The 110,631-nt window shown below is 40.2% G+C and overlaps 1 protein-coding gene across 4 annotated transcripts; it reads right to left on the reverse strand.

The window, feature by feature from the left end:
• Positions 1-520: 520 nt before the first annotated feature.
• EFHC1 (EF-hand domain containing 1) lies at positions 521-91,014 on the reverse strand. 4 transcript variants are annotated; one of them, XM_051855624.3, is made up of 11 exons: positions 90,779-91,014; positions 85,447-85,668; positions 71,307-71,594; positions 65,482-65,631; positions 62,378-62,570; positions 44,547-44,767; positions 25,490-25,630; positions 15,590-15,803; positions 15,038-15,185; positions 1,729-1,939; positions 521-763 (listed from the first exon to the last, which is right to left on the reverse strand). In XM_051855624.3, the coding sequence occupies exons 1-11, from the start codon at positions 90,839-90,841 to the stop codon at positions 692-694; spliced, it is 1,923 nt and encodes a 640-aa protein (XP_051711584.2). In that variant the 5' UTR covers positions 90,842-91,014; the 3' UTR covers positions 521-691. The 4 variants fall into 4 exon arrangements, with proteins under 4 accessions (XP_051711584.2, XP_089189294.1, XP_089189296.1 ...); XM_089333168.1 differs by lacking the exon at positions 90,779-91,014 and having other exon boundaries at positions 71,307-71,602; positions 85,447-85,570; XM_089333170.1 differs by lacking the exons at positions 71,307-71,594; positions 85,447-85,668; positions 90,779-91,014 and adding an exon at positions 68,769-68,789.
• Positions 91,015-110,631: the final 19,617 nt, after the last annotated feature.

Genomic DNA, 110,631 nt, shown 5'->3' on the forward strand with positions numbered 1-110,631 from the left:
TATACAAGTCTTTAAAATATTCATGGAAAATATGCCATTACTTGTAAATTTCATTTTCTATTAACTTTCTGAAATACCCTCATGTGTATTTGAGGAGGACAGACATTGATTGACTATAAGGAACTGCTTCACACAGTAATGGTGGCTGATAAGTCCCAAGATCTGCAGGCTAAGCTGGCAAACCTCAGGAGAACTGAGGGTGTGGTTCAAGTCCAAATGCCAGCAGGCTCTGGATCCAGGAAAATTCAATGCTTTACTTTAGTGTAAAGGCAGGAAAAGGCCATGGCACAGCTTGAGGGCAGTCTGATGGGAGGAATTCTCTCTTGCTTAAGGGAGGGTCAGTAGGTCTTCAAGTGACTGGATGAGGTCTACCCACACTAGGGAGAGCAGGCTGCTCACTTCAGCTTGACCCAATGTTCATCTCATCTGGAACACCTTCACAGAAACCCATGGCCCAGTCAAGTTGACATATAAAATTAACCATCACAATACCTCTACCACTCCAAGTAAGGGACAAGTCTTAGATCATAAAAGGTCTAATTTAATTTAGACTTCAGTAGTAGTAGTGAAATATAAGAACCAAAACAGAAATATAACTTCAGGGGCTCTGTACATGCCTCTGTGGAGAGTACAAGATCTATTTCAAAGTGTTAGTCCAACATCAAAAAGTTGTATTCTCTCATTGGCCAGATCAGTTTGAGAAAGCACGCACAAAATTATAGTAGTTAATCTTGCCTTCTTCATGAGAGCAAATCTGGATTAACTGCAAAAGAGAGCAGAAAAAACAGGTAAAAACCAATATGAGGGCTTCCTTCAGCTTACCTGCAGTGTACTTAGGCATGACAAACCCTACCTTGGTAAACCAGTTCCAAGTTTTCATATCCTCAGTTGATGCTAAAATGATCCTATGAACCTGGGAGGTAGGTTCAGGCATTACCCCAATTTTACACTAAATAAAAACAAAGCTTCAGAGAATACGCCTATCCAAGATTTTGGGACCAACATCCAGTATTTATGAGGGCAATGTCATTTTTAAAATCTTTTTTGTTTTTATATTCAAATTCAAGTCTTTGTCCACCCAGCCTATGAGGAGTAAGATTACTGAAATGCCAGGCTTCTTTAATCACAGGCAAATAAAAGAGTCTAGTAATGTCACTGCTAAAACCATGTCCCCTAAAGCCTAACTGGGCCTGGTAACTGACCTGTTGCGGTTATCTTTATATGACATATGAGGATCCACCCCACCCACCCCTTCCCGGTATCACTTCCCAGTGACTGCCATTCATCCCTTGCCTCTCGCTTCCCGTGTCAGAAAGTATGAATGACTTGAAAATCAAAAGCTTACCATGCTGTCAATCTAAGATCTGGGCAGCTAAATGGGTACTTGGCCCACATGAACAAATACCTGTCTCAACTTGACTGTGAGTCCCCTTGGCATCTGCCCCTCCAAGATCACCTCTGATGCTCTCCTTTTAGCCCTGACACGTTGATCTACCAATAACTCTCTGCTGTCTAGTTCCCGGCCCTGCCACAGCCACAGCAATTACAAAAGAATGCACCTACTAGAACCGGGGGCAGTTATCATAATCAGGATAAAACAGGAGATCTGGTCTGAGTGTCCTAAATCTTTCTGGGCTACAAAGCAATACAGATGTAACTGCCTTTAGGAAAGAATGATCAGTGCGCAGCCTCTGCCACCCACCCAGAGCAGTAGTAATTCATACTGACCTCCTTAACCAGGGAGTCATCAATCGGAACATTAAAAGATTCACAGATTTTAAAGAACGTCTCTCTGTCCACATAACCTGAAGCTTCCTTGTCACAAGTCTGAAACGCCTCACGAATGTTGTCTTTGCATGAATAATCTTTCAGCTGCTTCTGGATTGCGTCTATTAATGCTTCTAGTTCCTGCACGCCTGGATCTTCTTCAGTTTGCTTGCTGTAGAGAAAGGAAGGAAATGACTCGACATGGTATTTATTCTTGACCTATCTTATCTCAGCGACTGAAGTTCTCACTTGATGAAGTCAGGGAAGCTTCTAATGACAAACAGCTTTGACGCTGAGCTGACCAATAACCAAACACTTGACGGCAGAGGCTGGCTGTTGGCTGACGTCCACGTCAGGAAAGCCTCACTGGGGGGAGTTTTGTAACGGCCTCTCTTCCTGCCATCTGTGGAATCACTGCACCACAGGAGCCAGATTTGGTATTTGCAGGAATCACATGACTGTCTCTACTGCTGTTACGGATGAAGGTTCCCTCATCTAAAACTAAATGCCCATGAAAGAAAATATGTACATAATGATGCAGCCAGGAATCTTTCAGTTCTAACAGTCCCTCTTTAGTCCACGCTGAATTCTGTGAAAAGCTATCTATGGCAGTTAAGCGACTGCTCCGTGTGATGGCTTCTCAGCATTTACTGCAAAGATTAGTAACAGAGCTTTAGTCAGGGGGAGCTCCACCAGTCCCTTCCAAACACAACCACAGGAAGTAGAAGTTCAACTTTTATTTTCTCTGAAAGTGAAGGTACAGTTACAAAATGAAAGAATTTTAGAGCTGGAGAAGACTCACTCATATTTCATCTTCATAAATCCTTTAAGAGCAAAATGGAGCCTCATGGGCTCAGCCAGCACTTGTCCCCTTCCCAATCACGAAAAAACAGACTCTAAGACTTGGTGACTCTCCCTAGATCATGAGTCAAAGCCAAGACCAGAGCTCAGATCTCACTCTACTTCCAACACACTCTTTCAAGTATGCCCAAGTATACCTCACACAGAATTTGCCTCCTTCCATCATTTCAAAACTATCAATCCACCATTGCTTTTCTGTCCTTTATTTTCTTGCATGTGCTATTTAAAATGTTGACTGTTACCAACAGCCTCTTTCATCTTATTTTTCCTTTTTTTGTTTTTAGATTTTTTTATTTATTTGAAAGGCAGAGAGAGAGAGAGAGAGAGAGAGAATCTTCCACCCGCTGCAAATGGCCCCAATGGCAGCAACGGCTGATGCTGAGCCAATCCAAAGCCAGGAGCCAGGAGCTTCTTCCTGGTCTCCCACGTGGGTGCAGGGGCCCAAGCACTTGGGTCATCTTCTGCTGCTTTCTCAAGCACATTGGCAGGGAGCTGGATTGGAAGCGGAGCAGCTGGGACTCAAACTGTTACTCATGTGGGATGCCAGCACCAAAGAGGCTATGCCACAGCCTCAGCCCCCTTATTTTTCCTTTTTACGTGCAGGCAGATACTGATGGGAGAGCATATCATTCCTTTTTATATTTATAACAACACCTGAGGCTAGGTGCTTTACAAAGAAAAGAGGTTTGTGAGGTTCAAACCTCACAGTTTGTGAGGTTCAATGGCATGTTGCTGGCATTGGCTGAGCTCTGGTGAGGACCTCATAGTGGAGGGTATCACAATGGCAGAGCCAGAGAACAATTTGCTGGTCAGGCTCACTCTACAAACTTTTTATGAGAATGAACCAGGTTCCCACAAGAACTGCATCAGTTTCTTCAGAGGACAGCACTTGCAATGACCTAATCACTTCTACTAGGCTCCGCCTCTTAAAGGTTCTATTCCTCCCTTAAAGGGTCCAAGCTCCCAATACATAAACCCTTGGGGGCCATACTCAATCTTATCCAAACCACAACAGAGAGGTATAAAGTGGTATATAATCTTTCTGGAAGTAAGGAGGAAAAGCTCAGAAAACAATTTCAAATAACTTGACCTAAGGAAACAATCCTGGATTATGTGCAAGGAGACATCTATAAGAGAATTTTGAGATAGCCTGAATATCCCAAAATAGGGAATTAGTTAAATAATTGACACTACAATCAAGCAATGGGATAATAATATAGTCATCGACAGTGCTGGAGTAGACAGCTACTTTGTCAGTGAGGAAATCAAGAGGCAAAAGTATGTGGAGTGCTACTTTTTTGTGCAAGTTAAAGTAGACTAAGATATCTATAAATAAATCTAAGTAAATATATAAATAAATTTGCCTGTATTATGTAAAGAAACCTTGCTAAAATATTTAAAAAGCTATTGAGAGAGACCGTTACGGGACAGAGAGGAGGAAGTGGGGGGGGGCAGATACAGTGGGAAGAATTACTATGTTCCTCATGTTGTATTTATGATATATGTAAAAATAAAAAAAATGGGCAAGCGGGCCAGCATTGTGGCACAGTGGGTTAAACCAGTGCGTGCTGCACTGGCATCCCATAGGGGCACCATGTCCTGGTTGCTGCACTTATGATCCAGCTCCCTGCTAATGGCCTGGGAAAGCAGTGGAAGACGGCCCAACTCCTTGGGCCCCTGCACCTACATGGCAGACCTGGATGAAGTTCCTGGTTTCTGGCTTCAGACTGCTTCAGCCCTGCCTGATGTGGCCATCTGAAGAGTGAACCAGCACATGGAAGATCTCTCCTTGTGTGTCTCTCCCTCTCTCTCTTTAACCGTGCCTTCCAAATAATTTTTTTTAAATGGGCAAAAGACTTGAACAGATATTTCTTCAAAGATAGATATAAAATGGTAAACAAATAAAAAAATATGAAATAAAAATGTGAAAATATGTTCAAGATGATTAATTATAAGAGAATGCAAATCAATTCACAGTAGGATATCATCTTGTACCCACTATTTAAATCCACTATTTAAAAAATGGGGTGGGGGATTGTTGGGCTCACTAATTAAGCTGCTCATTGGGATACCACATCCCATATCAGAATGCCTGGGTCTGAGTCCCAGCTACTCTGCTTCTGTTCCAGCTTCCTGCTAATGTGCATCCTGGGAGGCAGCAGGTGATAGCTCAAATAGTTGGGTTCCTGCCACCCACATGGGAACCTAGATTGAGTTCCACGTTTCCAGTTTCAGTCTCACTCACCTTGAGTGAACCAGTGGTGGAGAGCTCTCTCTGTCTCTGTCTCTGTTCCTCCTTACCTCCATCCCTCCCTCTAAAAAAGCTAACTAACTAAATAGTAAAGAGAGAGAGAGACTGAGACTGTTACCTATGGGGAATAAGGAGTAAGAAGTAGGTAGATGGAAGATGTGAGGGAACAAATCTTTTCACTGGTCCCTTCATATATATATGACCCAGGTGAGTGTTATATCTACTTATAAGATGAAATTGTCAATGCTCTATAAACTATTTTATGATATCAGAAATGTTCACAACAGACTATGAAGTGAAAAAAGCCAGTCAAATAGTATTATGGAATTATTGCATAATTATGGAAATATTCCAATATGCATATTAAAAAATAAAATGTGAAGTAGTCATTTCTGGGTCATAAAATTTTAAAAATATTTTTGCATATTTTCATTTCTATTACCTACATTTTTACTCCCTAAATGTTTTTGTTCTGGACAATGTGTTACTTTTGTAGTAAGACAAAAATAATAGAATTTGTTATAAAAATTTCCAGTGTCTAAGGACTTCTTTGGCATTATTTATACAGAAATAGTATATGTTTACCAAGCAGGGGCAACTCAAATCATATAAACTAAATTATAAATAAATAACAGTCAAGGAGCTACTTCAGTGGCAGAATAGTCAAACTCAATCTTTTACATGTTCCCAGGAGCTACAGACACAGTGCACAGGGATTTAAAATGTGATCATTCATTCATTTTGGGAAGGAGACAATACTCCCTTCCCTGAATAGCCAGATGCCCAGATGCCTTCATCTAGCAGGGAAAATATCCCTGGCACCTGCTGCCTTTGAGCAGGATAGAGTAAATGCAGAGAGATGGCAAATGGTGGTACTATTTAAGGCAAAGCTAAAGTCACAGCCCCTACTTTACTGCTGTGGCTCAAGTCAGGGACTCTCCTATAAGAGATGCAAGTCCTAGGGCAAGATTTTGTTCCTGTGGGCTAACAAGGGAACACACAGGGGCCAGCTGGTTATGATAAACAGGGACCAGCCAACTAAAAGGTAGCTGGAGGTCTGCACAAGCCAGGTAAAGACTCTGTGCCAAGCACACCAAAGCCCTACTTACTTTCCATGAAAGTGACTGAGTTTTAAGGAATGACTAATTCTTTCCCTTAGGTAAGAGGGATGTCACAGTTCAATCTGCCCTTAAATCTATTTTGCTATGAGCACCCTGGCAAAATCCTCTACTTCATAAGAACTGAGTGGAATTCACATATTTCCTTAAAAAGCAAACAAACTGCAATCTTGTTCTTCCTTTCCTACAATATTTGGTTTCAGTGGTGGGCAACTCTGATACCAACACTATGTTAGAGCTTTAAACTGGCCATTTCAGGGTATGTGTTCGGTGCAGCAGTGAGGATGCCACTTGAGATGCCTACATTCCACATCAGAGTCCCTAGGTTGAAGTTCTGGCTCTGCTTCCAGTTCCAGCTTCCTGCTAATATAGACCCTGGGAGTAAACAGAGATGGCTCAAGTAGTTGGGTCCCTGCCACCCCCGTGAGAGACCCAGATTGAGTTCTAGGCTCCTGCCTTTGGCCTTGCCCAGCCCTAATTGTGGCAGGCACTTACAGAGTAAAGTAGCAGATGAAAGATCTCTTTCTCCATGCCTTTAAATAATAAATAAGCAGATGGATAGATAGATATATAGATACATAATTTATAAAAAGAAAGCAACCGTTTAAATTATAGAGATTCAGTGTGGACCCCCTGGTCTGACCTTGGCTCTTGATTTGATCCGTCTGTGACTTGGGGCCTGCCTCCCCTTTGCCCTGATAAAGGCAAACTCATTCTGAGGCAGTTACTTGCCCAGAGACTCTGGGCACCTAGGGGTCTGCTGGATCCCTGATTTCTTCGTGCTTGTCTCAGGTGGAACAGAAAAGATTGTAATAAAGAGTGTGGGCTCTGAATCTGACTACCTGATTAAAATCTCAGCTTTGATGAAACAACTGCTCTGTGGCTCAGTTTCCACATCTATAACACAGGAATGTTTGAGGGAAGCTACCTCATAAAGGCTGTTATGAGAATCAAATGGGTTAATTTTTAACAAAGTTCCTTTGACTGTCTTGTTAGAACTACTCATCCATTCAGTTAGTAACTGCTTATTGGACATGTTAAGCTCAAGGCTAGCTCCAGTAGAGGAGAGGAAAAAACTGCTGGGTGTGATGGGATCCTGACTCTAGTAAAGGGATTTTTGCTCTCTAGGTGGGGAGTTCCCATACAAATTTTAAAATCACTAACAGAAGGGAGGAATTTACCATCAATCACCATGTAAGGGGGCCAGTGCTGTGGCACAGTGGGTTAACACCCTGGCCTGAAGCACCGGCATCCTATATGGGTGCCGGTTTGAGACCCACTGCTCCACTTCCTATCCAGCTCTCTGTTATGGCCTGGGAAAGCAATGGAAGATGGCCCAAGTCCTTGGGCCCCTGCACCTGCATGGGAGACCTAGAAGAAGCTCTTGGATCCTGGCTTCGGATCAGTGCAGCTCTGGCCGTTGTGGCCAATTGGATGGCCAATTCCATTGGATGGAAGACCTCTCTCTGCCTTTCCTCTCTCTGTGTAACTCTTATTTCCAAATAAATAAATAAATAAATAAAATCACCATGTAAGGGGCGTTCAGAGGATGGGAGAACCAGGAAGGGCTGAACTGAAGGGTAGCATTTGACCTAGTCTTTGAAGGATGTGAGGCTTAGACAAGCAGGATGAAAATGAAGGGACTGTAGACAATGAGGAAGGCCTGAGAAAAAGCAGGAAGAGAATGCTAAACAAAACAAAACAAAACAGAATGCGTAAGGGGCTGGTGTTGTGGCACAGCAGGTTAAGCCAGTGCTTGCAATGTCGGTATCCCATATGGTGTCCGTCCATGTCCTAGCTGCTCCACTTCTAATCCAGTTCCCTGCAAATGCATCTGGGAAAGCAGCAGATGACAGTAGCAGTGCTTGGGCTCCTGCCACCCGTGTGAGAAACCTGGATGGAGTTCCAGGCTCCTGGCTTTAGCCTGGGCCATTTGGGGGCTGAACCATCCGATGGAAGATTCTCTCTCTGTCTCTTTCTCTCTCTCTGTGTGTGTGCATGTGTGTGTGTGTGAGAGAGAGAGAGAGAGAGACTCTGCCTTTCAAATAAATAATCAAATCTTTAAAAAATAAATAAACCTGAGTGCAGTATAGTGTATAGGAAAAGGGGGACTAGAATTCTAATTTAAATGGTCATTTGGAGCCATACTATGGTGGTTTTTATATACCAGACTAAAAACTTTAGAATTTTTTTTAAAGTGATAGCTTCAAAGTAGTATGGTGAGTTTGGAGCCAGGTTCTAGGAGGCTTTACCTACGTTATTGCAACTTTATGAGATGGATAAGCACACAGAGAATAAGGAACATCAGGTGTACTGGAAACATGAAAGTCGCAATAGATTTATTTTTAGATACACATGGCACAAGGTGCTGGGGTTCAGATGGATGAAGACATGTTGAACAGGCAGACAGGAAGGTAGGAGTAGGTTCAGGATGGACAGCAAAAGATACTCTTCCGTGTCAACAGAGTCTAGAGAAGGCAAATGAGGACCAAAACTAGGACTATGCGAAACACTAAAGTAGTAGGCAGAAGTAGGAAAAAACATGCTGAATAGGCTTTCAGAGAGGTAGGAGAAATAGAGGCTGACTTTTGCAGAATTCAAGAGAAGAATTCAAAAAGGAGTAGTAGAGTGCTCAATGATAATACTTATCATTCTGACTGTTTCTGTACCAAAAGCTTTATTGGAATGCAGCCACTCTCTTCATTTACATACTATCTATGGCTGCTTTCATATGACCTGGACACAGTGGAGCGGTTACAGGGCAGATGGTGTGGCCCACAGAGCTCAAACTATTTACTCCCTGTCCCTGTACAAAGTTTGCCAACCGCTGTTCTAGATTATGAGTTCCTGATTCTCACATATTTGCTGAAGCATTTAAGAGAAGCTCTGGCATATATGTAAGCTCAAATATCTGTTGAATTAATGAACACATGAAAAAAGGCTATAATATTTGGAAACAATAACTTTTAAAAAAGCGATTTGTGAAGAATGTCTGGATTCTGGAGCAATAAGGAGGGAAGTGGTTACAGACACAACATAGAAGAATTAAGTTTGGAGAAATGGGAGGAGCTACTTATATCTGATAAAAGAGGACAAAGAGAAGATGAGTGATGGTATAGAAATATTCTAAGATAAAAGAGTGGGGAAATTGAAGATGAGCACAGTGGATAATTTGATTTCTTCTTTGAAACCAACTGCAAATTGAATATGGAAGAGGTTGGGGCTTAAAGCAAATGGAAAAGGAAATGAGAATATTTGGAAACTTTTTCAGGAGTAGTGGCTCGAAATGAAAAAGAAAGGATCAAAAGGATCACTGGGCCAGAGAGGAGGGTCCTCTTGAAGCTGAAGAGCACAAATGGGCATGCTAATGGAACAAGAGTAATACGCACGAATGTGCATGTGTTTACCTATGCAAGTCACACAGGTTGGTTTTCTGTAGAGGGTGGGTTTGTGAGCCATCTGCATTTGTTATCCTTCAGTCTGGGTTCCAAATATTAACAAGAGGATTACAAACACCAAAAGAACATAAGAACTTCAAGATATAAAGTCAATACTCAGTTACCTGAATGCGATTCTAATTTTCTGAATCAAAGAAAACAAATGCTAACTCCAATTCCTTCATCTTGTAGTTGACACGTGACATAAAAGGTACTCAGGATCCTCTTTCTTTAATATTAGCATAACTAATCAAATAAAGGATTGGCATTTCCTTAGAGCAGGATTCATTATCAGACAGGACAATTAGAAGCCAAAGATAAAAAGGTTAGAAGACTCAGAAGGTGCAAGACTTGGATTCATATTATCTTCATGTGTTTTTCTCTCATTCATCTCTCTGATCCATTGGAAGAGAAGAGAGGAAAGATAAGGATCAAAAAAAGGATAGCAGTGGATCCCTTATCCTAGAACTTGGATTTCTCTTTATTTTTATTGGTGTCTTATTTTAAATGCTCCAGTGGCATTTTTTCTCATCATTTAAAAAAAAAGATATTTTGCTTGTAGTATACTGAAGGAAGATGTCCAGTGTCTGCTGGTATTTACCTAGACATTGGAGAATTATAGAAGAAAAAGTTTGTGAAATACTTAAATTAAATCTTTGATCATGAATATCAAATAGGCCTTTAATGCAGTCCTGCAACCAAAGTGCTGCCCTAGTCCATTCAGCCTCCACTTTCCTTTGTGCCTACCCTATTTCTTTTAGTCCTGATACAATGTTTTTTTCATAATTTTTTAAAAAAAGATTTATTTATTTATTGAAAGAGTTACAGACTTACAGAGAGGGAGATAAACGGAGAGAGATCTTCCATTCACTGGTTCACTCCCCAGATGGCTGCAACTGCCAGGGCTGGGCCAAGCTGAAGCCAGGAGCCAGGCGCTTCCTCCAGGTCTCCCACATGAACGGCAGGGGCTCAAACACCCGGGCTAACAAATGCTAACTCCAATTCCTTCATCTTGTAATTGACACTCTGCTGCTTTTTCCCAGGCCATTAGCAGGGAGTTGGATCAGAAGTGGAGCAGTCAGGACATAAACCAGCACCCATAAGGGATGCTGGCATTGCAGGCAGAGGCAATACCACAACTTTAGCCTCTTTTTGTACATTTTAACATCTCTGAATTAAGACACATTTTTCAATTGGTGGAGAGTATGGTTATAGCTGACAATTTTTTCTTTGTTAGTAGTAGATAAAATAATGCTATGTATTTATTTTCATGTTATTTTATATACATTTATCCTATTTAAATATCCAACAAAATAAAGCATATTACAACTTTTCATCACTCCTACAGCATGCTACATTGAATGCAATGAAACAATCAGAAGGGCCTCCCCAACCATATCTACTACCTACCTACAAGCATCTGTTGAAATCTTTCCTTAGTATAGAGTTGGTCTTCTGTATATAAAGGTAATTAAAAATTAATCTAAATGAAGAATGGGATGGGACAGGAGTAGGGGTAGGAGGGTGAGTATGGGGGAAAGAACCGCTATATTCCTAAAGTTGTACCTATGAAATTTATATTTATTAAAAAACTTTCTAAAAAATAGTATATACGTGTCCTGAGGCCAAAAGATCTGAGACTTGCTGCCCTAGATGAAGTTAGTGCTTTCATTTAAAGCCAGTTCCTCCACTTGTTCAGTAAACTTCATCCTCTCTCACATACTCCAGCAATTCTTCTCTCCACCCCTCACACACATCCACCCATGTTTTCCTCTCTACAGAATTATTCCCATTTACACACAAACATGCTGTAACTTTTTCTATTTTAAAACAGAAAGAAAATCAAAACAAAACCTTCTTCCAACTTTGCTTCCTCTGCCAGCTAGCTACTGCTATTTCCCTGTTCCCCTCTGCACCAAACCTCAAAAAAGTTGACTGCACTTTCAGTCTAAAGTTTCTCTCTCTTCCTATTCTCTCTTAAATTTACTCACATCAAGTTTTCTTATATCTTCCATTCCACTAAAACTCCACATTAAGGTCCTCAATTTCCTGCTAGATCCCCATTTGACACCATGAATCACTTTGTCTTCCTTGATATACAGGCAGTTCTGGATTTGCACAGTTCTGTCATGCATGAATTCCAATTATAACCAGTTAGTAAAGTAACCTAGTCATCCCCCAATATGGCTCAAATTCCAGTTACCCACAGTTTATTAACAGTTTTTTAACTGTGGGTAGTGGAAGAAAGGACAACCTTCTTTGTCAGGTATCTAGTCCACTAATCATGATGTAAATAGCAGATGTGCATCATGATCAGTGACAATCATGTCACTTCTTTCAAAGTCTGTTGGTGATAAGTCACTGTGCATCAAGTTTTCAGTTCACAAACAGTAAAGTGTATAGCTGCATTGTCTCTGTTTCTCAGTGATACATTCCTGTGGTATTTTATAAAAATGGATTGCCAAAAGAGGAAAATACAACAAAGAAACAAAACATGATGGTGGCACAGTGAGTTAAGCCACTGCTTGGAATGCCTGCATTCCAGATCAGAGTGCCTGGGATTGAATCCCACCACCACTTCCTAACCAATTTTCTGCTAACATGCGCACTAGGAAGCAGTATATGATGTCTCAAATACTTGAATCCCTACCTCCCACATGAGAGATCCAGATGGAGTTCCTGACTCCTGCCTTGGCCAGCTCAGCTCTATTTCAGGCATTTGGTGAATGAACCAGTGGATGGAAGAGCTCTCTGTCTCTGTCTCTCTCTCTTGCTCTGCCTTTCCAATAAGTAAAAATAAATAAACTTAAAGAAAAATGTCAATGATTAAATATTCTTTAAAATGAAACAAAAAGTGGTAACACTAGAAATGAAATTAGAGTAAATGGAATTTAAATGGAATTTACTCCATAAAGGGAGTTACAGGGAGCAGGCATTTAACCTACTCATTAAAACACCTGTGTACCATATTGGAGTACTTGCATTCAATTCCCAGCTTTGGCTCCTGACTCCAACTTCCTTCTAATGTAGACCCTGGGAAGCAGCTGTGATGGCTCAAGTAATTATGTTCCTGCCACCCACGAGGGAGACTTGGACTGAGTTCCTGGCTCTTGGCTTCAGCCTGGCGCAGTACTGGCTGTTAGAAGCATTTGAGGAGTGAACCAGCGACAGGAGTCCTCTGTCTCTGTCTCTGTCTCTCTTACTGCCTTTAAACAAGCAAACAAACAAACTACAAAACCAAAAAAGTTATAGAAGAAACAGCTGCCTGTGGCAATGCTGACACTGTTACCTTTCAAGACTCTAGATACATATCTGCTAATTCACTGCCCAAATGCCCTCAACAGCTAGAGCTGGGTCAGGTTGAAGCCAGGAGCCAAAAATTCCCCTGAGTCTTCCACAGAGGTGGCAGAAATCCAAACACTTGGGCCATCACTTGCTACCCCCCCCCCCCAGGCACTTAGCAAGAAGTTGGACTGGAAACAGAGACAGGACTCAATCTCAGGCACTCTGATATGGGGATGCAGGCATACCAAGTGATGGCTTATCCACTGTTCACAATGCCCACTCCTGCTCAAACTACTCTTAAGAGTTCTTTACAAAGAAGAAAACATTTTAATTCTCAACATTCCCAACGTTTTATATTATAGTGTGTTGAATAAAAATTAGCTTATTATTCTCTATTGTATTAACAACTAAAAACTCGTTTAAAAATTTTCCCTATACATTTAAAAAAGAGATTCATTTTATTTATTTGAAAGGCAGAGTTACAGCTAGAGAGAGGGAGATGTCTTCTATCATCTGGTTCACTTTCCAAATGGCCACAATGGCCAGGGCTGGGCCAGACTGAAGCCAGGAACCAGGAGCTTCATCCGGGTCTCTCACAAGGGTGCAGGGGCCCAAGTGCTTGGACCATCCTCTGCTGCTTTCCCAGGTGCATTAGCAGGGAGCTGGATCAGAAGCGGAGCAGCTGGACATGAACTGGTGCCCATATGGGATGCCAGTGTCACAGGTGGTGGCCTTACACATTATGCCACAATGCCAGTCTCTCCCTATACATTTATGACAACATCAGTTTGTGATGTTGTGAGAAAAATTTTTAAAGGTCGCAGAACAATAGCAAATTTTTGATTCATTATTAAAATTTATTTTTAATCATCATTGTTACAGTCTTGCACTACAGTATAAAGGGAGAACTGCCTGAACTTTATTTGGCTTTGAGAATATCACATTCATTTGGTCTTCTTCCTCTTTCTTTGGTCATCCTTTGAGTCTCTTTAACTTTTAGTGTTGACAGCTCCACAGCTTAGTCCTTGGAGTTATTTTCTCTTTATCTACAATAACTTCCTTAGATATTTTATCCAATGTCGTATCATCTCCATGCCAACACTGCCACAGCAACAGCTCCAGCCCAGATCAATTGAACTCCACTTTTACATATCCAACAGCCTGTGCCACTCTCAGATATTTAAAGCCAAAATCCTTACTCCACCTAAAAAAATCTTCTCTACCCAGAGTCTACATCTTTCCGACCTTAGCTGATGACAGTTCCTTCCTTCCAATTGCTCAGGCCCAAAATTTTGGGATCATTCTTTACTGTTCTCTTTAACATGCACTATATAATCCATCTAAAGTCCTACTTACTCTACCTTCAAAATATATCCAAAGCAAACCACCACCCCCTCAGCTAATGCTGCTGTGGTCCATGTATCACCATATCTTGCCTGGATTACTGCAATATTCTTCTAACTAATCTTCATCTTATTTTATTTTCAATACAGCAGAGTAGTTTGTTTATAACAAATGTCAAATTTTGTCATTCCTCTACTCAGAACCTCCCAGTGACTCTCCATTTTACTCATAGAAAAGCCAACATCTTTCTAAAGACCTAGTAGGTTCTACATAATCTGGTCCCTTGTTAATTTTCTAATTCTATTTGTTACTCTTTTTTCTGTCATTGAATCCATTTTAGCCACTGTCACTGGCTTACTTCTGGCCAGTGTTACTTGAGTACTCTAGGCTGGACATGCTACCATTAATTAAGAAAATTAATTCACCATTCCTTTTTCCTGAAAAGCTCTTCCTCCAGCATCCACCTGGCTAATTTCCTGACTTTCAAGTACTTGCTCAATGTCACTATCTCAGGGTGGAACCACTTATCTTGTTCAATTCTAACACATTGCCACCCTTCAGAAATCCCTATCAGTCATATGTTGCTCCTTTTCCCCATAGCACTTACCATCCAATATAATATATAATTTACTTATTTGTGTGATTGTCTCTCTCCTTATGCTTAGAAGGTCAACAACTCCATCAGGGCAGCAATTTCTAATCTCTTCTGCTTACTGAATAAAGCCCAAGGATCTAGTGATAGTATCTGAAACCTAGTAGGCATCCAGTAATTGTTAAATAAATGGAGTTGAGAAAGTTCTAAGCTTCTTATTATAGTGAACTCAGGGAGTGTTCTGTGTATATTGAGTAACTCTTAACCTGGTAGAGGAAATCCAAAAAATGTATAATGCGATTACCCATTCACTTTGTCAAAAATCTACTGAATATCTCCTATGTGCCAAAGCTAAAGTGAAACCTAGGCAGTCAAGACATACTTTTCCAATTTTGATGCTGGAGCTTCTCGCTTTTGGATAAGACTTTGAACTGATGAGAGCGCTTCTGGTGAGTACTGGGCAGGATTGCTTTCCATGTATTTCAGAACATACTCGTCTGTATCAAGGATAACAAACCGATGGCCAAACACTGTGGAGAGGGTAGTAATAAACTTAGGTTGGCTATGTTTCCCTCATGCATTCACAAAGAAAAATAATATTAACCCTTAAATGAGAAATGACAAATTGAGAGCCATGCATTTGTGACCCGGACTAAAGAACTTTCAATAATAGCTCTAAAAACTAATATGCAGAAGTTCACTAGTCAGTCTTTAAAAAGTTCAGTGGCAACATCTACAAACATTACCAATTTAGAGTTTAATTGATAAGAAAGAAGAGTAAGACATTCTAATATATATGTATATTATTTTAGAACATTAGCTCTCCCATAGCTGGAATAAACGTAATTGCCTTTTACCAGGGTTAAATGAATGAAATTCTAACTAAGCCCATTCACCCAATCAGCAGAAAATTCTGAGTTGTGTTTAGACCTACCCTCAATCACAGCACCAATGAAGAAGTCACCAGGGCTATAGTAGATGGGGTTGTCCACTGAAGAATGTGGCTTAACAACTCTAGTTCTGCCAAGGTACTTGCCCCCAATGATACCAGAATTGCGAACTGGGGGCTCAAAGATACTGATCATGTCAGTGGCTAGAAAGTAAGAGAAGATAAAGCGGCGATTTTTGTCTTCTGGGATAGGAGATTCCTAGAAAAGTGATGAAAAGAGGATATTATGAAGGTGTATGTACCCAGGTACCCTAAAAATGTCTATAGGGGCCAGGTATTTAATATAAATGAAGCAAGTTAGGTTTATATTAATATAAACAAACTGCATAGGGGTACTTCAGTGGCCCAGGAGTACATGCCTCATCTAAGGGAGGCCTCAACTCAACTAATGTTGACTACTGCCCTGTGGGTATATGAAGTCCAATGTATCTTCCAGTTTTTCCAAAGGTAGAAGTCTGGAATACACCATAAATCCTCTGATTTTTAAATGTTCATTCCGACTCTTTTAAAGCATCATGTGTCCCAAACAAAAAAGATACAGGCCATGTTGTTTTTGAAATATTTATTTATTTAATTGAAAGGTTGAAAGCCAGAGTTACAGAGAGAGAATCTTTCATCTGCTGGTTCACTCCCCAAATGGCCACAATGGCCAGGGCTGGGCCAGGCCTAAGCCAGGCACCTGGAGCTTCTTCTGGGCCTCCCACTGGGTACAGGAGCTCAAGCACTTGTTCCATCTTCTGACGCTTTCCCAGGAACATTAACAGGGAGCTGGACTGGAAGTGGAACAGCCAGGACTCGATTCGGTTCCCATATGGGATGCTGGCACTGTAGGCGTAGGCTTTACCCGCTACGCCACTGTGCTGACCCCACAGGCTATACTCTGTCTGACACTCTGCCAATTTTAGACTGCTTAGCTGACATAATGTTCAACTTGAGACAATTATGCGAGGTTTAGTTTTTAAAACAAATCCATTTATACTTATAATTTTTAAAATAACATTTAATAGAAGAATAAGAGTAGTAAAAAAAATCATAGAATGGAACATGATTCAGAGAAACTACCTTATAGACAAAACGTTTTCCAAAATCAAATCACCAAGAATTATCAGGATAGAAGTAGTCTCCATGATTGGTTTACAAGTTCAAGTAAATAATAATACTTAAGGTATAAACTCTGTCTTGACTAAGCTTTAATACAAACATGCTTATTCCTGATCATCCTCTCACACTCCAACTTCAGCACACCCCTTCTCAGACTATGAAATAAGTTACATAATAATTTCTAATCTATTCAGGATAGCCAATAAGTTTATTCTTTGCAGAATAATTTTCTCATAGCATTACCTGACCTTTTTGGTTGGACATCTGTATAATAAAAACATTTTTAAACAAATATCTACAGGATAGTTAATAAAAATAAAATCACATCTCTCCTCTGTTCACAACCCTCCAAAGCTTTTTTTCAGACTTAGAATAAAGTACAAATTTTAAGCAGGGGTATACTAAGAGAGTTGAGGGGACAGTAGCAATGCTTCATTGTGATAGAAATATTTTAAAACTAGAATTTTTTAAAAAATTTTATTTGAACTATTATTTTTGTTTGATTTTTTCTTAATTTTTAAAAAAATTTTAGGGGCTGGCACTGTGGAGTGCAGGTAAAGTTGCTGCCTGCGACACCAGCATCCCATAAGGCACTGAATCAAGTCCTGGCTGCTCCACTTCCAGTCCAGTTCCCTGCTGATATGCCTGGGATAGCAGTGGAGGATGGCCCAAGGGGTTGGGCCCCTGTACCCAGTGGGAGACCTAGAAGAAGCTCCTGGATCCTGGCTTCAGATAGGCCCAGTTCTGGCCACTGGGGCCATTTGGGGAGTGAACCAGTGGATGGAAGCTATTTATCTCTGTGTTTCTCCCATCTTTCAAATAAAACAATTTTTAAAATTTTAATCAGTTTTTAACAGAGTCAATATAGTTTGTAGACACTGAACTTATTTTTAAGATTTATTTTTTTGAAAGACAGAATTACAGAGGAGAGACAGAGAGATAGAGATAGAGATAGAGATAGAGATAGAGATAGAGATAGAGATACAAAAATAGACAGATTATCCATCTGCTGGTTCGCTCTGCAAATTGCCACAAAGGCTGGGACTGGCTGGACTAGGTTGAAGCCAAGAGACAAACTCCATCTGGGTCTCCCACATGGGTGTCAGGGGCCCAAATACTTGGGCCATTTTCCACTGCTTTTTCAGGCATATTAGCAGGGAGCTGGAGCAGAAGAGCGGCCGGGACTCCAATCTGCTCATATTGATGCCTGCATTGCAAACAGCAGCTTAACCTGATATGTAACAATGTTGGATCATTTGAACTAAGTTTACACTTACAAAAGAACTGCAAAACTAGTACAGAGAATTCTCATGTACCCCTACCCAAATGTCCCAGCATGATAATATCTTACATAACTATAGTGGAGTTATCAAAAGCAGGAAACTAAGAATAGTTTAATACTATAAATAAATTACTGATCTGGTTCAAATTTCACTGGTTTTCCACAAATGTTCTTGTTCTGTTTTAGGATCTATCTAAGATCTCACATAAAATTTAGTTATTTCTCCAATATGTGATAGATCTTCACTATGCCCTTGTCTTTCATGATCTTGCCACTTTTCTCTTTTTTTCTTTTATTTTTTTTATTTGAAATATAGAGTTACAGAGAGAGGTAGAGACACAGAGAGAGAGGTCCTCCATCCGCTGGTTCACTCCCCAGATGGCCACAATGGTTGGAGCTGCACTGATCCAAAGCCAGGAGCCTCCTCCGGGTCTCCCACGTGGGTGCAGGGGCCCAAGGACTTGGGCCACTCTCCACTGCTTTCCCAGGCCACAGCAGAAAGCGGATTGGAAGAGGAGCAGCCGGGACTAGAACCGGTGCCCATATGGGATGCTAGCGCTTCAAGCTAGGGCTTTAACCCGCTGCGCCACAGCACCAGCCCTGATCTTGCCATTTTTGAAGACTATTGAGCAATTATTTTGTTGAATGTTCTTCGTGCATTTCATTTTGCATTTTTGGTAAAAATATCCCAGAAAAGATACCATGTACTTAGTGCATATCAAAGAGTTAACAATATCTCCGTCTCTTGCTTTAACAGTATGTGTTACCACTCATCATTTATGATGTATTCATTTATTAACTAGAATGTCAACTAGAATCTACGTTCTATGAGGGCAGCAATTTGTCATTTTCATTCTCCACTGTACCCTCACTACCTGGAACTATGTCTAGCCCACAGTAGTCCATAATATTTGTTAGGTGAATTAATAATGAAAGATATGTTCTTCTATATAAATATGCACATTTTGTGCACAGCAAATCACATATAAAAATATGAGAGGTAGGGCCAGAGTTGTGGCACAGCAGGTTAAGACACCATTTGTGACGTGGGAATCCTACATCGGAGTGCTGGTTTGAGTTCTGGCTTCTTGGCCTGGGAAGACAGCAGATAATGGCCCAAGTGCTTGGACCCCTGCCATCCACATGGGAGATCAGGAATTAGATTCTGGCTCCTGACTTCAGCCTAGCCTATACCTGACTATTGCACAGCCATTTTAGGAGTTAACCAGCAGATGGAAGATTGATCTCTCTCTCCCTCTCCCTCTCCTTCTCCCTCTCTGTTTCTCCCTCTTTCTCTGATGTTCTGCCTTTCAAATAAATAAACCTTTAAAAATATATGATGGGTTATATAATAAATGCACTCATAATAAATATAAAATATGTAATTTTTACACTGTAGATTGTGCCATTCTACATACCTCTTGGAGGGCATGCAAACTACTTTGAAAATCCCAGCTCAAATAATACTTCTTTTGCTCTTCTTAAGCCTGCCTAAGGTACTCAACCAGTCCTCCACTCTAAGCCCCACATGGTTTATCAGCATATTTTTACCTAGACCCCACTCATTTGCTTGGGTTTAGTACATTCCATTTTCTCAGAATACATCAGTGTCTTTGTCTGAATCTATGGGGCTGAACTATACTTGTCTCTGATAAGTTCTCCAATACACTCCCCTGTTTTTGAATTTTCATTGTTTCTTCTGAAGTCTACACCTCACTCCTAAACCTTTCCTCCTTATTGTCAGGCACCCTTTCTTCACCAGGAATTTTGTCTTGAGCCTGACGATGACATTATTCATTTCACCAAACAGGTCAGGAGAAAACATTTGAGTATTAGCACAATCAGAATACCACTTCTTTTTTCTTGTCCATACGAAGTTATGCATAATTTCTTTACTATTAGTTTTACTAGCTTTCTTTTAAACATTTCTATAGTCAATTATAAAACTTAGAGAAAACCACACCAAAAAAAAATTCCAAATTTACAGAACAAAGAATTTTCATAAAGTTAAAACCCTTTGAACCACCTCCCAGATTGAGAAACCAACCACTGACAGAATCTAGAAAGTTCCCTCCCATCCACGGTTTATCCTCTCCTCATTAAAGGAGCTGTTATCTTGAGTTTTATGATTTCTGTAGTTTTACTTCAAGGTAGCCACCCCTAAACAGCTTTGTTTCACTTGTTTTTTAATCTTATATAAATGGAATTATATAATGTGTACTTATCCTGCTGTGACTACATTCTTAATCTGAAGTTGTGTGATTTATCTATGTTGTTATATGTAATCTATTAATTTTCATCAAATAGAATTCAAGTCATTGTATACACATACGGTAGTTTATCTAGTATCCTGTATATGGGCATTTAGGTCTGTTTTTCAGCTATGTTGAATTATGGGGCCGGCATTGTGGTTCAGTGAGTTAAGCCACCGCCTGTGATGCAGCATCCTATCTGAGCACTGGTTGGAGGCCCGGCTTCTCTGCTGCCCATCCCGCTCCCTGCTAATGTGCCTGGGAAAGCAGCAGAAGACGGTCCAAGTGCTTGGGCCCTGCACCCGCATGGGAGACCAGGAAAAGCACCTGGCTCCTGGCTTCAGATCAGCGCGGCGCGCCGGCCGCAGTGGCCGTTGGAGGGTGAACCAACGGCAAAAGGAAGACCTTTCTCTCTGTCTCTCTCTCTCACTGTCCATTCTGCCTGTAAAAAAATTAAATTAAAAAAAAAAAAAAAAAAAAGAAGACGACGGTCCAGGTTTCTGCTACTTACACAGGAAGTTGGGATGGAGCTCCTGGCTCCTGGCTTTGCCTGGCTCAGCTCTGTCCATTATGGCCATTTGGGGTGTGAAACCATGAATAGAAAGCCTCTCTCTTGCTCTCACTCTTGCTTTCTCTTCCCTCTCCCTCTCTAGAGATTTAATATTTTTGATGCCATGGTACGTAGCATTTTTTAACTTTAATTCCTATTGGTTGCCTTAGTATACTGATTCTACTAACATAGAATGTAGATTCATTTTTTTTTTTATTTGACAGATAGAGTTAGACAGTGAGAGAGAGAGAGAGAAAGGTCTTCCTTCTTTGGTTCACTCCTCAAATGGCCGCTGCGGCTGGAGCTATGCCGATCTGAAGCCAGGAGCCAGGTGCTTCCTCCTGGTCTCCCATGCGGGTGCAGGGGCCCAAGCACTTAGCCCATCCTCTACTGCCTTCCCAGGCCACAGCAGAGAGCTGGACTGAAAGAGGAGCAACCCAGACTAGAACCCGGCGCCCATATGGGATGCTGGCACCGCAGGCGGAGGATTAACCAAGTGAGCCACGGCACCGGCCCTCATTTTTGTTTTCTACATATACAGTAATTCATTTGTATAATGAAATTTTCATTTCTTCCCCTTAAATCTCTATTTTTTTATCTCCCTTCTGTCTTACTGCTTTAGCTGGATCCTTCAGAAAAATATAGAACAGAAGTAGGAAGAGCAGTTTTGCTCTGTTTCTAGTCTCAGAAAGTATACTTTCAATATTTTATCTTCAAGGATGCTATTTACAGTGTATATCTGGTAATACTCCTTATTAGCTTAAATACATTCCCTTTATTTTCTACTTTATTGAATTCTGTTTTTAAATCAATATGTTAATTTTGTTAAATGCTTTTCAGAACCTTATTTTTCTCATTTATTCTGCTAATGTAATGGTTTTTCAGAACTGAAATAGACTTTTCAGTTTGTTTCTCATTCTCTGTTGATATTCTCAATATTATTGTTTATTACCTTAGATGTAGTAAATATAGCTTTTCTTTTTTTAAGTTTGATAACAGCAGTATTTGAAGCCTCTATGGACTTATTTCTATTTTCCATTGGATTTGGCCATTTTCCCCATGTTATTTTGCCTTGTTTCTGAACACTGTATTATTAATATTATTTTGTGGTGAGTAACATAAAATGTATATATTAAATTGCTTGTAGAAATAATTTGAAACCTAGAATGATTCTCTGTCTTCTGAGAATTTATATAGCCACTTAGGGGTGTTAGAATCTGAATCACCTTACTTTGATTGGTGAAACAGGTCTCAGGGACTGGGATCATTCAAAGCCAGACAATTGTCTCTTCAAGGATTAGCCACTCACAGACTAAAGCAGAGTGTTTACCATGTGCTTCTCCTCTGTTGGGCTCTAGATTCTAATGTTTGCCCTCTGAGGTGCTGCTTCTCCAATTAGTAAATATGCACAGAGGAAAAATGTCCCAGTAAAGCAGGCTTACCTCTTTGGTTTTAATTTTTCTCTTGGTTCTTACTCAGCAATTTTTCATGTCTTTTTTCTTATTATTGTTATTTGAAAGGCAGTGAGACAGAGAGACCTCCCATCTGCTGGTTCACCCCTCAAATGCCTGCAACAGCCAGAGCAAGCCCAAAGCCAAAAGCCAGGAATTCAATCCTGGTCTCCCATGTGGATAGCAGGGACCTAAGTTCTTGAGCCACCACCTGCTTCCTCCAAGGATGTGCATTAACAGGAAGCTGGAACTGGGAGAACAGGGACTTGATATAGATCTAAAATAGATCTTACCCACTGTACCAAATGTGTGTCCTGATTTTTTTCATATCTTGCTAGTTGCGTAGCATTGGCAAGCATTTACACACACACACACACATACACATCACACACACCCTCAGTGATAGAAGGCTGATCCAAATTATCTAGCCTATCATTGCTAGAAATAGAAGACTACTGTTGACTTTTGAACCGTTTGAACCTTTTGTGATATAGCATGTTTGTCTAGGTTATTTGTGAGAATAAATGATTCCAATCAATATAAATTTATCCTTTCTTCTCATTTATCAATACAACATTTTTAATTTATAAGGCTCTATGCAATAATTTTTAAGAATTTTCAAGTATAGAATAAAAGCTTAAGATTATGAAATTTACAAATTCATGAGTCCTTTCCTTCTTCTTACTTTAGGCATTACACAGGTCTTTCATCAAAGGTGTACTAGGCTGAAAATCAAGCTTGAACTTTAGTCCCACTTCTGCCTAAATAGCATTGGAAACTGGAACAAGCCAATCAACCACTCTGATTCTTATGATTTGAAATATAAAATGGGAAAATATTATATTGCTTAACTCATGGGTAGTATGTATATAGACAAATTCATTTACCCATTCACCAAACAGCTATTGAGAACCTACAAATTATATGAAGATGCGATTTCTTCTCTAAAAGACTTCACAGTTATCAGACCATAATTCAACAGGCCTCTTGAATTTCAACAGAAACTGAAAGAACTTAGTACTGTGACATCTTCATTGATCAGAATTCTTATGGAACAGAGCATTTTAATTGGCCTAGAGTTTCTGAGAACTTACTTTTTATTTAAAGTTTTGTTTAACATCTTTCTAAAATGTTATTAGTTCATTACGTTTTCAGTTAACTTTTATCTTTTCAAGTACGTGTATATAGTTTTAAAAGTTACCTCACCTACCATCCCCACTCTCATTTCCTATTCCCAGAAGTAACTTACTTCATCAAGGTGGCATGTACCAATGCCATCTCACTAATCCCAGTGATCAATTTCTGTTCACAATTGATCATAATGATAGGACTAAGAACCAAAGGGATCACATAAACAAGAATAGTGTCTGCAAATACTAGCTGATAGAAAAAAAAAAGGGAGAGAACGATCCAACATGGGAAGTGAGATACACAGCAGACCCATAGAATGGCAGATGTCCTAAACAGCACTCTGGCCTCAGAATCAGCCCTTAAGGCATGCGGATCCAGCTGAAAAGCCCATGAGAGTATTTCAGGCATGGAAAGCCAAGACACTCTGGGGGGAAAAAAAAAAAAAAACTAAATGAAAGATCTCCGCGAGCGAGATCCCAGTGGAAAGAATGGGTCATCAAAGAAGGAGGTACCTTTCTCTGAAGGGAGGAGAGAACTTCCACTTTGACCATGGCCTTGTCTAAATATGATCAGAGTCGGTGAACTCAGGGGGCTTCCCTAGCCTTGGCAGCTCATGACAAGAGCCTAGGGTGATTACTGAGGCCATAAACAAGAGTGTCAATTTGTTAAGTCAACAACAGGAGTCACTGTGCACTTACTCCTCATGTAGGATCTTTGTCCTTAGTGTGCTGTACATTGAGATTTAATGCTATAACTAGTACTCAAACAGTATTTTTCACTTTATGTTTCTGTGTGGGAGCAAACTGTTGAAATCTTTACTTAATGTATGCTAAACTGATCTTCTGTATATAAAGAGAAACGAAAATGAATCTTGATGTGAATGGAAGGGGAGAGGGAGTGGGAAAGGGGAGGGTTGCGGGTGGGAGGGACGTTATGGGGGGGAAGCCATTGTAATCCATAAGCTGTACTTTGGAAATTTATATTCATTAAATAAAAGTGAAAAAAAAAGTGAAACACACACACACACACACAAAAAGAAGTAACTTACTTCAACTTTTGCTATTTAGGTCCATATTTCTATGTTAAATTTTTACATTTCTATCTCCCTGTTTTCCCCATTTTCAAGAAATTATCTTGCACATTCTTACCAGTAATTCACATTGGGTAATTTAGCTAATAATGGGAGTAGGAGATTTAAATTTATGTGTGTTTCCAAATTCCATACTCTTAACCACTTAGTCATATAATCTCTCAAATACAGTACCTATTAAATTGGTATGATTCAATTTATTATACTTAGTGAATATAAAATGTATGAAGCTATGTATCATAGCTATGTATCATAGGTTACATTAAAGTCAGTAATTCAGTGAGTGCCAGCCCTGTGCTGCAGCATGTTAAAGTCCTGGTCTGGGGGCTAATGCTGTGGCAAAGTGAGTAAAGCTGCTGCCTGCACTGCCAGCATCTCATATGGGCACAGTTTTGAGTCCCAGCTGCTCCACTTCGGATTCAGCTCTCTCTCTATAGCCTGGAAAGCAGTAGAAGATGGCCCAAGTGCTTTGACCCCTGCACCCATGTGGGAGACCCAGAAGAAGCTTCTGGCTCTCTTGGCTTCAGATTGGCACAGCTCTGGCCATTGCAGCCATTTGGGGAGTGAATCAGTGGATAGAAGACCTCTTTCGGTCTCTCTCTGCCTCTGCCTCTCTGTAACTCTGCCTTTCCAATAAAGAAATAAATCTTAAAAAAAGAAGACATGGTCTCTACCCTTGAGATCACAGCATACTGGAAAGGCACATAGACACACAAAGGAATCAAATATAATTCAGAGTTTCACCATCACTTAATAAAAGAAGCAAAAATGTCTGTCAAAATTTGAGTAGAACAGAGAGATTGGAGACCTAGGAAATATTGTTGGGTAAGCTAGAATTCAACTAGGTTTTGGTTCAGAGACATCATATTTAATACTAGTCAACTGCCTAAAAGTTGGGTACTAGATCCAATGGCTGTTTGACAAAACACACAACCTAATGACTGCTTTTCCACAGCTGGCAGACACATAGACAATTATATATAGTATGAAGACAGAACAGAATCTTGAATATAAAACGTTAGTCTCACCAGCGCAGCCAAATAACGAAGCACCTTGTTATCGTTCACCAGCATTTTAATAACGTCTTTTTTTGGAGCTTTTGGAATGAGAGCAAAGCAATTCTGAGCAGAATCTTCAACTAATCCATAGCCATTATAAGGAGGTAATTCCTGGAGACATACAGGAAGCAAGGAGCAAAGGAAATGATGTTTTTGTTAAAAATCACATTAATGATAACTATACATTTCTTTAAAAAACTTTGGAAAATATTTAAATACTTTCCACATATACAAGTATAGTCAGAAAAATAACGTGTTTCTTATTCATAACCTTTTTATTTGTGGATTTTACATCATGTTCACTGGTCATACAAGCCACTGATGATGCTCCAAAATAACTCCAAGTGCTAAATAGAAACTACTGCCAATGTCTTCTGATCCCTGACTACCAAAACAGAGTCTAATCTCACCCTCAGTCTCAACACAGATGACTTCATGTTCATGAGGGTAAGGCCCAGGGTCTGTCTGTGACTTCTTTGTTCTAGGGTATGGCCCTCCACCAGGGAGTTGTAGAAACTGTTTCCTCAGTTCCAATAAAGTAAGTGTGTGTGTGTGTGCATGCGCGCGCGTATGTGTGTGTTACAGTTGGACGAAGAGTATTCAGAATTTAATTCATCCTACTTTTTCTATTTACCTCCATATTTTTAATATTTATTTCTTGAGTTTTACTCTTCAGAAGAGGATGATGGCTATACTTTTTTGAGAACCCACATCCCAAATCTACCCAGGACTCTCCTTTCCTAATGAAGAGGCTCACTTAGAGAACCAAAGTTCAAATAAAAAGAGTTGATGAGCTAGCATGAAACCATAGGTTGAACTTACATTTTCATTCAGACTCTATGATGAGCTCAAAGCATCACTATAGGATGCTAGGATTTGTTCACCTAAAAACTGAAGTTCAGAGATGACACTTTCCTATTCCTTAACAATGCTAGGCAAATATCAGCAGGGTCTTTTTCCTTGACTCTTTCTGCTTTGCATTCTCAGGAAACTTAGCTTGCACCATACTTTTCCACATGTAGATAGCCTCCCAAAATCTCTTTATATATTATATTCAATCACTTTACAACATATTAGTCCACATGGTACCTAACACCATCCATACCAGGGTATTACCTCAACAATGACTGACTCCACTACATTAACCCAAGGTGTACTATTCAAAATACTGACCTCTGATCCATGTATTTGAACTGTGATCATCATGATCAGAATATGACTAATGCATACAGCCAACGGACAATGACCTAATTTGCTTCAAATGCAAAACTGCTGCTCATTGAATGCATAAGCTACCATTGGACAGAAGGACCTTGGGCTGAGAAACTATGTGCTAAGCATTTTGGTTTCTCTGAAGGACAGGAAAAAAAAAAAAACAGCAAAATGGTAGAACTGGAACTTGCTTTGGGTCTGCACCAAATGTACAAGAGCATTCTGGGTGGTTAGTGGGGTTGGAGATTGAGGAATTTTGAAATAAGGAGGTAGCTATAAGCCTCTGAGCCTTGAATTCCTGTTATTGTGTTTAAAAAGACTTATAGCTATTTTACATGAATCACATCTCATTTTCCCTGTGTGGAATAAAGACGTCTCTCAATATCAGACCATATACCTGAGGTCCTTGTACCTTGCTTCTCATATTCCAAGTTACTGCCAGAGTCCTATTCTAGACTAGAAAAGGCACTCATCTGACTACAAACATCATCACTCCCAGATATTCATGCTTCTGCCTGGGCTTTCATAATCAAGATAGTATACATGGCACTGAGGGTTACATAATTTTTCAGACACTGCTTTTAGGAGCCATCTCCATAAGATTAGCCATCCTAGTCCTGGCTTTTTCTTCTTCTCTACCAGCATGCCTCCAGATGGAGTCAGCCTGAGGTAAAATATATCTCACCAATGGATCCGTGTTATTCCTGAACTAGCAGTTCAGCTTGAACTATGAGTGCCATGATTGTCAAACTGAACACACCCATTTCATATCTATTTACATCTCTGACCCCTGGCTGGGTTCTAGCTTTATCCTTCTAGATTGTGCTACACCTTCTTTTCCCTATTTTCTACTTACGGTGTTTAGAATTAAAATGGCTGAGGGGTAATGACTAAGGATAACTCATGTAGTGACTGAAAAGTACATGCTGCTTGGTAAGTGGGGTTCTTTCATTCACAACCAACATATAATTCTATGAGCTGGCAGAGAGAATTTATTTATACAGTTGAGCATTCGTTAATATGAACATTTGAATTTGATTTGGAGCATTTTGGACTTTGAATTATGGATGCTCAACTAATAAAGTGTATTCAAATATTCCCAAATCCCCCAAATTCCAAAATGTGAAATATTGAGGGTCCATAGTATTCCAGATAAATGATATTTAATTTGTTTTATAGTTATTTACTATGTACAATTTACTGAAAATAAACTGACAAAACACTGATTAATGTGCCAAATGTAAAGTTTACCATATACAACTAGCTTTATTATACAGATGGGCTGGAATATAGCAAAACAAACAAACCGAAACCTACAATTTTTTTTTTAGTTATCTTTACTCTTTATCCAAACCTTTACTCCCCTTTCTTTCCTTAGAAGGCAGGTTGGGAGGAAAAAAAAGATGTTAGCAATGAGAAAAAAAGTACCCTAAGATTCAAAAGGTATCATTAGCTGAAAAGATATAACAACACTTCCACTAAGAAAAGGGCATCACTGTGCTGCAATAACTCTCCCCCTACCTCTTGGTTAATATGACTTCTTTTAATAAGAATGCCTGAAGTATAATAGAAATGTCCTTGTGCCTTACAATATGACCTTGGGCAAATCCCTCAGACTGCTGTCCCACACTATCCTTATATATGAATGAAATCAGTGAAATAGCTTGCTTGATCAAATTATATATCTTTCCTGTGGTGTTTTCCCTTTATATTGCATCAAATGCTGCTCATTATATTTTTATATCAATAACACATTCATTAATAAAGAGTTACATAAGAGAAAAAAACTGACAGAAAGTGGTACTATTATTACCCAAACTTCCTTCCAAAAATTTTACTGTCCCTATGAACTCATGCACACTAAATCCAAATCCTCCTTCTAATTATTTTTATGAAAGATTGCCTCTAAAAGGCTTCCTAAGACATCTGCCATTTGGGAAAACATACACAGGCTGCATAGGCAAACTCCTTCAGTACAGTTCAAGAAATATATTACATACAACTTCTTTGTTAGGCACTGTCTGACTTGGCTAGAATTCTAAGGTTCGAGTTTATAAGATTGCTTCTTTGCCATGAACTTACTCTCAGATCAGAGTGGATTTCTGTGGTGCAAAGAATTGAATTGTGCATTTCCATGTGGTTCTAAGGAAAGCTATGCTGCAATCAAAGAAAGCCATCTTCTGTATCTTCAATGAATCAGTCTTTGTTTTACTTCCAACCACTTTTTAAGTGAAAGTATTTAATAAATAAAAATGAAATCCCCTAGGGATCTGGAATTTTAAAAGACATCTCTTTTCTTAAATTAAAACGAACAGGTATCAGTATTGTGGTACAGCGGGTTAAGCTCCTACTTCAGATCCCACATCCCATATTGAAGTACCAGCTTGAATCCTGGCTACTTCAACTCCAATCTAGCTTCCTGCTAATGAATCCTTGGAGACAGTGGATGGACAAGTGCTTGGGATCCTGAGAACCAGATGGAGTTCCTGGCTCCTAGCTTCAGCTTGGCCCACCCCTGGATGCTGTGGATTTTTGGAGAGTGAATCAGCAGATGGAAGATCATCTCTTTCTATATCTCTCTGCCTTTTAAGTAGATGAAAATAAACATCCTTTAAAAATAAACAAATTTTTTTAGACTTTTATTTATTTGAAAGGCAGAGTTAGAGAGAGAAAGAGAGAGAGAGAGAAGTCTCTCATCTGCGGGTCTACTCCCTAAATGGCTGCCATGCCTGGGTCTGGGCCAGGCCAAAGCCAGAAGCCAGGAATTTCTTTCAGGTCTCCCACATGGATAGCAGGGGCCAAAGGACCTCGGCCTTCTTCCTCTGCTTTTCCCAGGCCAGTAGCAGAGAGCTGGATCGAAATTGGAGCAGCTGGGACTCAAACCAGCACCCAATGGGATGCCAGTGTCACAGGCAGTGGCTTTACCTACAATGCTGGCCCCAATAAACAAATTTTTAAAAATATCATTTAAAATTATTATAAAAAAGTAATACAAGGAAGATTTTGGGGATATGACAGAGCAGGCAACAACAGGAGTCTGCCTCCCACCTAGACAATAATTACACTGGCAGAACCTATCTGAAGTAATCATTTTGGAACTCTAGAGACTAATGAAGATTTGTAACTTCTAGAGGAAGGTTAGGACATTAAATTGTAGTTAACTTCCATAATTTTCAGCTCTTAACACAGTAGTAGCTAACTATCCTACACCCTAACCCTATGATCAGCAGTGTAAGCAACCTGCATATAGCTTGTGGGAACCAGACTGAGCAAAAGAGTATCCTGACCTCCAAATATGGAAGATCTGTCCTCTGATCACTTCCTGCTGCTTCAGATCAGACAGGTACAAACAGACAGCAGGCCATTGCAGGTGTAGCTCTCTTCATTTCTGTGATCCCCTCCCCTTAAAGCTGAAGGGTTTGGGGGGAATCTAAAGAACTGCTAACATTTCCCCATTTCATTTTTCCATCTTTTCCTCTTTTGGGAGCTAATATAGAAGAGTGGGACATTAAAAAACAACTGCAAATATGAGGAAAATTTGAAAGTGACTGTGAGGGAGATCCATGATGGCTGAATAGGGTATAGCCATGCTAACTTCAGCTGCCCTGGGTAGAAAAAGAACAAAAGAAAGACCATGTTTCTGGGTGTCTGATTGATGTAAATTTTTGGTGGAGAAGTGAAAAAATGATGAAGACTCCATGGGAAAAGAGGAGAAAAGATAAAGACACCACTGCAGCCAGCCATGCAACACAGCAAGCTGCCAACTGTGAGCCACCATCCTACCAAGTCAAGGTAGGAAGAAATTGCTGTTGCTCCATGATTCACAGTTTTAGCTGACAGAAAATTCCACAGTCACCCACCAATTTTGCTTCAACATGGGGAGCTTAACTGAGGTCTGAGCAACTGCTAGTCTTGGAGAAGGGAAGCCATGCTGCTTCCATCTCCTCCTCCACCCCTGCAGAGTGCCAGACTCTAGTGAAAAAGTCACGCAGTGGGCCTCTGTTCCACTCCTACCAGAATCAATCAGAGCATAAGTCAGGGCAACTTGTGGGGCAAAGCACAGAGTCCCTGCATGCTGTAATTGTGGGAGTTTTGGGGCATTAGCCCCAGAGCCACAGAGATTCCTCTTAGCTTCTGGAGGCTAACACGAGCAGCAGCCCATAAAAAATCCACTCCCAATCTGGGTAATAACCCCACTGAACCCTGCAGCACCAGGACTATAACAATTAGCTTTACATTTCTCAATCCACTGGAATCTACTCTGTGGAATGATGGAAGAATCTACCTGAATTCCACAAGTCTGGGCTCATAACCTCCAGAATGAAATCCCTTGTATACTTTCTGGTCACCCTCCAGGACTGGAGCAGGCTCAGTCCCAGGACCAGGACTATTTGTGTTATAAGCCATAGTACCAGTTGGACTCTCCTTAGCAGGACCTGAGGAAGGGCCCACCCTCATCACACAGTCCTAGAGCCACAGCAATTTGTGTCACAAGCCCTGTTATCACTCAGGCTTGTCAGTGAGACAAGGGGACATACACTTTCTTTCTTTCTTTCTTTCTTTCTTTTTTTTTTTTTTTGACAGGCAGAGTGGACAGTGAGAGAGAGAGACAGAGAGAAGGGTCTTCCTTTTGCCGTTGGTTCACCCTCCAGTGGCCGCCAAGGCCGGCGCACTGCGGCTGGCGCACTGCGCTGATCCAAAGCCGGGAGCCAGGTGCTTCTCCTGGTCTCCCATGGGGTGCAGGGCCCAAGCACCTGGGCCATCCTCCACTACACTCCCTGGCCACAGCAGAGAGCTGGCCTGGAAGAGGGGCAACCGGGACAGAATCCGGAGCCCCGACCGGGACTAGAACCCGGTGTGCCAGTGCAGCAAGGCGGAGAATTAGCCTAGTGAGCCGCGGCACCGGCAGGGGACATACACTTTCATCTCCTACAGTGCCAGGAACAAGGCCCTAGCTATTATAATTTCCAGGGAGACTGATACCAAACTCTCTGTGGCCCAAAGACACTCATCCTAGGAAACTCTTATTTGTCTCAAGACCACTCTTGTATCCCTAGAACTGCTGCAGGCTAGACTATGTCACTGATAGACACAACTGACACTGACTACGACAAAAGAAATCACTCAGAGACTACACTCCTACACTCACTTAGTACCAAACCCAAAACAACAAGCCAAGTGATACCCTGCATTCCAGCTAAACCATAAATTCTATTCCAATAAAACCTATTCCATAAAGAAGAAGGGATGATCATACCAGATACATAGAAATCAATGTAAAGACACAGGAGAAACAAACAAGCAAAGTAGCATGATGCTTTCAAAAGAACAAAATAATACTCCAGATTTAGATCCTGAACTGAAGGAAATCTATGAAATGACAGTTACAGAATTCAAAATAATGACTGTTAAGGGAATCCAATGAGATAAGGGGAATATAGATAAACAGACTAAAGAAATGAGGAAATCAATAGTGCCATGAATGAAAATATTACTAAAGAAACAGAAATCATTAAGAAGAACCAAATAGAAATTTTAAAGATGAAATCCTCAATGAGTGAAATAAAAAAATACAATTGAGAGCTTTAACAGCAGAATAGTGGAGGGATTTCTGACCTTGAGGACAAAACTTTCGACAAAAATAAAGAGAAAAGAATTAAAAAGAATAAAGTCTACAAGAGATATGCATTATCATTAAATGACCAAATATTCATATAATAAGTATTACTGAAGGAGAAGAAAAGGAAAAAGGCATTGAGAACCTGCTAAATGAAAAAATAGTTGAAAATTTCCCAGATCTTGAAAGAGACATGGATATCCAGATACAGGAAACTCAAAGAACCCCAAGCAGAGTCAATCAAAAATCTTCTCCAAGGCATACTATGGTCAAAATGTCAAAGGTTAAGGACAGGGAGAGAATTATAATGACAGTAAGAGAAAAGTGTCATTACATATAAAGGAAAACCACATTAGATAACATCAGATTTCTCAGCAGAAACCCTATAGGCCAGAAAAGAGTGGGATGATATATTTAAGGTCTTAAAAGGAAAACATTTCCAATCAATAATGTTATATCCAACAAAGCTTTCTTTAAAAACTGAAAAAATAAGGTATTTTCCAGATAAGCAAAAACAGAGAGAACTCACCATCACCAGATCAACATTGCAAGAAAACCTTAAGGGGTCCTGCATTAGAAATAAACATCATAAAAATACATGACACCACAAAAATCACTAACAAAGCAGGTATAATCAGTATCCAATCAACAAAATGACAGGCGTTAATTCTTATCGCTCTACACTAACCTTGAATACAAATGGAATAAATCCTCCAGCCAAATGACTTATGTTGACTGAATGAATAAAAAACCAAGACCTTACTATATTCTGCATACAAGAAACTCACTTCAAAAAGGTATATACACACAGACTAAAATGGAAGGGCTGGAAAAAGATAGACCAGACAAGCAGAAATCAAAAAAATGAGCAGGAATAGCTATCCTGGTATCAGATAAAGCAGACTTTAAATAAAATCTCTAAAAAGAGATAAAGAAGGACACTGTATTTTGTTTCAATTCGGCAAGAAGCCAAAACAATTGTAAACATATGTGCACCAAACACAAGACCATCCAGATATATACAGCAAATATTAGTAGATCTAAAGGGAGAGATATACAATACAATAATAGTGGGTGACTTAAACACCCAGCTCTCCTCAATGGACAAATTATCCAGACAGAAAGTCAATAAAGATTCATAGAAGTTGAAACATACTATCAAGCAAATGGACCTAACAGACATTTACAGGACATTTCACCCAACAGCTTCAGAATATACATTCTTCTCATCAGCACATGGAATATTTTCTGGGATAAACCGTATATCAGGCCATAAATCAAGTCTCTGTAAATTAAAAAGACTGAAATCATATCATGTATCTTCTCAGATCATAAAGGAATAAAACTATAAATCTACAACAGAAAGAAAAACAGCACACTCATAAATATTTGGAAATTAAACAACATGCTACTGTATTACCAATGGGTCATTGGAGAAATTAAAAAGGAAACTGAAACTTTCTTAAAATAAATGAAAATGAAAACACGACATATCAAAAGCTGTGGGATACAGCAAAAGCAGTATTAAGATGGACATTTATAGCATTAAGTGCTTACATTCAAAAAAAGGAAAAAGTCTCAAATTAAAGATTTAATTATATATCTCAAAGACTTAGAAAAACAAGAACAAACCAAACCCCAAATTAGTGGGAGGTAAGAAATAGTAAGGATCAGAACAGAAATAAATGAAATTGAACCTAAAAAAAAGTTAGTTTTTGGAGAAGATAAACAAAATAGGTAAACTTTTACCCAGTCTAACAATGACAAAAAGAGGAAAGACTAAAATAAATATATTAGAGATGAAAACAACTGAGTCCTCTGAAATTCGAAGGATTATAAGAAACTAATATGGGGGCTGGTACTATTGCAGAATGGGTAAAGTCACTGCCTGTGGTGCTGGCATCCCATATGGGCACCAGTTCAAATCCTAGCTGTTCTACTTACAATCCAACTTCCTGCCAATGTGCCTGGGAAAGTAGCAGAAAATGGCCCAAGTCCTTGGGCCAATGCCACCTACATGGGAGACCCAGAGGAAGCTGGGCTTTGGAACAGCCCAGCTCTGGCTGTTGGGGCTATTTGGGGGAGTGAACCAGCTGTTGGAAGATCTCTTTCTCTGTCTCTCCCTCCCTCTCTCTCTATGACTTTCAAATAAATAAATAAATCTTTTAAAAATGTTTTAAAAAGAAACTACAATGAAGAGCTATAATCTAATAAACTGGGAAAACCTTGAAGGAATTTATAAATTCCTGGATACATATAGCCGACCAAGATTAAATCAAGATATGCACGATCTAAATTGATGTGTAACAAGCAATGAGATTGAAGCAGTAATTGAAAGTTTTCCATGAAGGAAAAGTCTAGAACTGAATGGCTTTATTACTGAATTTTAGAAAATATTCAAACAGAAAGTACCTCCAATATTTTTGAAACTTTTCCAAAATATTGAATGGGATGGAACTCTGCCAAACTATTTTTATGAGGCCAGTATCACTTTGATACCAAAATTGAACAAAGACATGAGACAAAAACAACAGACCTATATGCCTAATGAACATATATACAAATATTCTCAACAAAATACTAGCAAATCAAATTAAAAAACCACATAAAAAAGATCACACATCTCAATCAAGTGGGATTTATCCCAGGAATGCAAGTGTAGTTCAACATTCTCAAATCAATAAATGCCATAAATTACATCAACAGAATGAAGAACAAAAAACATATGGCTATCTCAACATATACAGAGAAAGCATTTGATAAGATTCAATACTCCTTAATGATAAAAAAAAAAAACTCCCCACAAATTTGGTATAGAAGCAACATACCTCAAAATTACAAAGTCTATATATGACAAACAGCCAGTATCATACTGAATGGGGAAAAGCTGAAAGCATTTTCCCTCAGATCTGGAACAAGACTAGGATGCCCACTTTTACCATTCTGATTGAATAAAGTACTGGTCATTTTTGGCAACAGCAATTAAGGGGTAGAAAGAAATAAAGGGCATAAAAATTGAAAAACAGGAAGTCAAATTATCCATGCTTGGATACAACATGATGTTGTGCATGGAAAAACCTAAACTTTCCACCAAAAGCTGTTATAATTGATAAACCAATTCAGTAAAGTTGCAGGTTATAAAATAAACACACATTGGGGCCAATGCTGTGGTGCAGCTGGTTAACGCCCTGGCCTGAAGCGCCATTATCCCATATGGGCGCTGGTTCGAGACCCAGCTGCTCCACTTCCCATCTAGCTCTCTGCTATGGCCTGGGAAAGTAGTAGAAGATGACCCAAGTTCTTGGGTCCCTGCACCCACGTGGGAGACTTGAAAGAAACTCCTGGCTCCTGGCTTCTGATCGGCACAGCTCTAGCCATTGTGGCCAACTGGAGAGTGAACCATCAGATGGAAGACACCCCCCCCCCCCCGCCGCCTCTCCTCTCTCTGTGTAACAGACTTTCAAATAAATAAGTAAATCTTTAAAAAATAAATAAAATAAAATAAGCACACAAAAACTACCTTTTTATATGCTAATAATGAACTCACTGAAAGAGAAATTAAGAAAGAAATCACATTCACAATAGCCACACACACACACACACACATAAATCAAACATTCAGGAATATATTTAATCAAAGAAGTGAAAGATTTCTACAATGAAAATTATCAAACACTGATGAAAGAAATCATCAAGGACACAAAATATGGAAATATATTCCTTGCTCATGAATTGGAAGAATCAATATCATCAAAATGTCTACACTATTGGGGCTGGTGCTCTGGCACAGCGGGTTAAAGCCCATGCCTGCAGCTCCACCATCCCATATGGGCGCTTTTGAATCCCAGCTGCTCCACTTCCAATCCAGTTCTCTGCTATAGCCTGGGAAAGCAGTAGAAGATGGCCCAAGTCCTAGGGACCCTGCACCCATGTGGGAGACCCAGAAGAATCTCCTGGCTCCTGGCTTTGGATTGGCTTAGCTCTAGCTGTTGTGGCCACTTGGGGAATGAACCACCAGATGGAAGATCTCTTTCTCTGTCTCTCTGTAACTGTCTTTCAAATAAATAAAGTAAATCTTTTAAAAATGTCTATACGATCTAAAACAGTCTCCAATGTAATCCCTATCAAAATACCAATGACATTCTTTACAGAACTCAAAAATGCAATCCTAAAATTCATACAGAATCACAAAAGACCCACAATGGTTAAAGTGATCCTGAGCAAGAAAAATCAAACTGGAGGCATCACATTACCTTTCTTCAAAGCATACTACAAAACTATAGTAATTAAAACAGCTTGGAACTAGCATAAAAACCACTACATAGATCAATGGAACAGAACATAGAGCCCAGAAATTAATCTGCATACATACATACAGCCAACTATTTGTGACAAAAGTGCTCAGACCATACAGTGAAGTAATGATATCTCTTCAACAAATGGTGCTGGAAAACTGGATGCATATATTTAGAAGAATGAAATTAGATCCATACCTCTCATCATATGCAAAAATCAACTCAAGATGGAACAAAGACCTAAATTTAATACCCAGGAAGAGGTCCCAAGATGGTCGAGTAGGTAGGAGCCTACTGCTCTGGTCTAGGAGAGGACAGCTTCAAAAAGTGGAGTGATTGCAGTCTCAGTGAAGAGTTAGAGAGAAAATGTCAGAGGAAATTCAGAGGGCAAATTAGAGGGACATGGTGGAGCTCCATGGAGGGCATGGATGCCCATGGCTCAGGACTCTAGCAGCCGAGAGCTTCCACACCAGCATGGGCAAGTAAGGTGAGACTATACTGCAGCAGCCCAAGCCACTTGTGATAAAGCTGCAGGAAGAGTCTAGAGGGAACCCAGTTTGGAGTCCCATGGGGGATAGTGTACCTGCCAACTAGAGGAAAAACCAAAAAAAAAAAAAAAGAGGGACATGTTTCTTCCTGATCACCTTGGTGTCCTGTAACAAGCTGATAGAGCAGGCACCATTTTGGATATATGTAACAGCTGCTCCAGCTTGTGTCTGTGCCCAGCAATTAGCCAAGTTGAAACCCCTGACTCTGTTAGGGAGAACTAACAGGGGGCTGAGTGCTCGTGACTATGGGAGGCTTGTATGCTGGAACTGGAAAAAAAAAAAAAAAAACAAACAAGGTTGGGTGGGAGGACTCAGAACTCACAGTGTGGCTGGGACTTTGGGCAGTCACTGTGAGAGATTACACATGCTCAGGGCTTCCAGTTACCTGGTAAGGGACATTGCCTGGGAATTTGAGCTTACACTGAAGACTGCATGGATCCTTTGTGTGGTCCTTGGGACAGAGAAGACAAATAATATACTCACTGGGCTAGTGCTCAGACACTGGTCTCCTTAGAGGAGAAGAGCTCAGTTGAACAGAGTAAATCTCCCTCTGATTAAAAAAAAAAAAAAAAAGATTTACCAAGCCAAACCTGGGTGTGTCACTTCAGACACATCCTTCACCCTGGAGAGCTAGAAAGAGGGCCCTGGCCACCCCCACCACACACCTCTAGATATTCACTGAAAGAAGACACTCCACATATCTACAAGAGGCATAGTACAAAGATAAAAGCCATCATGGCAGAAAAAAACCAGAAGAAACCAACCAGTATTTCCATAAATGCTGAATAAAAAACACATAAATTCAAGAAACAAGAGGAAGGAAGACAACATGATGCTTCCAAAACAACACAACACTTCAATACTAGATTGTGAAGATGATGAGATTGAAGAAATGCAAGAAATGAAATTAAAAACATTGATCATGAGGTTACACAGAAGTAATCAGAAGCAAATGCATGAACTACTGAATTCTGTTCATGAAAGAAAATTTCTCCCATGAGACTGAGATCTTAGAAATCAAAATGAAATGAAGAATTCAATTGAACAAATAAAAATTGCAGTAAAAAGCCTCAAAACAGAATCAGTGAAGCAGAAGAAAGAATATCTGATTTAGAAGATAAAGCACAGGAAATTATACAGTCAAACCAAGAACAAGAAGAGGAAATCAGAAAACTAAAAAACACTGTTTGGAATCTACAGGATATTATCAAGTGACCCAACATACCGGTTCTAGGGTTCCTAAAGGTGTGGAAAGAGAGAAAGAATTAGAAGGTCTTTTTAGTGAAACAATAAAGAAAACTTCCCTAATTTGGAGAAAGAAAGGGACATCCAAGTACAGAAAGTACAAGGAACTCTTAATAGACATGACCAGAAAAGATATTCATCATGAAACACTGTAATTAAACTGACCAGAGTAAAACATAAAGAGACATTCTAAAATATGCACAAGAGAAATGCCAGATTAGTTTCAGGGGATCCCCAATTAGACTCACAGAGGACTTCTCATTAGAAACCCTATAGGCTAGGAGAGAATGGTAAGATATATTCCAAGCATTAAGAGAAAAGAACTGTCGATCCACAGTACTATAACCTGCAAAGCTTTCATTTATGAATGAAGGTTAAATAAAGATCTTCCAAAACAAACAGAAATCAAAAGAATTTGTCACCACCTGTCTGGCCATACATAAGATACTCAAGGATGTTTTATACACAGAAAACGTCTGAACATGGTCATCAGTATGAAAGGTAAAGGAAGCAAATCTCCCTGTAAAAGTTCAAAGGAAATTCAAAGTAAAAATTAGAAATATATTTGGAAAAATGGCAGGGCAAAGCTGTTACTTATCAATAGTCACCTTGAATGTAAATGACATCAACTTTCCAGTTAAATGACCTCAACTTTCCAGTTAAAAGACACAGACTTCTTGAATGAATTGAAAGACAAAACCCATCTATTTGCTGCTTACAAGAAACACATCTCACCAACAAAGATGCATGCAGACTAAAAGTGAAAGGATGGAAAAAGATATTCCACACCAACAGAAAGCAAAAAAGAGCTGGTGTAGCCATCCTAATATCAGATAAAATAGACTTTAACATAAAAACTGTTAAAAGAGACAAAGTAGGGCACTATGTAATTATTAGGAGATCAATTCAACAGGAAGATGCAACTATTATTAACATACATGCACCTAATTACAGGGCACCTAGCTATGTAAAAGAAATGTTAAGGGATCTAAAGGGGGATGTAGACGTCAATATAATAAAATGGGGGACTTCAATACCCCACTTTCAGCAATGGACAGATCAACCAGACAGAAAATCAGCAAAGAAACACCAGAGTTAATTGAGACTATAGACCAAATGAACTAACAGATATTCTACAGTTGTAGAATACACATTCTTCTCAGCAGTACATTGATCTTTCTCTAGGATTTGACCACATTGTAGGCCATAAAGCAAGTCTCAGTAAATTAAAAAACTTAAATCATACCATGCATCTTCTCAGACCACAAAATGAAATGAAGCTGGAAATCAACAACTCAGGAATCCCTAGAACATATGCAAACACATGGAGACTGAATAACATGCTCCTGAATGCACAGTGGATCATAGAAGAAATCAAGAGAGAATCAAAAAATTTCTGGAAGCAAATGAAAATGACAATACAACATATCAAAACTTATGGTATACAGCAAAAGCAGTGTTAATAGGAAAGTTTATAGCAATTGGTGCCTACATCAAAAAACTGGAAAGGAACCAAATAAATGAGCTATCAGTGCATCTCAAGGATCTAGAGAAACAACAGCAAAAAAACCCAAAATGAGGAGGAGAAAAGAAATAATTACAATTAGAGAAGAAATCAACAAATTGAATTTAAAAAACCAATACAAAAGATAAGCAAAAGGAAGAGCTGGTTTTTTGAAAAAATATACAAAATTGACACACCATTGGCCCAACTAACCAAAAAAGGAGAGAGAAGAACCAAAATATAAAATTAGATATGAAAAAGGGAATGCAACAACAGATACTACAGAAATAAAAAGTCATCAGAAATTACTACAAAGAGCTGTATGCCAACAAACTGGAAAATCTAGCAGAAATGGATAGATTCCTAGACACATACAACCTACCTAAATTGAACCATGAAGACATAGAAAACCTTAACATACCCATAACCAATATGGAAATTGAATCAGTAACAAAGGCCCTCCTAACAAAGAAAAGCCCAGGACAGATGGCTTCACTGCTTCACTACTAGACATTTAAAGAAGAACTAACACCAATACTTCTCAAGTTACTCAAAACAATTTGAAGGGAAGGAATCCTCCCAAATTCTTTCTATGAAGCCAGTATCTCCTTAATTCCTAAACCTGAAAAGATGCAACAGAAAAAGAGAATTATAGACCAATTTCCCTGATGAATATAGACACAAAACTCCTCAACAAAATTCTAGCCAATTGAATCCAACAACACATCAGAAAGATCATACACCTAGGCCAAGTGGGATATATTCCTGGTATGCAGGGGTGGTTCTATTTGCAAATCAATCAATGTGATACATCACATTGTGTTAATCACACTGAAGAACAAAAACCATATGATTATCTCAGTTGATACAGAGAAAGCATTTGATAAAATACAACATCATTTCATGATGAAAACCTTAAGGAAATTGGGTATAGAAGGAACATTCCTCAACATGCTCAAGGCAATATATGCAATTTACAGATTCAATGTGATCCCAATCAAAATACCAATGACATTCTTCTCAGATCTAGAAAAAAATGATGCTTAAATTCATATGTAAACACAAAAGACCCTGAATAGCTAAAGCAATCTTATACAACAAAAACAAAGCCAGAGGTGTCACAATACCTGATTTCAATACATACTACAGGGCAGTTATAATCAAAATAGCCTGTTATTGGCAAAAAACAAACAAACAAAAGCAGATGGGTAGACCAATAGAATAGAATAGAAACTCCAGAAATAAGTCCATGCATCTCAACCAACTTATCTTTGACAAAAAAACTAAAAATCAATTCATGGAGCAAGTAAAGTCTCTTCAACAAATGGTGCTGGGAAAACTGGATCTCAGCATGCAGAAGTATGAAGCAAGCAAGACTCCTACCATACACCTTACCCAAAAACTGCACTCAAAATGGATTAAAGAATTAAATCTGCAACCTGATACCATAAAATTATTGGAAAACACTGGGGAAACCCTGCAAGACATTGGAATAGGCAAAAACTTCTTGGAAGAGATACCAGAAGCACAGGTAATGAAAGCCAAAATTGACAAATGGGATTACATTAAATTGAGAAGTTTCTGTACTGCAAAAGAAATTCACAGGAAAATTGAGTCAACTGACACAATGGGAGATGATATTTGCAAACTATGCAATTGATAATGGATTAATATCCAGAATACATAAAGCACTCAAAAAAACTCAACAACAAAACAAACCACCATGTTAAGAAAGTAGGCAAAAGGCTTGAGCCGCGGCTCACTAGGCTAATCCTCCACCTGCGGTGCCGGCACCCTGGGTTCTAGTCCAGGTTGGGGCTCCGGATTCTGTCCCAGTTGCTCCTCTTCCAGTCCAGCTCTCTGCTGTGGCCCAGGAAGGCAGTGGAGGATGGCCCAAGTGCTTGGGCCCTGCACCCGCATGGGAGACCAGGAGGAGGCACCTGGCTCCTGGCTTTGGATTGGCGCAGTGCGCCAGCCATAGCGGCCATTTTGGGGGGTGAAACAACGGAAGGAAGACCTTTCACTCTCCCTCTCTCACTATCTAACTCTGCCTGTCAAAAACAAACAAACAAAAAAGAAGTGGGCAAAGGACGTGAACAGATTTTTCTCAAAAGATAAAATCCAAATGGTCTATAGACACGTGAAAAAATGCTCAGTTTATCAATAGCAATCAAAGAAATTAAAATCAAAATCACAATGAGGTCTTACCTCACCTCATTTAGAATGGCTTTCATATAGAATTCAACAAACAACAAATGTTGGCAAGGATGTGGAGGAAAAGGTACCCTAATCCACTGTTAGTGGGAATATAAAGAGGTACAGCCACTGTGGAAGACAGTACAGAGATACCTCAGAAATCTGAATATAGACCGACCATATAACTTAGCCATCCCACTTTTGGGAATTTACCCAAGGAAATGAAATCAGCATATGAAAGAGTTATCTGTACCCCTATGTTTACTGCAGTTCAATTCACAATAGCTAAGATATGGAATCAACCTAGATGCCCATTAACTGAATAAAGAAAGGATGTTATATGAACATCATGGAGTACTAAACAGTGGAAAAAATAAATGAAATCCTTTTATTTGCAACAAAATGGGTACAACTGGAAAACATTATACTTAGTGAAATAAGGAGTCCCCAAAAGACAAATACCATATGTACTCCCTGATCTGTGGCAACTTGTATTTTTTTTTTTTTTTTTTTGACAGGCAGAGTGGACAGTAAGAGAGAGAGACAGAGAGAAAGGTCTTCCTTTGCCGTTGGTTCACCCTCCAATGGCCGCCGCGGCTGGCGCGCTGCAGCCGGCGCACCGTGCTGATCCGATGGCAGGAGCCAGGAGCCAGGTGCTTCTCCTGGTCTCCCAGGGGTGCAGGGCCCAAGCACCTGGGCCATCCTCCACTACACTCCCTGGCCACAGCAGAGAGCTGGCCTGGAAGAGGGGCAACCGGGACAGAATCCGGCGCCCCGACCAGGACTAGAACTTGGTGTGCCGGCGCCGCTAGGCGGAGAATTAGCCTAGTGAGCCGTGGCGCCGGCCGGCAACTTGTATTTAAAAGGTTATCTATAGACGTGAAATCGATACTTTGAGATGTGATGACTTTGAACAGTTCTTGTCTGAAATGTTGAAGAATAGTTTTTTTTTCATACTATTTGTTGAACTCTTTACTTAGTCTAGAGTTAACCTTCTGTGTATAAAGTTAACTGAAAACAAATCTTAGAAAAAAATAAGATTGGGAATAGGCGAGGGAGGAGGAAGGATGGGAGTGTAGGTAGGAGGGAGGGTAGCATGAGGAGAATCACTATGTTCCTATATTTGTATATATGAAATGTATGGAGCTTTTATACCTTAAATAAAAGGTTTCTATTAGGTAAATAGAAAAATAGATTATCAACATTTTTCCATTTAATATGCATGGACTTACTTCCTCTTTCCCCAAGCCTTACAGTCTTCTTATTGTATGAGTGGGGACATTTATTTTGTCAATCTCCTTAAACTTTGTTTTATTATATTTTTTATTTATTTGACAGGTAGAGTCATAGACAGTGTGAGAGAGAGAGAGAGACAGAGAGAAAGGTCTTCCTTCCTTCCCCAAATGGCTGCTACGGCTGGCGCTGCGCCGATCCAAAGCCAGGAGCCAGGTGCTTCCTCCTGGTCTCCCATGTGGGTGCAGGGCCCAAGCACTTGGGCCATCCTCCACCACCTTCCCGGGCTACAGCAGAGAGCTGGACTGGAAGAGGAGCAACTGGGATTAGAACCCGGCGCCCATATGGGATACCGGCGTTGCAGGTGGAGGATTAACCAAGTGAGCCATGGCACCGGCCCGACTGTTTTATTATAGATACTGCTATAATAATATCCTTCTATATATCTTTTTATAGTCCCCAAAGCATATTTTCTAGGTCAAAGATATGTAATATTTTATTTTTAAAACAGTTGAAATGATGACAAACTGTCCTCTGAAAGGTTATCTGATTGGGTTTCCTATTATTAGTATATAAAGAGATTAGCATTGTGACACAGCAATTTACGCTGCCGCCTGCAATGCTAGCATCCTATATCTGAGTGTTGGTTCTTGTCCTGGTTTTTCTGCTTCTGATCCAACTCCATGCTAATGCACCTATGAAATCAATGGAAGATGATCCATTCCCCAAATGAAGTTCCTGGCTCCTAGGTTCGGCCTGGCCCTGTCCTGGCCATTGAGATTATTTGGGGAGTGAACCAGCAGATGGAAGATATCTCTCTCTGTGTGTCTCCCTCTCTGTTACTATATCTTACAAATAAATAAAATCTGAGTCTTTACAAAAATAGCATATGAAAATGCTCATTTCTTCACACAAGGAAAACACTGGAGATTATGAATCTTTTAAAATTGGAGAGATGTTAAAATCTTATTATTTTCCATTTATTTCTTTGATAAATGATTGATAGTCTTCATATGTTGATCAGTCATTTATATTTCTTTTGTGATCTTTCTTATTTTCCTAAGCTATGCTGTTATACATACTTTATCCATTTTTTGGAGCATTCATATGGGGTCATTTTTTTCTTAAATTTCTATATAAAAATCAATTTCCCATGGCAGGACATCTATTCCTTTACCTGTTTTACGGGCGGTGGTTCCTGTTTGCTTACATCAACAGGTGGTAAATCAGCAATTCCAAACTTCTCTTTGTAATACTGACGAGTAAATGGGTCACAATCATAAATGAAGAAAGTTCTCCCAAGGATGGTGAGTGGTTTCCCAACAATGAAGTCTTTGGCGGTAAACCATTCCAATACCTCATGGTCAGAGATTTCCAGCACACACTGAGGGAAGTTCTCTAATGGAAGATGGGGTTAGAGAGAAAAGAAAGAATGAGCATGTGAAGAAAACATGACACATAAAAGTTAGACATTCTTAAGAACCTGAGGAAGCACAGTCTTTTGGTCCGGTCAAGGGTCAGGGACTCTCCTACATTCCTGCCAGAACATAAGCTCTGTATTTCCAGGCGCTGAAAAAGCACATAATATCCCAGATGGTTTCTGTAAAGTCTCTCTCTCATATTCAACTTTAAATATCAGCACAAGTCACTAATCTTAGCAGAATTAACACTTAGAATAAATCATTACAGGAAGAAAGAATGAAGGTTCTCCTATAAGGATAGACTCTTAAGTTTATGAGAAATACAAGTCTTTCATTTAAATTTCCTACTCATTCATTCATTTTATTCAACAAATTATTAGTGACCACCTATATTATGTACTAGATACTCTGCTAAATACTGAGATTATGACAATTAACAATATAGATACATTTCCTGGCTATATGGAGAAAATATTCTGCTTGGGAGACCAATATGAGTATGAAACAATTACACAAATAATGGTTTCATTTCAACAGTAGTCATTGCTGCTAAAATAGTGTGACCTAGAACAGGAGATAAGATGCAAAGACAGTCAACAAGATGATTACAGTAATCCATTTGTTTGGTAATTAATAGATTTTCAACTGTAAGTTCAATCTTGCATTTTTGGAATAAACCCAATTTTGTCATAGTGTTTTTAAGAACTAATTAACCAAGGGTTAATTTGCTTAAGATTTATTCCCTGTACAATGGACTTTATGGAAATCATAGAAGTTGGTCAATTCTGATAGAGTGCCACATTTTATATTTCGAACCACAAAGCCTGGACACAGAAATCTGATGACCTGGGAGATAAGAAATAGACTGGTGTGTTCCTAACTGGTAATTGCTGAGCTGGAAAAACAGGAAGAAAGCTAAGTAAGTTTTTGCTATATCAGACATAAAGTATCCATTCCCAACCCTTGATCATGGCAAAGGAAGGACTGGTATTTTCTCAATCATGTATCTGAAAACTCCATAGTCCAAGAGATCCTTCTCCCATATTTTAGTGCCTAACTACCAGGTACCTTTGAGTGACCCCAGAAAGTGATGGGCAACATCACATACACAGCTCCTGACTACATGAGTTTCCTGTAGGATACAATGTTCTGGTGGATGTGTGGGCTGTCAAGCCATTTGCCTTTATTGGTTCAACAAATTGTTTAGACATGGTACTTAAAAAAGATGCTGGAGGGGTAGGTGTTTGGCATAAAGCTAAATCACCACTTGGGACTCCTGCATCTCATGTCAGAATGCTAACTGCTCTTATTCTGATCCAGCTTCCTGCTAATGCATGTCCTGGGAGGCTACAGGTAATGCCACAAATACTTGGGTTCTGCTACCCATGTAAGAAACCTAGATGAAATTTCATGCTTCTGGTTTCAGTCTGGTTCACACCTGGCTGTCGTTGATGAGTACACCAGCAGATGGAAGATCTCTGTCTCTTTGCCTTTCAAACAAAATGAAAATAAATAAATGAAAAATTTAAAAATAAGTAAAAAATTTTCTTAAAGGGTCAAGGAATATGGTATAAAGAACTGAAAGAGAAGAGTTGGTGGGCTCTAAACATAAGAAAAAATATGAAAATGGGAATAATTGCCTAATTTAATCAGTTTATATGGTATACATGTGTTGAAATACTGTACTGCTCCCTATAAAAATGAAGAAAGTATTACATGTTAATCAAAATGTTTTAAAATTTTAAATAAAAATAAACCTTAACATGTATAGCCCCCTCTCCCCCTGGAAAATGTAAATGAAGGATATGTTTATTTTGGTGCTAAAGAATTTCATTGTCCAGGGCGGAGCCAAGATGGCGGAATAGTGAGGGCGCGCACCGATAGTCCGGGAAAATTTAGTTTAATAAAAGGGGAGTTACGGTAGCCTCAGAAAAAAGAACCAGGAAAATATTGCAGACAAAACTCTTCTGGATCCAGTGGGCGTGAATCGGAGGACCTACTGGGAGAACAAGGTCGCCCACCGCGCGCGAAAGCCGAACCGCAGGACCGAGCCGCGGGACTGAGCCGCGGAAGCCGAGCCGCGGGACTGAGCTGCGCAAGCTGCAGGGTCTGCGCACAAGTGCTCGAAGGGGAGTGCAACAGCGGGGAGACTTGGGAAGTCCAGGGCTCCGAGTCCACACATCGGCGCTGGAAGGGGAGCAGACCTGCGTGGAGAGCGTGGGAGCCCACAGTTCGGGACATCAGCGGCAGACTCAACACACCAGCGCTGGAACGCGAGGTGAGCCGAACCTCAATAACCCGAGACACCGGCAGGCAAGCGGAGAGAGGAGACCAGAGGGAACGACCCCCGGGGCGGGGGGGACTTCACCAAGCTAACTGGAAGAGAGAGAGAGGGAAAAAAAAAAGGTGACTGGTATGGACACGGGTTTCTCTCTCTCCGCTCACCTCTCAAGGGCGAGCAAGACAAAGAGCAGGCGCCATCTTGGACATACGTCATAAGCAGAGCGACCTCAGGTCTGCACCGGCCCTGAGCCTAGCAGTAAAACCTGACTCTGGGTGGGGCGAATTAACAGATTAGGACTTAGTAAATTTATGGTGCTACTGAACTGAGACTGTGAAAAAAGAGACGGTGGGGGAGAGAACTCACGGAATTCACGTGAGCACTCTCCAGAGACGCTACAATTCCGTAACTTTGGCAACCCAGTGGGAGACTGAAGGAGAATTTGAGCCCACTCTAAGGGCTGAACAGATTCCCTGTGTGGTCCTTGGGAAAGAGCTTCTGATCTCTGGCTCCTGTGGGTATATCATTTGCCTGCTAACTACCTCCAACTTTGTTCATCTGTGCAGAATAACTTCCCTGTTGAATCAAAAAAAAGAGAGAGAGAGAGAGAGAGAGAGAGAGAGAGGTTTACCACGCCTAACCTGGGAGTGTCACCTTTGGCACACCAAACAGAGCTCTCAGGCCACACCCATCTCAAGCCCTAAGGCTCCATCAAAAACAGATAGTCCACTTAATCTAGAGTCATAGTATAACAAGAAAAAGCACCACAGTGAAGAAACCAAATATCTCCAATATGACAAATAACAAACGCAAAAACCAAGGTAATAAAAACAAGGAAGTCACCATGAAGCCCTCAAATGAAAAAGACACCCCAATTCAAGATTATGAGGATGATGACATAGAAGAAATGCAAGAAGCAGATCTCAAAAAATTGATAAGAACATTAAGAAGTTCTCAAAAACAAATTCTTGAACTACAGAAATCCTTAATGGACAAGATAGAAAATCTCTCTCGTGAAAATGAAATATTAAGGAGGAATCAAAATGAAACGAAACAACTAGTACAACAGGAAACTGGGATAGTGACTGAAGTGAAGAATTCAATAGATCAAATGAAAAACACAATAGAGAGCCTTACAAACAGAATGGGAGAAGCAGAAGAGAGAATATCGGACTTAGAAGACAGAGAACAGGAAAGGATACAGTCAGACCAAAGAAAAGAAGAGGAAATTAGGAATCTAAAACATATTGTCGGGAATCTTCAGGATACTATTAAAAAACCCAACATTCGGGTTCTAGGAGTTCCTGAAGGCATGGAGAGGGAGAAAGGATTAGAAGGCCTTTTTAGTGAGATATTAGCAGAAAATTTCCCAGGTTTGGAGAAGGACAGAGATATCCTAGTACAGGAAGCTCACAGAACCCCTAATAAACACGACCAAAAGAGACCCTCACCACGGCACGTTGTAATTAAACTCTCCACAGTGAAACATAAAGAAAAGATCCTAAAATGTGCAAGAGAGAAACGTCAGATTACTCTCAGAGGATCTCCAATCAGACTCACAGCTGACTTCTCATCAGAAACTCTACAAGCTAGGAGGGAATGGCAAGATATAGCCCAGGTACTAAGAGAGAACAACTGCCAGCCCAGAATATTATATCCTGCAAAGCTATCATTTGTGAATGAAGGTGAAATAAAGACTTTTCATAACAAACAGAAATTGAAAGAATTTGTTGCCACTCGTCCAGCCCTGCAAAAGATGCTTAAAGATGTGTTACACACAGAAACAAAGAAACACGGTCATCAATATGAAAGAAGGTAAAGGAAGGAAACCAAGGAAGGAAAGCTCACAGCAAAAGATCACAGGGAATTCAAAGCATATATTAGAACTTATCTTTGGCAAATGGCAGGGCAAAGTTACCACTTATCATTAGTCACATTGAACGTGAATGGCCTGAACTGTCCAGTTAAAAGACACCGTTTGGCTGATTGGGTTAAAAAACAAAACCCATCTATTTGCTGCTTACAAGAAACACATCTTTCCAACAAAGATCCATACAGACTGAAAGTGAAAGGCTGGAAAAAGATATACCATGCCAACAGAAATGAAAAAAGAGCAGGCGTAGCCATCTTAATATCAGACACCATAAACTTTACCACAAAAACCATTAAGAGAGACAAAGAGGGACACTACATAATGATTAAGGGATCAATTCAACAGGAAGGTATAACAATTATCAATGTATATGCACCTAACTACAGGGCACCGGTTTATCTAAAAGATTTGTTAACGGACTTAAAGGGAGACTTAGACCCCAATACAATAGTACTGGGGGACTTCAATACTCCACTCTCAGAAATAGACAGATCAATAGGACAGAAGATCAACAAGGATACAGTAGATTTAAACGACACTATAGCCCAAATGGATCTAACAGATATATACAGAACTTTCAATCCTACAGCTAAAGATTATACATTCTTCTCAGCAGTACATGGAACCTTCTCTAGGATTGACCACATACTAGGCCATAAAGCAAGTCTCAGCAAATTCAAAAGAATTAGAATCATACCATGCAGCTTCTCAGACCATAAAGGAATGAAGTTGGAAATGAACAACTCAGGAATCCCTAGAGCATACACAAACACATGGAGATTGAACAACATGCTCCTGAATGAACAATGGGTCATAGAAGAAATCAAAAGAGAAATCAAAAACTTTCTGGAAGTAAATGAGGATAACAGCACAACATACCAAAACTTATGGGACGCAGCAAAAGCAGTGTTAAGAGGAAAGTTTATATCAATAGGTGCCTACATCAAGAAATTGGAAAGGCACCAAATAGATGAGCTTTCTATTCACCTCAAGGATCTAGAAAACCTACAGCAAACCAGACCCAAATCTAGTAGGAGAAGAGAAATAATTAAAATCAGAGAAGAAATCAACAGGATTGAATCAAGAAAAACATTACAAAAAATCAGCCAAACGAGGAGCTGGTTTTTTGAAAAAATAAACAAAATTGACACCCCATTGGCCCAACTAACTAAAAAAAGAAGAGAAAAGACCCAAATCAATAAAATCAGAGATGAAAAAGGAAATGTAACAACAGACACCACAGAAATAAAAAGAATCATCAGAAATTACTACAAGGACTTGTATGCCAGCAAACAGGGAAACCTATCAGAAATGGATAGATTCCTGGACACATGCAACCTACCTAAATTGAAACAGGAAGACATCGAAAACCTAAACAGACCCATAACTGAGACAGAAATTGAAACAGTAATAAAGGCCCTCCCAACAAAGAAAAGCCCAGGACCAGATGGATTCACTGCTGAATTCTACCAGACATTTAAAGAAGAACTAACTCCAATTCTTCTCAAACTATTCAGAACAATTGAAGAAGAGGGAATCCTCCCAAATTCTTTCTATGAAGCCAGCATCACCTTAATTCCTAAGCCGGGAAAAGATGCAGCACTGAAAGAGAATTACAGACCAATATCCCTGATGAACATAGATGCAAAAATCCTCAATAAAATTCTCGCCAATAGAATGCAACAACACATCAGAAAGATCATCCACCCAGACCAAGTGGGATTTATCCCTGGTATGCAGGGATGGTTTAATGTGCGCAAGACAATCAATGTGATACACCACATTAACAGACTGCAGAAGGAAAATCATATGATTCTCTCAATAGATGCCGAGAAAGCATTTGATAAAATACAACACCCGTTCATGATGAAAACTCTAAGCAAACTGGGTTTGGAAGGAACATTCCTCAATACAATCAAAGCAATCTATGAAAAACCCACAGCCAACATCCTATTGAATGGGGAAAAGTTGGAAGCATTTCCACTGAGATCTGGGACCAGACAGGGATGTCCACTCTCACCACTGCTATTCAATATAGTTCTGGAGGTTCTAGCCAGAGCTATTAGGCAAGAAAAAGAAATTAAAGGGATACAAATTGGGAAGGAAGAACTCAAACTATCCCTCTTTGCAGATGACATGATTCTTTATTTAGGGGACCCAAAGAACTCTACCAAGAGACTATTGGAACTCATAGAAGAGTTTGGCAAAGTAGCAGGGTATAAAATCAATGCACAAAAATCAACAGCCTTTGTATACACAGACAATGCCATGGCTGAGGAAGAAATTCTAAGATCAATCCCATTCACAATAGCTACAAAAACAATCAAATACCTTGGAATAAACTTAACCAAGGACGTTAAAGATCTCTACGATGAAAATTACAAAACCTTAAAGAAAGAAATAGAAGAGGATACCAAGAAATGGAAAAATCTTCCATGCTCATGGATTGGAAGAATCAATATCATCAAAATGTCCATTCTCCCAAAAGCAATTTATAGATTCAATGCAATACCAATCAAGATACCGAAGACCTTCTTCTCAGATCTGGAAAAATTGGTGCTGAAATTTATATGGAGGCACAAGAGACCTCGAATAGCTAAAGCAATCTTGTACAACAAAAACAAAGCCGGAGGCATCACAATACCAGATTTCAGGACATACTACAGGGCAGTTGTAATCAAAACAGTATGGTACTGGTACAGAAACAGAAGGATAGACCAATGGAACAGAATTGAAATACCAGAAATCAACCCAAACATCTACAGCCAACTTATATTTGATCAAGGATCTAAAACTAATTCCTTGAGCAAGGACAGTCTATTCAATAAATGGTGCTGGGAAAATTGGATTTCCACGTGCAGAATCATGAAGCAAGACCCCTACCTTACACCTTACACAAAAATCCACTCAACATGGATTAAAGACCTAAATCTACGACCTGACACCATCAAGTTACTAGAGAACATTGGAGAAACCCTTCAAGATATTGGCACAGGCAAAGAGTTTCTGGAAAAGACCCGGGAGGCACAGGCAGTCAAAGCCAAAATTAACTATTGGGATTGCATCAAATTGAGAAGTTTCTGTACTGCAAAAGAAACAGTCAGGAGAGTGAAGAGACAACCGTCAGAATGGGAAAAAATATTTGCAAACTATGCAACAGATAAAGGGTTAATAACCAGAATCTACAAAGAGATCAAGAAACTCCACAAAAACAAAACCAACAACCCAATTAAGAGATGGGCCAAGGACCTCAATAGACATTTTTCAAAAGAGGAAATCCAAATGGCCAACAGGCACATGAAAAAATGTTCAAGGTCATTAGCAATCAGAGAAATGCAAATCAAAACCACAATGAGGTTCCACCTCACCCCGGTTAGAATGGCTCACATTCAGAAATCTACCAACAACAGATGCTGGCGAGGATGTGGGGAAAAAGGGGCACTAACCCACTGTTGGTGGGAATGCAAACTGGTCAAGCCACTATGGAAATCAGTCTGGAGATTCCTCAGAAACCTGAAGATAACCCTACCGTCCGACCCAGCCATCCCACTCCTTGGAATTTACCCAAAGGAATTTAAATTGGCAAACAAAAAAGCGGTCTGCAGCCTAATGTTTATTGCAGCACAATTCACAATAGCTAAGACCTGGAACCAACCTAAATGCCCATCAACGGTAGACTGGATAAAGAAATTATGGGATATGTACTCTTTAGAATACTATACCGCAGTAAGAAACAACGAAATCCAGTCATTTGCAACAAAATGGAGGAATCTGGAACACATCATGCTGAGTGAAATAAGCCAGTCCCAAAGGGACAAATACCATATGTTCTCCCTGATCGGTGACAACTGACTGAACACCAAAAAGGAAACCTCCTGAAGTGAAAGGGACACTATGAGAAACGGTGACTTGATCAGCATAGCCCTGACTGTTAATGAACAACTTAATACATTATCCCTCTTAGTAGTTTTTTTGTCTGTTCTACTTAATATGACTGATTTAATTCTGTAATTAATACACAGTTATTCTTAAGTGTTGAAATTTAACTGAAATGTGATCCCTGTTAAACATAAGAGTAGGAATAAGAGAGGGAAGAGATATATAATTTGGGACATGCTCAAGCTGACTTGCCCCAAATGGTAGAGTTAGAAACATACCAGGGGACTCCAATTTAATCCCATCAAGGTGGCATGTACCAATGCCATCTCACTAGTCCAAGTGATCAATTTCAGTTTGCAATTGATCATAATGAAAGGACTAAGAGTCAAAGGGAGCACATAAGCAAGTCTAGTACCTGCTAACACTAACCGATAGAATAAATAAAGGGGAGAGTGATCCAACATGGGAAGTGAGATACTCAGCAGACTCATAGAATGGCAGATGTCCTAAATAGCACTCTGGCCTCAGAATCAGCCCTAAAGGCATTCAGATCTGGCTGAAAAGCCCATGAGAGTATTTCAGGCATGGAAAGCCAAGACACTCTGGCAAAAGATCTCTGTGAGTGAGATCTCAGTGGAAAGAACAGGTCTTCAAAGAAGGAGGTACCTTTCTCTGAAGGGAGGAGAGAACCTCCACTTTGACTATGACCTTGTCTAAACAAGATAAGAGTCGGAGAACTCAAGGGGCTTCCATAGCCTTGGAAACTCATGACTGGAGCATAGGGAGATTACTGATGCTGTAGACAGGAGTGTCAATTGGTAAAGTCAACAACAGGAGTCACTGTGCACTTACTCCTCATGTAGGATCTCTGTCCTTAATGTGCTGTGCATTGAGATTTAATGCTATAACGAGTACTCAAATAATATATTTCACTTTGTGTTTCTATGGGGGTGCAAACTGTTGAAATCTTTACTTAATGCATACTAAACTGATCCTCTGTAAAAAAAAAAAAAAAAAAAAAAAGAAAAGAAAAGAAAAGAAACTATCAACTCCCAACTTGACTCTCACTGGGATTAAACATGACAATAGGTCTGATCTGATTTCATCATCATTAAAAAAAATCATCTATTATTTTTCACTTTATGTTTCTGTGTGGGAGCAAACTGTTGAAATCCTTACTTAAGGTATACTAAACTGATCTTCTGTATATTAAGATAATCGAAAATGAATCTTGATGTGAATGGAAGGGGAGAGGGAATGGGAAAGGGGAGGGTTGTGGGTGGGAGGGACGGTACGGGGGGGAAGCCATAGTAATCCATTATTCGTACTTTGGAAACGTATATTCATTAAATAAAAGTTAAAAAAAAAAAAAAAGAATTTCATTGTCCAAGCATCCAAGGAGTAAAAAATTCATGGAAAAATGTGTATTAGGAAAAATTTCAAAATTTTTTGCACCAAAAATAAATGTACTTTTAATTCTATTTCCTACAAACTTGTTAAAGTACCCTCATCTATTGCTGGGTTTAGTATACTGATAGTTTGTCTAGGATTATGGCACATATAAGACTGATTGCAGAGCTTATTTCTCAGAGTGTCTTTGGTTTCACTGGATTTTTTAAGTTTAAAATATTTTTAAAATTCATTTATGAGGCATAGAGGAGGAGAGACTATCTCCCACCTGCCAGTCCACTTTCCCCAAATGACCACAATGGCAAGGGACTAAAAGCGTGAGCCAGGATCTTAACTCACCCAGGTTCCCTCATGGCTGACAGGAACCCAACTTACTTGAGCAATCACTGCTGCCTCCCAAGGTCTGCATTAGCAGGAAGCTGGGGTCAGGAGCTGGAGTTGAGCATTGAACCCAGGTACTTTGATGTGGATTGTAGGCATCTTAACTCCTAAGCTAACCATCTGTCCTTCACTGGTCTTTATAAATTAAGTTATTTTGCTTTTCTCTGAAAAGAATTTGTATTAAGATTGAAATTATTTCTTCTTTAAATGTTTGGCAAAAAGCTTCTGCAAAATTATCTGCACCTGGTGTTTTCCTTATTGGGAGTTTTTTTTTTTTTTTAACAGAATCTTTTTCTGTTTCTTCTTGAATGTTAGATTATTCTAAAAAATTTGCTCATTTTACCCAAATTTTCAAATTTACTGACAGAAACTTGTTGACAGTATTCTCTTTATTTTATATTTAATATCTACTGCATTTTAAGTACACCTCCTCTTTTACTGTTAGTATTGTTGTATGTGTCTTCTTTCTGTTTTCCTTTGATAAATATCATTGGCAATTTGTGATTTTATTAGTTTTTCCTAATAAATAAATCTTGGCATTACAAACCTATGTTACATTTATTTCCAGTATTTTACTTTCAGCTATTATTCCCTTTCATTTAATTTATTTAGATGTATTATGTCATTTCTTTAAAATAAGAATATCTAACTTATTTATTTTCATGATTCTTCTTTCTTAAATAATCATTCAAGGTTCTAATTTTTCCTCCAAATACATAGGCATACCTAAGAGTTTTGAGGTTTTTGGTATAATTAATTCTAAGTATTTTCTAGCAATATTTTTTACCCATGGGTTATTTGTAAATTTGTTTTTTCCATTTCCAAATACATGAGGGGAGTTTTTCAGTTATAAACTTAATTTTGTTAAAATCAGAAAATATGGTACTTAATATGTATTCTTTAAAATTTGTTAAGGCCAGCACTGTAGGGTAGTAGGTTAAGCCTGGCCCTGCAGCACTGGAATCCCATATAGGCACTACCTCAAGTTCTGGTTGCTCCACTTCTTATCAGCTCCCTGCTAATGGCCTGGGAAAGCAGCAAAAGATGGGCTGAGTGCTTGGGCTCCTGCACCCATGTGAGAGACCTGGAAGAAGCTCTTGGCTCATGGCTTTGGATGGGCCCAGTTCTGGCTGTTGAGGCCATCTGGGCATGAATTCATGGATGTAAGATCTCTCTCTTTCTCTCCCCCACCCCTCTATCCTGTAACTCTGCTTCTCAAATATATAAATAAATTTTTTTCAAAAAGAATAAAATTTGTTAAGACTTACCAGGTTTTAGAAATACTTCATTTGTGCTTGAAGAAAATGGGGAATTATCAGGTCAGTGCCATGGCTCACTTGGCTAATCCTCCACCTGTGGCGCCAGCACCCTGGGTTCTAGTCCCAGTTGGGGCACCAGATTCTGTCCTGGTTGCTCCTCTTCCAATCCAGCTCTCTGCTGTGGCCCGGGAGGGCAGTGGAGGATGGCCCAAGTACTTAGGTCCCTGCACCTGCATAGGAAACTGGGAAGAAATACCCAGCTCCTGGCTTCGGATCAGTGCAGTGCCAGGCATAGCGGCCATTAGGGGAGTGAATCAACAGAAGGAAAACCTTTCTCCCTGTCTCTCTCTCACTGTCTATAACTCTCTCTCTGTCTCTCTCTCCCACTGTCTAACTCTGCCTGTCAAAAAAAAAAAAAAATGGGGAATTATCCAAATGTTGATGCACGGACATATCCATTTAGTAATTATAATTACACTGTTACAATGTTAAATATGCTTATTGATTTTTCTTTTTATCTAACAAATATTGAAATAAACATTCCAATTATTCTGAGTATTATGGTAGATTCGTTCATTCTATTTGCCAAATAGTGCTATAAATTTTCCCTTCTTATATTTTGAACCCATGTTATTAACTGCACTCAAGTTTGAAATTATTACATGTTCCTAGAAATACAGTACTCTTGTAATTCATCTCCATCTCAATCAATGCATTTTGTCCTAATGTCTTTTTATGTTATATGAATATAGCCTCATCAGTTTGTATTATACTTCATGAGTTTCTTTTGATACTTGCTTATGTATCTTTTTATCTCCTTTTTATTTATTTGTTTGTTTATTTGAAAGGCAGGGTTACAGAGAGAGAGAGAGGTAGAGACAGAGATATAGACAGATATTGATTTACCTTGTATCTGCTGGCTCACTCCCCAAATGGCCACAATAGATGGGGCTGGGTCAGGCCAAAGACAGGAGCCTGGAACTCCTGGGTTTCCTAGGTAGGTGCAGGGGCCAAGGAATTGGATTCTCTGCCACTGCTTTCCCAGGAACACTAGTAGGGAGCCAGATTAGAAGTGGAGAAGCTGGGACTTGAATAAGCAGCCATATTGGATGCTGGCATTGTAGACAGCGGCTTAACCTGCTGTGCCACAATGCCAGCTCTTTTTTTATATTTTTTGCTTCCCAAATCGTGTGTATGTTTTTAAAAATAACCTTTCACAAGTTATCACTTATTTAATTATATCACCCCTTTCTATACTATTGCTATATTTTAGATCTACCTTGATTTTTTTTTTAGTGATCTTTTTTTTTGACAGGCAGAGTGGACAGTGAGAGAGACAGAGAGAAAGGTCTTCCTTTGCCGTTGGTTCACCCTCCAATGGCCGCTGCGGCCGGTGCGCTGTGGCCGGCGCACCGTGCTGATCCAAGGCCAGGAGCCAGGTACTTATCCTGGTCTCCCATGGGGTGCAGGGCCCAAGCACTTGGGCCATCCTCCACTGCACTCCCGGGCCATAGCAGAGAGCTGGCCTGGAAGAGGGGCAACCGGGGCAGAATCCGGCTCCCTGACCGGGACTAGAACTCGGTGTGCTGGCGCCGCAAGGCAGAGGATTAGCCTGTTGAGCCGCGGCGCTGGCCCTCTACCTTGATATTTTTAACTCCCACAAATTCAACATTGTTATTTTAATATGTAAAGTCAATATTTATTTAAGTTTATCCAAACTTTGCCATTTTCTTCATTCACTACATCTTACATTGTAGACCTCACTTTTGTGATAATTTTCTTTCTATCTGAAGTGCACTTTAGAAATTTCTTAGTAAGGGTCTGTTAGTAAAATCTGCTGTGCCTGGAAATGTGTTTCACCTTCTTCTTGTGAGATAGTATCTCTAGGTTTTAAATTCTCTTTTTTCTAACCTTTTGAAGACATCATTTCTCTATCTTGTAGCAATCTTTGTTACTACTGAGAAGTCAGCTGTCATTCTATCTACTATCCAGTATGGTTCCTAAATTTCACTGTGACATATATAGGTATAAATTTATATTTTTATAATGCTATTAAGTTATAATAGACTAAAAAAAGCTATATATATTTAGAGTGTATAATTTTGATGTTGCTTGACAGAAAATGAACCACTTATATTCACCCATGAACCATCAAACCATTGCTACAATGAAAGCAGTGCATATATTACCACACCTAAAAGTCTCCTTGGAGTGTGTATATGGCCTGAAAGTTAAGATGCCCATGACCCACATTGGAGATCCTGGATTCAATGCCAAGCTCTGGCTCCTGACTCCAGCTTCCTGATAATGCAAACCCTGGGAAACAATACTGATGGCTCAAGGAATTGGGTTCCTGACACCTATATGGGATACCTGGATTGTATTGAGACCTGGCTTCAGCCTTGGATCAACCATCACAGGCATTTGGGATAGGCCAGTGGATGATCTGCCTTTCTGTGTCTTTCTCTTAAATAAAGAAATAAATAAGTAAATAAATAATTAATTAATTAAATAAAAAACTTTTTAAAAGACCTTGCATGCCCTTTTATAATCTACCTCCTACATATCATCTTCATGCAATCACTTCTGTCTTAATTACATTGGATTTTCAACAATTTTATATAAATTGAATAATATGAAAATGCTTTTAAAAATATTTATTTATTTGTTTGAAATGTGACAGAGCAACAGATAGAATGATAATCTTCCACCTGCTGGTTCATTCTCCAAATGGCCACAATGGCCTGGTTAAATGTTAAGTGTTAAAGTTAACTATACAGATATACTATACAGTTAAGTGTTAAAGTGAACATAAGGATAGGAGTAAGTGTTAAAGTGATGATATAAATAGGATCAAGTGTCTGGAAATAATAATAGATAGAATTAAAAAGGAGAGAATGTTCCAACATGGCTAAGCAGTCCACACAGCAGACTCATAAAATGACAATCACTTTAAGTAAAACTCTGACCTCAGGATCAGCCACCCCCTCACAACCCATGGCAAGAGCCTCGGTTGATCACTGATGTCACAAAAAAAGAGTGTTAATTGTTAAAGGAATAACAGTAGTCACTGACTTAAATCCTAGATCTTCCACGAAGCCTTTTTTGAAATTTCTATTTATTTATTTGAAAGACAAAGAGAGAAAAAGAGAAGAGGGGTTGGGGGAAGAAAGATCAAGAGCAAGAGCAAGATCAAGATCAAGATCAAGAGAGAGAGAGAGAGAGAGAGAGAGAGAGGTTTTGGTTTACTTCCAAATGCCTGAAACAGCCAGAGCTGGACCAGGCTGAAGTCAGGTGATGGGAACTCTATATGGGTCTCCTGTGTTAGAAGGAACTCAACTACTTAAGCCATCACCTGCTTTCTCCTAAGGTAACTATCAGCAGGAAGCTGGAATGGAGAACCCAAGCATTCTGATATTGGTTGCTGACATCTTAACTGATGTGCCAGATGCCTGCCCACAAAGCCTTTTTCAGTCTTTCTGGACCATACTTCTAAGTTTTGTCTACATGATATAAAGAACCAGTTACATAATTAAATAATCTGGCACACTGTGGTTTTTATTTAACAATTTTGTATATTTACAGAACTTACGTCCCAAAGACACTAGAAGAGCCTGAAGGACAGGGATTTTAGTTCTGGAAGTAACACTTTCAACTGATCCACCTCTACCATAGCACTCTGCACATGAAATCATTCTCATAGCAGTTATTGAACTCTTTCTCAATTTAATAAAAATAACCTATTGGATAAATACCTTTTAGAGTCAATTGGATACGACTTCTTTAAACTGGTAGATTAGCCTTTTCTATACTGCTACTTCACGACTAACAATGACTTTCATAAGAAGTTATATTTCCTACATCCTAAAAGGACCTTGCATATGTCACCAGGCTGCCTATCCATGCAACTCTGATGGAATAAATTCTAACTGCTAAGTTATAGAAGAGGATGACTTTTATATTGAAATTTTCAAACACAAGTGATGTGGATAAGGCAGAGACAACCTAGAACCTGAAATGTCAAGGAATTCAGTTTCAGTGACTTTTTTTTAATGCAACCCTGAACATATTCCCATTCTACCTGTTAATCTACTATAAATCCAATGCTTGCTAGCTCCAGATAACAGGAATTGCATATTCATTTAAGAATTCTAGAAGGCCAAATTTAGTATTTGGTCCTAGTATTATAGAAACTAAGGGCCGGCGCCGTGGCACAACAGGCTAATCCTCCGCCTAGCGGCGCCGGCACACCGGTTCTAGTCCTGGTCGGGGCGCCGGATTCTGTCCCGGTTGCCCCTCTTCCAGGCCAGCTCTCTGCTGTGGCCAGGGAGTGCAGTGGAGAATGGCCCAAGTGCTTGGGCCCTGCACCCCATGGGAGACCAGGAGAAGCACCTGGCTACTGCCTTCGAATCAGCGCGGTGCGCAGGCCGCAGCGCACTGGCCGCGGCGGCCATTGGAGGGTGAACCAACGGCAAAGGAAGACCTTTCTCTCTGTTTCTCTCTCTCTCTCTCTCTCTCTCTCACTGTCCACACTGACTGTCAAAAAAAATTTAAAAAAAAAAAAGAAACTAAGGACAGGGATGAGTATAAAAATATGTAGGGTAGACAGTAGCCAGACTATGCTGAATTAATGCACAAATCCAGGGGCTGGTGCTGCGGCATAGCAAGTAAAGCTGCTGCCCATGGTGCTGGCATCTCATATGGGTGCTGGTTTGAGTCCCAGGTGCTCTACTTCCCATTCAGCTCCCTGTTACTGAACTTGGGAAAGCTTCAGATCAGCCCAGCTCCAGCCATTGTGGCCATCTGGGGAGTGAGCCAGTGGATGGAAGATAATCTCTCTCTCTCTCCTCTCTCTCTCTCTCTCTCTCTCTCTCTCTCCACCTCTCTGTAACTGCCTTTCAAATAAATAAATCTTAAAAATATAAAAATTCAAAAATCTAGTTGTTATTTGATGATGCCAATTGTTAACTATTATCCTCATTTTTCAAAAAATGATATTTAATGTGAACTCTCTTAATTTGAAAATGACAATTTTTATATATCTCTTTTCTCCAATCTCATTTTTCTTCCCTTCATATGCAATCATTCTATGTGCAGATTTTTGACTATGTATTATGTACCACATTTTGCATGTATTTCATATTATGCCAATTTTATTGCATCATACATCTCATTTTACTTTTTTTCCCCATTCAGCACTATGTTTTTAAGATCCATTCATCTTGTTTTTTGCTTCTAATTCCTCCATTTTAATCAAGATGTACCTTTATCATATTTTGTTTATCTACCTTCTTGCCCACAAAGAAACAGTGTGAAGGTAAAGAAACATATGTGGATAGGTTGGATTTAGTCTTCTAAATCTGTCAAATCTAACAGTCAATTTGTTTATAACCTCTGATCTAGACAAACACCTTGCTCAATACCTGGAATTTCTTACCTCCTAGTTTCCAAAAATATAATAAAAAGGGAGACAATTCAATGGAAGTATTTACAGAATTCTGTCATGCAAACATGACAGATGTCAATACATGATATCAATGTGACATTTTTAAGAGAAAATTCATTAACTACTAAGTCATAATTCAAACAAGCATGCTTGTTTGGGAAATAGTGAATAACAAGTATCCACTGCCATGCACTCCATTCTTACTCTCCAACATATTAAATTATTTTAAGCCAACAAAGAAAGAACTGATTTCAGCATACAGGGGCTTCACCTCTAAGTCACAGATATGCCTTTTCCATTCTCAAGTTAAACCACATAGCTACAGAAAGTATTTGAGGTGAGAAGCAAAGTCAGGAAAGTAGAAAACAAAATGCTAAGCTATATTCTGCAACTGAAGACTGTTTGAAAAATCTGTTATTATGGGGATGGGATTTTGGCACAGCCACCTGTAACACCGGCATTCTATATGAGCCCTGGTTTGAATCCAGCTGCTCCACTTCCAATCCAGCTCCCTGCTAGTGCACCTGAGAAGGCAGCAGAAAATGTCCCAAGTGCGTGGGCTCCTGCTACCCATGTGGGAGACCCAGATGCAGTTCCAGTCTCCTCTGGCCTGGCCCAGCCCCATTGCAGCCATTTGGGGAGTGAACCAGAGGATAGAATCAATCAGTCAGTCTCTCTCTCTCTCTCTCTCTCTCTCTCTCTTCTCTCTCTCTCTCCCTCTAGCTCTGCCTTTCAAATAAATAAATAAATATTTTTAAAAAGTCTAATATTCAATTGCTTCAGTTCAGAAGTTACATTTCACCACATTTTCAATGAATCTCCTGTTGCTGTTTTGGTTTTGTTTCCTTGATGTGGGCATCAATAATTTCTTCCACGCTATTTTGGAGGTGTGCCTGGACCAAGGCATTCATAGAAGAAGCAAGGTATGAGAAAGCCATTTTCGGAGCACCTAGGAAATCATAGCTAGAGCCTCCTAAGTGTAATGGAAGACATAAAGTAACTCTTTAGAGATCCAAAAGAAGTTCCAAGTAACCAAGGATAAACTGAATCAAACATACTTGCATTCTCCACCAAAACCTTTGGCATGCGCTGGCGGTTCATGAGGAGTGGGAAAGGATCTCGCCCATCATTCCGTTCGTGGACCTCTCGAATTTCCACTGTATCATCCATAAGATAGTAATGAATGATGTAGGCCCGACACTCACCAAACATGCTATCTCTATCATCCCAGATTGCATAGAATCGAAGAACCTTTAAGGAATCCAAAGTAGAGACTTGAGTAAGAATCCTAAGAGTGGAAAGCTTAACTTAGTAACTTAGGCATTTATGTATCAGACAGTGATGAAAAGATTAGCTGAAAAGATTATGAAGCAATCACAGATAGTAAACTGAAAAAAAAGAAATATTCAGCAAAGATACTAAACACATGGAATTACATAGTAGATGTCAACAGCTGGAAAGAATTAAATAAAAGTTTATGCCAAGAAAGAAGTGTTTACTTTGATCCAAAATGTTAGTCAGTGAAAGAGAAGCTGAGTTAAAAGAACAAAGCAATCTTTTATATGGTGGTTTATATATATTAATAGAGATACATGGGAATACTTTATATATAGTTTGGAAAGAATTTTCACTTATTACGCAGTCTTCTTTTGGTCCCATCCATATATATCTTCTAGTAATAGTATCTATACAATCTTTAAATACAAAATAATAACAGGTGTAAGACTGATATAAAGAAATTTTTTAAAAGAGCATGCTAGTGTTAAGTAAAATTTTCTGAACTAAAAAGAGTTAAATTTCTGGAGGAAAAAAAAAAAGCAGCAAAGAAGAATTGAAAGTGATCGTTCTGTTATCTCTTTCCCTTTAGTACAAAAAAGAGAATTCCATTCTGCTTATACACTTCCACTCACAAGCAAGAGGATTAGGAAAGCTAGAACAGAGCTGGAAAATGCCCAGAATATCCTGTATTCCCTCATTAATATAACAATCATCAAGGAAGTGTCTGCAATGGGTCTTTTGTGAAATTAATAGGTTTAATACAAGAAACCTACAGATATGCAACAACTTTGGAATTTCCCAAAAATTCATTTACGTTTTCCCAAAGAATGGTATGAGATTAATTCCTATTTAGGAAATGAAATGATAAATTGAAATGTAAAAAGGCAATAAGATGTAGCTCAGTTTAAATCTTGTTTTACATTATGCTGAGTGAAATAAGCCAGTCCCAAAAGAACAAATATCATATGTTCTCCCTGATCTGTGTCAACTAACTGAGCACCTCAAAGGAAACCTGTAGAAGTAAAATGGACAGTATGAGAAACAATAACTTGATAAGCCATGTCCTGCCTGTTGAGGAACAACTTACTATTTTATTCCTTTTAGTATTTTTTGTTCTACTTAATACCATTGGTTGAACTCTTTAACACACAATTATTCTTAGGCATTTAAATTTAACTGAAAAGTTATCCCTGTTAAATATAAGAGTGGGAATGAGTGGGAATAAGAAAGGGAGGAGATGTACAGTTTGGCACGTGCTCACTCGGACTTATCCCTAATGGTAGAGCTAGAAACATGCCAGGGGATTCCACTTCAATCCCATCAAGGTAGCATGTACCAATGCCATCTTACTAGTCAAAGTGATCAGTTTAAGTTCATAATTGATCATAGTGATAGGATTAAGTATCAAAGGGATCACATAAACAAGACTAGTGTCTGCTAATAATTGGCTGGCGCCGCGGCTCACTAGGCTAATCCTCCGCCTAGCGGCGCCGGCACACCGGGTTCTAGTCCCAGTCGGGGCGCCGGATTCTGTCCTGGTTGCCCCTCTTCCAGGCCAGCTCTCTGCTGTGGCCAGGGAGTGCAGTGGAGGATGGCCCAGGTGCTTGGGCCCTGCACCCCATGGGAGACCAGGAAAAGCACCTGGCTCCTGGCTCCTGCCATCAGATCAGCACGGTGCGCCGGCCGCAGTGCACCGGCCGCGGCGGCCATTGGAGGGTGAACCAACGGCAAAGGAAGACCTTTTTCTCTGTCTCTCTCTCTCACTGTCCACTCTGCCTGTCAAAAAAAAAAAAAAAAAATTAAAAAAAATAAAAAAAATAAAAAAAAATAAAAAAAAACAAGACTAGTGTCTGCTAATAATAACTGATAGAATTAAAAAGGAGAGAACGATCCAACATGGGAAGTGGGATACACAGCAGACTCATAGAATGGCAGATGCCCTAAACAGCACTCTGGCCTAAGAATCAGCCCTTAAGGCATTCGGATCTGGCTGAAGAGCCCATGAGAGTATTTTAGGCATGGAAAGCCAAGACACTCTGGGGAAAAAAAAGACCTAAATGAAAGATCTCTGTGAGTGAGATCCCATTGGAAAAGAATGGGCCATCAAAGAAGGAGGTACCTTTCTCTGAAGGGAGGAGAGAACTTCCACTATGACTGTGACCTTGTCTAAATAAGGTTGGAATTTGTGAACTCAAGAGGCTTCCATAGCCTTGGCAGCTCATGACAAGAGTCTCAGGTGATTACTGACGTCATAAATAGGAGTGTCAATTGTTAAATCAACAACGGGAGTCACTGTGCACCCACTTTCCACGTAGGATCTCTGTCCTTAATGTGTTGTAGTATGCAAATTAATGGTAAAGCTACTACTAAAACAGTACTTTATACTTTGTGTATCTGTGTGGGTGTAGTCTGTTGAAATCTTAGTATATACTAAGTTGATCTTCTGTATAGAAAGATAATTCAAACTGAATCTTGATGAAGAATGGGATGGGAGAGGGAGTGGGAAATGGGAGGGTTGCGGGTGGGAGGGAGAATACAGGGGGGGAAAGCCGCTATAATCCAAAAGCTGTACTTTGGACATTTATATTTATTAAATAAAAGTTGGAAAAAAATCTTGTTTTAACATTCAAATACTTAGTGGTATTCACAATACTTTACTCACGATTTTATTTGGATTCTTAATATGAAACTTAAGCATTCCCATACTCTAACCCTAGATCAAACCAGAAATGTAACATTGTAGCCAAACAGTTAAATTATAGATGTAATGTTTCAGATCAGTTCCAACACAGCTATCAATAAACACTTGATAAAAGAGCTTGTCAATAAACATTGTGCCCCACTTGGAAATGAGTAAATCCACTGAGGTACCTAAGTCACTTACTTGTTTGTCAAAAGTGAGAAACTGCTTAAGTTGATCAAAGTTTGATGGGGTGACATATTTACGGAGAGGTCGTTTTCGTAGTTCAGTGTAAGGATCAAGAGCCATCTTTTCTGGTGGATTTAATTCAATTCCTTGACTTTCCAAAAATATCTAAATAATTAAAAATAATCATCATTTTTCTTAGAGATTCTTAAAGTAAGTAATAAACTTATAGTATAAAACTAAGTGTAGTCATAATTTCAATACCAATGCTCAAGTTAACCACTACTTTGTAGCTTTAATATGTCATAGAAACACTACCTCCAATTGACCCAACACTATAATGCAGTGGCCAGCATTGTGGCATAACAGGTTAAGTTGCACCTGCAGCGCAGGCATCCTATATGGGTGCCAGTTCAAGTCCCGGCTGTTCCATTTCCAATACAGCTCAATGCTAATGTGCCTGGGAAAGCAGCAAGGGATGGCCCAAATCCATGGGACCCTGCACCCATGTGGGAGACCTGGAAGAAGCTCCAGGTTCCTGGTTTCAGCTTGGCCCAGCCCCAGCCATTGTGGCCATTTGAGGAATGAACCAACGGATGGAAGAACTCTCTGTCTCTCCTTCAACTCTCCTTTCAAATAAAAAAAAAAATTGAAAAAACCTATAATTCAGATAATAGTTGACTATTACCTGAATTATTCTACATTATAAAATTGCTAGGTAATATGCTAAGCTAATTGGAAGACATAGTGATAATAAGGTAACTGGATTGAAATATCAATGTAAATAAATTAAATTTATTTAGATGTCCAAGAACAGAATGAATACTAGGACTGCTTAATTGTATACATCTGGAACTTAACTATAGTTTCAAACAATATGAAATTTCTATTAGGTATGGAGACAAGCTGTATATGTGAATCTGAACTCACATTCCCAACTTTCCAACATTCACTTAAGTATATGATTAAGACTTCCTCTCTCACCAAAAAGAAATCATAACCACTGGTTATTTTAGACCAGAAATGCTTTGGCAAAATAGGAAAGACAAACCAAGTGCTCAGACATCATAAAAACAAGTTCAGAAAAAATCTGAATTTGATATAATCTTGAACCCTATGTTATCAATTATTCATAAATATATTTTTAGTTACTATATCCTTTAATACAAATTGACATTTCATCTTATTAAATGCACCACGATAAATTATAGCTTTATTGATAATCAGAAAAGAACAATTTCATAATATCCACATTCTAGAACTGGTTTACTTTTTGGAATTGTGCACCTTGCTCTGGGCCAACTCAATAGAAAATACACAAAGCTCAAAACTAAAATGTGTGGGTCTAGTATTAGTTTTATGCCATGTATTCTATGATTTTAATATTTAAAATTTTATTAAGTAGTTCCCAATATCGTTTCAATATAAAATATGATCTTAATTTCTATTAAAACTATTGAGCTGTAAATATTGGTTAACAATAAAATTTTCCCCTAAGGTTCTAGATTAGTGGGACCAGTGCTGTATCTCATATGGGCGTCAGTTCAAGACCTGGCTGCTCTACTTCCAATCCAGCTCTCTACTATGGCCTGGGAAAGCAGTACAAGATGGCCCAAGTCCTTGGGCCCCTACACCCGTATGGGAGACTTGGAAGAAGCTCCTGGCTCCTGGCTCCTGGCTTTGGATTGGTGCAGCTCCAGCCATTGCGGCCATTGGGGAGTGAACCATTGGATGGAAGACCTCTCTCTCTCTCTCTCTCTCTTTGCCTCTCCTCTCTGTGTAACTCTGACTTTCAAATAAATAAAGAAATCTTTAAAAAAAAAGATTCAAGATTAGTATATAGTAGGATTATTGATTGAGATATTTAATGGGTATTTTACTCCCTTCTCTTACACTCAACAGATAATAAGCCCCTTTTTAAATCTAACTTTACAGATTATGGCAGGAATGTAGAAGCTTCCTGAAGTTGACTTTTTTTCTTATTTCTTAGAAAGCCTAAAAGTTTGAAGAGATTATTCTAAAATGTCCCAGAAAGGAGAGAGAAAATAATGCCTTTAAGTCAAGAAGAGAGAAAGGGAGAAATCCACCAAGAATGGAAATGGCACAGGTTAGTGGGTCTCAGAAGAGCAGGACCCATACAAACTCTGTGGTGGTACTCTGACCACATGAGGTGTGTGGACCACCATTCAATGTAATGCATTGCCAAGTTTCAGGATCTTACATAACACCAAAGCTTCAGGGAGGTGCCTTTGGTCATTGGACAATCCACGAGCCCTACCTGTATGATTCCTTTAAATCTAACAGTGGACTGTTTCCTTGTCAGTCTTATGACTTGGATTCTGGCTTAGCTGAGAGTGAAGAGAAACATCAGTGGTTATGGAATGAATGCCTGCATACCCCCCAAGTTCATACTGAAGCCCTAATCCCCAGTGTTACTATTTAGAGATACAACCTCCATTGAAATAATGTTAAATGAGATCATAAAGGTAGGGCTCTGATCAAATAGAACTAGTATCTTTAGAAGAAAAGTAGAAGAAGAGAAATCGGAAAGCAAGCATACTTTTTCTCTCTCTCCATGCCTATGCACTGAAAAAAAAGAGCCACATGAGCACCCAGAGAGAAGTGAGTTGTCTGCAAGCCTGGAAGAGGGCCTTCATTAGAACCTACCATGCTGGCACTGTGATCTTGGACTTGCAGCCTCCAGTACTGTGAGGTAAGAAAATTTCTACTATTTAAGCCACCAAGTATTTTTGTTATGACAGTCTTGAGTAGCTAGGGCTGGAGCTCAAGTCATTTTTTAATGTTATTTTTGAAAAATGAAACAAAAATTTCTTCTCAGCAGCATTTGTGGAGTAGGATTCACATCTACTACACTACCAGTAATATTTCAACAACAACAAAAATGTATTCTGGATCTATGTTTTCTAGAACTTTATTTTTTAATATGTTCAGTCAATTCTGCCTATAGGAACAAACATTAATCCAGAGCAGCAAGGAGGGTTGAGGGGAAGAGGTGGTTGTGATATATCGGCTTCCTGGTTGAAATCACACCCTGCCTACTCACAGGCTCAGCCCTAATGAAGACCATTATATGTGTATAAATTTTAAGCTGCCATAGGAGCCAGCCTGCAACTTAACAGATGAATTGTTGAAAACATAATTCAATATAGTCAACAGTCCTTAATACATAGTTCCAGTCAAAAAACAGTTGTTAAAATACATCAATCCTCATTATTCATGGAGTCCATATTTGTGAATTTTCCTATTCACTAACATTTAATTGTAACCCTAAAATCAATACTCACTACATTGTTCAGTCATTCACAGACATGTCCAAAGTAGCAGAATATTTGATTTATCCAAATGTGTAATCTCAGTTGAGGTCAAACAAGGTGAATCTCTTCTTCCTGTTTCAGCTCTCATGGGGTAAACAATTTTAATGGCAGACTATTTAATGGCACATTTTTTGCATTTTTGAGGGTTTTTTGTTGGTGATTTTACTATTTAAAGTGGTCCTGAAGCCTAGGGCAGAAATGCACTTTAAGGTTCCTAAGCACAATAAAGCTGTGACTTGAGGGGAAAATACATAGAGTAGATAAACTTCGTTCAAGGGTGAGTTATAATGCAGTTTGGTTTGATGTGAACGAATCAACACTATATACTAATGAACATGTCTTAGAACAGAAACACACATAAAACAAATTTCTGTATTGATGGGTTAACAAAAATTCTGTGAGCAGAGATTCACAAGAACCTAACCCTGCATTTCCCTTAGGAGTATTGGTTTAATATTCACTAATTTAGTGCTTGTAGTGAATTTATTGGTCTAAACTACTGTGAATAATTAGACTTGACTGAACTAATGAGATCTGCTCAGGGATGAATCTGAAAATGCTCAAATTGTCCATAAGACAAAACTGTAAAAATAATTGTTAATACCTTTAGGTTTACATAAAACTGTATAATTTCTTATTGTTGGTATAAAAATTCTAAAATTGCCTTTGATAAATAGGATCTCAGAAACTTAAAAAAGCAAGAGATCGAAATATGCTTGAGGGGCAGGCATTTAGCTTAGTGGTTAAGGTTGCTAGTTAAAGTATTTTCGTCCCACATTGGTGTATCTAGGTTTGATTTCCAAGCTCTGGCATTTGACTCCAGCTTTCTGCTAATGCAAACTCTGGGAAGTAGTAGTCATGGATCAAGTCACTGGGCTCTTGTCACCCATGTGGGAGATCTGGAATGAGTACTCAGCTCCCAGCTTCAACTCAACCTTGTGCCAGCCATAGTAGGCATCTAGGGAGTAATCCAGTGAATAGGACTCCTCTCTGATCTCAGCCTCTCAAATAAGTTATATATACATAAATATGTGTGTATATGTATAAGTATTTGAAGGGGATATATCTCAAAGATGGTCTAGCACCTCTACCTTGTTTACTGTTTTCCTTTGTTATTTTGGAATGGCACTGACTCTATGACATTTTCTTTACTTCCTTCAATTATCTGTTCACCTGTCACCTCATCAGTGAGGCTCTGATGATGAGCCTTGAAAATAGTGTCCCCGATCTTCCTTACTGAGACTGTTTCCTCCATTGCTCTTACCATCATCTGTCATATGTTTATTTATTTTTTACTTATTGCTTTTCTCATTCAACTGGAATATAACCTCCATAAGGGCAAATATTTATATATGGCACCTGAAACAGTCTCTGGCACATAGCAGGTGTCAATAAATATTTGTCAAGTAAACTACTAAATGTAAAAAAACAAAAACAAAACAAAACAAGCATTAATTCATACATGCTCAGGGCATGGTAAAATTTACTCACACTTGGCACTAGGTAGCATGGAATAAAAGATATAAAACAGTTCAGAAAATATATCTTTGCAATAACAAATATATTTAACTAAGACAAACTTGGAATTAACTTCCTAATACCTATACTCTATACTAAAAGAAAGTCATCATATCCTCTATGTTTGTAACTTTAAGTTGTCTCTATATTAAAAACAAAAGCCTCAAATTTGGGGTGGTGTTTTCCCTAGCAGTTAAGATACCAGTTAGGGTTCCCTCTAGCTGCCAGCATCAGCTTCCTGCCAATGTGGACCCTGAGAGGCAGAAGGTAACAGTTTATGTCCTTCCACCCATATTGGAGACCCAGATTGGGTTCTCAGCTCCTGTTGGTTCTCTGGCCCTACCCAGTCCTAGCCATTATAGGCCTCTGGGGAGTGAACAAGCAGGTGGAAGCATTTTCTGTCTCTCTGTGTATGTGTGTGTCTGTCTCTATCTCTGTCTCTTGATAAATCTTTTCAAAATTAAATTACAAAACCTCAAAAGTTATGAAATTGAAAAAATGAAGGACTTTTCTCAATATAAAAAGTGGGTTTTTTTTCCAATTAAAACATTTGGATTCTTTTAGACAGTAAATTTTACTATAATTTAGTAAATATGTCTTACAAAAAAGTATAAATGGCACAAAAAATTTTAGGATCATTACTGCCAGGAAGGATGGTATAATTTTTGTAAACATCAACTTTATATGAAGTATTTAATGCTTCTTCCATATTTCCATTTCTCAGGGGTACTACTCTACTCTGTATTTGAACTGCCAAGTAAATTGTTTTCTTTACCAAAGATAAGTGTTTATGCATTAATATCATTCTGAAAACATTAATATTACTACAAAGTATCAGTGTATATAAGCATACACACACATACATATGCTTCACAAATCTAATAACTCATAAAACATATTATCTGTGTCCTCTTTCCCTAATAAATGAATCTTTCCATAAATAAGAATGATGCCTCAGAACCAACAACTTTCAAAAATATGTAACTCTACCTGTGTGAATTGGTCACAGTCCACAATACGGAAAGTTTTGCCATAAATTGTGATGTTTATTCCTCTGTTTAGGTCTTTCCAGTGGTAATGATCTCCCACATCATTCTTGGCCAGCCGTTGACGTCTGATTAACTTGCCTTGAGGGATCCCAGAGTTTTCCACCACAGGCTCTATGACAGACATGCTGTCGTCCTCTAGGTAGTAGTAGATGTTCACTTGACGGATTCTATATTGTTCCTCAGTTGATATAGGAACATCTTCTTGAAAATAGGCATCAAATTTCAGCACCTATAAAGCTCAACGGAAAGAGAAATATTGTAGTATTAGTTTGTCATTGTCATCTCAAAAAACATCTAACGCCTTCCTGAAAAGAGAACCACTCAAGGAGGTTTGTATAGTCATTTCTTATCCTCTAAATCAAAAGTTGGAAAACTATGGACCATGAGACAAATCTACTCTGCCACCATTTTTTTCATATGAACCACAAAGGTTTTTATTACATACTTAAATGGTTGAAAAAAAATTAAAGAATATTTCACAACACATAAAAAATGATACAAAATTGAATTTTCAATACCCACAAATAAAGTAATTATGTAAATATTTAACACTTGTTTACTTAATGACTGCTCTTCCATTGCAAGAGCAGAGTTGAGCAGCTGTGATTGAGATACATAGGCTGATATACTGGACTGAATTATATCCACCCAAAGATTTGTATGTTGAAGTCCTAATTCTGTAGAGACTGTACTTGGAAAGATGGTCTTTTGGAGTTAATAATGTGAAATAAGATTTTAAGGATGAGACCGTAACACAACAGGACTGATGGCCTCAAAAGGGAAGAAAGAGAAAGAGAGAGAGAGGGAGATTCACTTCTTTCACCTCCTATGTATGTTCTGAGGAAACACCATGTGAAGACATAGCAAGAAAGTAGCTGTGAGCAAAGAGAGACCTTACCAGAAATCAAATTGGCTGGAACATGACCTTGGAATTCTGGCTTCTGGAACTATGAGAAAATGAATTTCTATTGTTTAAGCCAACCAGTTTGTGGTGGTATTTTGTTAAAGCGCCAGAGCAGACTAAAACTGCTACAATATCCAAAATATTTACCATCTGGCACTTTACAGGAAAGATTTGCTGATATCTGCTCTAAATATAAGGTATAGACTACTTACTGTGCATGTTTCCTGCAGAGAAGGCCTAAAAACCCTAATACTTCTAGCTTCATTTCCATGTTTAAAGTCCTTCCAAACTTTTGGAAGGAGTGAGATATTTTAACAAGACTATGATCTTCGGTTTCAAGATGAAGATGAGGGCTCAACTCCATTCCATTACTAGGAGTGGAGTCCTTGTAAATTCATATGACTGACACATTCGTTCTTACAGACCTTAAAGTCATTAGTCTACCATAAAATCTTTGGGAAGTATATAAATACTCTCACTGCGCACAGAAACATACATATAAGGGCATGCCAAAAGGTTCACAGAATAAGTTATTAAAAGATAACTTTTGGGGGCCGGCATTGTGGCATAGTGGGTAAAGCTGCTACCTGAAGTTCCGGCATCCCACATGGGCGCCGGTTCGACTCCCGGCTGCTTCCACTTCTGATCCAGCTCTCTGCTATGGCCTGGGAAAGCAGTGGAAGATGGCCCAAGTCCTTGGGCCCCTGCACCCGCATGGGAGTCCTGGAAGAAGCTCCTGACTCCTGGCTTTGGATTGGCTCAGCCCCGGTCATTGCGGCCAATTGGGGAGTGAACCATTGGATGGAAGACTATTCTCTCTCTCTCTCTCTCTCTCTCTCTCTCTCTGCCTCTCCTCTCTATGTAACCCTGACTTTCAAATAAATAAATAAATCTTTAAAAAAATAAAAAAAAAGAAATGGAATAAGAAATTAATCCTATTCTAGTGCTGGCCTGGCACTAGAAGAAGATAACTTATGCTTACAAAACAGATAAATTTAAGTTTAACAATGGATACGAGGATACTGAGTACAGTTGCCTAGGGACCACTTTTTCTAAAACATCTTTGTTGCTTAAATATGGCTTAAGAGTTTTTGACAAACTCCTGGTCATTCAGTACTTCTCTTCCTATCTGGGACTGGACCAACAACTAGGTCAAATTTGACCTGGAAACAGGGACAGATAAAAGTTAGCCACAAGATGTTGATCAGCATTGTGTTCAAAATAAGGATTTTGATTGCAAGGAGAAAATAAAAATCAACATGAAGCCCCTGGTGTCAATCTTCAACAAAATTAAATAAAGCCCAGAGGTTGTAGAGGAAGAGGTTCTTATGCTTGGTTGCCTAATAATTGCTAAACACTGTGTACCTAAAATGGTAGGAATTCTTTTTATTTTTATTACTTTGGTTATTGCTTCACTTTGTCTTACTTGCCTTCCTCAAACTTCTGTAATGTGTCACTTCTAAAAGTCCTGGCCATTAGCATCTATATATTTAACCCTCTTGTAAAATTTATCTCTGCTTGTTTAGAGGCTGCCAAGCTACAGATGGTGTTGAGATGGAGGCCTGAATAAAATTGTCTTTCTACCTGGGACCCTTAGATTGACCCTCAGAAAAATGCTCTGCTCCCAATCCAGATCTATGCCCTTATCAGCAGGAAGTAGCCAGAGCAGTCATCACCCCCAAATCCCCTAATGGCAGTTAGAGCCCATTTTTTCTGAGTTGGGGGGCAGGGATATGAGGCATTACAAGTGTTAATAGGCAGTTAGGAGAGTCTCCTGTGGGTATGAGGGAACAGGTGTTTGTATGAAACCTGTCATTAGCTGATTAGACAAAAGACAGTATCCAAAGAAAATGAAAGATTGATAGGGAACACAATGGGTCCCATACCTAAAGGTAACCATATTAGAAACTAAGCTTTGGCATCATACCAGAACACATGAAGCAGTATGTCTCAAGTGCTTAGCAACTGATCAGGTAGGCATAACCTACCTTAACTGGTCAGGTCAACAATATTCCTCAATTGTCACATTTCACGAGTGGTTGATATGGTAGCATTTGTCAACCGATCAGGAACTATGACTTCTATGCAAAAGACAAAGAAAAAAAAAAAAAGCAGGCCCCTAGCATATAGAAACTACGTAGAAGAATTGATCAGTTGATATGGACTCCTTATATAAGTTCCTAATACCCAGATCTTGACAGACACCTCACTTTGGTACCCCTCTCTGTCTCAGTAAAACTTTCATTTTGCTCATCTCCACAAAAAAGATAATTTGTGACTTACACAGTGAGCTTGATTTTAGACTTACTGAATTTAAGTAATAGCACAAATTGATATCGCAGGAGATAATAGATGCAGGATTGGGTTTTAAGAAAAAGGCATTAGGGGGTTCCAAGATGGCAGAATAGCAACAGGGCAGTCTGATTTAGGCTAAGTGAAATTAATGTTTTAAAATGTGGAGAAAGTACAGTCTCAGGGTAAAGCTGCAGGAGAAACTGCAATGGGAGCTCTTGTGAAAGCAGTGGAAATGGCCTGGATCTGTGTGGAAGGTGCAGACGCAGCAAGGAGCAACGAAACAACAAAGGAGCCAGCAGCTTGGATCTAGAGAAAAGTGCCCACCCTGGCAAACCTGAGATCAGACTGCAAGGGCCCGCACCACTGTTGATATAGCTGGAGGGAAAGTGTAGTGAACTGCACCATTTTTTGAGTCCGGCCTAGATCCCTCAGTGCAGAAGGGCAACTGCTCACCCTGGGGTGGGAGAAAAGCAGCACGTCTCCCTCTTTCCCTTTCTCCCGCCTACAACAGTGACCTGCAGCCAGTTGGGGAGGGCTGGCACCATTTTTGGACATAAGCAGGTAGCATCTGCTCCAGCTCTTGTGTGCGCACCCAGAAACTATCAGGGTCACCCTCCACCCAGTCAGCAGGAGCAAACACAACAGTTTAAAAGCAACTGACAGGGAGGGTCTCCACTACACCAGCTGCACGCACTCAGCAATGGGTTGGGAATGGGAGCCATCCCTACGTAAGGGAAGTGCAGCCTGCGGGACTCTCCTATGTATCCAGCATAATTGTGAAATGTACAGAGCTGCAGCTGGTGGGTTTTGTGTGTGCCAGTGATCCAGAGATCTTACCAGAGAGAAAAACCCGTGTTTCCCCACGGACATTGAATATGGTGGAAGGACCAGACTCAATCCAGCGGGCGGGAACACACACAGACAATGGCTCTGGGAACATCTCAATCTCCCTGTGGACATGACAGGCAAGCAGGGCAGAGTGGCCCCACTTGCACTCCTTGACCCTGAAAGCCCTGGGTGCAGAGAACTGAGAAAACACTGTGAATGCATCAGAGGAAGCAGGGTGTAGCTGGGTTCTGGGCTATCACAGAGTGCAGCTGCACACTCTCAGAGCTCCTTGGTTGCCTAGAGCAGCTCATAGCTGAGGGAACCATGCTTACAGGAAGGACTGTGCAGATCATAAGTGTGGTTCATATGGTGGTGAGGATGAGTGTTGAACACACTGGAGGCTAATGCCTGGGCATTCCTCAGCAGGGAGGAGAAGGGGTGGTTGTACCAACAGAGGTCACCATTCCTCTCCACCTAGTTAACCAGAGGAGAGCTACCAAACCCAACTTGGATGTTACCATAGATAACCACCCCATCCTGGAGCAATGACCAGAGCTCCCTGGCCACACCCACCACACACCTCTTAGTATTCACTGAAAGTGCAAACATTCCACTAAGCCACAGAGGCATAATTCAAAGATAAAAGCCATCAGAGGAAAAAAAAAAAAAAAAACAACATTAATACAAATGCAGAAATTCAAGAAACAAGAAAAAGGAAGACACTATGACCCCCCAAAAGGAACACAAAAACATTTCAATATTAGAATGTGAAGATGAACAGACCGAGGAAATCCCAGAAATGGAATTCAACAAATAATCATAGGATTCCTCAAAAGCAGTCAGAAGCAAATTCATGAACTAAAGAAAACCATGTATGATATGAATTAAATTTTTTTCCATGAAACTGAGATTTAAAGAGAAGCCTAAATGATATATTAGAAGAATTTATATATATATTATTTACATATATATATATTAGAAGAATTTGATCAACTAAAAATTGCAGTGGAAAGCTTTAACAACAGAATTGTTGAGGCAGAAAAAGACTATCTGAGCTAGAATACAAATCTCTGGAAATTTTATAGTCAGACGAAAAGGAAGGAAGGAAGGAAGGAAGGAAGGAAGGAAGGAAGGAAGGAAGGAAGGAAGGAGAAATTAGAAAATTTACAAATAGTGTTGGAGATACACAGGATACCATCAAATGAACTAACATATGGGTCATAGGAGTGCCTAAAGGTATGGAAAGAGAGAAGGAACTAGAAGGCCTATTTAGTGAAATAATTACAGAAAACTTCCCTAATTTGGAGAAAGAAATGAATGTCCAAGTACAGGAAGCACATAGAACTCCTAATAGACATGACCAGAAAAGATCTTCACCATGACTTATTGTAGTCAAACTTTCCACAGTAAAGCATAAAGAAAGATTCTAAAATGTGCATGAGAGAAAGGTCAGATTACTTTCGGAGGATCTCCAATTAGACTCATAGTTGACTTCTCATCAGAAACCCTACAGGCTAGAAGACAATGGCAAGATATAATCCAAATCTTAAGAGAAAGAAACTCTCAACCCAGAATACTGTACCTTGCAAAGCTCTCATTTATGAATGAAAGTGAAATAAAGACCTTCCATAACAAACAGAAATTGAAAGAATTTGGCACCACTCACCCAGCCTTACAAAAGATGCTAAAGGATGTGCTACATACAGAAACACAGAAATAAAGCCATCATTATGAAAGAATACAAATACAGAAAATCCCCCAGTAAAACTACAAAAGAAATCCAAAGTAAATGACAGTAATATTCATGGAAAAATGGCAGAGCCAAGTAGTTACTTATCAATAGCTACCTTGAGTAAAAATAGCCTCAACTCTCCAGTTAATAGATGCAGACTGGCCTAATGGATTAAAAAGCAAGACCCATCTATTTGCTGTCTACAAGAAACACAACTCACCAACAAAGATACACATGAACTGAAAGTGAAAGCATGGAAAAAGATAATCCATGTTAATAGAAAGGGAAAAAGAGCAGGTATAGCCATCCTAAAATCAGACAAAGTAGACTAACACAAAACCTGTTAAAAGAGAACAAAGAAGGGCACTATGTAATGATTAATTAATCAATATAGTCTATTCAACAAGATGTGACTATAATAAACATATCTTCATCGAATTACATGGTGCCTGGCTGTTTAAAAGTAATGTTAATGTATCTAAAGGGAGACATATACTCCAATACAATAGTAATGGGGGATTTAAATACTCCATTTTCAGCAATTGATAGATCAACCAGACAGAAAATTGGCAAGGATAATGGAGTTAATCAACACTATAGATCAAATGGATCTAACAGATATCTACAGAACTTTCCACCCCACAGTTGCACAATATACATTCTTCTCAGCACTTTCTCTAGGATAGAGCAACTTGCCATGAAGCAAGACTCAGCAAACTTTAAAAAATCAAAATCATACCATGCACCTGGTCTTACCACAATGGATTGAAGCTTGAAACCAACAACTCAAGAGTCTCAAGAACATATGTAGACACATGGAGACTGAACAACATGCTCCTAAATGAACAGTGGGCCATAGAAGAAATCAAAAGAGAAATAAAAAAAAATTTGGAAACTAATGAAGATGACAATACAACATATCAAGACTTATGAGATACAGCAAAAGCAGTATTAAGAGGAAAGTTTATAGTAATTTGTGCCTACATCAAGATACTGGAAAGTTAGCAAATAAAAGAGCTGTCAACACATCTCAAAGGCCTAGGGAAAAAAATAAAACAAACCACAAATTAGTAGGAGGAAAGAAATAATTAAAATTAAGGAAGAAATAAATAAAATTGAAAAAAAATATAGAATATTAATGAAATGAAGTGCTGCTTTTTTTTTAAATAAACAAAATTGACACACCACTGGCCCAACTAATCAAAAATAAATAGATAAAAAAGAGGGATAAGATACAAATCAATAAAATCAGAGGTGAAAAGGGAAATATAACAACAGATATCACAGAAATAAAAATAATCATCAGCAATTACTACAAAGAGCTGTATGCCAACAAACTGAGAAACCTAGAAGAAACTGATAGATTCCTGAACACATACAACCTACCTAATCTGAGTCATGAAGACATAGGAAACCCAAACAGACAAATAACCAAAATGGAGACTGAATCAGTAATGAAGACCCTTCCAGCAAAGAAAAGCCCTGGTCCTGATAGTTTCACTGCTAAATTCTATCAGACATTTAAAGAACTAATTCCAATTCTTCTCAAGCTATTAAAAACAATTGAAAGGGAGGGAATACTCTAAGACTCCTTCTATGAAGCCTATACCACCTTGATTCCTTAGCCAGATAAAGATGCAACAGAGGAAGAGAACTCCAGACCAACTTTCTGGATGAACATAGATGCAAAAATCCTCAACAAAATAATAGTCAATTGAATCAAACAACACATCAGGATGATCTTTCTCATCTGGACCAAGTGGATTTGACCAGGTATGAAGGGATGGTTCAACATCTGAAAATCAATGACTGTGATATGCCACATTAACAAACTGAAGACCAAAAACCATATGATTATCTCACTACAGAGAAAGCATTTGATGAAACACAACATCCTTTCCTGATGAAAAACTTAAGTAAATTGGGTATTAAAGGAACATTCCTCAACACAATCAAAGTAATTTATAACAAACCCACAGCCAGTATCCTACTGAATGGGGAAAAATTGGAGGTATTCCCATTAAGATCCAGAACCAGACAAGGATACCCACTCTCATCATTTTTATTCAATATAGTCCTGGAAGTTTTACCCAGAGCCATCAGGCAAGAAAAAGAAACCAAAGGGATACAAATAGGGAAGAAGGAAGTCAAACTATTCATATTTGCTGATGACATGATTCTATATATAGGAACACAAAGACTCCATGAACAGACTATTGGAATTCATAAAAGACTTCAGTAAAGTGGCAGGATATTAAAAAAAAACCTCACACACAGAAATGAATAACCTTTGTATAAACAGACAAAGCCATAGCTGAGAAAGACCTTCTCAGATCAATCCAATTCACAAAAAATTTAGTTACAAAAAATTTAAATACCTTGGAATAAATATAACCAAGAATGCCAGAGGCCTCTATGATGAAAATCATAAAACATTAAAGAATGAAATAGAAGAAGGCAAAAATTTGGAGAAGTCTTCCATATTCATGGATTGGAAGAATCAACATCATCAAAATGTCCATACTACTGAAAGCAATTTACAGATTCAATGCAGTCCCAATCAAAATATCAATAACATTCTTTTTTTAGATCTATAAAAAATGATGCTAAGGTTCATATGGAAACACAAGAGACCCCAAATAGGTAAAGCAATCTTAAACAATAAAAACAGCCCTGGAGGCATCACAATACCTACCAGACCTCAAGACATATTACAGGGCAGTTACAATAAAAACAGCCTGGTACTGGCACAAAAACAAATGTGTAGACCAATGGAGCAGAATTAAAAACTCCAGAAATTAATCCAAGCATGTAAAACTAACTTATCTTTGACAAAGGAGCAAAAATCAACCCCTGGAGCCAAGACAGTCTCCTCAACAAATGGTTCTGGGCAAACTGGATCTCTGCATGCAGAAGTTTGAAACAAGACCTCTTCTTTACACCTTATACAAAAATCCACTCAAAACAGATCAAAGACATATAAATCTATTATGTGATACAATCAAATTACTAGGGAACATTGGGGGAAACCCTACAAGGGAAATACTTGTTGGAAAAGATCCCAGAGGCACAGGCAATCAAAGCCAAAATTCATAAGTGGGATTACATCAAACTGAGAAGCTTCTGCACTGCAAAAGAAACACTCAGCAAAGTGAAGAGGCAACCAAGAATTTGGGAAAAAATATTTGCAAACTATGTAACTGATAAAGGACTAACTTTTAGAATCTATAAAGAGCTCAAGGAATTCAACAACTATAAAACAAACAATCTCGTCAACAAATGGGCAAAGAACCTGAACAGACATTTCTCAAGAGAGGAAATTCAAATGGCTAATAGACACAAAAATGTGCTCAGGATCACTAGCCATCAGGGAAATGCAAATCAAAACCAAAATGAAGTTTTACCTCCCCTCTGTTAGAATGGCTTTAATACAGAAATCAACAAACAACAAATGCTGGCGAGGATGTGGGGAGAAGGGTACCCTAATCCACTGTTTTTGGGAATGTAAACTGGTACAGCTACTGTGGAAGACAGTATGGAGATATCTCAGATATCTGGATATAGAGCTATTGTATGACCCAGCCATCTCACCCCTGGGAATTTAACCAAAGGAAATGACATCAGCATTTGAAAGAGTGATCTGTACCCCATGTTAATTTCAGCTCAATTTACCATAGCTAAGAATGGAAGCAACCTAGATGTCCATCAACTGAAGAGTGGATAAAGAAATTATGGTATATATACACTATGGAATACTACATTGTGGTAAAAAAAAATGAAATCCTGTCATTTGCAATAAAATGGATATAACTGGAAACCATTATATTTATTGAAATAAGCCAGTCACAAAAAGACAAAAACCATATGGTCCTTCTGATTTCTGAACTAATAGAGTACTTAAAATGTAATCTATAGGAGCTAAACTGACACTTTGAGATGAAATGATTTTGAGCAGCCTTTGCCTTGACTGTCAATGAGCAATGTTTTTCTTGTTTGTTCTTCTTCTCTTTTTTTCATATTATTCACAGAACTATCTCTACTTAGTGTAGGGTTAATCTTATGTGTATAAAATTAACTGAAAATTGATCTTGGTAAAAAATAAGAATGGGAAAGGAAGAGGGAAGAAGAAGAAAAAGGTGGGAATATGAGTGGTACAGAGGAAGGAAGAGGGGAAGAATCACCATGTTCCCAAATTTGTATACATTAATGCATGAAGTTGTATTCCTTAAACAAAATTATTGAAAATGCATAAAAATTGAAAAAAAAAGAAAATAAAAAAGTATTAGAGAACAGTCAAGTTTGACTCAAACATCATGGGCCCAAGAAATTAGAAGATTAAACTAATATGGGGAGACTACAAAGGAGCCAATTTGGGAGATAAGGACAAAAAATTAGGAATGCAATTTTAGATATGTTTATTTTGGGCTTTCTATTATACATTCAAGCGGATGTGTCAAATACGCAATTACATATGCATGTGCTCAGAGGACAGCTCACTATCATAAAGAAGGTATCTCAAACAAGGAATCTGAGACCTCATCGAAGGAGTGAGTGTAGACAGAGGCCCAAAGATTCAGTCCAGGGCTACAGACATATTCCTGAACTGTTTTCTGAGATTTGAGAGGATGAAAATGCCCATGGCAATAGGATCTTCTCTGTAGAATGAGAGGTGGAGAGGATATATTTATTTGAAAGGCTCAAATAACCAAGATTTTTATATATATTTTTAATCCAAATGATAGTTAATTTAAAAAGAAAATTTTGTATACTATGCCATATGATCAATACAAATGAATCCAAATCTTTTTGTATTGACATAAGTAAATTGTGACCATATGGTCATTCTGTATGTCGCTCCCCGTTTTCGTGGAGGAACGACACAGGACCCTGCGCTGTTCTTTCGTCTGCTCGGCCCTCCCCGGGTTTGCTGCTGGTTCTTCCCGGGTTGGCTACCGTCCCTTCCACCTCCGTGGAAGGGCGGTTCCCCCTGCCACATTCCCCACTTCCGCGGGGGAGCGGCACACCGCCGGCCGGCTCTCTCAGGGGCTGCACAGGTGTTCCTTCAGATAGATGTTCCCCTTAGATGTTCCTGGTGCATGTTGTCTCTCTCCTCCTTTATAGTCCTCTTCCACCAATCCCAACTCTGCTACCCACACGCCGAGTAGGCTGCTCTCCTCCAATCAGGAGTAGGTCCTACAGTTTATTGGTTGAACTGGAGGCAGCTGTGTAGAAGCTGTTTTCTCCTCTCCCAGCGCCATATTGTGGGAGAGCAGATGCATAGAATAAGTCTTAATTCCAGTAACTTAGTCTAGTCCGGGTTGCTCCCCACACTGTAAAATACAAAACTTCCTTTTAAAACAAAGACTAAAAGGGGTGGTTATCATGGCACAGAAGTTTAAGACATCATTTGGGATATCCACATGCGATATTAGAGTGCTGGTTCAAGTCCTGGCTACTCAGTTCACAATCCAGCTCCCTTCTAATGTACCTGAGAAGTAATAGAAGGCAGCTCAAGTACTTGACTTCCTGCCACCCAGGAGGAAACGTGGGTAGAGTTCCTGGTTTCTGGTGTTAGCCCAGCCTAGCCCCTGCTACTGTGGCCATTTAGGGGAGTAAACCAATGCATAAAGATTTCTCTCTCATTCTCTTTCCCCTTGGGTTTCAAATAAATTAATCCTAAAGAAAGGACTAAATTATGTACAAGTCAGTTCTTGCTTTATATTCATTTTAAAATGTTCAGATTTTGTAGAGAAAAATAAGTAACTGCCACTTGTAATGCTGGCATCCCATACAGTAGTGCCCCACAGAGCAGTGCCCGAGCTGCTCTATTTCTGACCTAAGTCCCTGCTAATACACCTGGGAAAGCAGAGGGAGATGGCCCTGCCACTCACAAAGGAGACCCTGATGGAGTTCCTGGTTCCTGGCCTCAGCCATTGTGGCCATTTGAGGAATGACCAGTAAATGAAAGATTTCTCTCTCTCTCTCTCTCTCTCTCTCCCTCTCTCTCTCTCTCTGCCATTCCTTCGAATAAATAAACGAACCTTTAAATTAAGAAAAGAAGAAAGAGTCAAAAGTGTAAGATTTTGCAAACAGGTCAAAGAGAATATTGGTGAAGCAAACCTCTCTATCTAGATTTGGCTACCAAGAAAAAAATGTCACTTAGGACTTGAAGGTAGGGAAAAATCAGATTGTAAGTAAACTGACAGTCAAGTAAGGAATAAATTTCTCTTGCTTAAAGAAGGTAAAAGGTAGAAAGAGGGTAAAGACAAAATATTAACCCAGCTAGAAAAGTGGTCACTAGTATTTGAAACAGAAAGTAAAAGGATGAAAAAGATAAAAGAATAACATCAGGAACAGAGAGTAGAAAATAGTAATTATAGAGAAAATTATATGGGATCAAGGAGAAAAGAAGAGGGCACTCACAGCAGATGTTTTCTATTTTAATCACCTAAGAAGAAATGAAGTTTTTTTCTGACTTTAAGAAAAAGTTCCTAAGAATATCCACAATGTGGACATATATGTTAGCTATTAAGTAAACCTCCAGGTATTCCTTTAAAAAATTGTATTTTGATTTAATTAGACAAAATGGCAAAGAAACAAAAAAACCAACAAACTTAGTTTTAAAACCATGCATTAAACTACTCTCTACCTCATTATTTAGGCCATGGATTATTTATCTAGAAATTGTGGAGTTCCAAGTAAACTTGATTGAAATGTAAATAATATTCTTCATGTATACTGTCTTTAAAGAAATTAATTATGAACAATATTAAATATAAATTAAGTAATGATAATCAATATAAAATAACATAGAAAAAGAAAACACAGGAGCCTATTTCCTACTCAGGCACAATTTTATCCCTCTCCGAATTGTATTAATATTTTCTTGAGATATCAGTAATTTGATCACTTTCAGTAAAAATTGAATATACCAGGATTTATATCTTGGTAAGTTATTGAATACATGGTCTACCTATCACTTGTATTTTTGCCCCTTTCTCTTCTACCCTAATTTTTAGTGTCTTTTAGAGCTATAAATGAACAAGAGAAAAAAAAAGAAAAAGATATACTTGATTATACCATTTATACTGTTTTGTGGATGTTTTGATTAGTCTATGAGTAGATATGTGAGCATGTTCCTGTAAATGAGTTAACAGAGAGAAAGAGGATATAGTAGGGATCCTGGCTGACTAAAAACTACCTAAACTAAGTGACTACTAACATAAATGACATAGCTCCTCCTCAGTATCTAGCTTACAATACGTAATCAATAAAATTCAACTGGAAGGATGACAATAGTATAGATTTTTAACAGAAATAACAAAATGAAAATTAAGACTGTAAAAGAACAGGGTTGAAGGAAACTAATAATGCTAACTTATAAAAATGCCAGTAGTTCTGAGATTCAGTTAGACATAAAATCATCTGAAAACCACAACCAATGAGGGCTAGGCTGACAGCTGAGTTCTTAAGTGTTTCATCAGTGATTCTGCTGCATGGCCAGGCTAGGATGACTTCACTTCACTGAAAAGAAAGTCTCATTGATAAGGAAAAACAAGGATGATGGAGAAATGTCAACTGATGGAAATGAGACAGCCCACACTGAAAAGCACAAGGATAAGTGAGAAACAAACAAAAATGTTACACCACTCTCTAGTTATGTAACATCAAACATAAAATATTCTCTGAAAAGAGAAAAACTTAGAGTTGGCCTAGAGAAAACTGACAATAGATGGAATCATTTCATATTTTATAGAAATTAAGGATTTTTCCCTTACTTAATGTATACTAAGCTGATCTTCTGTATATCAAGATAATCGAAAATGAATCTAGATGTGAATGGAAGGGGAGAGGGAGTGGGAAAGGGGAGGGTTGTGGGTGGGAGGGACGGTATGGGGGGGAAGCCATTGTAATCCATAAGTCGTACTTTGGAAATTTATATTCATTAAATAAAAGTAAAAAAAAAAAGAAATTAAGGATTTTTCATCAATACAGAATACAGTACTTTTAAAAAATGAAAAATACAGAGCAGGTACACATACAGCAACACAATCTCAAAAACTCAGAATTCACCCAACTTTTAACTATATTTGGAAAATATTCCAGTGGAGTCTACAGGGAATTAGTTTGAATAATCAGCTTCCTGATGGCTAAAGAAAGCCTCTTTCAAAGCCAGAGTTCAGCTGTCTATGACTAAGGGTTGAGACATTTAAACAATTTTCTCTTCAGAGCACTCTGGGTATCCTGTGGTTTACTGTCAACTGCAAGCAGTTGGCTCTCAGGCACTAGAAATCAAAGATTCTCTAGAATCCAAGATGATACCTTTTTGTCGAAGGCCACATGCGCAGGAATAAAATCTGCAGGTGGGGCCTGCTTAGGTTCACCATAAGTTAGAATTGGTGCCTTATTGGCCAACTCATCCAGCTCAGCCTGGGACAGCTGATTGACTTGGAGCCGGTCGCCACCTATCCCAACTGTTGGACGACGAACAATTGCATAGCCATTCCTGTAGCCCAGAGTCTGGCTTCTATGGAAGGCTGTTTTCTGAAGAAGAAAAGAAGAGTGTCATTAGTAACATTATACAAATATCTGTTAGGTAGAAACAGCTAACTTTCTAGAATATCACACCTTAAACATTTTTTATAAACATCACAGGACATATCAAAAAGTTTACCTACAATAAAAGGTTCTTTATTTCAAAATAAAATGCTTAAAACAGGAAGGAGGGAAGTAACCATCAGAGCTTAAAATAAAACATAGAGCCAAGTTCCATAACATCCAGTTTAAGTACAAACTCACATAAGAAACAAAACAGTAACTCACCCCACTAACGCTTGTTTTTCTTCTTATCTGGTGCTCACGAACTGTGGAACCTAGAAAACCTTTCTGTGACTTTTATTTTTACCTGCAGTGAAAAGCCTTCTTGTTACAGGACACCATACGCTCATGCAACTTTGTAGAAAGCAACCGAATAGTAAGTATATATTTAAAGTGTGACTCAGTAATTCCATCCTTGATCATTTAAGGATATAACCCAAATTTTGGGAAAGAACTATATGCCTGAAGCTACTCATCACATTATTATAGTAAAATGTTAGAAACAATCTCAAAGAAAAACCCCCATGAAGATGTGAGTAAATGACAGAAAGCTCAATCAATGCACTATTATGCAGCCATGAAAATACTGATTTTGGGGGGCTGGCATTGTAGTATAGCAGGTGGAGCTATTGTCTGCAGTGCCAGCATCCCATATGGGTGCTAGAGTCCCAGCTGCTCCACTTCCGATCCTGCTCTCTGCTATGGCCTGGAAAAGCAGTGGAAGATGGTCCAAGTTCTTAGGCCCCTGTAGTTGTGTGGGAGACCCGGAGGAAGCTCCTGGCTCCTGGCTTCAGATCAGCATGGCTCTGGCCGTTGCAGCATGGCTCTCTCTCTCTCTGCCTCTCCTTCTCTGTCTGTGTAACTCTGACTTTCAAAATAAATAAATCTTAAAAAAAAAAAAAGGGAATACAGTTTTTTTAGGTAGTAATCTGGTGAAAATGTTTATTTATTTTTGAGAGGCAGAGAAACAAAGAGAGACAATACAGAGAGCAAATTCCCATCAGCTGATTCACTCCACAATTACCTACAAATAGCATAGCTGAGGGAGCAGTGGAATGGGAGTGGTCTGAAACAAGGAACTGGAAATTTAATCTATATCTCAAATGTAGGTGGCAGGAATCCAATTATTTCCATCATCACTGCTGCCTCTCAGAGTCTGCATTAGCAGGAAAGTAGAGTCAGCAGCAGAACTGGGTATCAAATCCATTCGCTCTGATATGGGATACATGAGTCTATACCAGCATCTTTTCCTTTTTTAAAATTATTCAATTGAAAGGTAGAGTGAAAGAGAGAGAGAGAGCGCGAGTGCACATTTCCATCTGCTGCTTCACTCCCTAAATGGCACAACAGCTAGGGCTGTGCCAGGTAGAAGCCAGGAGTCTGGAGCTTCTGGATCTCTCACATGGTGCAGGGGCTCCAGGACTTGGGCCATCTTCTGCTGCTTTCTCAGGTGCATTAGCAGGGAGCTGGATCAGAAACAGAGCAGCCAGGACTCAAACTGGCACCTAGGCACTGCAGGCAGCAGCTTAACTAGCCGGGCCACAGTGCTGGTTCCCTTACCAGAATTTTAACCACCAGTTTATGATTTAACAAACCCAAAAGGCAACAGATAAATTATAGTTGGAAGATATTTGGCACAGTGGTTAAGACACCACTTGGAATGCTCTCACATCCTCCATCAGAACCTCTGGATTCAAGTCCTGGCTCCACTTCCAATGCAGCTTCCTGCTAATGCGCACCCTGGGAGGCAGCAGATGACAGCTCAGCTACTTGAATCCCTATTACCTATGTGGGAGACCTGGATTGAGTTTCTGGTTCCTGGCTTCAGCCTGGCCCTGCCCTGGTGGTTACAGGCATTTGAGAAGTAAACCAGTAGATAGATCTCTCTCTGATTGTCTCTCTCTCTGCCTTTCAAATAAAGAAATTTCAAAGTATTGACAGATCAAAATTATAAGCATGTACAATTGTATGAAAAGAGACTGGATCTGAATATGTCCTCTGTTATTTATGATTTTTTCTAAAATTAAAAAAGGATTTATTTATTTGAAAGGTACAATGACAGAGAAAGGAAGAGACAAAGAGATCTTCCACCCACTGGTTCACTCCCTGAATAGCCACAACAGCCACACCTGGGCCAAGCCAAAGCCAGCAGCCCAGAACTACATTTGGGTCTCTCATGTGGGTGGCAGGGGCCCAAAGACTTGGGTCATCATTTGCTGCTTTCCTAGGCACATTGCCAGGGAGCTGAATGGGAAGCAAAGCAGCCTGTACTCAAACTGGTGCCCATATGGGACACTGGTACTGCAGGTAGCAACTTTGCCCGCTGTGAGACAGCACCAGCCCTCATTTTCAGATTCTTGAGAAACTTTCACAGTGTTTTTCATAATAGTTGTACAACTTTTACATTTCAGGAAAATTTTCCTTTTTCTGTTCTTTATAATATGGGGCTGCTTGTAATAAATTTTATATAAGTATATATTTTATTATTAATCATAAAATATATTTTTAATGAAGAAAAAAACAGACTTAGGTGCCTATATCCTAATCTCCTTTAGAACCCAGCCTACCAACTTTTAAGATATGCACTAACATTGAAGTAAAATAGAATAAAATTCTTTTGCAAAAAGAGTTATGGACTATGGACATTCTTTTAAGGGTCATGTATTCAGTGTCATAAGTCATTTGACAGGCTATGCTCCAAGTGCATACCAAGCTGAGTTGACTTCCTCCCTGGGTAACTTAGGTAACTTCAAGCTCCTCTTCTTTCGCTTCTATTTTTATTTATTTATTTATTTATTTATTTATTTATTTATTTTTTGACAGGCAGAGTGGACAGTGAGAGAGAGAGACAGAGAGAAAGGTCTTCCTTTGCTGTTGATTCACCCTCCAATGGCCGCCACAGCTGGTGCGCTGATCCGATGGCAGGAGCCAGGTGCTTCTCTTGGTCTCCCATGGGGTGCAGGGCCCAAGTACTTGGGCCATCCTCCACTGCACTCCCAGGCCACAGCAGAGAGCTGGCCTGGAAGAGGGGCATCCGGGACAGAATCCGGCGCCCCGACCGGGACTAGAACCCGGGGTGCCAGCGCCATAAGGCGGAGGATTAGCCTAGTGAGCCGCAGCACCGGCCCTTCTTTTGCTTCTAAAGACAGAAGTGACAACAGGACTTCAGTTAGCTTTTCTGGCTTTAGACAGACGTCTCTATCATCAATTATGACTCAAAGGTACCTGAAGCAAGGCCACTATCCCTCTTACTTATCAGTTTCACCTTCTGAGTACCCTTAGAGTTACACATATCTAGTCTTTACTGTTGAAGTGATAGTGGTCATGGTGTTCAAATCTCAAATAAAGCAAATTGTTTGACACTTGGTCAATGTGTTTAAAATGTGAAACCGGCAGGCATTTGGTCTAGTGGTTAAGACACCCACATAGTACACTGGAGTACTTATGCTTGACACCCGGCTCAGGCACCTGACTCCAGCTCACTGCTAATCCAGACCCAGTGTTGATGGTCCAGGTGATTGGGTTCTTGCTACACATGTAGGAGACCTGGTTTTATTCCTGGCTCCCAGTTTGGGCCTCAGCCCAGCCCTGGCTGTCACAGTTATTTGTGAGGTGAACCAGTAGATGACAACCTTCTTTCTCTCTCTCTCTCTCGCCCTCTCAAATGAATAAGTGAACATTATTTAATAAAACATATGAAACATGTCCAATGCACAGTTTATCTTATTTAAAGTATAGAAATATATCTGTCTGCCTTTAGGGCATGGTACTTCTATCCACACATCTTTAAGCCCCAAAGCAACTCAACCCTGCCTTGTGGATAACCCATACTCCCCATCACCAACTGCTTAAGCTTATCCTGCATGGGGCAGGAAACTGCATACAACATCGTCTAAATCACATACAACCAAAAAGTCCACTGAAACTGGAAATCTATCAGAACCCAAATTCTCTCACTAAAATTTCAACTTCAATTTAAATTCATTCTTCCAAAGAAAACAGAGCAAATATTTTATCTTAATTTTATGAACATGGAATTAAGTGTTTAAATATGAACATGAATTTCAGTGCTTAAATCATTAAAATATATAAATTATTGTTGCTTTGCCTATAAAATTACTGAATACTGATTTTCCAGAAAATATATTTCACCAACTATGTTAGAATTAAAGCAAATGCTAAGCTGCTGCTGCTATTGGAGGAAAGAGCAAAACAAAATCAAAAGAGGAATCTCACAAATACGCGGGAGTGAAATGAATCAGGCTAGGTAAGAGAAAGGAACAACCAATCAACTGTGGTCGAGGAGAAGCGGATGGAATGGAGTATCCCCTAGAAAGTAGGGAAGGATGGTTTAGGGGGAAGGTGGGCAAGTTTAAAAAAAAAAAAAACTGCATGGGGGAGAGCAAACAAGAACAGGAAGAAGGTGGGACTAGAAAAGACAGGCTGGAGAGAAAGGCGCATATTAGAAGAGTCCGGCAGAAAGAAGGGATGAGTGGAAACGATCCACGCGCCCATTAAGCAGGACATGGAGCTGGCGTGGGAGAGACTATAGGGTTCAGGATTCAGAAGAGGGAGGAGGAGGGCGGAGGAGAATGACGGGCCTGGGCAGAGGGGGTAGGATAGGGGGGCAGGAGTGACGGTGTCGGAAGAGAGAGGCCGGGGGACAAGGTGGGCAGACAGGGCCCGGCGTGGGAGAGTGAGCCGGGCCAGAGCTCGGGAGTTGGAAGGGGGAAACTGATCCAGAGAGCAGAGACAGGGGGCCGGACCAGCAAAGCAAGTGAAAAAGGGGCTCGGAGGAAGAGGGCCAAGAAGCGCCAACAGACTGCCACGATGGCGTGGGAAAACCACAGAGAGGGACGGCGCCGAGGACATGGGACGGAAGAGGGAAGATGAGGCGAGGTTAATGAGGAAGACAGAACTTGGGAGGGGAAGCAAGAACGAGGTGGGGGCAGAGGGTCGGTTTGAAGGGTAGAGGGGAATGAAGGTGTAGTACGAGGGGAACCCGCTAGGGACGGGGACGTGGGGACAGGTGGGTGTTGGGCACCTAAGTCCTCACCGTGGAGTCCTTAAAGGACGTGCCTGGTAGAAAGGGCAGGCCATGCACGGGGTTGGACACCATCGCAGCCGGTATCCTCGCCGCCAGCTAGGTCAGGTTTGGTCCACTTTGGTTGCCGGGGCGACCAGCCGCGTTGGCAGGCCGCCCCAGGCTCCATGGTAACGCCCAAACATCCTGAGAGCCCGTGAGCCAGGGGCGGGGCCGGAGGCGCCGGCGTGAGAGGTCTGCGCGTGCGCAGCCGCGGGGCTGCGTATTCTCGCGGTAAGGCGGTCGCGACGGCGGGGCGCGGCTAGTGGGCGTTTCCGAGATGGCCACGCCTGCCCCGCGTCACCGCCGCCGGTCTGCCCCAAGATGCTACGTGGGGGCTGTGGGACAGGGTAGGAAAAGGCGGGTGCAAAGGAGGCTGTTCGTTCTTGCTGGGAGGTCCAGGGTCCGAGCTGGCCCTTAGAGGAGTTGCAGAAGATAGGTGCCTTCCTTGGCCCCACCCTGGTCCTCGCCGATCTCACCGCGCACTGACGGCTTCGTGAGCCCAGGCACTCTTCTCACCCAGCTCTGGGAAAAGGAATCCTGTCCTAGTGTGATGGTTAGTCCGGGTGAAAGTGTGAACCCAACTCAGACCCACACTTTTTGGGGACAGGGACTGCGGATCATTCATGGTTGTATTTCTGTTGTGCAGGGATGGTCAGTGAACCAGTGCAACCATCTCGTCCCTAATCGTCTCGTTGCTGTATTATCCCCCGTTCCCTTCAGCCTTCCTTCTTCCACTGTCAGCCCCTGCAGCTCAGCTCCCTCTCGGTTCTTGTGTGGCGTGCCTTGCATCTTCTCTTTCAGACGCTATGCGATGCTCTAAGAACTCAACGTTTGTTGACTCAAGAGCTAGAGGTTGCTCATCCCAATCCAGTTTGTACTTGCAACTGCAAAGATAAGAAACGCAAAGGTAAACAGCTGATTCAAGGAGAAACACTAGGTGATGAGAAAGAAACAAATAACTGAGGTGAAATATCATCAGCGTCATAAGTGTTCTGGCCTTTGGTGCCTTTTACAAAACTTGTTTTTCCTTAAAAGAAATGTTATCCTATTCCTGAGACATTTTAGGAGGGGGGGGGAAAGCGCTATTCATCAGCCTAAAGATCTTAAAGACAAAAAGCAAACATAGGAGGCCAGAGATTTGTACTCATTGGGTCTGAAGTGGATCCCAGGAATCTGATTTTTCTAACAGGTGTTTCTGACTTGTCAGCTTAGGAACGTGATAGTGTAGCAAGCCTCACACAGAAGTGCAAGTCACCTTCGTGGGTAATTTCCTGCCTGTATAGATGGCAGCTTTACTTTTTATTGCTGCTTGCTGGAGCAAATCTCCCTGTTGGATTTTACCAGTTGGTATGAACATCAGGGGTGCCTAGGACAGGAATGCACTCAGTGGCTCCTGAGGCAGTTTTTGATGCCTGTCTACCACACCCAGCCCAAAAGAGTTTCTTGTCTAGTGACTCCCTCGTCCCCTACTACCTGTTTCCCATTCTTGTCCTTTTTTTTTTTTTTTTTTTTACAAGCGGAGTTAGACAGTGAGAGAGAGACAGAGAGAAAGGTCTTCCTTCCGTTGGTTCACCCCCCAAATGGCCGCCACGCTGCGCCAATCCAAAGCCAGGAGCCAGGTGCTTCCTCCTGGTCTCCCATGCAGGTGCAGGGGCCCAAGCACTTAGGCCATCCTCCACTGCCTTCTCGGGCCACAGCAGAGAGCTCACTGGAAGAGGAGCAACCGGAACTAGAACCCAGCGCCCATATGGGATGCTGGCACCACAGGCAGAGGATTAGCCAAGTGAGCCGCAGCGCCGGCCTCCCATTCTTGTCCTTTTTAAAAACCTTTTTGCTTTCCATTTTCTGCTATCCAAGTACTACTTTAATGCAGGAGTTTAATATGTTAACAACAACAGCAACAAAAACTTCAATGCATTGATTAACATTTCTGAAGTTACTGAGAACTTTAAAAGTACCTGTCCATTGTGTTGTATCTTAGCAACCATTTTAGGATGGAAGCCAGCCACTGGGATAGTGCATCCAGATGGCAAGCTTTCAGAGGAAAGGTCCCTCCCACTTTTCTGAGTACCCAGAATCACTGGGAACTAGAATTCTCATGACTCTTGAAGAGCTCTTCTTGGCCAACTGCAGGGTTGGACTTAGATCTGTATTCCCTGGGTAGGGTAGGGAAGAAGCCTGTGGAAGTTGGAAAGAGTGAGTCATGCCCACGCCTATTGTCCATTGTGGCATCTGTTTCTATTTAAGGAGAGCCTTCTGCTCAGATGCCCTTCTTTCCCAGAAGAGCATGCTAGTTCAATGGTTACCGGAGTGCATTTGAAGTGCACAGTGAAGAAAACTGTTGTTGGTCTACAGTATCGTATAATGCTATCACCTCTGAGGAAGAGGAGCAGAGTAGTGTTGCATTGATGCTAAAAAGCACAGGGACAGGTATGTGAAGGACAGAAGACAAAGGAAAAAAGGCAGGGCTGCAGAGAAAGTTTGATATGGTTAAGAGTCTGGGTTTTATTTCTCCCAAAATTGACTGCTCCACAACTGTTGAATGTCAGTTTGTATTCAGCATGTCCCACTTTGTGGATTATAACAGGAGCGGGAGGGACCTGACCACAGTGTGAATGCTGTTTCATAGAGGCTGGCCTCAGGAGGCCGCAGAGACATTGCGTAATTTTAGCAGGTGTTTCAAAGCTTGGGGAATGGAAAAGATGGAAAGGTCAGGCTGCCAGCAGCCAAGCCTGGAAGAAAGTCTTGTGCTGGATGGTGTCTCAGGAAATCCTGATGGGAGATGTCTTGAAAGGACAGACCATGAACAGTGTATAAAGCAAACATCTTCTCTTTCAGCAGTTTGCCCAGAGCTGGATTTGCCCAGAATTAGTTTTTCATCCTGTGACATTCTTGTTCTTTAGTACCTAGCTTCACAGGACAAATTCCAAAAGGCTGTGTTTGTGACCAGGATTACTTCTGCAAGAATTTTGGTGCTCTACTTCCCTCTGCTGGATAAAGTTGGTACAGCATGATTTCTGTGTAAAGATTGTTACTCATTTGAAAAGAAGACATACAGAGAAAGAGAGAAAGATAGAGACAGATCTTCCATCCACAGATTCACTCCTTAGAAGTCTACAATAGCCAGGGCTGTGCCAAGCCAAATCCAAGTCTCCCACATGGATAGCAAGGGAACCAAACACGTGGGCCATCCTCTGCTGCTCTCCCTAGGTCTCTAGCAGGGAGCTGGATTGGAAGTGGAGCAGCTGGGACAGGAACTGGTTCCTAAATGGGGTGCTGGCACTGCAGGCGGTGGCTTTACCTGCTACTCCACAGTGCCAGCCCCAAGCACAATTTCTGAAGTTAAAAACGGTTACATACCCATAGGTATGTAAGTACTAGGAATGTAACAAGCGTGCAAACATGAAGATAAGGCAGCCAGGGAAGTGTCCCTTAGTCAGACTGCTCTCTTAGCATGCATTTCCATTTCTCAGTGATCTCTGTGATCTGTCAAACGTAAGGGCCTAGTTAACCATTTGATCATTGCAAATATGAAAAAAAAGAGAGAGAAAAGCTTATGGTGATTTCCAAGCAGATTCTAGAGCAGATTTAGGACCCATGGGAAATCTTTGAGACACAGTTCACACAATTTGAATTTAAACTGCTTTAGTATAGTGGTGAATTCCTGCCTCAGCTTTGGAATAATCTGTATTTCTGCTGCTTTTTTTCCTTCTTAAGTCAAACCCATTCAATGGCTTTGGCTGTTTATGTTGCAGTTCTCTTTCCTCTTCAAAGTTTATTAAACCTAAAGATAAGTCCTTTGTTTTTTTTCATTGCCACTTTCCTGGCTGCCAGCATAGTGCCTGGCACCTCATAAATATGCAACAAACAGTTGTAAAGTGACTGGCCAACTCCATGAATGAATGAAAGGTAACTTGGAGATTACATATTTTTCAAACTACCACAAGATCCCCATTAGTAGTTCTTAATATAAACTTAATGGAATGTGGTCATGGCCATATTTTTTAAGGAATATAATCAAACATTAAATTAATCACAAGTTAGTGGAAAAAAATAAGGTACTATATATACATATACACATTCATATTGTGTCTATTAAGGAGCCATTAGCAATGACTGATTCCCAATTGAATATTTCTTAAAGTCTACTTCAGTGCCCTCACAATGAGGAAGGACCTTGCTCATTTATCACAAGGGAGATAATTGATCTTGACATCCTGCTTGAGAGACATCTCTGGTGTAATAAAGCTCTCAACAGTATGTAGAAAGAGAAGTGTGCAAAGGATGTGGTAGTAATATTGATTTAGTTTTAGATTGCAAATGTGAGCAGGAAGTGAATCCATTAGTAGTTGCCAATGGAAACAAAATGACTTTGGTACCTCCTTTCCCATTGAACATCTCAAACTACTCTTCCTTTTCGCTTTCCACATCTATAACATGGAACAGAAAACAAAACATCAGGTTGGGTTCTGAGAGTCATATCCTTGTCCTAAATGTTTGATGAATATCAGTGTGCACTTCAGCAACTTGCCTTCCTGAGTGTCCTATTTGATTGCCCATGAGCTTTTAAAAGTTGACACAATTACATGGGAATTCATTATAGGATTCTGTCTGCTTCTGTGTATGTTTAAGTTTTTCCATAATAAAAAAGTAAAAACTAGAGTAATGAAAAAGTATGGAGTCCAGAGGAAGGCATTTGGCACAGCAGTTAAGTTGGCACTTGGGAGACTGGCATCCCATATCAGTGGGCCGGATAATGTGCTGGTCCCTTTGCCTCTTGTCCAGCTTCCTCCTTAGGAGGCAGCAGGTGATGGCTCAAATGCTTGGGCCCCTGCCACACACATGGGCGGCTCAGGTGGCATACTGAGCTCCTGGTTTTAGTTTGGTCCAACGCTGGCTGTTGTAGGTGTTTAGGTAATAAACCAGTGGATGAGAAGATCTCTCTCTCTCTCTCTCTGTGTCTTCCCACCTTTCAAGTAAAAGGAAAATAAATGATTTTTTAAAAAAGTATAGATTTTGGGGGCCAGCGCTGTGGCACAGTGGGTTAAAACCCTGGCCTGTCAGAATCCTCCCTTAACGTATTCGGATCTAGCTAAAAAGCCCATGAGAGTTTCTCAGGCATGGAAAGCCAAGACACTGTGGCAAAAAATGACCTAAATGAAAGATCTCTGTGAGTGAGATCCCAGTAGAAAAAACGGGCCATCAAAGAAGGAGGTACTTTTCTCTGAAGGGAGAAGAGAACTTCCACTTTGATTACGGCCTTATCTAAATCAGGTTGGGATTTGTGAATTCAAAAGGCTTCCTTAGCCTTGGCAGCTCATGACAAGAGCCTCAGGTGATTACTGATGTCATAAATAGGAGTGTCAATTGTTAAATCAACAACAGGAGTCACTGTGCACTTACTCCCCATGTGGGATCTCTGTCCTTAATGTGTTGTACTATGCGAATTAAGGGTAAAACTAGTATTCAGACAGTACTCTATACTTTGTGTATCTGTGTGGGTGCAGTCTGTTGAAATCTTTACTTAGTATATACTAAGTTGATCTTCTGTATATAAAGATAATTAAAAATGAATCTTAATGAAGAATGGGATGGGAGAGGGAGTAGGAGATGGCATGGTTTGTGGGTGGGAGGATGGTTATAGGGGGAAAAACCGCTGTAACCCAAAAGTTGTACTTTCAAAATTTATATTTATTAAATGAAAGTTTTCTTAAAAAGAAAAAAGCCCTGGCCTGAAGCGCCGGCATCCCATATGGGCACCGGTTCTAGTCCCAGCTGCTGCACTTCTGATCCAGCTCTCTGCGATGGCCTGGGAAGGCAGTAGAAGATGGCCCAAGACCTTGGGCCCCTGCACCCACGTGGGAGACCTGGAAGAAGCTCCTGGCTCCTGGATTCAGATTGGCGCAGCTGCAGCCATTGTGGCCATCTGGGGAGTGAACCAACGGATGGAAGACCTCTCTCTTTGTCTCTACCTCTCTTTGTAACTTTGTCTTTCAAATAAATAAAATCTTTTTGAAAAAATATAGACTCTGGAGCCAGATTACATAGGTAAAAATATTGGTTTTCTCACTTACCAGTACTGTGACCCTATAACCTTTCCTTCACAGTGAATTGGAATAATAATGGTTTCAGTTCCTAAAGATATTAAGAGCATTAGGTGAGCTAATGCATGTCAACACTTACTATAGTGCCTGACACATAGTAAGAACCCTATCTATGACTGCTGTTGTCTGGGGAAGCAGTCTGAATGGACAGTTTGAAAAGTTACTAGAGATTGGGAAAACTATGGATGGTAAACTAAAGACAAAGTAAAAAGAAGAGAAGGAAGGGGGAAAAGTGTGTTGGACATTTTAGAGACTGTATAACATTGAGAAGAGCTTAGCAGGTGTGGTTTAAATCTTCCTTTTGTTCCTCTCCTCACCATCCCACTGTATGTTTTTCTCTCTGTCTCTCTTTCTAGAGGTTAGGAGGGACTCCAATCTCTTTTTGTGTGGAGTTTTTTTTGTTTTTTTTTTTTTGTTTTTTTTTTGACAGGTAGAGTTATAAACAGTGAGAGAGAGAGACAAAGAGAAAGGTCTTCCTTCTGTTGGTTCACCCCCCAAATGGCTGCCATGGCTGGAACTGCGCCGATGGAAGCCAGGAGCCAGGTGCACTTGGGCCATCCTCCACTGCACTCCTGGGCCACAGCAGAGAGCTGGACTGGAAGAGGAGCAACCGGGACTAGAACCCACCACGCATATGGGATGCTGGCGCCGCAAGCAGAGGATTAACCAAGTAAGCCATGGCACCTGGCCCATATGTGGAGTTTTAAAAAGTGCACAAGACTTTCTTGTGCCATGGAAGACGCTGGCGAACTGAAGCTTCCAGTGCAGCCTTGGACTTATCTGCTATCCCTAGGGTTCATCATCTCTTTTTTGTTGTTGTTGTTACCACCACTGGAATGTGACAGTAGACAGTGAATTTACTGCCTTTGCACCCAAAGTCAAAGGTCCTTGTGGGGAGATGAGTTAGTTTTGAATGCAGAGGTATAGATACAAGGGTCCAGGTAGGAAGCTGCCAAGGTGCAACCTAGGAACAACTGCTTTGTTAGGATAAACTCAATGGAAACACATTTAACCACATTGAAATGGACTATTCTGAAAAATTATCTAGGTATTTAACTCCATACCACAAAGATTCCATTGTACTCACAGATGTGATAAACTTCCCATAAATATCCTGCTGAGTTTACATGTGAGACCTCCAAATTCCATTCTCCTTTTAATGGGGCATAGGTGGAAGGACTATGGGTTCTTCATGTTCCATTGTCTGCTTGTGCTTGCTGAGTTGAGAGACTAGGAGCCACTGGTTAGGGAAAATTTTATCAATATATAGAGTGGTAAAAACTGAGAATAGGTGGCTGCTGTGGGCATAGTGGTTATGATACCTGTATCCCATGATAGAGTGCCTTGTTTCAAGTGCCAGTTGTACTCCTGATTCCAGCTTCCTGCTAGTGAGCACGCAGATAGGTAGCAGGTGGCTCAAGTGGTTGGATCCTTTGCCACCCATGTGGGAGGCCTGGAAATAGTTCCTGACTACTGGTTTTGGTCTGGCCCTACCCCAGCTGTTGTAGGCAATTGGGAAGTGAATCAGTAGGTAGGATATATTTATTTCTATCAAATAAAATAATTTTTAAAAAATAATTATAAATTTTTTAAATTTAAAAAAAAATAATTTAAAAAAACCAGATTGGTCCTGGGGTTATTTATTAGTTTCCTAGGACTTCAATAACAAAGTACCATGAACTGAGTAGTTTAAAATAACAGAAATTTTTTCTCTCATGGTTCTGAAAGACTGGAAGCCTGAAATTAAGGTGTTGGCAGGGACATATTTATTCTTCTGTCTCCTAGCTTCTGGCTATTCCCAACAATCCTTGGCACCCCTTAGCTTGCAGCTGCGCAACTCCAATCTCTGTCTCCATTGTCATGTGGTGTCCTCACTGAGTATATCTTTATGTCTTGGTTCTGTCTTCCCATTATGTCTTAGCCTTTTCTCATGAGGACACCATCATGGCAGATTAGACCCACCCCACTCCAATATGACCTCACCTTAATCATATCTCCAATTACCATATTTCCAAATAAGGTCAATTAAGGTGCTGGGAGTTATAATTACAGAATATCTTTCTAGGAGACACAATTCAACACACACAAAAAAAAGGTGAGACAGAGTAAAAAATTAGTGTAAGGGTTTTCTTTCATAGGCTTGGAACATCTGGGAACCACAGTGGAAAAAGGACAGTGCTGCCAGCCTGTCTGGATGGTATGGGAGCTGGGGTAAGATTATCGACTGATTTCTTCACTGTGGTACAGGGATTGGGCTGCTGCTTGCCATGCCAGCATCCCATATTGGAGCAGGCAGTTTGAGTTCTGGCTACTCTGCCCCTAAGCAGCTTCCTGCTGATGCAAGTGGGAAAGCAGTAGAAGGCCTCTGCCACCCTACTGGGAGGCCAGGAGGGAGTTCCTGGCTCCTGGATTTGGCCTGACCCAGACCTGGCTGTTGCAGCCATTTGGGGAGTGAACCACTGGATGGAAAAATTCTCTCTCTCTTTCTCGCTCTCTGTCTCACCTTTCAAATAAATACATAAATCTTTTTTTTTTTTTAATGTCTGTGATCATGAAACTGAACGTAAGGAGAGGAATATGGCAGAAAGCAAGAGATCCCCCATTTTACTTGGAAAACAAAACACATCTTTCTTGGATCTGGCTAGAGAATCCTTGTAAGAGCATAGAGCTCCTGTTCTGGTATGAGGCATCTGGGAGCATATGAAAGCATATGTATAGAACCCACAGTTCCCTGATGCACATGGGGATAGAAATAATGTTGACACAAACTGTGCCACTTACTGAGCTAAAGAACCTTTCTTAACAGCAAAATTAGATTCCAAGAAAGTTTTCTTCTGTTAAGAAAAAAAAAAAAAACACTGACTAGAGATGCTTTATATGTCGTCTGAGTTGTCTTTAAGAAAAGGATGTTGGTTCAGTTTGGAATACTGCTCAAGTGCACTTTAATGAGGAACAAGATGTGTTTAATAGGCCCTGCAGATGAGGAAGGATTCGTCAGTCATCTTAATATACATTAGTAAGTTGGGAAAGTAATGTGAAGGTAGTCAGTGCTTCTTAAAGTGGGTTTGAGTCCTTGAAGTTCTTTTAAGTGACTGGGGGTATGTAGTATGACCAGGTCTACGATAGATTCTAACACAAAATATATGTAGGAATCTTATCACCAGTGGGACTTCAACAGTAACAATGTAAGAACTTTTGGTTGGCCAGAGTACCTACAAATAAAATGAAAACTGCATATTTAGTTTTACTCCTTTTATCAGGGTTATTAAACATTACACTTTCCTCTGAATTTTAAACTTTTTCTAGTTTACACAATTGGCAATGGCTAAGTTAGAGCAAAGGAATCTTCCACATTCATTTAATTTTGGTGGCTAAGAATATGGTCTCTAATTTCAAAGAGATAAGTTTATATGAGGTTCCATTACTTTTTTTTTTTTTAAGATTTATTTTACTTATTTGAAAGTGAGAGAGGGAGAAACAGAGAGAAGTCTTCCATCCACTGGTTTACTCCACAGATGGCCAGGGCTGGACCAAGCCAAAGCCAGGAGCATGGAACTCCACCTGGGTCTCTCACATGAGTGTGGGGGCCCAAACACTTGGTTATCCTCCACTGTTTTCCCAGGCATGATTAGCAGAGAGCTGGATCGGAAGTGGAGAAGCTTAATCAGATGCATCACAATGCTGGCCCCAAGGTTCCACTACTTAATAGGTAGTCTTGGACAAACTTACTTATCTGTGCCTTAATTTCTTTATTTGTCAAATCAGGGCATTAATAACGCCTACCTCATAGGGTTGTTGTAAGAGTTAAATGAAAGACTCTCAGAAAACAGGTCAGCTTAGTACTTGGCAAGCAGTGCATTATAGAGAATGTAAACTGTTATGATCAATTTGCAGACTCTGCCCTGGATTTGTCATTCCATTTCTGCCCGGGGAATTACCCAGAGTATAAACTAGTGTCAACAAAGTGATGAAACTTTCAAAGCCTGTCTATGAAGTGGAGGTCAGCATTCTGGGCACTTTAAAAATGCTCTGGGCAGGGTCTGCCTCTTTTGGAGCCCCCCTCCTGGCTGCTGCAGCAGGAGGTTTTTTGACATAAATAAATCTTGCTTTGCTCACTGCCTTGTCTGCATGTAAATTCTTCTTCTATGTGAGACAAGAACAGAGGTTGCCTTTCGTTGTTGCATTTTCCCTGTAATAGCTTGGCATTGTGACCAGGATATAACTCCAACATGACTGGGATCCAGTTTTAAATTGATGCAGCCAGCATCAGATCACCTTGCCTGACAGGTAAGCAAGCAGATTATTGTTTTTCAGAAAGCCTCACTCTCCCCCATAGTTACTCAGAACACTGGATCCCTATCAGCCAGTTGGAAACCATTAGCATGGCTGCCTGTCTTAAGGCTGAGGGAAAGGCTTGCTGACCAGACTGGAGTAATTCACTGGAGCTGAGACTCTGTTCTTCTCATCTCAGCTCTGGGAATGTTGGTCCTATCCAACTCAGTTTCTTTTTGCAGGGATTGGTCTGTCACGTGAGACTTTGGAGTTAATTGTGAAAATCAGGCCAGAGCAACACTCTGGTATTGTAGAAAGGCTCCTTGACTGGACACCAGACTCCGACAGCCTGATAAGATGTCAGGCTGAAAACTGAATTCTATTCTTTCCACAGAGATAGTTTGTCAGTGACACTGAGTACAATTTGGAATGGGGCTCTGGGCTCCGAGCTCCATGCCCTGATAAATCCTTTCTTTACCGCAGACCCTAACAAGATTTCCCTCTCTTTTTCTGCTTGTCACACTCTTCTAAATGTTCTCCTCATCTTGCCAGATCTCCTCAATTCCTACAAACTCACATTCCTAATCCCATTATGGGGAACTTCCTAGACATCCTGTTAGTTCTGGGTCAGAGTTGAGATATCCCTTTCACAGACAGGCAGATTATCTACCTAGATTCTCCATTATGGGTAGATCCCCAGGTGACCTGAACTTGTAGAGACAGGTCCTCTAGCATGTACCCTGGTATCCAGTACCCTCCTTCTCAGTTTCCTTCTTTTGGGTCCCCTCTGTCAGGTCCTTCCTATACAGTCTATACCTCAGAGAAAGCTTACTGGGGGGAATTTATATTCCCCCACCATAATTCTTCATCCCTCAGCAACCTAAGTGGTAGCCAGGACCGATGCCATCTCTCCAAACTCTAGCTCAAAACACCTTTGCTAAGGCTCTTGTCATGAAGGTTCATTGTTGAAATCAGGCCTATGAGATAGGACTCAAGATTAAGAGACATAAAATAACTATTTTTGTTCATGTTTAGGAGCAAAGCAATGGTATATATTTGATCAGGCAGAGGCCTAGTTCTACCACGCCAGCAGTAAAGAGAACTGATCTCTCCCTGCACTTGCTGTTCTGACAAAATATATATCCTAGGTCACAGGCATGTAAGTGTGAGTAATGTGTGCTAATCCCACCTGCACCTTCCTCCCTTCCCTGTGGGTTTCAGTACACATCTGGATGTCATAGACAGTGAGAGGGCTTTGAGAGATGGCTCAAACCCAGGAGAGAAAAGAACTGAAGGATGCTTCTGTTTTTATCCTCTCATTCCAAATGGGAAACAAACCACCTAAAGTAGGACTTCTTTGGGATGGATCCTTGGACTTTAGGATTCCTTTGGCTCCCAGAGCTTAAAGAAAAAAACAGTGCCTGATCTTTTTCCGTACAACCACCTGGGCAGGTTACAAGCTAGAGGATGGAGAAAGTTAGCCTAAGTGAGTTGAGGTTCCTTATGTACAGGCTTTCTTTGTTCTAAACCATCTCTGATAGATTAGGGCCCACAGGAAATTACTCCATCTTCTTAGAATGTTTGAGGGAGACCTTTAAGAAATATACTCCATTAGATCCTGACTCTGTGGAAGGGCAAGTGATTGTAAAAAGCAGATTCCTAACTCATTCTGCACCATACATTAGGAGCTTTCCAGAGACTTGGAGTGGGACCCAAGGTCACCCTAGAAAACATCTTGAAAGTGGCCACCATGGTTTTTTATAACACCAGGTGGGGCTCCAACAACAGAGTGATAGGATAATAGGGGGGGTTCACTCCTGGTGATGTCTCAGTTCCAGCGAGACCCCTGGGTTCGGAACTTCCAAGTGTTTTCACTGCAAAGGCAGTAGATACTTTACTGAGCATTATCAGAAAGGCTCTCCAGGGCCTTGTCCTATCTGCAGTGGAGATCATTGGAGATTTTTCCCCGAAAGCCAAGAACTCTGGGGTCAGGCATTTCTGATAGACTTGCATGGGAATGAAGGGACCTGGGGCTCTCCTTACAGGCTCCAGTGATGCATCAGATCAGCGCCCAGGAGCCCCGGGTGGTTCTCATAGTGGAAGGAATGTTTAAAAATTTGTTTCTGGACATTAGAGAGCAACTTTCTCCATTCTTCACTCTAGCTTTGGCCCTCTCTCTTCTCATACAGTGACCATAAAGGGTGTCTCAGGAGCCCCGTCCCCCAAGTTAGATATTTCACTCAACCTTTGAACTGTGTCTGGAATGAGCTCATATTTACTGCTTTTTGATCGTAGCAGAGAGGTAGCACCTTTACCAGGTAGCAATCTCCTGACCCAAATGAGGACTGCAGTTCTTACAGGAGCAGGGGAGACTTTGCCACCCTCTGACAGAGACAGGTATAAGTTCCAAAGTTTGGAGTGTCTGGGAAAAAATTGGGCTATGTAACTGCTCAGGCTGTCCAGGTTCATCTTAAAGACCCATCCTCCTTTCCCCATCAGAGGCAATATCCATTAAAGCCTGAGACTTGGAAAAGACTAAGAGTCACAGTAGACAACTTCAAGGTACAATGACTTTTAGAGTCATGTAATAGCATCTGCAATACTCCAGTTCTAGGAGTTCAAAGGCCAAATGGAGAATGGAGACAAGTACAGGATCTCCCCCTTATTAATGAGGCAGCAGTGCCCATACGTGCTGTGTTCCTAATCCCTATACCTTGCTATTTTGCTTACTACTACTGTCTCACATCTAAATTCTTTCTTGCACAAAAACAAAGCCTCTCTTTCAGCCAAAGTCTCTTGGCCACACTTATGCAGGAAGACTATCTTAAAAGAGGCCAACTTCCTGTCTTTCAGACTCTACCTAGGCCCTCCTGGCTTTGCCCTGCCCAATCTACTCAGGGTCAGTTCACTACTCTCTCTCTTGTCTCAGAAATTGGGAAATGTGTGTATGTGTGTGGGTGGTGTTGGTGGTGGTGGTATTGCATCTGTTTGGTAGGCAAAGCCTAGCACCTGGTCTCAGTTGGCCCTCCCTTCTAAAGGATGCCAGCTGTCTCATTTTCCGTACCTCCTTTGTCACCATGTTGAAGACACTAGAAAGAACTCATCCCAACAGAGTATTTTAAACTGCTGTTTTTTTGTTTATTTGTTTTTTACCCCTGATTGGACTCTCCACAGGGTGATGTTTTCTAATCTATCTCTTACGTTATTTCCTAAACTGCCAAAAGTGGACACCCCGGCCACTCTCAGAGTTCACATTTACTCATTTGCCAAATTATGAAGTTTCTGTGTCTATTTAAGATTCTTCTATTTAGGAGGCAGGCTGTGGCAGCAACCGACACAGTGACAGCAGCGCCATGGCAGGGCTCACAGGTATTGTGGCATCAGCCTCCAGGGGCAGGATAAGAGGACCTCAAGAGAGCCGCACAGCCATGTTGTCCCTTCGGGGTTACCTTAGGTGTCACTACATCCTTCACTGGGGTTTTCCTTCTATGCAGCCAGTGGTGGGGGGAACCCAAAAAGAAAAAAATAGTAATAATAATTTAAAAAGAGATTTTTCTATCCTCCGATTGTCAATATATGCCTTGTTAAACTACAGAGCTCTCTGATCATTTGCCACTGCCCTAAAATGTATAAAGGTCTGTGAAATCATGTTATACTTCCTAAAATGTGATACTCTGTTGAGCTGTTATTGTAGTTATAACTATTTTCAATCTTTGCCACCCACAATGTGATTCTCAAAAATATTTATGTATGTCTTTTAACAAAGTGTTTTTGGTACTATGGTTACATATTTTGTCTTCTATGCTAGATATTTTCCTGAGACTCCTAGGGCTTGCAACATTTTGGTAAAGTATAATTGTATAAACATCACTTACCTGTTTCCTACCTGGATTAAAAAGCTGCTTTAAAATTTTCAAAATTCAAAAACTGCTTTAAAGTAACTATGGGTTAAAATTCTGTATATTCTTTTAAATGATTTTTTTTTAATTTAGAGGCATTGAGGATGGTTTTAAGATGTGAATTGAAGGAACCCGTAGGTGGGAAATAAAATTGTGGGGGAAGCTATAAGCATGAGAATGCATCATTAGTTATGAAAGGTTAAAGTAAGATTTTGGATAGAAAGAATTTTTATGAAAGCTTGTGGAAGTCGAATGCTGTGCAGGATTAATTTGTATGAGAGTAGAAGGAAATTATTTTAAAGTTACCTCTTCTTAAAAGACAGATAGCAAGATTACTTTTTTTTTTTTTTTTTGGACAGGCAGAGTGGACAGTGAGAGAGAGAGGTCTTCCTTTGCTGTTGGTTCACCCTCCAATGGCTGCCGTGGCCGGTGCACCGCACTGATCCGATGGCAGGAGCCAGGTGCTTCTCCTGGTCTCCCATGGGGTGCAGGGCCCAAGCACTTGGGCCATCCTCCACTGCACTCCCTGGCCACAGCAGAGGCCTGGAAGAGGGGCAACCGGGACAGAATCCGGCGCCCCGACTGGGACTAGAACCCGGAGTGCCGTCGCTGCAAGGCGGAGGATTAGCCTAGTAAGCCGTAGCGCCGGCCGGCAAGATTATTTTATTCTCTCTTTTTAACATGAAATTTTCAGCTGTTACTAGGTGATCAGCTCATATGCTGATACCACTTACTAATCCTTTTCAATCAGGATTTTTTTGTGTTTTCTAACTGACCTAGGTAACAAAGTTTTATAGCTCTCAGGGAAGTTTCATGTGTTTTGTGTTGCCTTTATTGAGTACAATTGCTTTAAGAATTTGAATCTTAAAGGAGTTAGCTTCATCTGACTAGCTTTGGTTAAGATGCTTAGGTTTAACTTATTTTGACCAAATGGTTTAAACCTGACAATTCTTTTATATCTAAAGCTCTAAAACGGGGTCTTTGACATTGAGGCTTCTAGCTGGATCTCAAAAGATGAGGATCTGCCTGTCAAAAAAAAAAAAAAAAAGATGAGGCTTTCAATTGAGAGAGATAACAATGATCTTTTATTTTTTTAACTTTTTATTTTTTGACAGGCAGAGTGGACAGTGAGAGAGACAGAGAGAAAGGTTTTGCTTTGCTGTTGGTTCACCCTCCAATGCTGCCGCGGCCAGCGCGCTGTGGCTAGCGCATCGCGCTGATCCGAAGCCAGGAGCCAGGTGCTTCTCCTGGTCTCCCATGCGGGTGCAGGGCCCAAGGACTTGGGCCATCCTCCACTGCACTCCCGGGCCATAGCAGAGAGCTGGCCTGGAAGAGGGGCAACTGGGACAGAATCCGGTGCCCTGACCGGGACTAAAACCCGCTGTGCCGGTGCCGCAAGGCGGAGGATTAGCCTATTGAGCCGCAGCGCTGGCAACAATGGTCTTACATGCTTTGTGTAATCCAGGACTAAACAACTAGAACTCTAGGCGGTACTCCAGATAATGCCCCTGAGGAACTCTGCATTCTACCAGGGAGCTTTAGATCGACCCTCAGAAGAATGCTCTGCTGCCGTCCCTCAATGATGCTCCCTTTCAACATGAAGCAGCCAGAGTGACCATTGCCCACATATCCCTAAAAGCAGTTAGGGTCCATTCTTGGAGGGGGTTAGTGGGATGGAATGTGAGGAGATAAACTAATAGGCAGGTAGGTCAGAACCCTGTGGAAGTGAGAATACTGTACAAAATGATTGCTTCTACCCAAAGCTATCTTTAGCAAGACAAAAGTGCCAATCCCACCCTTCTGTTTCTAGTATTATGAGACTAGAAAGAAGTTACCTATCCCACCCGTCTGATTTTTTGTTTGTTTGTTTTATAATGAGCAGGCTAGAAAGGATTACAGTTCTGCCTTTCTCATGGGTTTTGCCCACATCCCCTCACATATTGATTGACTGATGCCCAAACTGTACTTAGAAGACTCCACTTCAACCAGTTTCTCAGGTCTGTCTCTCTTGGAGCCCTCCTCCTGGCTGCTGTGGCAGGAGGTTTCTGACTTAAATCTCGCTTTGCTCAAAGAAAGAAAGAAAAATTGCTCTGGACAGAATCCTGTAACCACAAATGTGTATCTCCAGGAACACAATCTGTGGGGCCAGGTCCATCAACAGATTAACTTAATGGTAACTTGGCTTTGTGTGATTGCCAGCAACAGAATTTGCCCTATTTTCTTTAGGCTAGGTAATATACAGTTAGTAATTAATCCACAGAAACAGCTACCCTGAATTTCGCTGGATAGAATTCTTCCCCAGTTTGCCCCTTCTTGAAGTCATAGTAAAAGGCAAAGTCCTTAAAAGGCCTACATACTCTGTCCTCCTCGCCTACTCTACTGCCCTTCTCCATTCATGCAGATCTCAGTATTCCTGGCCTGCTCTGGCCTTGGGCCCTTGAACTTTTTTCCTTCTGGGAAAGAAATAGCTGGCTCCCTTACCTCTCTTTCGGTGATCTTCCCCAATGCTATGTTCATACCACCCACACGTTCCATTTCTTCCTTGCTCTAGTTGTTGTTGCTAATACCTTCTAGCATACTATATATATATGTGTGTGTGTGCATGTGTGTGTGTATTACATACTCTGTAATTTATGTATTTGGCTTGTTGTTCCTCCATAAGGACAGGTATTTGTGTGCTTTGTTCATGTTGTATTCATGTTGTATTCCAGGTGGCTGGACCAGAGCCTGGTACCTAGTGGTGCTGTTTGTAGAATGGCTGTCAATGAACCCACATACTTAGCAGTTCAAGAGCCAGTGAAGGTCTTTCTAGTACTGCACTCTGAGGCTTTGATCCAGCAGAGTCATTTCACATAATTCTTCCAGTGTGTGAAAGATAATCTGTTGTCAGTAGCTTTGTTTTTTGAGCTTTATCTTAGTCATGGCATCATCAAATTAGCTACTTAATCAAGGTCAGAAAGCAGTGTGATGTAACAGTCTTGATATTCTTGTAAACAAAGCCAAACTGTGTTGATTTTGTACTTTACAGAGTAAGTGCTAGTTGGTTGCTTAAAATTTCTAATTCCCTGTTCTTCAGTAAAATTTGCATGACATTGCTACTTTGCCTTCTATAATTGACAATATTTTTGACAAAACCTAAATTTTCCCTTCAAATGGATTTCCTTTATTGATGGGCCCATGGATTCTATTTTTTCCTACTTTTCTTCATTTTATTTAATAAACATATATTACTTTAAGAGAAAAAAATAATTGTTTTCTTTCTACTGTTTACTTAACTCTTTTATAAAGGCAGATAAACTTTTTTTTTTATTTGAAAGGCAGAGACTGACAGAGATCTTCCATCTCCTGGTCACTCCATAAATGCTCACTACTGCTGGGACTGGACTGGGAGATGGAAACTCAATTAGAGTCTCCTATATGTGTAACAGGGATCCAACTACTTGAGCCATTACCTCCTGCCTTACAGGGTATGCATTAGCAGGAAGCTGGATAGGAAGCTGAGGAGCCGGGACTTTAAGCTGTCACTATTTGAACCAAGCACTCATATGGAATGTGGGGATCCCAAGCGAGGTTTTAGAACTGATACTCCAAACACCTGCCCCATGAGAAACAGTCTTTAAAATATCATGTTCAAGTTCATATCTTTTGACAAAATGCCTGGAGGAACCAATTGTTTGAAATATGAGAGGATTGGGGATTTTGTAAGATTAAAACCAGACAAGTTTCTTGTCCAAAAGTTTGAAGGTGTTTTCAAGAAACTGTGACTCGAGAGTGAGATTTGACTTTTTAATCCAGCCACCAAAGACCTGTGAACAATGAGCCTTTGAGGGTTCTAGAAAGCCTCTGTGATGCAGAGAAAGCCTGCTTTGGCATACAGGATGTAGTGCAGAGTGGTCAGTCTGTTGAAAAGAAATGGTCAACTCTGGCTATGCATGAGTTGAGGATCAAAAGTTAAAATGAGATTACATAAAGGTATACATAATGTATAAAGGTGATTATATGCTGTAAAGGGCTCTGACAGTTTTTGATGCTTATGTTTCTAATTAGCTGGTCCCTTAATTTAACTGAAGGAATTTATCAGTATTACAACTAGTTGTGACTTTAAACCAGTTACTCACTTCCCTAGTGTTTTCTAGTTCAATGGAGACTTTTCTGGCCTTATTTACCTCAAACAGTTATTTAGAAGCTCAAATGAATGTGAAAATGTTTTAGAAAGCATATTGCATGATAAAATTTGAGTTGTTATTTTGTAGCCTTCAACTTGGCCAAGGCTCCTGGTATCTCAAAATACAGTTAACACCTCTTCCCATGAAAAACATTAAGTAAGGAAGACCCTTGCTTTAGATAGATATGCTCCAAAAGTTAATATTTAAATGAACTTTTTAATGTAATTTTTTCTTGCACATTAAATTTTTCCATGCAAATTTCACAAAGGGTAAGGTTTTTTTTTTTTTTTATTTGACAGAGTTAGGCAGTGAGAGATAGAGACAGAGAGAAAGATCTTCCTTCAGTTGGTTCACCCCCCAAAATGGCTGCCACAGCCAGAGCTACACCAATCCAAAGCCAGGAGCCAGGTACTTCCTCCTGGTCTTTCATGCGGGTGCAGGGTCCCAAGCACTTGGGCCATCCTCCACTGCCTTCATGGGCCACAGCAGAGAGCTGGACTGGAAGAGGAGCAACTGGGACTAGAACCTGGCACCCACATGGGATGCCAGCGCTACAAGGCGGAGGATTAACGGAGTGAGCCACAGCATCGGCCCCAGGGTAAGTTCTTTTTAAAGATGTATTATACTTATTTGAAATACAGTTATAGAGAGAAGGAGAGACCAAGAAAGAGATCTTCTGTCTGCTGGTTCACCTTCCAAATGGCTACAATGGCTGGGGTTAGGCCAGGCTGAAGCCAGGAGCCTGGAACTTCTTTCAGGTCTCCTTCATGGATGCAGAGGCCTAAGCATTTGGGCCATCTTGTGATGCCTTTCCTGGGACATTAACAGGGAGCTGAATGGGAAGTAGAGCAGCCAGGAGTCTAACAGGTCCCCATATGGGATGTCATCATCACAAGCAGCGGCTTAACCCCTGTCCCACAACGCTGGCCTCAAGATTATGTTTTAAAGTAGGCAGCCAGATTGCAGCATGCTGTTTTCAGCCCTTCAAATCAGGACTCTGTGCTCAGTCAGATCCTCATGCTCCTTCTCTGAAGGATGAGACTTCATGCATCCTGGAAGTCTATAATGCTTATGGAAATTTCAGACTCCTGTCTGTGGGGGTAAGCGAAGGGTCCCCAGTACTGAATTTAAACAGATAGAGAGCAGGGAGAAGACCTGGAGAAACAGCAGGCCTAACAAGAGGTTAAGGTACCTTTCAAGTGTCTGCCTCGCTGCTTTGGGTGATGTTTCTAGCCTCTGGACAGAAAAGGAAAGAGCACTCAATCCTTCGGAAAAGCTTCTGGCCCAAAGCAGATTCTAGCTCCTCCAAGCTCTCCAGCCCTCAGACTGTGACTGGGGCCGAGACCTGGAGAGGGGGACACTTTCATGGCACCAGGGGAAGA

Source organism: Oryctolagus cuniculus, chromosome 5 (assembly GCF_051225735.1).
Source record: "Oryctolagus cuniculus isolate XC-2025 breed Fujian yellow rabbit chromosome 5, ASM5122573v1, whole genome shotgun sequence".
Classification (NCBI taxonomy): Eukaryota; Metazoa; Chordata; class Mammalia; order Lagomorpha; family Leporidae; genus Oryctolagus; species Oryctolagus cuniculus.

Bases quoted from the DNA above. Each gene is read 5' to 3' on its own strand.
- EFHC1 (XM_051855624.3), bottom strand. From the start codon at position 90,841: ATGGTGTCCAACCCCGTGCATGGCCTGCCCTTTCTACCAGGCACGTCC. The intron at 85,669-90,778 runs GTGAGGACTTAG...TTTCTTCTTCAG, and splicing joins CGTCCTTTAAGGACTCCACG to AAAACAGCCTTCCATAGAAG. The intron at 15,804-25,489 runs GTGAGACTAACG...TCACTTTTCTAG, and splicing joins TTCGTTATTTGGCTGCGCTG to GAATCTCCTATCCCAGAAGA.